This window comes from Dama dama, chromosome 20 (assembly GCF_033118175.1).
Source record: "Dama dama isolate Ldn47 chromosome 20, ASM3311817v1, whole genome shotgun sequence".
NCBI lineage: Eukaryota > Metazoa > Chordata > Mammalia > Artiodactyla > Cervidae > Dama > Dama dama.
The window spans coordinates 10637646-10752221 of NC_083700.1; the positions used below are offsets into that span (position 1 = coordinate 10637646).

At 39.9% G+C, this 114576-nt stretch overlaps 2 protein-coding genes and 1 non-coding gene across 4 annotated transcripts; 1 reads left to right on the forward strand and 2 right to left on the reverse strand.

Annotated features, from left to right (window-relative positions):
- Positions 1 to 16243: 16243 nt before the first annotated feature.
- Positions 16244 to 16345, reverse strand: LOC133041812 (U6 spliceosomal RNA). Its single transcript, XR_009689379.1, has one exon. It is a non-coding gene; the product is annotated as a U6 spliceosomal RNA (small nuclear RNA).
- Positions 16346 to 16875: 530 nt separating this feature from the next.
- On the forward strand, positions 16876 to 57400 carry SLAMF1 (signaling lymphocytic activation molecule family member 1). 2 transcript variants are annotated; one of them, XM_061120368.1, is made up of 7 exons: positions 16881 to 17222; positions 25653 to 25994; positions 27905 to 28189; positions 42304 to 42402; positions 47048 to 47121; positions 55074 to 55166; positions 56752 to 57400. In XM_061120368.1, exons 1-7 carry the CDS (start codon positions 17027 to 17029, stop codon positions 56800 to 56802), a joined length of 1140 nt encoding a protein of 379 aa, XP_060976351.1. In that variant the 5' UTR covers positions 16881 to 17026; the 3' UTR covers positions 56803 to 57400. The 2 variants fall into 2 exon arrangements, 1 of the variants encoding a protein (XP_060976351.1); XR_009688993.1 differs by lacking the exon at positions 47048 to 47121 and having other exon boundaries at positions 16876 to 17222.
- Positions 57401 to 100171: 42771 nt separating this feature from the next.
- On the reverse strand, positions 100172 to 100351 carry LOC133040058 (small ribosomal subunit protein uS14-like). The gene has a single exon (XM_061119803.1). The coding sequence runs from the start codon at positions 100340 to 100342 to the stop codon at positions 100172 to 100174; it is 171 nt and encodes a 56-aa protein (XP_060975786.1). The 5' UTR covers positions 100343 to 100351.
- Positions 100352 to 114576: the final 14225 nt, after the last annotated feature.

Here is a 114576-nt window from a genome sequence, read left to right on the forward strand (position 1 = left end):
TGTTATGCAAGCACATGCACCTCCACCTTCTTCCCATAATCTGATTACAAAGATGTCCTTACTTCCATGATCAAGCCATTCTGTGAGTGGCAGAGACTCGTAATCATTTATTAAATAATTTATCTTCCTTTTTTCTCTAACAAACTGATATTTAGTTGAACATGTTCCAGTCATCTAAAGGGCGCAATTCCCAACTTCTTTATATGTAACTATGTTTGAGTCATTGCTATGCAAGCAGAGATTGTGTGAGATTTCTGGGAATGACTGGAAAGGTATTTTCTATTTCTTCCTTCATCCTGCTGCCCAGGACAAAAATGAATGGAGGGAGCTTCAGTGCCATTTTGAACTAAGAGAATAAAGGTTACAATATAAGGATAGTATTAATAGAACTACCATATCTGATATTCTAGAGATATCCAAAGCATCACGATAGCAAAATTAACTGCCTACCTCGTTTCTCTTTTAGCTTAGCTGTATACATGCATGCTAAGTCACTTTAGTCATGTCCGACTCTGTGTGACCCCATGAACTATAGCCCACCAGGCTCCTCTGTCCATAGGATTCTCCAGGCAAGAACACCGGAGTGGGTTGCCTTACCCTCCTCCAGCAGGGGTCTTCCCTACCCAGGGACTCAACCCACCACTCTTTCATCTCCTGCATTGACAGGTGGGTTCTTTATTACTATTGCCACATGGGAAGCCCAGTCATCAACAATAACTCCCTGTATCAGTCTGCTTCGGCTATCAAAACTAAGTACCACAGTTTGGGTGACTTAAACAACAGAACTCTATTTTCTCACAATTCTGAAAGTTATAAGTCAGAGATCAAGGAGGCAGCAAGGTTGGTTTCTGCTGAAGCTTCTCTCTTTGGCTTGTGATGGCCATCTTCTCCCTGACTTCACATCTTCCTTCTGTAAGTATCTGTGTCCCAGTCTCTTCTTACAAGGACACCAGTCCTAGGGGATGAGGGCCCACCCTAATGGCCTCACTTTATCTTATCTGCTTCTTTAAAGACCCCCATCTCAAATACAGTCACATTTTATGAGGTACTGTGGGGGTGTGGGGTAAGCACTTGAACATATGAACTTGGGGAGGATACAATTCAGCCCATAACACTCCCCATTTCTCAGTGCTGCCTAGTTAAGGGAATAATAAACATGTATCTGGCTTAAGCCTCTCTTTTTCACACTTTTTCAACTCATCTAATCCTAACATTAACTGATTCAGCATGTGAAGCCTCAAATGGATTTACCTGATACCCAAGAGGAAATAACTAAAAGTTAGAGCTAACTTTTGCACATAGAGTCAAGTCACATCATGGTTACAGACTTCTCTGAGCTCAATTGTCCGAGTGATGGTTCAGTTCTCTGTATTATAGGCCAACCTCACTTGTGGATAGAAATTTTAAGTAAAATATTAACAAACTGAATTCATTAACTCAAAAAGATATACCTTCAGTTTATCCCAGGAATGAAAAGCTGGTTTAACTTTTAACAGTCTATTTATGTTATTAACACATTTGGCTCATTAAATGGGAAAAAGCATACAATCACTTCAATAAATGAAGAAAAGATGTAGTCATAAAAAGATCTTTATGACAGTTTTAAAAAATCAACCTAGTAGATGGGAATTTCCTTAGTAGAAAGACAATTGCACACACCCACAAATAGTAGATGTAAGCAAAAAGTTACAGTATATGAACCTCCTAAAATGTTCTCATCTATAAAAGCAATGAGAAAACTGGGTGAGTGGGGAATGATCAGAATCAACTTTTTCCAAATTCTAAAAATTGACCAAAAGCTTACAATAATTCAGGGATGTTTATTAAATAAACAACAACAACAACAAATGGCTGAATCCCAGTAAGAACAGTGAGCGTTAAGGTATTTTAATCTGCTCTCTTCCCATTCTACAGTCTCTAGCCTCTCTGTTGCTTTTAAAACCAGAAGTCCACAATCAAGGTGAAAACCAGCAGCCTGGCAGCCACTGAAGGAGCAGGAAGGGTTGGGACTCCTGTAAAACCTCATTCCCAGAGAGCTCTCCTTATTTGATCTGATGGTGGCTCCTTGAAAGACCTCACCTGCAAAGTCATCCTTATTAAACCTGGTTGGAAAATCACACAGTGTAAAAATCTTTCCTCTGGGAGTGTTTCCCAAAAACAATTAGAGGCAGTTAATTAACTTTGCAGCTCTATAAGGTATGGATAACAGTGCTCTTAACATTTTTCTGTCAAATCAATCAAGAAGAGAAGAGGGCTGCCATGGAATAAGAGATAGGTAGGGGCTACAGGTGGGCTGTGGCTCTGGAGGGCCTATTCCACAGATGTCTTTCCATTCCAGTTCCCAGGCAGCAGGAGCAGACCCTTTCTTGGCTGTGCTATTTTCTGGCAGAGGACAGAAATACAGAGCAGAAGGGTTTTTTTTTTTTTGAAAAAACGAAAACAAAAACACTAGTTTGTGACATCTCTATGCTTACAATCTTCAAGGATAAACCCTTTAGAGGGCCTCAGGATTACTATCAATGCCTGCGTGACTTGGCTTCTGTGGATTTCTCTTGTCTAATTTCTAGCCTGGCCCCTTCCTTTGCAGCAAGTGCTGCAACCTTCCTAAAATACTTGCAGTTCCCCAAACTCACTCAGTGCCTTTTCTCGGGCTATTACACTTCCTGGAATCTCCCCTCCCCCTCCTAACAAACTCCTACTCATTTGTCAAGATTCAAACTAATTGTTGCTTCTCTAAAGCCCCCAAACCCCTTCTTAGGCATGAGTCTCTCCCCACACATCACCTCTTTCCATCTGCTTGGGATGGAGATGATTATTACAGAGAAGACTTGAAAATTATCATCAGGGAAGCCCAGAAAATTTACATTTCCCCATATTTTCTTCAGTCTTGGAAGACCAAGAGAGGGAAGTGGTGAACCCAAGGTCATGTAACAAATTACCAGCAGAGTTGAGGCTGAAAGCCCAAAGTGGTTTCTCCTTACTTTGGGATTTGCTGATGCCCACTAGGCCCTCTCTTGGGCTTGACCTTATTTTATGTTCATAGAAGTCTCCTGGATTCTCCCAAACCTCAGATCACTGAATTTTGCACGGTCTGCTGAGATGGCAACATTGAAGATCTTACTGGCTCTTAGGGAAAGCCCTGGAATAAACATGTTTGGTGTCCTTGCTTAGACTTAAGACCTGGAACCACACACAATGGGAACCTCTAGAAGACTGCATGATATGAGGGAGAAAGGATACCCTTTGAAACCAGACAGTCCTAGATGTGAGTTCCAAATCCACCAGTTTTAGAACTTCAGGAAAGGTAAACTTTTTAGTCTCAGTTCCCTGGTGTTAAAAAAAAGTAGATAATCTTTTTACCGGGATTAAATAAGACAACCTCAATAAATTATCCAGAACAAGATCTTAGCCTAAGTTTCTCCAAATGTAAAGTAAGAAGGAATTGATTACATGATCTCTGTGCCCCCCAATAACACCTTCTTTCTATTCTTGCTTTTATGAATTTTTCATTCATGTCTGTGGACTCCACACAAAAACTGTCATGGGTGTGGCTTACACAACAGAGATTTGACTCTCAGAGGAAGTGAAGAGGGTCTGGGAGGCACCTGTGGAAATGCAAATTTGGTGACCTCCCTGGGTCTGATGATTTCCAACATGCCACTGAGGTATAATTTCAGAGATGATGTGGAGAGGAGAGGCCAGCCCTTCCTCAAAGAATGGTTGTAATTAGTGTGTTCATTCTATGTATGGCAGGTGTTGTTAGATTGGGGAAACATAAATATAGAGCAAACTCAGTTAAGGGATGGGTGCACTGACCCTGGAGACCTGATTTCTGGTCATGGCTTGACAGAAACTAGCCATGTGGCTTTTGGCAAGTCCCTCAAAGGTGTTAACCTCTAAACCTCAGCTTTCTGAGAGTGAGATAAGGGAATTGGAAAGGCTTCTAAGGTTTTTTTTCATTTTGTTTGTTGCTGTTTTTTTTTTTCCAGATTATACCTCTCCTCTGACATTCATGTATCCCCTGGAAGTCTCCATCTGGATGAACCATAACCACTTCAACTGAACATATCCTGAGCAAACAGAGTAATTCATGCTTTTGATCCAAATTTTGTCCAAAAGTTATTTCCACCTCCTATACTTCCTATCTCAGAGAATGACTTTGTTCTATATGCTTAGAAACTACACCATAAGTCTAAGGCCACTTTAGAGGCCCTTCTCCTTTACACCCCACATCCTATCAGTTGCCAAACCCCACCAAATCCAGCTTTAAAATAATTCTCCAATGGACCTCCTTCTCCCCTACCTCATTGCCACTTCTTAGTGGAGACCATTATTTCTCCTAATCATCTCCCAGCCTCTAGTTTTACCTAAATTTCTCCAACACTATGGCCAAAGTAATCTTTCTAAATAGTAATATGACCTGGTCACTCACCAACTTAAAATTTTTGGTGCCTCCCACCAAGAGGATGAAAGACTTTCCAAGCATGTATTTACCAGGCTCCTCAGTCCATGGAATTTTCCAGGCAAGAGTACTGGAGTGGGTTGCCATTTCCTTCTCCAATGTGAAAAGGAGTTTTGATCAGGTTGGAAAGCCTAGGTTCACTAGATCAAGTATCACTAGGAATAAATGAAAGAACAGAAAAATAAGAAGAGGAGGGAAGTAGCAAACACTGAGTATCCATGCTATATCAAATACTGTGCTTTATATACCCTATGTTGTTTCAACATTCAAAAAATATATGAGATATCTTAGGTCAGGTCTTCCCAGCATAGACTGAGATGGAGATGTGTGTGCAGGAAGTTTACTGGGGGTACTTGTGGAATCTACACCTGTGGAAAGCAAGGAATGCAGAACTGAGCAGACAGAGAAGTTGAACTCTGGATGCACTTATTGCATAAAGCCTCAGCTGACTCTGTGAGGAGCTCTGGAGCTGGGATGCTCCTCAAGGGCTGCTCTACATTGAGGCAAAGAGATGGGACTTCTATATTCATTGACCAACTGACCAGTTAGATGTGGGTGGCCCTCAGGGAAGGAACTTGCTAAAGGCAGTGCCTAGAGAGGGACTCATCTGAGCGCTGTCAACAACTAATGCTTCCAGCAACTGGGGAATGACTGCTTTGGTTCTGAGGAGATCTGAGCAGCATATCACGGTATCCACTGGGTAAGTTGTGGTGCATTATTTTATAGGTAGAAAATCTGCATTCCATCAATAATGTGACTTATCCTAGAGGTTATACAAGTTGTAAGTGAAACTTCTGTGGCTCAAGTTTGTATTTTTCTGATTCCTACCTATACTCTTCTAATTTGGAAAAAAATTTCGTTAGTGTAAAGTCAAACTTGAACCCTCAGATACCTGAATGGTAGTATAAGCTGTCACACACATTAATCCTTTGAGGAAAAATTAGAGAAATAGTGAGGTCAGGTATTGAAAGTCTTAGATACAAATATCATTTGACATCATTTATATGTGGAATCTAAAAAAAAAAAATGATACAAATGAACTTATTTACAAAACATAAACAGACTCACAGACTTTGAAAACAAGTGTATGGTTACCAAAGGGGAAACTTGGGGTGACAGGATAAATTAGGAGTTCAGGACTGCTATACACACACTAGTATACATAGGATAGAAAATCAACAAGGGACTATTGTATAGCACAGGGAACTCTACTCAATATTCTGCACTAACCTATATGGGAAAGAATCTGAAAAATAATAGATATATGTGTATGTGTAACTGAATTGCTTCGCTGTATACTTGAAACTAGCACATTGTAAATCAACTATAGTAAGTTCCCTACATACCAAAGAGTTCCATCCCAAGAGTGCATTCATAAGTTCAACTCATTATTAAGTCCAACAAAGTTAGCCTAGGTATCCAACTAACACAATCAGCTATATAGAACTGTACAGTAATAGGTTTATATCACTTTCCACACAAATATTACATTTTAAAAAAACACAAAAAATTAGCATTTTTAATCTTACAGTAAAATACCTTGAAAAGTACAGTACACAGTACAACAGCCGGCATACAGGGACATGTTCACATCTTTGAAAGTTTACAACTTGAAGGTTTGTATGTAGAGGGACTTATTGTATACCCCAATATAAAGTAAAAATTAAACTGAAAAAAAAACGGAAGTCCTAGAGATTACTGAGAAAAGACAGAGTAAGAATCAGGACCTATGGAGCCTCAATGTGAAATTGAGGACAAGGCAAGCAGGATCATGCTTATGGCAGGACCAGAATGGGTCTGTAGAAAACTGGCAGCTGAAAAATCCAGCAAAGCAGCAATCACAAACCTGGACCAGTGGCCAGAAACGTCCTGAGAGCTAGAGAGCTCAGAGAGCTAATAGGAGAAGGACAGAGGGAGGGGGAGAAAGAGGGAGCCTAAGGTCAAAAAGGAGGCAGTTCTGAAGAAGAGGACAGGAAATGCTAAGGAAGTCAAAAGTCATAGATACTTGCAGATATATACATAGAATACAGGGTGCAGAGCCCAGAAAGAATGCGATAGAATGAGGGCACCGGGGTCATAGCTGTTCTCCCCTGATCTCTCATTACATGACCTTCTTGTCCCTAGACATTAAAGGGATTTGATAATGGCTTTGATAGGAAGCATGTATTCCAGGCCAGTAGGAGCAGGAGGTAGGAGAACTTATCATTCAAGTGCTGTGCTTGCTACTTATTTACTGTGTGACCTCGGGCAAATTATTTAACTCTCTAAGCTTCATTTCTTCATGTGTAAACTGGGGATAATAACTGTCATGTCCAGGCCTGGTGCAGAGTTCATGAGAGAAATAAGCTGTTTCTATTTTAGAATTCTCATATTCTTCCATGCCCATGACCTAACACACCTGTGTGGACAAACCAAATTTAGAACCCAGGCTCTTAAGGTAGATTCTTATATTTTAGAGAGTTTAGTAAATAACACGGGAAGCAACATGATTGCCTGCCTTTCTCCCAGGTTTCTGCCCTCGTGTGGAAGTCTCCCAGGAGGAAGAGTGGACACTCTGAGATTTAGGGGGAAGATCTGCAGACACCCTTGCTGGAGGCTCTAGCTGGTGGGAGATTTGAGGACAGCTGGGGCTCAGGTTGCCTGAGCAAGTAGGACTTAATATTCTAGCCACTTGGGGCCCAATGAGACCAAGATTCAGCATTTAATGTCCTGCTTCTGTCATCAGAGCTATGAAGCATCCTTCTTAAAGATGAACAGTGAACAGTGAAGTCACTCAGTCATGTCCGACTCTTTGCGACCCCCTGGACTGTAACCCACCAGGCTCCTCCATCCATGGAATTCTCCAGGCAAGAATACTGGAGTGGGTAGCCATTCCATTCTCCAGGGGTTCTTCCTGACCCAGGGGTCGAACCCTGGTCTCCCGCATTGCAGGCAGACGCTTTAACCTCTGAGCCACCAGGGAAGCTCCTAGGACAACGTAAATAGAGGCTTCCTCTTTGCAAGAGATGTAAGAGAAGCAAGTTTGATCCCTGGATCAGAAAGATTTCCTGAAGGAGGAAATGGTAACTCACTCCAGTATTCTTGCCTAGAGATTCCCATGAACAGAGGAGCCTGGTGGGCTACAGTCCATAGGATCGCAAGGAGCTGGACATGACTGAAGTCACTTAGCACACTTTTTTTAGAGGCCTCCTCTCAGTTGATTTATTTATGCCCAGGAAAATGTCATACGATGGGAACTGCTCCTTATTGTTTTAATTCTGTTGTCTTGCTAAACAACACAAAGTTTAGAAACAGCAAAACTAAACAAGGAAATCTCTTTCTCTGGTTACAGTCTATAATTTTTTTACCTCATAGAATACCTTCTAAAACTAAGCAATTTAAACAGTCTCATGATCTTCCTTTGCTCTCTTTTCAAGGCAAGATGATTAACATAATATTCTTTTTTTTTCATCCTAATATTTCTTTTCCGTGCATGTGGAACCTCAGTTCCCTGACCAGGGATGGAACCCATGCTCCCTGTAGTGGAGCTCTGTGACAACCTAGACGGGTGGGATGGGGATGGGTGGGAGGGAGGCTTAAGAGGGACGGGATATATAGACACAGCTGATTCTCACTGTTGTATAGCAGAAACCAGCACAACTTTACTAAGCAATTATCCACCAATTATTTTTTAAAAAAGAATACATTATCTTCACACAGAGGAAATAAAGAAGCCTGTGTTCATAAACTAAGCAACAGATATAGCAATACATTTTTATGTATTATGTTAAATTTTAAAAAGCAAAAGTGTGTGCATACCTGTCATTTTAGTTACATGTGTGCTTATAGAATGAGCAGCCCACTGCAGCAAGAAAATACTTCACTTAAGCCACTGCACAGTAAGGAGTATTGCTTCCATTATCTGCATACTGTGCATCTGCATCTTGATTGTAATTATTTGGAAGTAGCCCAACTATCAGAGCTTCCCAAGAGGCGCTAGTGGTAACGAACCCACCTGCCAATGCAGGATACATAAGAGATGTGGGTTCGATCCCTGGGTCTGAAAGATCCCCTGGAAGAGGGCATGGCAACCCAGTCCAGTAGCCTTGCCTAGAGAATCCCATGGACAGAGGAGCCTGGAGGGCTACAGCCCATAGGGTCACAAAGTGTTGGGCATGACTGAAGTGACTTAGCACACATGCACACAGCTCAACTATCAGATGTTTACTTACGATGATACCCAAAGGCATTTTTAATTGAAATCTCATAATACAGCAAAAGAATGAGTTGAGGTGACCAAACCCACACTACAGGATGAGAATAAGACCCCTATAGGTATTTTATACAGTTACAGTAAATAATAAATGCAGTTATTATACTGTGTGATTTTGATATTGACTTCAAATCCTCTCACACTCGAGTTTTGCAAAACTGTATCAGGTGTAGCTAAGGGTTCAGTTCATATTTTCATCCTGTTTTAAATTTTCTGTTCTGATTCATATTTTATTTTATTGTTCCTATTCTGTTTTATACACTGATATTTTTCTTGATCAAATGTGATAGTCTGTTCTGAGAATTTTTGATTGCCTTATAACAGGGCTTTTAAATATTGATTGCAGAAGATTTATCTTTCTGTCTTCAATTGCTAAACGTTCTTAATGGTTCATCACATGCTTTGTCTCTAACTTATGCTGGAAATTTACCATCGGTCTTATGAAGAAGCCCAGGAATGATGTTCCTTTCCTGAGGGCGTGAAGCAGTCCGTCCCAGGTCTCTGAGGATGGTCCCTGGTCTTGACCACAGGTCATACTCACTGTGCCTCACCTGCTGCAGCTATTTGAGGTTCATCATTTAATCACTTATACCTACTTTCAAGAAATAATGAAAATGACAGACGCCAAATGCAAAACGCCCACCAAATACTGCACTGGACACCTTACTTGAATTAGGTCTTTTAGTTCTCCCAACAACCCCATGAGATGGTGGCTCATCTTAACACTGCTACTGATGAAGAAAGAAAGGCTTAGAGAGATTAAATAACTTGCCAAAGTCACATGATTTATAAATAACAGACTAGGGACTTAACCTCAGGTTTGTCTGACTACAGAACTGAGCTTTTTCTTTTAACTTTCTAAAACTTTTTATTTTGTATTGGGGTTTAGCCTACAAATGTGATAGTTTCCGGTGACTGGTAAAGGGACTCAGCTATACAAATACATGTATCCATTCTTCCCCAAACTCCCCTCCTATCCAGGTTGCCAAATAACATTGAGCAGAGTTCCATGTGCTATACAGTAGGTCCTCACTGCTTATCCATTTTAAATATAGTAGTGTGTACATGTTCATCCCAAAGTGAAAGTGTGCAAGTGAAAGTCTCTCAGTCGTGTCAGACTCTTCACAACCCCATGGACTATATAGTCCATGGAATTCTCTAGGTCAGAATATTGGAGTGGGTAGCCTTTCCCTTCTCTAGGGGATCTTCCCAACCCAGGGATCAAATCCAGGTCTCCTGCATTGCAGGCAGATTCTTTACCAGCAGAGTCACAATCGAACTCCCTAGTTATTCCTTCCCCCCAACCTTCCCCAACTCCCTGGCAACCATAAGTTCATTCTCGAAGTCTGTGAGTCTGTTTCTGTTTTGTGAGTAAACTCATTTGTTTCATTTCTTTTTAGATTCCACATATAAGGATATCATACAAAATTTCTCCTTCTCTGACTTATTTCACTCAGTATGACAACTATGTTACTGCAAATGCCAAGCCAAAATTCGGAACCAGTCACTCTAGCACCTTATAAACAAAGATTTAGAGGAGATTTGCAAACTTGAAAAGTTGTGACAAGGCTAGGAAACTATAGAAGATTTTGTTTTCTTTCTTTAAAAATTTTCTTCAATATTGTGCTATATTTGCAATTTTTAAAAGAGGAGACAGAATCCTAATATTTAAAAACTCCACTTCCTAAATATTCTGCTTTTAACTAGTAGTGATATCTGATAAAATAATTCAAGCAAGTAGTTGATAATTAAATGTGTTAGTCCTCATACAATCACGTGAAAAAAGAACGTTTGGCATCATTATATTTTAACCCAGTGGAATGGTTTTCTCAGGGTTAGTGTTGGAGCAAGCAAGTGGATGGAGAAGAGGAAGCTACTAAACTTCCTCTACCATCCTTCATCTGGGGCCGTCCACATAATTCATTGCGCTCTCCAGTGGCCCCAGCTAGAGTCTTCACTGAAGCTTTCTAGTCTATAGCTCATTGTTGGTTTTTTGTTTTGTTTGCTGCCTCTAAGAGCCCTTCTTTTATTGGGAAATAAATACAGTCAAACAGGTGGGTCAGCCAACATATGTAGTTCTAGGGGCTACATATGTAAGAGGAAAGAAACTGACTTTCTCAGAACTCAGCTAGTATCCTAACTTCTCCCTTCTCCCTGGACTCGATTCAAGTCAGTCCACTTCACTGGCATGATGACACAGGATTCCCTGTTCTGGGCTGCATACATGGCCCATTAGCATCTCAGACAATCATTAAATGACCTCACAGAAGGTGCAGTGCTCCTTCCCCAGCTCTGTCTCTCAGGGAAGCCACGGTGGTTGGAGACTGGATCTATTCAGAGAGAAAGGAGCATTTTGCTCCCTGCCAACTTTTGCAGGAGAAGTGCTCAGTAAATGTACCAAAGATCCTTCCAGAATGACTGAAATGAGGCCTTGGATTGAGCTTTGTATAGAGGGAAGAATAAGGCTGACAGTGATTATTCAGGGTTTCTAGAGTACTTCACAAATTATAGTCATATTTATCTCTCTTGTCTAAGAAGGTAGATCAGGGACTTCCCTGGTCGTCCAGTGGTTAAGAATTCACCTTCCAATGCAGGGGATGTGGGTTCAACCCCTGATCAGGGAGCCAAGATCCCACATGCTGCAGGGCAACTAAGCCTGCATGCCATAACTACTGAGCTATGTGCTTGCCCATGAGCTGCAACGAAGAGCAGAGTGTCACAAGGAAGGCCCAGTGCAGCAAAAGATAGAGAGAGAGAGAAGCTGGATCAGAGTTATGGGAGGCAGTTTTTGGTGCACAAGAAAAGGTTTGAGGCTGGTGCCTCAACAGCCACTGTTACTGGTTCCTGAGGCTTGTTCCTTCCTAGAAGGTGTGGGCTGATAAGGGCATTTCCCTCTTTTTGGTGGCTTATGCCTGTAGAAAGCAAGCTAGCAAACCACATGGCTGCCATGTAGGGCAATTTGGGGGACATTAAGGAGTACCCCCACCCTACCAAGAATGCTTCTCAAAGAGCTGCGGAGACTTCAGGGACATGAGAAGTTCAGGGTCAAGTTCCAAAAAGGTCTCAGAAAAGGAGAGATCTCCACGCATTGGCTCTGAGGTCTGGAAGGATGGCTAAAGCATCAGGGAAGTGAGAAGTGTTCGGAGAGAAAATCTTCAGATTACATATGCTCATAGATCTCTCTCCTCAACATCCAGGCTCCAGTGATCTGAACCAGATCTGAACTCTAGAGAAGGCACTGATGTGGGAAATCTGGTAAAAACCCTTGAAGTGGGCAATCTGAGTAGCACAGATCAGGTAAGGGTCAGAAGGCGCTGCCAGTGGGCATCATCACAGCTGTTCTGGGCTACATACCCAGCTTCCCCTCCTTGAGCCTGGGCACATCAATCTGCTCAGGAAGGTAACTTCCTGAGTTCTCAGGGGAAAGATGCTGGATAAAACCTGGGTCTAGATCTGAGTGACAGCCACCTCATAGTCTCGTTTTCGCCCCCGTCTCCCCTCAACCCTACACCCCCAGGCTGTGGCAGGGCTGTTTGGTACACTGGTCTGCTCAGCCTCCATATCAGACACCTGTCCCCATTGAGCTTCCTCATCTCACCCCACAGGGCGGACCCCAGGGTGTTTTTCCCAGTGCTTTCCCCAGGCCAGTTTTAGACTCTGCAATCAGGTCTCCTAGGAGATGTTTCAGAGTTTGGGGGAATTTCATACTTTCATTTTGCTTTTGTGGGGTTTTTGTTTATTTGTTTTTTTTTTTTTTTTACTTATCCAGATAAATGAACTCATCATGGGCTCCGAGTGGCCAGGTGGTCTGGACTGCTTCGCAGTGACCCTTCCTGCGGGGCTGGTTTATATTATAGGGACCTCTGATCAGAGACCAGAGAATGGTCATTGGCTGGGAAGTTGGAATGCTCAGGGGCAGTCCAGAGCCAGGAACCTTCAGGCAGGTCACTTTGCCATCTCTCACCTTAAAGTGTCAGAAGAGAGAGTAGCAAGTCTCGGGGGGATATTTACACCATCCTAATTAAGAGCAGGAGATGACCTCATGTGCAGCCCACCTGAGATTGTTTGCAGAGGGTTTTTTTTTTCCACAGACACATGGTCCCCCTTGCTCTCAGGGAGGGGCTCCACTTAGGCAAAGGGAAGGAAGTAGTGCTTTGTGACAAGAGATGAATGTGTGGGGCAGAAATTGTACTCATCCAGATGCTCCTGTTGCCTATGCTTGTCTCTGTGCCAAATGGAATGTTCCATGGATAATGGGCTATTGATCAACACAAGCATGAAGATTGATTAGGAATCTTGTCCAGTGTAATGTGAAGGCTTTTGAATATGACTCTGTAAATACAAGGCATTATCACCGGTCTATCTTTTGTTGTTGATCTGTCAGAGTCTGTTCTTTATAGCTGACGAAGCAGCTTGGTGTACCAAGTTAATAACTGCAAACCTCAGGTTAGTCACCTTGCCCCTTAGGTTTTAAAATAGTTTCCTGTGACAGCTGTAACAAAGCAGCTATAACAAATTACCACAAACTTGATGGCTTAACTATAGGATTTTGTGGATATTCTTTATCAAATTGAGAAATTCCCCTTCCCCCATTTCTAGCTGGTCGAGAGTTTTTATCATGAAAACCTGTTCAATTTTGTCAAATGTTTTTCTGCATCCATTAATGTGATCATGTGAGTCTTTTTCTTTAGCCTGTTGATATGATGGATTAATTGATTTTCGCATGTTAAACCAGTCTTGCATACCTGGGATAAATCCTATTTTGTTGGAAGTATATAGGTTTTTTTTTCCTCCTTGTAGTTCTAACAGTTTTTGCCTCATTATTTGAGCTCTGTTGTTAGGTGCATACATGTTAAGGATTGTTATGCCTTTGTGGAGACTTCTTTGTCATTATGTAATACTCCTCTATTCCTCATAGCTTTCCTTACTTTGATGGCTTGCCTGTCAGAAATTAATGTAGCCACATCTGCTTTCTTTTGATTAGTATTAATTTGTTTTCTTTTCCCATTCACTTTTAATTTTTTTATGTGTTTATATTTAAAGTGGGTTTCTTGAAGACATATAGTTAAGTCTTGCTTTGGGATGCACTCTGACAATCTCTGCCTCTTAATTGGTTCATTTAGACTATTAACATTCAAAGTGTTTACTGATATTGTTGGGGTAATATCTACCATGTTTGTTACTATTTTCTGTTTGTTAACCTCATTCTTTGTTGCGCTTTTTGTCTTCCACTCTTTTTCTGCCTTTTATGGCTTTGATTGAGCTTTTGTAAGATTTCATTTTTTCTCCTTTCTTAGTATGTCAGTTATACTTCTTTTTTTGACTTCTTTTAGTGATTGCCCTAGATTTTGCAATATACATTTGTAACTAATCCAAGCACAGTTTTAAATAATACTATACTGCTTCATGGGTAGTATGAGTACTTAATAGTAGCAAAATAATCCCAATTCCTCCCTCCTGTGACTTGTGCATCATTGCTGTCGTTCATTTCAGTTATATATAAGCATATATGCACAAGACATATGCAGAAGCATACACAATTTGGTATATTGTTTATATATTGTTGCTATTATTATTTTGAGCAATGTGTTATCTGTTAGATCAATTAAGAATAAAAGGAATAAAAGCTTCTATTTTTACCTTCACTTATCCCATCTCTGATGCTCTTCCTCAGGAGATTTGAGTTTCTGACCTTTATTATTTTCCTTCTCTCTAAAGAAATTCTTGTAACATTCCTTACAAGTCAGAACTATGGCAACAAATTCCCTCCATCTTTGTTTGTCTGAACATATCTTTATTTCTTCTTCACTTTTGAAGAATAATTTCACAGGATACAGAAAATTATAAGTTGGTGGTTATAATTATATAATTATATTTATATAATTATAAGTTTTTTCCTCAACACTTTTAAGTGTTTTATTCCATTCTCAATTGTTGCTTGCAGTTAATTCTTTTTAAGTTAAAGAAATGTGAAGATATATAGAAGACATATATTGTGACACTAGTGACTTTATGCCGAATAAAATAAAAGTTTTTAAATACTAGAAAATATTTCCTCAACTTTTTATGCATTTCACAATTAAAACTACAGTCATGACACACTTTTAAGTTTAATCTTTTTCTCACTGTCGTACATCTAGATAATTAACAAAACAATAAATCAAGGGACTTCCCTCATGGTCTGGTGGTTAAGAATGCACCTTGCAATTCAGGAGATGTGGGCTGGATCTCTGGTCAGAATGCTAAGACCCTGCATGCCACAGAGCGACTAACTCCAAGCAACGCAACTACTGCGAGTCCCTACACCACAAGAAAGACCCCGAATGGCGCAACTAAGACCTGATGCAGCCAAATAAATAAATATTCTAAAAACCCAGTGAATCAAAACTCTGATTTATATAGTTTTCCTCTTTTCATGGTATATATGATGTCATTGAATGCAAAGCTGGGAAAAGCCATGTAGCAGCACCCATGATCGGATATTTTGTTCCCATGACAGAGGTACAATAGATATAATGTTCTCAAGAGCATAGAGAATAGTAAAATGTAAAATAAAGAAGAAGTAATGAGTTTTGAGTTTTCAATTCCCTCAGTTTTGGATGTAATTTATATAAATTGTAATTTATATAAATGTAAATTTATATAATTCCATTTTTAATAATATAATGTTTATCAATAACCAGCTCACAAGATTTCTGAAACTTTAACAACCGGCTTTCCGAGAGTTGATATGTGCTGACTTCAGCACATTGCTGGGTAGTGTGGGCAGGATAGCTGGGTGTCAGGCGTTTATGTATGTGGAGAGGGGAATGATGAGAATAAAGAGCACTTTCACTATGTCACCAGCTCTTATTACCCTTATCCTCTTAGGGAGGCCCATTGGAAAGCGACTTTGACCTGTTATGTGGACTTTAAAAATACCTGTTACAGGGGCTTCCCTGGTGGTCCAGGAAGGACCCACCGTGTGGTGCGGGGAACGAGTATGGGGCGATTTCACACTCCAGGGGGCAACTCAGCCCGTGCCCCACAGTGACCGCACCCACATACCTAGAGCACGCGAGCCGCAGCTGCTGAAGCCGGTGCTGCGCGACCAGAGAGGCCGGCACAGCGAGAAGCCGGAGCACCAAGGTTCAGAAGCCCCTGCTCCCGCAGCCAGAGAAAGCCGGAGCCCAGCAATGAAGACCCAGCACAGCCCAAAAAATATCTGTTGCAATTGCATTTCAAAGTTTCCTTGTGAGCCAATAACAGTGTGTTTCATATTTATTGCTTAACTTATGGAAAAGCACAAGACTTTCTGTCAGTTTTAGTCCCTTCTCCTCAACAAAAAGATTAGTTGCAAAAAAAAAAAAAAGATTAGTTGCAAGATCTAAAATAAGGTAGCCCCTCCAAACACAGCATACGGCTCATTAAATTCTACCACAATGTACCCAGCAGGGAAATTGGGTTTCTGCCAGCTGACCCACCCTTGCCCACCTCCATCTCTCTGTGATTTTGGCACCAGGACCTGACTGCATGGAGAGATGTTCTCTGAAATTATGGAACAAATCAGAAGTAAAATGTCCATCATCCTTGCACAGGGCTCACGCTAATCTCCTCTGTATCATTCCAACTTTATTTACAGGGGAACAGTGGGGAAACAGATGCAGGGAATAGACATATGGACATGAGGAGAGGGGAGGAGAGGATGAGATATATGGAAAGAGAAACATGGAAACTTCTATTACCATATGTAAAATAGATAGCCAACGGGAATTTGCTGTGTGGCTCAGGAAAGTCAGATAGGGTCTCTGTATCAACCTAGAGGGGTGGGGTGGGGAGGGAGACGGGAGGGAGGTTCAAAAGGGAGCGGGTATATGTATACCTATGGCTGATTCATGTTGAGGTTTGACAGAAAACAACACAATTCTGTAAAGCAATTATCTTTCAACAAAAATAAATTAATTTTTTTAAAAAGTCAATCATCCAAGTACAACTTGAACGTACCCATCCAAATTTGGGGTAGCCTGACACAACTACATCTTTTCTTTGCACTCTAATAAGAGTTACCAGACAGAACCACTCAGAGAGGCTTGACATCCCTTTCCCGGAGACAGCTGAGAAAGGGAGGGGGTGGGGGGTGGGGGGGACATCTCTGCCAAGGCTGGGGGTTTGACCGAGGTGATTACACAGATCCCTTCCCGGCTCTTGCAGTGTAAGCACCTGACTCTGACTTCTTGGGAAGAGCAGAGTGACTTCAGGCTTGAGAGAGATGACCAATCCTCGAGGCACAGGCAGAAAAAGCCCCAGTGAGACAGGAAGCCTGCTGGTTTCTGATGCATAAACTAGACAGTAGAGGCAGCACTTGGCTGACGCGGAGCTCTCTCTGCTCCGGCTGGTGTCTGAGAGCAGTGGCCCGGCTCTCACCACACTCCCTTCCTTATCCTCACTGGCTGATGGATCCCAAAGGGCGCCTCTCCTTGAATGTCCTGCTGTTTTTCTCTCTGATTTTTGAGCTGAGCTGCAGAACAGGTAAGTGTTCATCTGTTTGAGGGCTTGGGTCCTAGGATTACCTACCAGGAATCAGCTATAGCCACCTAGACAAAGAGAGAACTCAGCGGCCAGGGGTTGTTATTTGGCTGTGGGTAGGAGGCAGGGGGGTAGGGGGAGGGCTGTGATCTGCTGCCTCTTCCTCAGAGACTGAGTTCCTCCTGCCTCTGTCGAAGAGGAAGGAAGATTTTGAGTTACTGGGCTCCTGGGTCCGAGCCTCAGCCCCGCCAATCCTAGTTTCCAAGGAAACCATGAGTTCCAGTCCAAGACACCGGTCACATTCTAGACCGGCCTCTCTGGCCGAGAGGCTGCAGTCAAAGTCCTGGCTGAGTGGTTGGTTTTGTGTGAGTATCCTTCTGGCAAAGACCCAGGCTAAGGGAATGAGCTGGAGGGAGGGAGCTCTGGGAGAAAATTACTCCTACAACCCTGTCCTGGATGGGGATTTTATCCTTCTGGCAAAGACCCAGGCTAAGGGAATGAGCTGGAGGGAGGGAGCTCTGGGGGAAAATTACTCCTACAACTCTGTCCTGGATGGGATCTTCACACACACAAGCAGACAAACCAAAAACATGGTCCACCTACAAGAAAGGGCTGTAGCGGGAAGACAGGGTCAAAGTGAAAACCCCAGGCAATGGTTGGGAACCGATAGTGGCCAGTGTGGTTGTGCTGCTGGCTACTTTCCTGGAAGTAGCGTTCCAAGGCAGCAAGAGGGGAAGAGGCCAGGATTTTTGGAGCCCGGGGCTGGTTACAGTTAGTGAGAAATGCAAAGCGGGAATGCTCAGAGTCAGGGTAGCTCCAGTGTAGAGCCGAAGTGTTTGGAAACGGACTCTGCTACTATCTGTCTGGTTTGCTGGCATTCTCTGTTTAGTAGTTTTGTGAACTACTCTGTTTAGAGATTTGAGAAAAGGTGTTTGGGAAAGAAAAAGCCAAGCAAGGAGCAAATTTTGGGCTCACTAAGGAGTGGATGAGCATCTCCTTTCTGCTTAAATGCCTTCAGACTTTGTTTAGACTGTGGGAGGCAGCCTAAAGTGGAAGCGGCATTAGGGAAAGAGGGAAAATCCTGAGGCTCTGGATGTTTTGTTCTTGGGGTTTTCAAGACCGCAAATCCATTGTGGACTTCTCCAGGAGAAGCCCAGAGATATGCTGAGGTTATCTGAGGGGCTGCACTTGAGATTGGTCTGGTGACAGATTCCCAGATGAATAGCTCTTCCTTGGCCCTGCATTTCCTCAGAATCAGACAGACTGATGGCTCTTGCTGCCAGGGTCTCAGAGAGCAGTGATTGAACTCAGAGCTCAGAAAGCCATATGGAACTACTTTAAGCCGTAATAAGGAGATGGCTCAGATGATAAAGAACCTGCCTGCAATGCAGGAGACCCAGCTTTGATCCCTGGGTCAGGAAGATCTCCTGGAGAAGAAAATGGTGATACACTCTAGTATTCTTGCCTGGAGAATTCTATGGACAGTGGAGCCTGGCAAGCTACAGTCCACAGGTTCGCAAAGAGTTAGACATGACTGAGTGACTAACACTTCATTTCAGGAAGAGTCAAACCTTCCTGGGGGCACTCCATTCACAACTCCACCATTTTTGGAATACTTTCTGGTGACTATCAGGAGTGATGGGTTTGAACAGTGAGCTGAACTTTTCTATCCCTGTGCTGACTTGCCTTCTGGTCAGCCTGGCATCTCAGGTTCTGCTGACAGCTGCTGCAGGCAAAGTTTTGGAGGTCACTGGTTAGTAAGAAACAGCCCAGCCCTTTAAAGGCGTGTCTATCCAATCAGCAGTGTTCATCTTTCTTACGACTGTCTTCTCTGAAATATGTACAAAAATTTTACTGTTTTTATTTTTAAACATGCACTCTCTTGTGAAACCCCAATAAAATCCAGACAGAAATGCTTTGCAAATGGGACAGGTCAACCATGACAGATTTACCCAACCAAGAAGCCCAATTCTTGTAAAATTAGTACCCAACTCCCTTCCCATCTCTACTCAGCTCACCTTCCAATTCCCAGTCAAAACTGTAAAAATCAAAAAGTTCACATGTCCCCTCCCCCAATGAACTGAATTCTCCATTTCCCCCAGTGATACATTTTTTAATAGGCTTCACTTTTTCAGAGCAGTTTTGGATTCACAGCAAAATGATTGAAAAGTACAGAAATTTCCCAGGGCCCCCACATACACATAGCCTCTTCCATTATCAATATCTCCCACCAGAGTGGTACATCTGTTACAACTGATGAATCTATCCCAGTAGGATTTTTTATTCCTTCATTCAGGTCCTCCCCACTTCCTTCACACACATAAGGGGAGAAGTGAGGGGCAAGTTGGGGGAGGGGTTCTAGACTTTGCCCAATCTTGTGTATTCGCTGTCCCATTCTACCCCAATATTTAGATCTAGGCATTTTTATTTCTCAAAAGTTTTAATACTGTGACATAACGCCACTGACTTCCCTATCTCTGGTGTTAGACTGGAAATCAGAACTTCAGGGCTATTTGGTTTTATCCATAGATTGGCTTTGGACAATCCCATTCAGCAACTATCTGTTAAAGACGCATGGTATGACTGGCACTAGGTGACATGTGGGATAAAATGAACAACCACAGCCTCTGCCCAGAACTTGGCACAGAATCTGGCACATGAGAGCCCTTCTACAAGTGTTTGTTGAATGATTAATAACAGTATGTACAGAATTTTCTTGCTATATATCAAACACTGTTGTAAGTGCTTTATGTGTATTATTCATTTAATTATACCAACTCTATTAGTTGGTATTGCTACATTATGATTTTATAAAAGAAGAAAAAGAGGCATAGAGTAGTTAGTAATCTCTCCTTAATCACACAGCTTGACTCCAGAGGCCTCAAGGAATGAAACTGGATAAGCTTATGTTTTAGGGAGGAGAATCCTAAAATTTGTATCTAGGTCCCATGGTAAAAATTAGATTGTGCTGTCTATAATTGAAGCATATGAGTTGATTTTAATTGAATTGAAATTAAATATAGGAATTCACAAAAGGTGAGAGAAGTTGGCTAAATCAGAGAAGGAAGTAGAAGGCATATGGAAGTATTTGATCTAGGATTTGGAAAGTAGATAGAAACATCTTTCATCATGTGGTTTTTTTTATTTAATTTTTTGTTAACTAGTTTGTTCATGGAGGAGTATCCTACGTAGGTCTATAAAATTTCAACAGTATGAAAGGGTATTGAAGAGAGATTTGTTTCCCTGTTACAGTGGTGAGCAAAACAGATGCAGACCCTACTCTTAGAAGCTTGTAATTGCATAAGGATAAAAGGCATTGAATGAGAGTTAAAAGTGTGATGGGTGATATGAAAGGAGTGACCCAAAGCGCACTGGTAGCACACGGCAGAGAAACCGTATCACAGCCAGGGGCCAGATGTAGAGGCCTGGAGGATGAGAGTTAGCCAGGCAAATATAGGGCAGTGACAGGCTTTCAGGCTGGGGAATGGTAAGCGCAAATATTCTAAGATGGAAAGACCCAGCAACATCAGAGAATGGGACTAGAAGGACACCTGGTAGGACTTCAATTTAAGAAGGAGACTAAGACACATTATCTTTTCTTCGTTAGCCCAGATTTCCCATAAGAATTATGAGGGCTCTGAATCCTCCTTGAAAGAAATGGTGTAGCAAGATGCCCAGTGTCAGGGCTGCCCCCCCCGCCCCCGCCAAAAAGGTTATCATTAGGTAGAGTCCCACCTTATGAAAGGGTTGGCTAAATGCTACTAATTTCAGGAAAATATCCATGGGCTCATGTGAATCACTCTACTTTCTAAGTAGAATTGCCCTGGAAGGAAAGTGAGTTGGTGTTAACAGCTGCAAATGTTTCCTCCAGACTCTTTTAGTAAACAGGGTCTGACTGAATCACAAACCCACTGGAAAACACTCATCAGGCAGTAGGATGTTTCAGGAGCTGGTACTCTACTTGAAGGGTTTTATGAACCACTTTAAAGTCCCCACTTGTTTTTCCACTCTTGCTCAGGTGTCAGTGAGGTCACACACACCCCGCTACAGACCCAGCCACTCACACACTCAGTTGTTACATCATCATTCTTTATGTGGGTTGTGGCATGTGAGGGTCTGTTCTTAATGAAGTTTTGATTCCATTCCCCGTGACCAAGTCTGCTTAAACCACTCATCCTGTCATTCTCATCTGCCCTCTCTTTCTTTCCCTCTTCTTTTCTTTAAAAAGAAATTTTTAAATTTTTTTCTTTTTTTGGCTACTTTGCCCCATCCTCTGTCTCCTCTTCCCCTGACTCCCTTCCATTTCTAAATTCCAGAAACAACCATGGTGAAAACAGTCTGTTGGATTAGGTGGGTGGAAAGGACACACAGGCCACAAGGGAGGGTGGAGGCTTATGGTCTATAAGTGGGTATCATTTGCATTTTTTTCTTCTCCATATCAAAACTGATCTAAAAAAATCAACAGTGTGATGGTAGTTCTCAACCTTGATTTGAAGCTCAGACTCCTTTGAGAAGTGACATTCATGGCTATGCTCCTAGAAAAAAATGTACATATGCTTACCTATATGACTTCTAAATTCAACTTAGGGGGCCTGTATACCATGTGATATTTCTACTTGCATGGATGGTTCTAGTTTTCTGCCATCCCTTTATGGGTAGAAGTTTAGGTTCAGGATTCAAGAAGTACTCTCTTGGGTATTATATGTACCACATTATCTGGACAGCCAGGCATCCATAAGTGCGACTAGAAGGAATTTCAACATGTTCTCTTATATATCTTTGTAAAAATAACAATACCAGCACCAAGAATAGCATTCTTTGTCTAATAAATTAAGCAACTGTTTAATTAGGCACTCTGTTTCAAGAGTTGATTTAATAGCAATATGCAAAAGAACAAATGCTAATTTTCTTTCCACCATTCCTTAATAGTTATGTGCCAGGAATTCCCTAGCAATCCAGCGGTTAAGACTCAGCGTTTTCACTGCTGGGGCTGGGGTTCAATCCCTGGTTGGGGAACTAACATCCCACAAATCACATAGCATAGGAAAAAAACTTACAAGAGCCAACCATTCAAATCCTAATTTTTCTTTTTCCCAACCTTTAAATCTCTAGTCTGATATCAGCAGGGCCCTTTGCAGGATATCAAAGCATTTTGCTATCAAGAACATCTGAATCTGTTTGCCCAAATTTCCAACAACACATCTTAACCACAAGTTAATTGTGCCTTTTCTAGGTATCTGCATTATTTAAGCAGACAGTTTTATTGTACTCTTTTGACTCTCTTATCAACTAGAACAATCTGTGCTCTCTTTGAGTCATGGGCTCCTTCTTTTATGAACATTAGCTTATGATTAAGTTCAGTTATTAAGTTCAGCCACATATGGGTCAAAGCTAAATAAGAGAGATTTTAGTCAGGTAACATGGCTTTCAGCATTCTTAAATTGAACAGATATTTATTTTAAATCTATTGTATGCCAACCACTGCTGTAGGTCCTAGGGAAAAAACAATGAACAACATGAACTTCTTCCTCTTGAGAAGCTGGCATTATAGTAGGGGGGGAGGCAAAAATAAAAATGACCAAATATACAGTATAACATCAGACAGTGGTAAGTGCAGCAAGAAAGGATAGGGTAGGATAGATAGGATCATCAGAGCAGGTTTTTCAGAAAAGATGACTTTTTTGAAATCTTGAATTGAAATTGAAATTGAAATCTTGAATTGAAATCTAAGAGAAAATGAGAGTATGAGCTCTTTAGATACGTAAGAGAAGAGATTTCCAGAAAGAGAGACAACAATAAATGCAAAAGCTATGAGATGAGAATGCTCCGGATGAGTTATGGACCAGCTGGAGCTGGTGTGGCCATAGTGTAGTGAGTGAAGAGTGGACAGGAGATGGAGTCAGAGAGGAACAAGAGACTGGATTATTCAGAATCTTTGAAGCCGTAACAAGGACTACGGGTTTTGTCTCTCTTTGAAGAGAGGCAAAATCTGACATAGTTTTAAAAGATTTCTCTGTCCATTGTATAGATGCAGGAAGATTTGTTGGAAGACAAAAGAAGAGCCAGGTCTGTGATGATGGTGGCAGAAATGAAGAGGGTTGGAAGTTCTCAGATGCCGGATATATTTTGAAGGCAGAGCCAACAGGATTTGCTGATAGATTGAATATGGAATATGAAAGGAAGAAAGGAGGCAAGGGTGATTCCAGTGTTTTGGCCTGGGAATTGTAATGTTGTTTGCAGAAGAGGCTATAGAATCAAGAGTTCATTTGCTAAGTCTAAGATGCCCTTTAGACCTCCAAACACACACTAATAGTAATTGGTGTAGGCAGTTTGGAGTACAGTGAAGGATTTGGATGGGCGATACCTCTCTGGAGGCATTCCAGAAACCTGTCAAACTATGCAACTATTAATAGATAAGTATGGCTGGGAAAGAAAAGAAGTCTGAGTACTGATCCCTGGAATGCTCCAATTTTAGAGGTATTTAAGAGCAGAAGTTTTCAGTCAAGGAGACTGAGAAAGGGCAGCCAATGAAATAGGAAGAAAACCAAGAGAGCATATTGTTCTCTGGGCCAAATGAAGACAGTGTTTCAATGGGGGGATGTGAACTTTCTCAGCACTCTTGGGAAAACAAGATGAAGATGGAGAATTGACTTAGTATCAGGGGATATACAGTGACCTTGACAAGAGTGGTTCCAGTGAGGGGTAAAGGAGAAAGCCTCTCTGAAGTGAGTACAAGGAAAAATAAGTCAGGAGATGAGAACAGAAGGGATAAATACACATTAAAGAACTTTAGGATAAAGGAAAACAGAGAAATGGGGAATTGGCTGGGGATGGACCTGGGATCAGGGTTTTTAAGATAAGGGAAATTACATGTTGGTATGTTGGGTGTTAATAGAAATAACCCACAGTGTACCATAACAATAACAAAATTGATGATGCAAGGTGTGCAGAAGTTGCAGGAGCAAAGCCTTAAAGTGAGTGAGTGCTCCACAACGAGGCTAGCCTTACCCAAGAGCATAAACCATCCATCCAAGTATGTAGGTTGACTTGGTAGTGGGAACAAATGGAAGTTCTCTTTTGTTTCTTTTCCTTTTTCAGTGAAATGAGAGGCAGGTTCATCAACTGAGGTTGTGGGTTTGAGGAGAGAGGAGGTGTTAAAAAGTCAGCAGTAGGATCCCTTACAGTGATTTGAAAGGTTTGGGTTTTTTTTTTTTTTTGGTTCGGCATTTTTGAAAAAGAGAAATAAAATAATTTCTCTCCCTCAACATTATTAAATATCTCAATGGCTTTTTGGAGAGATAAGATTCCGCAGGCTTACCTTCTCCTTGACTCCACATCCCTTAGACTCTTCTCTTTCCTTCTCACTTGAAATGATGCTTCTGTAACCTTGGTCTCTTGGGCTCACAAGCTCAGAATTAGTTTCAGTTACGCTCCTTCCTTCATACTATTTATGAGTAAGTCCCCTATGTATGAACGAGTTAAGTCCCCTATGTGTGATTGAGTTACATTCTGAGAGGGAGCTCGTAAGTCCAATTTGCTCATAAAACCTATTTCTTTGTAGGTCCAACAAAGTTAGCGTAGGTACTCAACTAACATGATCGGCTATATAGTACTGGACTGTACTGGGTTGATGATATTTTTCACACAAATAATGCTTTAAAAACAAACACATAAAAAGCATTTTGAGAAGATCATGTACACACTGCTATATTTAACATGGATAACCAACAAAGTACCTATTGTGTAGCACAGGGAACTCTGCTCAGTGTTATGTGCCAGCCTGGATGGGAGGGGGTTTGAGGGAGAATGGATACATGTATACAGGTGGCTGAGTCCCTTCACTGCTCACCTGAAACTATCACAGCATTGTTAACTGGCTATACCCCAATACAAAAGTTTTTGGTGTTAAAAATAAAAAGAAAATTAAAAGAAAACATGTTTAATCTTACAGTATAGTACCTTGGAAAGTACAATAGCACAACACAGTAAACAGTTGGCATATAAGGGCACGTTCACATCTTTGAAAGTTTGCAACTTGAGTGCTCATATGTAGGGGACTTACAGTATCCAGTGGTGGTGAGAAGTCTGGCTGAGGAATTAATCTAGTTACTAGTTATATGACTTTAGGCATGTCATTTAACTTCTCTATGCCTTAGGTGCCTTAACTGTAAATCTGAGTTGATAGAATTCCCTCCTAGATCATAGAGACCAAGTATTCTAGTTAGCCTATACAGTTCTATTACAAGACTTCCATTGGGATTTTTTTAATATTGAGAATGTAGTGAGATCCTCATGACAGTCCTTATAAACAACTAAGGATCTGGCAACCCCAGGGATTGGCCAAGAGGAAGAGAGAGATCCTTCAGTCTGTTTTTGAGACATAAGTCTCAAAGGCTTCTATGATAAGATACTTCCCTCTCCTTCTTTCCACAGGTGAGGGCTTGACCAGTTCCACAAAGACGATTCTCGGGCAGCTGGGAAGCAGCGTGCTGTTGCCCCTGGCATCTAAGGAGATAAGCAGGAGCATGAATAAGAGTATCCACATCCTTGTCACAATGGCAGAATCACCCAAAGACACGGTCAAGAAGAAAATAGTGTCCCTAGATCTGCGGAAAGGTGACTCTCCACGTCCTCTGGAGGATGGCTATGAGTTTCATCTGGAAAACCTGAGCCTGAGGATCCTGAAGAGCAAAAAGGAGGATGAAGGCTGGTACTTTATGAGCCTGGAGGAAAATGTTTCAGTCCAGCAGTTTAGCCTGCAGCTGAAGCTCTATGGTAATGATGGTGGCTTCCGCGGCCCACAAGGAACGACATAGTGCCTTGCCTAAGAATTCAAGCTTCTCTCAGAAGCAAAGGGTATACAGAATTGGAAGCAACTTGAAAGACACCTCAGTCTAGGGTTAAACGGTGTTTCAGGCAAAAGTTTTAGAGGTTCACAAATCTTTTGGGGGGGTCCAAATTGCACATTAGAAATAGCTGATTAGCACTAGTTACCTTTACCCCCATTTTCTAAAGGAAAGGAGCCCAGCTGCCTGTATGCTAGAGGGCCTGGAGCCCCAAGAGTCTCAATCTTACAAATAAGATTTTGTTTGAAAAAAGTGGGTTTTTCTTCTGATTTTTAAAAGTTTGAATACCACTGATCAAGCAAAATCTCTCTTTCATAGGCAAGGACACTGAAATCAAGAGATAAGTGGTTTGCATGTGCCTACTCACATCTGCGTAGGTGGTTCACTACACTAGGGGTCCTGGGAGAAGGAGAGCTGAAACTCAGCCCACACACCACTCACCAAGCCCTGCACCCTGGCAGAGGATTGCATCTACCTGGTGGAAGAGGCATAGTTTTCTCACTTAAACAAAGGCCCTGGTTACAAAAAAATCGCCTAGTTGCAGAACTTAAACTAAAACCTAGGTCCGTCTGAATCCAAGGCCAGTGTTTTTTGTTTGTTTTGTTTTTGGTTTTGAGCCTCTTTAGCTGCCAGCCCCTCTTGAATGCATCCAGGATTTATCTCTTCAGTCCCAAAGCTCCTTTGAATTCCCAGGGATCCTGGCAGCCATGTCTGGTGTCCTGCTTCTTCACAGTGATTTTTTTACCTCTGAAGATGGGTCAGGAAGCCCCATACACACATTTCTTTAAAATCCTCAGGTACCACAAGACAGCAATTCCCTCCCCGGCCTTCCCTTGGTATCTTCCCTTCCAATGTCTGCAGAATTCCCACAGCCCTTCACCAACTAACAGGGCTCTCTGATCATTCCAGTAGTGTCCCCAGGGCAAGGCTGCTGTAAGCACAAAGGTTACACATAGGTTTTCTAGAACAGTTCACCGTCTTTGTCACATCTTATCATATTTTATGATCAAATTCTCACCTTAGAAAATATGTTCTCTGCAACCATGGTTTTGTCTCAAGTCAAAGAAAGAGGCTGGATTTTGGAATACTTTCAGATCTCAGCTTGGCTGTTAAAAGTTGAGTGGCATTATGTAAGACACGCTACCTCTCTGGGACTCAGCTTCCTCATCTATAAAATGAGAATAATTAGAACTAGGATAATAATTATTGAGAAAGTTGTTGAAAAGATTAAAGAACATGATGAGTGTGAAATTCTAGTATTCTGCCTGTCCTATAGCAGTTACTAAATAAATAGGACTTTCCCTTTTACCTTGCCAATTTTACATCATTAGAGTGAAAAAGTTTGGTGAGGCCTGTGGCTATCCCAAGTTCAGGCATCCTAAAGCACTTGCCATACACACACACTCACACACACAGAGTACAGGTGAAATCCCACCACTGAAAAGTCATTCTTTTAGATATAGAAGGTAATACTTTAATCAAGGACATTAAAACCCACGGAGAAATTAGCTGAGAGCAAACTCCCCAGATGGAATACAGGAGAGCAACCTAAGTTAGAAACAAGAGGAATGCAAGGGGAGCCCTAACAGTCTTGGTGGGAGGGAACTAAAAGACAATATTTCTCTTCTCTGTTTTATCCCTGGTCCTGGAAAGGAGTATAGAGGGGTAATAGGGGGAGGGAAGTTGCGAAGTAGTAGGTTCCTACTAGAAATATATTACACCACAGATCCATAGGGAGGAAACAATGCTGTTAGTTTGCATTATTTCTAACAAAAAGGTTAAATCACCATTCCAGAGGATTCATTTCAGTGATGGCTCCCTTCCTCCCCCTCTTGACAGAGCAGGTCTCCATTCCTCAAATTAAGGTGTTAAACTCCACCCAGGAAGACGGGAACTGCAGTCTCAAGCTGGCCTGTATGGTGGAGAAAGGGGACCATGTGACTTACAACTGGAGTGAGGAAGCAGGCACCCCCCTGCTGAGTCCCACCAACAGCTCCCACCTCCTGTATCTCACTCTTGGCCCTCAGCATGCCAACAATGTCTACATCTGCACTGTGAGCAACCCCATCAGCAACAGCTCTCAGACCTTCATCCCTTGGTCCAGTTGCAGCTCCAGTTCCCCAGGTAAGTGTCTGAGAGGCAGCTTTTATGCCACATTAATGATATGGACGCAGTCCCCACCTGGACCAATACTCTGCTTCCATAGCCATGGCCTTCACCTTGGGAACAACACTTTGTATTTTCTCTATGGTTTGTAAAAAGCCACCCATGTGCATTCAGTGAGTGGCTACTCTTCATAATGAGCAAGGTGTTGTTATGCTCCATTCATAGTTGAGAAAACTGGTGAGAAATGATGGAACTAGACCCAGAGTGCTGGGTGAACCCTCCCCTCCCCTCCTGCCTTGGCGCCAACCTACAAGGCTGGCGGGGTAAGGGAGTTAGGCGGCAGGTCCTGACTTCCAAGTTCATGTTCCACTAACAGTGGGGCAGTTCTACACCATCAATAAGTATTTATCAGCCACGTGTGCTGTAGGAAATTGGGAACCGATATGACATACAACCTCTGCTGTCCAGATAATACATGAAACATGTGCTCAGTAATGAGAATCAAGATGTAACAAAGGGAAATATTTTATGAAATGGACTGTGACTCCCACAGCAGGTCAGAGGGCCAGGGGAGTCAGGTCTCTGACTAAGACCTAGACTGTGAAGCTTGGGAAGGTGGTAAGTCATATAGCATTTATTGTTGACAAAGCATTTCAACTGTATGATCTCTTTTGTTCCTCACAATGGCCTTATCGGATAAGTGTTGTCATCATCCTCATTTTATTACAAATTAGGAACTTGAAGCTCACAGCCTGTAAGAACCCTTCTCAACTTTTTTCAGGTTATAAATGGTTCAGTTCAGTTCAGTCGCTCAGTCGTGTCTGACTCTTTGCGACCCCATGAATGGCAGCATGCCAGGCCTCCCTGTCCATCACAAACCCCCGGAGTCTACTCAAACTCATGCCCATCGAGTTGGTGATGCCATCCAGCCATCTCATCCTCTGTCGTCCCCTTCTCCTCATGACCCCAATACCTCCCAGTATCAGGGTCTTTTCCAATGAGTCAACTCTTCACATGAGGTGGCCAAAGTATTGGAGTTTCAGCTTCAGCATCAGTCCTTCCAATGAACACCCAGGACTTATCTCCTTCAGGGTGGACTGTTGGATCTCCTTGCAGTCCAAGGGACTCTCAAGAGTCTTCTCCAACACCATAGTTCAAAAGCATCAATTTTTCGGCACTCAGCTTTCTTCACAGTCCAACTCTCACATCCATACATGACCACTGGAAAAACCATAGCCTTGACCAGACGGACCTTTGTTGGTAAAGTAATGTCTCTGCTTTTTAATATGCTGTCTAGGTTGGTCATAACTTTCCTTCCAAGGAGTAAGCATCTTTTAATTTCATGGCTGCAGTCACCATCTGCAGTGATTTTGGAGCCCCCCAAAATAAGTCTGACACTGTTTCCACTGTCTCCCCATCTATTTCCCATGAGGTGATGGAACCAGATGCCATGATCTTAGTTTTCTGAATGTTAAGCTTTAAGCCAACTTTTTCACTCTCCTCTTTCACTTTCATCAAGAGGCTTTTTAGTTTCAGAACCTAAACCTAGATCTTCTGACTAATCTTTCCCTGGAAAGATAAAGTGTCATTATTCTGTTATCAAAAGGAAGGGAGGGCTGATTAAGTAAGCCCATCTCTCCACTTGAGACTGGAAACAGAGCCTGGAATCAGACCACTGAGCCTTTTCACTAAGATCTTGTGTCCATGCCTCAGGTAGGTTCAGGGACAGAAGAACCAGTGTGTTGGACCTGCCATTCATTACCTGTGTCCTGACATTCTTCCTTCTGCACCCACTGAGGGTAAACAGGAATCATTCTAAGGAGACTCTTGCCCACAGTAGACTTGATGTATATTTGGAAGGCTTTTCTAGATAACCAAGGATCTAGGGACAGGGGAATCCAGCCAGGTCATGCCCTTCAGCATAGCATGTCCAGTCAGCAACTTCCCTGAGGTATTTCAGATGGACTGCTGGGGAAATCCACCTGCCTTCTGCATCTAAGAGCTCCTTGGTGAGACTCACTCACTGCAAGTTGCCTCCCCCAGCCACTCACGGCAGAGTCGGCCACCTGTCCACTCACATGAGGTGTCTGGCTGCTTGCCTACCTTGCACATGAACCACATTCAGAGTTTCTCCCCCAGCTATTCAGAACATGCTGTTGGGATCAAGAAAGCAGTCTTTCATGAGTGTAGAGTTTACAGAATGTAAATTCTAGGGGAATCACAGACCCTTCATCCCTGCCTGACCCTGATCTCGGGTACCTGCACCCTGCAACTCCACTCAGAGTCCCCACAGACATTGTGCCCATGCTGAGGGGAATACCAAAGTGCACCATCACAGAGCTACCACCCCGATTCCAACTACTGTCCTCTTTTGCCTGGTTTTCTACAATAGCCTTCTTCCTGGTCTCCCCACTGCCACTCTTGGCCCCCTGCAGTCGATTCTCTACAAGCAGTCAGAACTAACCTTTGAAAACAATACCATGGGGAACATCGTTTTCTGTTTGGATTACTATTGGATCTCAAGTGTCACAGACCAAGCCTGATATATAGCAGAGATCAAACCCTGAGCCTTTGGAGTGGGAGCAACTCCAAGACCCTAGACCAGAGAGCTAACCCTAGGGAGTATCAAATAGTGAGAACTCACAAAAGGAAACCACTTGAATACAAGATCCGGCATCACCCAACCAGCAGTAGCACCCTGTGCAGGTGCTACTAACAACATCTAAACAACAAACAAAACAAAAATACAAACCCAGTCATCAGCAAACAAGATTACTGCCTCACTCAGCCTTGCCCATCAGAGGAAAAACAAACAAACAAACAAAAACTCAGCACAAATCTCATCCTATATGAAGCTTACACAAACCACTGGGCCAAGCTTAGGGAAAGGGAAGTCACTCAGTCGTGTCCGACTCTTTGCGAACCCATGGACTGTAGCCTACCAAGCTCCTCCATCCATGGGATTTTCCAGGCAAGAGTACTGGAGTGGGTTGCCATTTCCTTCTCCAGAGGATCTTCCCAACCCAGGGATCGAACCCAGGTCTCCCCCATTGTAGGCAGACGCTTTTACCATCTGAACCACCAGGGAAGACCAAACTCAGGAGGGCAAAATCAAAAGGAAGAAAGAATTCAACCTTCTTCAAGGAAAGAATTCAACTGTCCTTGAAGCCTAGGAAAAGGAAACCTCAAACACAGTAAGTTAAAAGAAAATAATGAAAAGGCAGAGAAATACTACACAAATGAAGGGACACACTAGAAACACAGAAGTCCAAATAAATGAAGAGGAAATAGGCAAACTACCTGAAAAAGAATTCAGAATAATGATAGTAAAGATGATCAAAAACCTTGAAAACAAAATGGAGAAAATGCAAGAATCAATTAACAAAAACCTAGAAGAATTAAAGAATAAACCTACAGAGACAAACAACACAATTACTGAAATTAAAAATACTCTAGAAGGAATCAATAGCAGAATATCTGAAGCAGAAGAACGAATCAGTGAGCTGGAAGATAAAATGGTAGAAATAACTTCTGAAGAGCAGAATAAAGTAAAAAGAATGAAAAGAACTGAGGACAATCTCAGAGACCTCTGGGACAATATCAAATGCACCAACATTCTAATTATAGGGGTCCCAGAAGAAGAAGAGAAAAAGAAAGGGTATGAGAAAATTTTTGAAGAGATTAGAGTTGAAAATTTCCCCAACATGGAAAAGGAAATAGTCAATCAAGTCTAAGAGTCACAAAGAGTCCCATACAGGATAAACCCAAGGAGAAACAATGCCAAGACACATACTAATCAAACTAACAAAGACTAAACACAAAGAAAGAATATTAAAAGCAGCGAGGGAGAAGCAACAGGTATCATTACAAGGGAAACCCCATGCACTTAACAGCTGATCTTTCTGCAGAAACTCTGCAGGCCAGAAGGAAATGGCAGGATATATTTAAAGTGCTGAAAGGGAAAAATTTACAACCAAGATTACTGTACCTGACAAGGATCTTATTCAAAATTGACAGAGAAATAAAAAGCTTTTCAGACAAGCAAAAGTTAAGAGAATTTAGTACCACCAAACCAGCTTTACAACAAATGTTAAAGGGACTTATATAGTCAAGAAATACAAGGGAAGAAAAAAGATCTACAAAGTCAACCCCAAACAATTAAGAAAATAGCAATAGGAACATAAATGTCAATAATTACTTTAAATGTAAATGGATTAAATGCTCCAACAAAAACACACAGAAAGTAAACTCTAGATCCAGTGTTACCCTTCTTACTCACAGAGATAAGCCACTTAACCTAAGATTCAGATTCTTTATCTAAAATAATACCTGAAAGTTTTTCTTGACTATGTGTCAATTATGTGGACTCTCATTTAATCCTCACAGCAACCAAATAGTATTAATATCCCCACCTTACAGATGAGGAAACAAAGATATGCAAAAGTCACACACCGAGCAAGTGGCAGAGTTGAGTTGTCTGATCCTGAAATCCTCATGGGTACTATCGGAATAGATAATACACTTTTAAAATGCCTTATAAATCATAATAAATATGTGTGTTTTTCCTTTGTGGCTGAGAAAGTGGTAGCCCTCACCTCAGCACAACCTTCCCTGGTCATAGCAACCCCCTTAGAGCACCAAATGTTTTACCCTGACCCATCTCAGAAAAGAAGAATAATTCTCTTCAAGTTCCTCAGTATGGTTTAACAAGAATTTAATTAATGCATCTCAAAGTCTTGGCCATAAAGCTTCTGCTAGAGGCACTTAGCTCAGGACATTCTTAAAAAAACATATAAAGGGACTTCCCTGGTGGTCCAGTGGTTAAGACTGCACTTCCACTGAAGGGGGCATGTAGCTCAGAGGATAAAGCATCTGCCTACAGTGCGGGAGACCCAGGTTGGAGCCCCTGGAGAAGGAGATGGCAACCCACTCCAGTACCCTTGCCCGGAAAATCCCATGGACAGAGGAGCCTGGTAGGGGGCTTCTCCATGGGGTAGTCCACAGGGTCACAAAGAGTTGGACACGACCGACCGACTTCACTTTCTTTCTTTCTAGGGAACTAAGATCACACATGCCACATGACATGGCAAAAAAATAAAATAAAAATTGAATATAAAATTTTTGAAAAGGAAGAAAAAAGAAACATGTAGAGATGTTTGAGTGGTCCATCTAAACCACTTTGAGGACTGAGTATGCACTAGTGTGACCAGATTTACTGGATATGGAGCAGGCTTTCATGAGATGGGAGGGACAAGAAGTGGCAGAAACATGGAACCACGGGAAAACCCTGTCAGGACCTCAACTCAGGTGTTAAGGCAGCTACTCAGCAGCCATTGCACTTGCTTGGACCTCTGTTTCATTACATGTAAACTGAAAAGGGCGAACTCCTGAACTTCTTTCCAGAGTAAGTAGTCTATAAGTCCATTTGTATGTACATTAATAAGAAATGCTAATGAAGGATTACCAAGGTATATTCATTTGCTAGGGGTGTTGTAAAAAGGTGCTGTAAACTGAGTGACTTACATAACCAAAATTTATTGTCTCACAGTTCTGGAGGCTAGAAGTTCAAAATCAAAGTGTCAGTAGTGTTAAGTTTCTTCTGAGGGCCATGAGGGAAGGATCTGTTCCAGGCTTCTCTCCCTGGCTTGGAAATAGCTGTCTTCTCCTTTTGTCTCTTCACATTGTCTTCCCTCTCTGCGTATATCTGTCCAAACTTCCCCTTATTAAAATGACATCAGTCATGTTGGATTAGGACCCACCTGTAATTACTTTGCTAGGGTTGCCGTAACAAAAACACCACAGATGAGGTGGCTTAAATAATAGAAATTTACATTCTCACAGGAGAAAGGAGGCTAGAAGTCCAAGATCAAAGGTTGGAAGGGTTGATTTTTCCCTGAGGCCTCTCTCCTTGGCTTGTAGATGGCTGTCTTCTTGCTGTGTCTTCATGTGGTCTGTGTTCACAGTTCATCCCTAGCGACTCTTTGTATGCCCAGATTTCCTCTTACAAGGACACTAGTAAGATTAGATTTGGATCCACCCTAATGACCTCATGTTAACTTGATTACCTCTGTAAAGACCCAGTCTCCAAATAAGGTCACATTCTAAGGACTTAACATGTGAATTTTGGGGGAAACACAGTCAACCCATAACACAAACAGAGATCCCCTCCCCTGCCTCCAGGGATGGGGAACCACAGCAGTCGAGAACCAAATCATGCAGCTACTCTGTGGCATGCCATTTCCAGTACACCAGATTGCCTAAATATGGAAAACAGAATTTTATTATTTCATTGACTTGGGTTTGCAAAGGAATATCACTAATTTTTAAAACACCATGCTTAGTTCAACAAACAAAACATTACTGAGATTCTAATATGTTCCAACGTTGAGTTAGGTGTTGAGAGCACAAAGACAAAAAAAAAAAAAAAAAAAGACACAGTTTTTGCTCTTAAGAAAGGGAATAGTTCTATAAGTAACTATTATTCCAGGTTAAGTAGTACTGTAGGGGATGTGCAAGTTAACCCAGAGGACGGAATGCTTGACACTGTTTAAGGGAATCAGAAACAGCATCACAGAGAATGTGACACAAACTAGGTTTTAAAGAATAAATAGAAATTATCCAAGCAGATAAGAGAAAGACACTCCAGGCAGAGAGAAAAGCAGATATAACTGGGCCTTGTTCTGTATTGTCCTATGGTATTCTGAAGGGAAATAATAGATAGTTTTAGACAGAAGAGTAATGTGATCAGCTTTGCATTTCAGAGAGAATTTTCAGTGGTGTGGACAGTAGACTGTGGTGGGGAAGAAGCAGAAGAAAAAGAAACTAGTTGTGGGGAGGGCCCATTATTGCAGTCACCCATCAAGAGATGATGAGTCCTGAGCCAGAGCACTGGCTGTTCCTGTAACAAAGATCCCATCAAGGGAGGGAAATCCCAGCCTTGGGATGATGTGGTGGGGTATGAGGATTTATTAGAGGTCTCTTTGCCATCTATAATAAGAACAGTGATTTTAAGACATTTTTCACTTTCGTTTATGAAAAATTCAAACAGTAATGATGTGATGAAAGCAAATGTGACATGATGTCAGCATAGGTTCTCATCAGGACTCAGGCTAAACCATACAAGAACATATTTGTTTCTCAAGATCTTTTTTTCTTAACAACTGTCCAGGCTCTCCATCATATATTCATCTTTATTCCAATTGTTATCTGAGTGTTTTACAGCAAGAAATACCTTCATATCTATTGTTATGAAGCCTCTTTACTATAAAGTACTTTCTTAGTGGCTCAGTGGCCGGAAAAAAAAAAAAAAATCCACCTGCCAATACAGGAGACGTGGGTTCAATCTCTGGGTCAAGAAGATTCCCTGGAGGAGAAAATGACAACCCACTCCAGTATTCTCCCGGGATCCATGGAAAAATCTCCTGGGAAATCCATGGACAGAAGAGCCTGACAGGCTACAGTAGACAAGGTCCCAAAGAGCTGGACATGATTTAGTGAATAAACAACAACAAAAAACCAAATCCAGGGATGCTACCAAGCCTTCTCTGAGGTCATGTCAATGTGGGTCAGCACTGGACAGTGAGTGACTTGCTGCCATCCTTCATGACTGTGTTCTGAAATCGTTCTGTCTGTGCAGTAATGAGTAATACTAAACCTTAAACAGTTGAACTCAGAGGGAATGCCCCTGGGAGCTCATTTTGAAAAGAGGACCCCTTTCAGTAGATTAGCAAAAAGGTTGGCTCAGCAAGTCTAGGTTAGCTCAGTGGAAGGAAAATCTGACTCCTGCCAGTGAGCGTCGGGGGCTCCCCCTTTCTAACAAGGCCATTTCATCAAAAGGGAGCTCCCATTGTTACTGAGTCATCTAGCTGTCTGTGTACAGGCAAGTCCCTCTCCCTCGTACTCCCAACCCAGGAAGCATGGCAACAATCTTGGAAGGATGAAACCTGTCCCCTCTCACGGGCCAGAGCCCTGTCACGTGGCCACACCTGCTGCACAGGAAGCTGAGAAATGTAGTCCTTAGCTGGGCAGTCATGTGACTGGACAAGACTTGCTTTGTCCAGGAAGAATGAAAATGGCCCCAGGGGTTACACCCAGCAGTCCCTACAACACAATGCTGGGTGGGATTGGCAAGTGTAAGGGATTTTTCTGGAAGCTGAGAACTCTGTAATAATTTTTACTTGGGTGGTCCCAGGTCTTAAATTAGTGTATGGTTTGGGACCACCCTTCCCCCACTCCCAATTCTGAGAGGAAACTGCCACCAACAAAAATGTGTCTCTTGAAGATGATTGACTTCTTCAAGTTGATGTGCTCCAGGCAGACGGCCTTACTGACAGAACCACATGAAAGGCAGGAAAGAGATATGGTACTCTCAGACCGTTACATTAGCATCTCAGTATCTCCTGGGGTGAGCTACATTTGTTTCTCAGATTCTTTTTATTTTCTTCTTTATCTCCCTTAAACAATTAGAGTTTGGGGACTTGAAAGAGACTTTTGTGTTTCTGTGGCAGTAGACTTTCAGAGATAAATAAAAAAGGCCCTTCAGCCTTTTCCTTAGAGGCGTGGCTACCTGCCAAGTTGTCAGGTTTAAACCATAGCCAATCAAAAAGAAGACTAAAGGTTGGAAACTCACGCAAAGAACTCTTCATAAATGGCTCTGGAGTTCTCAACCAGCCTGCTCAGCTGTCTCTAAGAAGTTCCACGGAGGGGGAAAGTCCTAACTCTCCTCTTTAAGAATGTTCAGGGACTTCTGGCAGTGGTTGAGACTGTGCCTTCCAACACAGGGGCTGTGGGTTTGATCCCTGGCTGGGGAGCTAAGATCCCATGTGCCTTCGGCCAAAAAACCAAAACATAAAGCAGAAACAATGTTGTAACAAATTCAATAAAGATTTTTGTAATGAATTTTTTTTTAAAGAAGACTGTTCAGATAAGGATTCTTTTTAGATGAAGAATTGGACCTGTGGACCCCAGAACAATATTGGTCTGATTTCTGAGCATTGTCATCCTGAGGGGCCTCACTATATGACTGAGCAAAAAAGAGGGAGAGCAAAAAGAGCCAGAGTCTCTGCCACAGGAAGTGGTGGTTTGAAAATGGGAACACAGATGGTGCTGAGAGCACAGATGCGCACCTTCTTTCTGGTTCCATTTGGCTATAAAAAAGCACTGCCAAGTAGGTCATTGATTGTTCCCTTCTACTCCTGCCTTGGGCCATTCAGAAGGTGACCCTGAGTTCCTTCTGAGACCTTCTTATACTTTCGTGTATGTGCATGCATGCTCAGTCATGTCTGACTCTTTGCCACCCCACAGACTGTGGCCTTCCAGGCTCCTCTGTCCATGGGATTTCCCAGCAAGAATACTAGAGTGGGTTGTCATTTCCTCCCTCAGGGGATCTTCCTGACCCAGGGATCAAACCTGCATCTCCTGTGTCTCCTGCACTGGAAGGTGGATTCTTTACCACTGAATTATCAGAACCTAGAGTTCTGATAATTCTTAGCCAAAGGTATATGACAGTCTTCTCCCAGCTTCATGCTATGGCTCCTAATTTAATTTAACTTAAATCACTTGCCCATCATGTGTATATTGAGTGCCCCCTGCCCTCTACTGTGTCATGTGGAAAGGGGAATGCATGTGAAGCATAAGGTACAGGATCTACCTTCAAGGAGTTTACCATCTAGATAGGATTCCTACACCTGACTGGGTTAGAAAAACATGATCATATTAAAGAAACCACTACTAGAATTCCTTTCTGGGAGGGAACAGAGTTTCTTTAGGATAAAGAGCTTCATAAATGCTTTATGAAGAGTGTAAGGTGATCTTTATGGAAAGCAGAAGATAAGACCTCCCTCTTGCAAAGAATCCAGCTGTAGGTTAAATACTTCTGTGTTATAACGGGGGAAGGTGTTGCTTGTGCAGATATAGGAAGAGAAAGATAGGGTCTGAGCCTCTCATGTGTTAGAAAGCTTCCCTTTTCACGATGGAATCTGCTCCTTGTGAACTTTCAAATCTACATACAGTAGAGGATTTGAACCCACAACATTCTTTTTGTTTGTTTGTTTTTGCTACACCACACAGCATGCAGGATCTTAATTCCCAGACCAGCTACTGAGCTCATGCCCCTTGCAGTGGAAGCATAGAGTCTTAACCACTGAATTACCAGGGAAGTCCCCCAACAGAATTCTTAGTATAGGTTTTTTGGTTTTGTTTTATTTTTTGTGTGTGTGGAAACTGGTGACGGCACTGAAGCTTGCCCTCAGGACAGCTCAGACTAAAGGGCTGCAGGAGAGAAAACTCACGGGATAATAGGAAGTTACTGACAGAAGTTAAAGAGATCGTGGTCAGCCTGACCCCCACAAGCTGTAAAAGTAGCTTTTTGTCCATATTTATTTAAATTCCCAAAGGCATAGAGTCCATGACATTTAGTTTCCAAGTGCATATGATAATTGAAAAAGAGCACCAAAAAGATGAGCACCAAGTGTAGAAGCTACACCTGGGAAGAATGTGGTGAATAAACATCAATTCCACTTCCCTTGGGATTCCCAGGTGGTGGTAATGGTAAAGAACCCGTCTGCCAATGCAGGAGATGCAGGCTTGATCCCTGGGTTAGGAAGATCCCTTGGAGTGAGGGCATGGCAACCCACTCCAGTATTCTTACCTGGAGAATATCCATGGGATGGAGAATCTCATGGACAGAGGAGCCTGGTGGGCTATAGTTCTTAGGGTTGCAAAGAGTCGGACACAACTCTTTGTTATGATAAATCAGAAGTGATTTATCATACATGTACCACATGCTAGATTCTAGGCATTGCTCTAAGCACTTTCCATGTTATTTCATTGGTTCATCAGAATGACTCTGCAAACTGAATGTTTTTATGTTTGTTTTGCCATTGAGGAAACAAGGACCCCAGAGGGTATGAGGCCTCTGGAGGTCACAGAGCTATCAAGTGGTAGACCCAGAATTTGAATCCATCTGTCTGGCTCCAGGTGCCCTCCCTGAAGACAGTGTCCACAGCAAAGATAATTTTAAGATGTAGGACATAAATCAAGGGTCTTCAGAGTCCAAAGGAGAGGGGAGAATGGGAGCTGGAGTGGAAGGAAAAGTTACACAGAGGAATTAAGCTTGGCCTGGGGTCAGCACTGGGCAGGCAATGGGACTGGTGAAGGTGCAGTGGGAGGAAGTAGAGGATAGAGCATACCGGCAGATGTTGGATGAAGGTTGGTGAAGGAGTGAGCTGGGACCTCAGGGAGCTTTTGACTCATGATGTCTGCCAGGCATCCTACCCTTCTGCTGCTCTCATTGTAAGAGGCCTCACCTCCATAGAATAAAACAAACTGTAAAGCCTACAGGTCTCTTCTCACCTGTTTTGGCCATTGCCTTCTTCTGTGACTTTAGGTATGTTTGCCTGAGTCTCAGTTTTCTCAACATAAAACTAGTGGGCTGGGCCAGATAAGGTCTGTAATTCCTTTAAAGTTAAAAAAAAGTCTGTGGTCCTATAACTTACTTCCCTTTTCATGATGGAATCTGCTCCTTGTGAACTTTCAAATCTACATCTACTCCAATAGATTCATATCAATTTGTATCCAAAGATTAGGGGGGAAATTAGGGCTTAAGAAATATCTTTCAGGACTGTGACCAGGTTGCCTTGAAAGATGTGGCTGACCTGGCAGAAGTTGGTCATGGATAGGACCTTGGAGGAGGACAAGAGGAGCAGATAGCTTTCATCCTCCTGAGACCCTGAAAAGAAAGAGACAGCTGTTGCTGTTATGTCTTCTGGGCCAGTAATATGCCCCAGTTATGCCAGTTATGCCCCAGTCCCAGTAATATGCCCCAGTTTCGTTTATGTGAGTAGGTAGGTGGCTGAGCTGTCACAACAGAAGCAACTCACATTTGGCAGGTGTTACTTATGCACTTATGTCATCTTCTATTTTCTAGTTTTACTTTAATTAATTCCTTTAGCTATCTTGCTATTTTCTGGTTTTAGGTACACCACCTTATTGGTTTTACTTTTATATAAAAGAAATTTGAAAGAAATGCTATTTTTTAAATTCACTTATGTACTTGCAGTGCTTGTTCTTAAATTAACTGTTGTTTTAGAAGGTCTCATAATACATGAGGGAAGAAAAAAGAGGAAATAGTCTTGAAATACTAAGTGCTACTACAACTGTTTGCTGGGTCCATCGCATGGGTTGAAGAATCCTGGTGGTACTTAGGCTTCTGGCCCTGCTGCTTTATCTTAGGATTTGAAAGGTTTCTCCATGAGTTTTCTGGTGTTGGCAACATAAGCACGAAATAATCAATCTGTCACTGTTCCTCAGATACACATACACACACAGGCGTGAAGTGGGCTCTCAGCGACCCTCAGCCATTCAGGTGAGAGTTGTTCACAAGGCAAGTCCAGCTCCCACGCGACTTTGTCCTCACATCTCAGACTCTATGTAAATTTAGAAGCCTTATTACAACTCTGCTTGCACCCTTGCTTTTTGATTGGGGGTCATGTGACTGCTAAAATTGTTATCTGGCAGGGTTAAAATATGTTTAGTTCTGGGAAGAAACTCTATAATTAAGATGCTTACAAAACCCCAGTTCAGTGGGATTCCCTGGGATGTCTTGATGTGTTAAAGACCTAGAAAGAAAAAATCTTTTCAAATCCTGGAGGCAACTTCTGCTCATCTATCAGGCTGAAGGCCCAGTTGGATCTTGGCAAGATGCATTTTATCAGTTTGTTGCGACTTCAGGCTATATCTCTGGCCAACTTTGTAAATGTCTGAATTGTGTCTGTAAGTACCCTGCCCTTCTATCCCCTACTTATTCCTTTCTATCAGTTACTTCCCAACAAATCCATCACAGATTTAACAACAAACAGCGTGATTCCACAATCATCTTTACAAATTACTCGTCTTTCTATTTAGAATGTGAATGCTATTACTTCACTTGGAACCCTAGTGCTTTGGGTTGTCTGCCACTGTTCATTACCCTGATGTAACTTAACCCCAAGCCCATACATCTCCCTGACTCTCCAAGAAGTCTGTCTTCAATATTCAGCCATGTTTCTACTCTTACACCAACCTATAGTTCTCAAGGATCTCTGCGCCCTCTTCCTTATCCACAAAATGGGAGTAATGAGTATCTACCTCATAGGATTGCTTTGAGGATTAAATGCATTAATAGACAAGATGCACTAAAAATGCTTGGTCCATTGTAAATGCTCAGTAATTATCTATTATTATCTTATTGAGCTAAATGTCTTATTTACTAAGACGCTGCTCCTGGTTCAGAAGGATTTGGTAAAGGAGGGAGAGGAGAGAAAGCAATGAACACTGGCTCTCTGATTTTTAACTTAGTGACTGGTACTCCAGTGATTCAGAGGAAAACTACATGCTTTTCTTTCAGTTCAGGTCTAGTTGGTTCAATTCAATTATTTGCATGGAAGGACAATAATAGCACTACTGTGTTTATTTTAAAAACAAGGTAGATCCTCCTTCCTCCTGGTGTCTCATGAGAACTATGTGGGAGTATGGGGACAGCATGTGGAGCCATCATGTTCTTTTTACCAAAATGGATACAGGACACATTAGAAATTCAAAAACAGAGAGACCTAGCAGAGAAATTGACTTAGGAAAAAACAAAGATAAGTTTAGCTTTCAGTTCAGTTCAGTTCAGTCACTCAGTCGTGTCTGACTCTTTGTGACCCCATGAATCACAGCACGCCTGGCCTCCCTGTCCATCACCAACTCCCAGAGTTTACTCAAACTCAAGTCCATCGAGTCGGTGATGCCATCCAGCCATCTCATCCTCTGTCGTCCCCTTCTCCTCCTGCCCCCAATCCCTCCCAGCATCAGGTAGTCAAGTGGTAAAATAGGTAAAGTGAAATGAAAAATAAAACATCTGAATAGAAGAGTCTTTACAAAAACTAGGAGCCTGGAAGTCAAGCATAGTGACAGAAATCAGGATAAGGAAACAGATCTGGAACTCTTCAGTGGGCTAAATTTGATCTTTAAAGCCATGAGAGTTAATGTCTCCCTTGAGAAGGAACATAGGCAGAAAATATGAGGCTAGGTCTCCCCACTTCTGCGTGGGATGTTTTTAAACTCACGGCACTTTTGAGTTTGCCCTTTAACTTTTTTTTTTTTTTTTTCAGAATCAAGACAATGGGGACTATATGTCGGGCTCTTCTTAGGGGGCATCGTTGGCATTATCATGATTCTCCAAGTGGTGATACTACTGTTGAGAAGAAGAGGTAGGTGTCTGACAACAGAGATTCTTATCAGACTCCCTGTGGTAAGCAGGGGAGCTCTCCCCACAAGCAGTTGCTCTCACCAGCTTGGTTTTCTGCAGGAAACAAGCGCCTTTGCAAAAACACTAAATAAACATATCCTGAGACCTTGCTTAATTCAGCCTCATTCAACATGTCTTGCTTGATCCCCCCACGCTAGTCTATAGGGATGAAAGGAAAGATGAACCACAGGTATATAACATAGGAGACGTTACACAGATAATTTAAATTCAGTATGACAAGCACTATAGCTGAAGTGTGTATAGGATGCTGAAGGGCTCCAGATAAGAGGCTGAAACTAGGAGCAGAATTCAGAGGAGTCTTGGATCTTGTTCAAGTGAAGCTATATCTGATCAAAAGAACCTTATAGTAAGATGTTTTTACCCAAGGGTTGAAACCTTTCTATAATTTCTTTTTATGCTTAAGATATGTCTCTGAGAAAAGGAGGGGATAGTGGTTTCCAGGTGACTTAGCAATGGGGTAACCAAGGCACAGAGAGGCTAAGTGACTCCTGCAAGCTCACCCAGGTGGTTGGTGAGGGAATCAGAACTGCAACTGTGTGTTCCAACTCCCAGGGTATGTTCCTCTGGGAAGGCCCACAGGTCATCAGAAGACAGCAGAGGGAACACACTTTACTATGATTTAGCACATATTCTGACTCACCTTGGTCAAGTGTGCAATCCATGAGGTCACTTAAAGCCAAACTAAATAGTTAATGGAAAGTCACCCAGGGTAGACTGAAACAATTACGGTCCAATGACTCCCTTGAAGTTTCAATGTCTAGCATTAGTATCTCCTGGCTTCTCCTCCACGTTGTCCTGTGATTCAATATCTCAAGGCCATGTGCTCTCCTCTGCCACACTACCCTCCACCCGCCCACACCAGCCGCAGAAGCTCCTGCTCCACAATCAGGACAGGTCCCCGGGCTGGTCTGCCCATGAGGAAGATAGAACCTGATCTTCACACCACTGATCTGATGGCCAATGTCATCTCAAGCAGATTCATGTTCTCCACATATAACCTTCTTGGAAAAGCCCTACCTCAGCACTCTGATGTTGGTTTTGCTTATATAAAATAATCTAGGTCATAGCAGGCCACCTACCTTGTCTCATTTCCTCCATCTAAGAGGTAGCTGGGGAGGAACTGGGAGGGGGTGGGGCGATTCAGACAGACATCATGATGAAAGCTTATGGGGATGAGGCCGGGTAACCGCTTTTGGCTAAAATGATAAAGAAGCACTGAAATACTAGCAATGAGAAAACTGAGATTCGTGCCTGCATTAACCCTGCTGGCGAAGGTCCTGGGATCCTAACCCACACTCTTTCCTCAACTACATCCTGCTATCACGTGGTTACCTCTGAAGGGAATAGTGCTCCTCACCCCACAGTAATTCTCTATCACTTTCCCCAACACATGTATCCATCCTTGTTTCTAATCACTGTGTATTCTTTGTAAGCCAGGAACACACAAAAATCTTGCCTTAAATCTGTGGTTAAAACCTATACTTAATTACTGTAACCCCATAAGACTTTGTTCAAGAGATTTTATTGGCCACGTCTACCGGTGTCATTTCCAGAATGCAGTCCATGTGGAGGTTTTCAAATGGACTCTCTGGAAATTCCAGGCCTAGGAGGTACATTGGGTAAGAACAGAGATTTTAGCCTTCAAATGCAGACTTTGCCACTTATGAGTTCTGTGATCAAACAGATAATCTAACTTCTCCTCTGCAAAATGGGGATAATAATACATACTTCATGGCACTTTTGTGGGGATTCAAGAGTCAATACCAGAAAGCACTGATACATGATGAATTATAGATGGATAAACAGATGGATGGATACATACTTACATATAGAAATGAAGTTTTTAACGTAGGCATTACTATTTAAATCCTATTGCCAGCAGAGGGCAGCACTGGAAGGCTCTGGGAAGAACACATAGAACGGATTTAAAGTATCAATACTTGAGGTTAGGGTGACATAAGACAACTTATTGCCCCACGTAAGAGTTGAAAAAGAATAGTAGACAGTCCACTCCTTTATCTTACAGTGGTGGTAAGAGAAGAGATCCATTGAGATGACATGTGTTATCTAATGTCACACAACTAATGAGGACTAGAAGGTAGATGCCCCAATTCTAAGGCCAAGAACTTTTTCATTAGATCCTAAGGTCTCAGTGACTAGAGTTGAGCTGGCTCATGAAAACTTGTCCCTGCATTGAGGAAAAAAAGCACGAAACTGAATTATCTTGATCCAGCAGTCTTTTTGAGAAGCAACGTTCAGCCTTTTGCATCTCTCTGTTTAAGACTGTCCCCTCTACTGTAATTTTCAGCGTGAGCTGACCTGAAAGACAGAAAGTCCTTAAGGTTACTCTGTACCCTCTCTGTTCCCCTCCAACACCAAGGACAGTGCTGAGTGAGGGTTCTAACTGTACAGACACCCCGGATTTGAACTGAAAGGATGTATTTCACAGAACTAACTTGCAAGCCCTCTGTTATCTCCTCTGATCATCCCAATCTCTATTCTCCATTCCCATATCCAAACACGTGCACACTCCTCAGCCAATTATCCACTCAGACCAAAAAAGGGAAGTTGCAACCACCAGGTAAGTAAGCACTCCATGCCCACACCCACACAGGAAAACCATATTTTGGTTTCTTTGCATTCTCTGAGCTTCTCCTGGGGCTGCCCATCATTTCCTCCCCAAGGGTCACACCCTCAAGCAGCACGTTCCGCCACCTTTATCACTAACATACACACAAGGCCTTTTCCTTCCAAATAAAGATATACCTCTCCTAAGTGCTATTTCCTCAGAGACATGTCTAGATTTTTAAGAGAATAAATTAACTGGTGTTAAAATAAGTCTTCCCTAAAGACTGTGATTTCCTCTGCATTAAGCCCCAATGCTTTTGCTTGGACTTTGCCATAGTCCCCAAAACAGGCATCCTTGCTTCTGTTTTTTTCCTCCATCATTCTCACTACTACATGATGCATGCAAAGCATACCATGAAACATCAGAAAGAATGAGATCGATCTACTGCTTTATCTAGGAAAATGTCCTCAATATACGATAAGGGAGAAGGTCGTGTTACAGAGAAGTGTGTGTGGAATGACCATATTTGCATTGAAAAAAATCTATACAAGTGTCCAGAACCACATTGTCTAATTTGGTGGTCACCAGCCACATGTGGCTGTTTAAATTTAAATTAGTTAGAATTAAATGCAATTGTTGTAAAATTTTTATTGAAGCATAGTTGATTTACAATGTAGTGTTAATTTCTGCTGTACTGCACAGTGATTCAGTTATACATTTTATGTACATTCTTTTTCATAGCATTGAAAGCAATTTAAAATTGAAGAGTTGAACTGAAGGTTCAATTCCTCAGTTGCATTAGCCTCCATTCAAGTGCTCAGTAGCCACTTGAGAACTGTGGCTACCATATTAGATTGCTGGTAGGGAACATTTCCATCATCAAAGATGAAGTTCTATTGTACAGAGTTCATCTGGAAGAAGATACATCAAGCTGTTAAAAACCATTACTTCTGAGAACGAAATCATACTGATTACTGGGTGAAGGAGGAAGGAGGAAGTACTTTTTGCTCTCCACTATTTAAATTTTTTTAACAATGAATTATTTCTATAGATTTTAAAAAAAAGTTTAAAACTATTTAAAAATTTAAATGTTCTGCAACATATTAATTTTCAGAGGTCCTGGGCTTTAAGGGGGAAAAAAAAAAAGATTTTAGGCATTAGAATGACATGGCAGCTTTATTCCAAATAGTCCCTGGCAGATCATCCCTCTTATACCCCTCCCCACTACACATGTACCAGGTTCCCCAAAAACAAGGAGGTGAGAAAACTGTGAATGAACCTCTATGAACTGAAGAATACAAAAGAGGTGTAAATAACTTTCCATACCCTTAAAAAACAACTGAGTGACTGAGCACGCATGTCCATTCCTCCTAACATGAAAATCTAATGACTTAAAGTAATAGAAATTAATAAGTGTGTAAAATGACCTATATATGATTCCTCAAACATTTTTAAAAATAAAGATTAAATGTAATAGTTAAAAATATATAGCAATCACCATAGAGGAAAAATATTTCCTGATTGGCAATGATTTTCCTGTTATATGTGATTTAAAAAAAAAAAAAACTTCTGAAAAGCTGTAAGAAAATAAAAAAATTTTAATTAAAAAAAAAAAAACTTGGAATTCTAATGGGAGACTAGATATGCACAGCAAACAATAGAGATCAAAATAATCAAATGGCATATCAATTACACCTGACAATTACACGTAACACTATGTGCCAGGCACCATCCTATACACTTTACAGACAATATCTCATGTAATCATCACAACAGCCCTGAGAGGCAGGTATTTCAATCGCATTTCACAGATGGGGACATCAGGCCCAGAGAGATCAAGTGACTAGCCTAATGTCATAGGACAAATGTGCATGGGATCTGGGGCTCAGTGCTTTTTTCTGTGGTACTCCTGGGGTAGGTGGGTATGCACCAAGGTGCAAAGACCAGAGAAGTCTGAGCAGAGAGTTCATGCTGGAAACCAGAGCGAGAGATAACCACTATGGTTTCTTTTCCCCAGGTAAAACAGACAATTACCAGCCAACAATGGAAGCAAAAAGCCTTACTATCTATGCCCAAGTCCAGAAATCAGGTGTAAGTTCTATACTTTCTTTGTCTGGGGCGAACCTGTCATGTTTCCCATGGACTCCCTGGCCAATCAGTTCACATAGCATGTCTGACATTCATTGTTCTACATGAGTTATGAAGCAGAAGAAATTTGGAAAGCAGAAGGCAAGAACAAGAGCTCTCTAAAAGGGCACTAAACTTCAGTGTCAGATGGGATGATTTATTACTTGAAATGATGGGAAACACTGGTTTCTTTTCTAGCTATCTGTTTCTTCATAGGAAAAAAATGAGGACACTAGAAACATGTAATGTATGACTCCTTCCCCCTCTGGCATTTTAGGAGTTTACAGTTCCATGTTATCAAACTCTTTCCTTCTCTAAGGAAAATGATGCAGCTTGAAGAGAGAAGGAATGGTTGAGAAAGGCTATTGTGTGACATGTTGGTCTGACCCGAGTTTAAGAGTTTGCAAACATCAAAGAGATAAAGAAGAAGGATCTTGAGGATTCTGCCTAGAGAGTGGTTGGCAGATGGAAGAGGGTATGTAGAGAGGAGATGAAAGCACAACTGTGATGGAGTGATGGTTAGATTGAAATGGAAGAGATGGGTTTTATTTTATTTTATTTAATAAAAAGTTTTATTGGAGAAAAATAGAACCACCATGTACACAGGGAAAAGAGCACAAAAATTCAACTGATACAGAACTGAAAGTCACAACTACCCAATGTTGTTTGCGATTACTTTTCAATTTCTTAAATGGATGGCCTCAATTTTTAAAATAGCTTTGCCAATTTTTTTTCAGCTGAAATAGCATCAAGTTTTCAAAAAATTAAGAGCCTCAGTGAAGGGACCAGCTTTTAAGATAACAAAGGTGACACCAAGAGTCACCTAATAGGACCAATTCTACCGAAAAATTCCTGAAGCACATAACTGCTGAGTCTGGTAGAACAGTAGCTCAGAGACCATCAGGGATGAGTTAGAACACTGACTCAGACGGTCCAGTATGCAGAGAGGGCAAACAAAAAAGCTGCGTTTCCCTGTCAGATGAGGTCACGTAAGAAAACCAAGGAGATGCTAAGAAAATACAGGCAATGGCTGCTCAAAATAATTAAGAAGACATTCTAAATACCACATATTATTAGACAACAGTGTGTAAAGTGATGCAACTAGAAAACAGGCAACTTAACAAAAATATGGTCACAGGTCTTTAAGAACTCAAGAAAACAATCAATAGCAAACACAAGAGCTGAAAGTCTTCTCAGCTGAGGGTTGAAAGTGAAAGTGAAAGTGAAGTCGCTCAGTCGTATCCGACTCTTTGCGACCCTGTGGACTGTAGCCCACCAGGCTCCTCCATCCATGGGATTCTCCAGGCAAGAATACTGGAGTGGGTTGCCATTTCCTTCTCCAGGAAGAGATGGATTTTAAAAAAGAGTCAAGATAAAGTTGAGGAGCAGATATGTTAGAAGTAAGAGGGTGGCTGAAGGATAATGGTTAGATATGAAGATATTATGTCTCTGGGAGTTGGTGATGGACAGGGAAGCCTGGCGTGATGCAGTGCATGGGATCGCAAAAAGAAGGACACAACTGAGTGACTGAACTGAACTGATGAAGATATTATAGTTTTTCAGAACTGAAAGCAATTCTAAGTGATGTATAGGCCAGAATCTGGCCTTTAGGCTATAGGGGAAGGCAAATTCTTGAGTAAAAGATGTGAAGGTAAATGCAGTTTTGATTAACACCTTGGGAAATTGCATCAGATGACTGTAAATGCATTTCTGTAAACCAGAGGTTAACTCTTGGACAAAAATCTTCTTTCTGCTGTCCCCTAGAGGCCTGGAGGATTTATTACACAGGCCATGACCACCATTGAGAACCAAACTCCCTTTAAATATATGAGTCCCAAGAGCAACCTCTTTTGCATTTACACTTTCAGGTAATCAGGTTCAAGTTTACCATGGTGCCTTCCCTATCTATTCTATCCCATTTTGTTAGCATCTCTCTTTTTACTTCCTGGTGGCTCAAATGGTAAAAAATCTGCCTGCAATGCAGGACACCTGGGTTCAATCCCTGGGTTCAGAAGATCTCCTGGAGGAGGAAATGGCAACCCACTCCAGTATTCTTGCCTGGAGAATTTCATGGACAGAGAAGCTTGGTGGGCTACAGTCCATGGGGTTGCAAAGAGTCGAACATGACTGAGTGATTAACAGCATGACATACATACTAAACAATACACAATCTATAAAGTGTCACCTCAATGAATTATCCCATCTACATATCTAATAAAGTCTTCTCATCTTGTTTTCCTTCAAGAGTTTTGACTATCCTTGTCCCTTTGTACTTTCATATATATTTTAGAATCAGCTTCTCAAGCATCACAAAAAGAGGAAAAACCCTATTAGGATTGCACTGAATCTGCACATCTATTATATTTGAGGAGAAATTATCTCTCTCAGTATTGAGTCTTTTAGGACCATAAAACTAACCCCTAGATCAAGGAACAGAACATCATCCAGACCGCTAGAAGATCCCCTTGTATGTCTCCTAATCACTCTCTTCTCTCTCCTCCTCAAAGATTCCATATCCTGACTTCCTAAAAATAAAGTTTACTCTTTTTTTGGACTTTATAAAAATGGAATCCTACAGTATTTTCCCCCCATGTCTGGTTTCTTTTGCTTTGTATTACCTTTATAAGATACATCCATGTCTTTGAGCTTAGATACAATGCATTCATATTCATTGCTTTATGGAATATTGATGTATGCATATACTAGAGTTTATTATTCCAATTAACTATTGATGGACATTTACTTCATTTCTAGTCTGAGGGATTATGAAAACTATAGCTATTCATATTTATATGTGTGCTTCTTGTTAGATATGTGCACATATTTTTGTTGGGGCTATATCTAGGGGTAGAATTGCTAAGTCATACAGTATACATGTCTTCATATTGACTAGACAAGGCTAAGCTGTATTTCAAAACATGTATATCAATTTACTTTTTTACACCTATATACCAGAGTTTCCGCTGTTACATATTCTAATCAAAACTTAGTGGTGGTGTTTTTCAGTCACTAAATTGTGTCTGACACTTTGCAATACCATGGACTATAGCATGCCAGGCTTCCTTGTCCTTTGTTATATCCTGGTGTTTGTTGAAATTCATGTCCATTGAGTAAGTGATGCTATCTAACCATCTTATCCTCTGCTACCCACTTCTCCTTTTGCCTTCAATTTTTCCCAGCATCAGGGTCTTTTTCAATGAGTTGGCTCTTTGCATTAGTTGGCCAAAGTATTGGAGCTTCAGCTTCAGCATCAGTCCTTCCAATGAATATTCAGGATTGATTTCCTTTAGGATTGACTGGTTTGATTCTTTGCAGCCTAAGGAACTCTCAAGAGTCTTCTCTAGCACCACAGTTTAAAAGCATGAATTCTTTAGCACTCAGCCTTCTTTATGGTCCAACTCTCACACACATGCATGGAAAAACCATAGTTTTGACTATATAGACCTTTGTCGGCAAAGTGATATCTCTGCTTTTTAATACATTATCTAGGTTTGTCATAGCTTTCCTTCCAAGGAGCAAGTGTCTTTTAATTTCATGGCTGCAATCACCACCTGCAGCGATTTTGGAGCCTAAGAAAATAAAATCGGTCACTGCTTCCACTTTTCCCTACTATTTGCCATGAAGTGATGGGACTGGATGCCAGGATCTTAGCATTTTGAATGTTGAGTTTTAAGCCAGCTTTTTTCACTCTTCTCTTTCACCTTCATCAGGAGGCTCTTTAGTTCCTCTTCTCTTTCTGCCACTAGAGTGTTATCATCTGCATATCTGAGGTTGTTCATATTTCTCCTGGCAATCTTGATTCCAGCTTGTAATTCCATCTAGCTCAGCATTTCTCATGATGTACTCTGCATATAAGTTAAATAAATAGGGTGACAATATATAGCTTTGATGTACTCCTTTCCCAATTTGGAGCCAGTCCATTGTTCCATGTCCAGTTCTAACTGTTGCTTCTTGATCTGCATACAGGTTTCTCAGCAGACAGGTAAAGTAGTCTGGTATTCCCATCTCTTTAAGAATTTTCCATGGTTTGTCATGATCCGCATTGTCAAAGGCTTTAGCATCATCAGTGAAGCAGAAGTAGATGCTTTTTTGGAATCTCCTTGCTTTCTCTAATGTCTGATGAATGTGGCAATTTGATCTCTAGTTCCTCTGCCTTTCTAAACCCAGCTTGTACATCTGGACATTCTCTAGCAAGTTTCACCTTGCTAGCATGTGAAATGAGTGCAATTGTGTGGTAGTGTGAACATTCTTTGGCATTGCCTTTCTTTGGGATTGGAATGAAAACTGACCTTTTGCTGACGTATTGAGTGCAGCACTTTAACAGCATCATCTTTTAGGATTTGAAAGAGCTCACCTGGAATTCATCACCTACACTAACTCTGTTTATAGTAGTGTTTCCTAAGGCCCACTTGATTTCACACTCCAGGATGCCTGGCTCTGGGTGAGTGACCACACCATCATGGTTATCCAGGTCATTAAGACTTCTTTTGTGTAATTGGATTCTTGCCACCTCTTCTTAATCTCTTTTGTTTCTGTTAAGTCCTTGGCATTTCTGCCCTCTCTTGTGCCCATACTTGTATGAAATGTCCCCTTGATATCTCCAGTTTTCTTAAAGAGATTTCTAGTCTTTCCCAGTTTACTGCTTTCCTCTATTTCTTTGCATTGTTCACTTAAGAAGTCTTTCTTATTTATTAGTCTTTTGAATGTTAGTCATTCTGTTGGATACATTTTTATAGTTTTCTTTTGCATCCTTTAATTATTAAGCAAGTTGAACAATTTTTCATATTGTTTATTGCCATATTAACATCCTCCTTCTTAAAGCAGCTGTTAAATCTCTTACCCACTTTTCCTTTGAGTCTCAGTCTATTGGGGGTGGGATTATCATAAGATACTTAAATATTTTTAGCTTTTTGGCAGTTATATGTTAGCAGATACCTTCACCCATCTTATGGCTTGCCTCTGAAATTTCTCAGAGATACATTTCGATAAAAGAACATTCTCAATTTTAGCATAGAACAATTTAGTAATCTCTTCCTTTGTAGATAAAACTTTTTGTATTCTGGTTAAGAAATTTTGAAGATATTCCAGTTAGGAATATTAGAAGATATTCTTCTATAGTCTTCTAAAAACAGTGTGGTTTAACTTTTAAACTTATGTCTGTTATGTACCTGAAAATGATGTTTTGAGTATGGTATGAGATGGGTTGTTTTATATTTCTCCATATGGATATCCTATTGACTATATTTAAAAGACTGTTCTTGACCTACTTCAGTGCCACATCATTATAAATCAAGGGTCCATATACGTGTGGATCTATTTTGAAGTTCTCTATTCTGCTCCATTGTTCTATTTCTTTACACTTGCACCAGTACCATACTGTCTTTACAAACCTGTGCTTTCAGATTTATTATAAATCTGTGGCTTACATAGTAAAGAATCTACCTGCAATGCAGGAGACCCAGGTACGATCCCTGGGTCAGGAAGATCCCTTGGAGAAGGGAATGGCAACCCACTCCAGTATTCTTGCCTAGAGAATCCTATGGACAGAGGAGCCTGGCGAGCTACAGTTCATGGGGTTGCAGAGTCAGACATAACTGAGTGACTAACACTTTCTTTCTTTTCACTTGTTCTTGTTCTTCTCCAAGTTCTTGGCCATTTTTAGTCCTTTGCATTTTCATCTATATATTTTAGATTCAATTTTCAAGATCCTCCTAAAAATTTTGTTGGAATTTTAATTAGAACTACATTGATCAATTTGAGAAGACCATGTATGTTTTAACATTGAACTTTAAATTCACAAAATATTATGTCCTTTCCTTTATTTAGATCTTCTTTAATTTCACCCAGTTACTGCTTGAATTATCTTCTACAACATTACTTCCAAAGTGCTGGCTAGCTCCTTTTTACTAAAACGATCTTTTACTAAAAGCATTACCTGGGACCTAATTAGAAATGCAGAAAGTTCCCACCTCAGATCTTCTGAAATGGAGCCAAACTTCTAACAAGATCCCTAGGAAATTCTTATGCACATTAAAGTGTGAGAATTCCTGCTCTACCCCAACCACTTCCGTGGTGGGGAATCCACTGCCTCTCAAGACAATTCATCCCACATTTGAGCACCTCTTACTTCCCTGGTGGCTCAGATGGTAAAGAATCTGCCTGCAATGCAGGAGACCTGGGTTCAATCTCTGGGTCAGGAAGCTCCTCTGGAGAAGAGAATGGCAGCCCACTCCAGTACTCTTGCCTGGAGAATATCATGGACAGAGGAGCTTGGAGGGCTACAGCCCACGGGGTTGCAGAGAGTCAGATACAACTGAGCGACTAACATTTTCTTTCTTTTCTTTTACTATTAGAAAGATCTTCATTATACTGAATCAAAATCTTAACCCTAAAGCTTCCAACCTTGGTTTAAAGCTAAAGTACTCTATAGAACTATGTAATTCCTCTTCTACATGGCAATTCATCAGATATATGAAAAGAAAGATCATGTCACACCTTGAATCTTCTTTCCTCTAGTAAACTTTTCCGATTTCTTATCTCTTCCATCAGATGACAAGATTCCAAGTTCTCTCCCAATAAAACCCATGAGCTTCAGCGTTAAGTCTTTCTCTATGATCAGGAAAGGGAGAGTATAACATTATCCTACACCAGTGCCCCTATGTATGTTGAAAGGATGACTTTCCAGGCATCAGATATGTCATCTCCATCTAAGAGAAATGTGGTCTCAGTTAACACCTACACTGATTTTGTCCTGGTATTGTAGATTTTAATTCATTCTAAGTAACATTAACAAACATTGACTGAAGGTTTTTGTATGCCCAGCACTGCTTTGTAGGTAATGCAAAAAAATATATAGGCTATTTGTCAAGGAACTGATGGCTTGTTTAGAGAAGCAACATATAAATATAACAGAGTGTCTTGTATACAGTGTACAGTTAAGTACCATAATGTGAGAATTAGACTTTAAGTAAGTAAGGAATTTAAGTAAAGGAGAGGTCATTATAAGTTGGGGTAACCAAAGAAGAACAGCATGATGGAAAGTACATGTGCTTTAAGTTAAAATCCTGGCTTTAATACTTCTGGTATGTGTCATTAAGAAAGCACTAAAGCTTTCTAGACTTCAGCATTTTCATCTATGAAATGTGAGTAACAATAGTATTTAACATATAGAGTGGTTGTGAGACAAATGGAAGATACATGTGAAGAACTTTGTGAACTTAAAACACTTGCATATGTATGGTTATTATTAAGCTCGATATTTAGATAGGAAAGAGAATTGCTGAGAAGCCATGAGAGTGAGGAACAGCAGGACCTCTGCATGTTGTGAGTGATGTGTGTATGTGTGTATGTGTTAGTCACTCAGTCATGTCCGACTCTTTGCAACCAGATGGACTGTAGCCCGCCAGGTTGCTCTGTTCATGGGATTTCCCAAGCAAGAATACTGGAGTGTGTTGCCATTACCTTCTCCAGGGGATCTTCCCAGGGATCCAAACCTGGGTCTCCTACACTGCAGGCATATTTTTTATAGTCTGAGTATCAGAGAAGTCCTATGTAGGTGATACAAGTGAGACTAAAATACTGTATAAGTCTCATTCTCATCAGCTATCCATGTAAGAGCCACACCAATTTCAGTTCACTATGAGGAAGACTTTAACACAGTGGAGAAGTGGTAATGGGAAATCAGGCTGCCTCACAAGGCTGTAAGCTCCAAGATGTCTCTCAAGGAGTCTTAAGCAAAACCCAGGGAATTGGGTTCCAGGGAATCCGGGGGAGAATTTTCACCTGAAAAGGACCAAATGGCTCCAAAGAACTTTTCAGCTCATCACTTCTTGATTCTGTGCTTCTCCACGAGGAGAATTAGATGGGAAATAACTCGCTGCTCAACTAACGTCTTGTCTACTTTGTTTCCCTTGTAGTCTGTTCAGAAGAAACCTGATCCCCTGCCAGCACAGGACCCCTGTACCACCATTTACGTCGCTGCCACAGAGCCTGTCCCAGAGCCCATCCAGGTGAGGCGTTGCTCTGTAAAGAGGGGATAGGTGGAGGCAGGAAAAGGGTGGAACCTGTGTAGAGCTGAAATGGAGAATGCAGGTCCTAGCAAGCAGGTAGCAAAGATCATCTGCAGCCTCGACTGCAGGGCTTCTGGGAAAACCCTCATGGCTTCTCACGTGCAGTTCCTGCTCGCTTTCTCTTCACCAGTGTTTCTCTGAGAGCTGTCTAAGGACCATATCAGAATCAGCTGGCATATTTCTTAAAAATAAAGATTCTGAGAACTTCTCTCTAGGATCTGTTCAATCAGAATGTCTCTAGCAGGTCACCAGGCATCTGCACATTAAAAAAAACATCTTCCAAGTGATCCTGATGCATGCTTAAGTTCAGGAATTGCATCTTGAGTCCAGGAGTTCTCAAGTCCAGCTGCACATAGCCAGGGGAGCTTTGTAAAAATGCCCATGCCTAGTTTCCATTCAGCCCCATTTATCAGAATATTTAGGAGTAGAGCTCTGCAAACGTGTAAAGAATATGACGCCTAGCCCACCAGTTTTATTCAGTTGCAATATCAGAATGGAGTAAGTTTACTTGACAAAAATCTTCCTTTTACTATATGAACAGGAGTAAATTCTGGGCTGAAGTCTTGGCTCCAATTGGGCTTTATTAAATAAAGCATTTTAGGAGATAATGGAGGATCAAAAGACCACAGAAATATCTACTTTTACCTATTTTCCTCAAGCCTACTGTACACATACCCAGCAATGCTTGGAATGCCTTGTCTCCATTTTGAGGTTTAGTTACAGAACACTCCTATCCAAAGGGAAGGAAAAACATAAATCTGACTTTAAAAGCTTTAAAAAAATCACATAGATTTTTAATGATGTTTTCTTGGGGAAGAAACACCGCACTTGGTATATATTCACATTTTACAGCAAAACCACCTGAATTCCCCACTCCTGTCTCTTTGTGTCTCTGACTCTTGAATCTCCTCTCCTATGAGAATTCTTTGCTCACAGTCTTCATCTCCTCCCCATCTCTCTCCCACCAGAACCACTTCTTCCTTCTCCCTTTAGGTCTCACCGATCTTCCCTTTTTTAAAACTTGGTACTTTAGAACTCTCTTGGCTGCTCTAAAGTGAGTGCCAGTCCTCAGATGACTGGGTAACTTCTCCTAGTCTCCCTGCTGGCTTGCATATGCTTGAAGGAAACTGTAGCCGACCTGCGGGCAGGCAGACAACCTGGGGACCTGAGTGCTGCCTCTAACTCTATGGTTCCCCAGAGGTCTTGTGGTTAGTACTTTGCCTTCCAATGCAGGGGATGTGGACTCAATCGATCCCTGATTGGGGAGCTAAGATCCCACATGCCTCAGGGCCCAAAAACCAAAACATAGATCGGAAGCAATGTATTAACAAACTCAACAGAGACTTTAAAAATGATTCATGTCAAAACGATCTTGACAAACCCAGCTGTGACAGACGCTGAGCAAGTTGCAATGCTACCTGACTCTCGAGAACCTTTCCTTTTCCTGAGCATCACACTTTCCATTTACAGCCTGTAAACCTAGTGCTGGACCCTCCACTCACAGACCTCTTCTGTTTTCCCCCAGGAATCAGGCTCCTTCACAGTCTATGCCAGTGTGACGCTTCCAGAGAGCTGACATCACAGACTCAGTGAAAGGACTTTCTGAAGGAATATAGAAGAGGCAAAATAAACACTGAACTTGGTCCCAGATCCCAAGTATTCTGTGACATCTGCACATGTGCCTTCTTCTCGGCCCGGCTCCCCGGTGACGCTTCTTCCACATCTACCTGTGACATGGATACGGAAGTGAGGCTTCCCAAGTGCTTAGACTGCTCTGCGAGTGGCACAGGCTCAGAGCAGAGAGCTGGTTGATCTAACTTTACATCTCTGGGGTGTGGCAGATGAAATGGATAATGCTGGTCCAGTCAGCCTGGACCTTCAGGTGTCTTGCCTTTTGCCGCAGCTTGATGACAGCTAAAGGCAGAAAGCCAGCACAGGACATCTATCTCAGACAGCTGACCACCAGCCACAGAGTCTGGAACCGCTTACACCTTGGCTGACTGTACTCAGCCTGGGAGCTGCTTGTGATCACCAAGTAGACTTCATCAAGGCTGTGTGCCTCAGTTTCTCTCTCTGAATAGACAGTGAAGGGTGAATTCCTCATTGTATGTAAAACACTCTGACATTATTCTATCAAAGAAGCTATTAAAGTATTTTATTTGTAAAACCTGAAAGCTAAAGAGTCAGTAAACTAAAAACATGATTTTGAGGTCTCTGAACGTTGAATAACAGAATGAAAAAAATCTGAGATTCTTAAGAGTACTGTTCCGTGGAAATGGCAGTTGGATTTAAAGAAAATCGGCCAGTGTTTGGTGATGCTGTTACAAAGGAACTTGATTTTCACTTCCCAAAATGATTTTTAAGTCCTACTTCTCTATTTACTCCATTGAGCAACAAACCTGGAGCCTTAACTAAGACTGCAAACTGACTCTGAGACCATTTTACATCCATGGCCTCATGTCTTCAGGGTCTCTATCAAACAAGTCTTAATCTTTGCATACCTCTCCTCGCCACTAAACACATCCTGAAGTAGAAAATTAACATGTTTTGGCCTAAGAGTTTCAACTAATTGAATACTGAATAGTTTAAACTATAGGCTGCAGACAGCAAGAGCCTCTTCCAGTGAAGTCCTATTTCCCTTCTATTCTCTGGTTTCAGACAGGCCTTCTTGAATTTAAGCACTTCTTCTTTCTGATAGGGTCTTGTATGACTTCAGCGAACACTTTAAGAAACTGTCCACAGTCTTCGAACCACATGACAAGGGTCACCAACTTTCCGGCCCAAAACTCTGAGGTCCTCATAACCTTATACTTTACCCTCTCTAGTCAATCAATTCACGTTTCAGTGCATCTCATTTCTTAGAACCAATTCCAGTAGTATTCCAATTTGTGATGAACAGGAACTGACACTGAATTTTTTATATAGAAAAGGAATCTACTGAAAAGATGCTGGTTAGTTCATAACTACTGGGAGGTTCTGTAAAATGATGGTCTGAAAATGAGCAAGAAGAGGGGAGACTTTGGCTGTGGCTAGGAGTACAGCCCAAATAACAAAACCAGCCCAGAGATGACAATGCTGGCTGTACTCCTATTGTCCTCCCAGCACTAGACCCAGACTCCACCACTCCCTCCCGGCCTCAGCTAGACTTGGAAACTCCAAATTGCTGTTGTACTGTCTATACCAAAGTGACTTCTCCAGGGTCCATCCTTCATCTTTTCTTCTCTAGTTTCTAAATCAGAAGCTAAGATCAAGTGACCAATCCCAGGTCATATGTCCATGTTCTACTTCCAAGGGAGGTTGGGAATTGAACCTCTGGTATTTTCCACTTTCATCGTGGTGGTTGGGTCTTCCACAAACACAATGAATGGGATTCAATGCTGGGCAGGCGCACGCACACACACACACACACACACACACACACACACACACTTACCACTATACCACCTGTGTATAGTCTTAAGCTCATTAGCTGCCTATACTCAAAAACTGAGGAACTGCTAATCAGGATTTGCAAACCCCAGGACGATGAGCAATCACTCATTTACTATAACTCAGACTTTTTAGCAGTCAGTTCCCAGCAGTTGGGTTTTTCCTGTGGCTGAATTCCACCTGATGGACGGGCAGAAACAAATGGGGGAAAGAAGAGGCTATCCCTTCAAAATTCCCTTACCAAGGCTTGTGAACTCACTGGGAGAATGGCTACATCTTGGAATCTTTTTGGCTATCCTTAAAATAACATTCAGTGTATGTCCTACATCATCAGGTCCAGATTCAAGTTGAAAATCAGAGAACCCCTCAGATTATTCCTTTACTGCTCCCCAGATTTCCCCTAAGGCATTTTGGGTAAGCTGGAGCTTTCTTTTTCCTCAGTCTTTAAAAAAAATAAAAAATTAAACTGATACTTTAGAATCTGGTTTCCCCATGTTTCTCCAATGTTTTCTTTTGACTGAGCATATCTGAATTCTGGAGAACTCAGGAGGAACAGACCCATTCTCAGTTTTAAGGGGCTGGGATTCTGAAATAAACTGGGCGTAACCTTAAGCTTCCTTAGGACACTTACTGTAGTCACACAACCAGGATCTGATTGATAAAGAGTCCATATGCTGACTGCGAAACCACTGACTACAGTAAGTTACTTCTCTTCCTCAAGATTCTGTTTCTACCTCCTGGAAAGAGTAAAATACAGACAGTCCACCCAAGAAAAGGTACTTTCGTCTTTGTTACCCAGAGAATATGTAACATAGCAATGTGGCAAAACAGGTTCCATGACCTTGTGTCTCTATCGCTATACTTGTAAAGCCCTGAAGGTGGCTGATTTGATTTGATGAACTGCGAGGTTGTCCTTTTCCTAGGGGCAAAGTCAGCAGTCACACTCCACACAGAGAATAAACAATTTTTAAAGGATTAATTTGTCACTGCCAAAGTTATTGCCTTCCCTGAATTTCTTCAACTTCCCCTTGTGGAGCAAATCTAGATTGGGTTTCTCAACTGCAGCACTATTGACATTTTGGTTCAGATAACTGCTTGATATAGGGGTCTGTTCTGTACATCGTATGATAATTAGCAGCATCCCTGGCCTCTGCCCATTAGATGCCAGTAGGACATCCCCTGTCCCTGGTCATGACAATCAAAGATGCTTCCTGACATTACCAGATATTTTTGCAGGGAAAAATCTTCCTACTGACTGAGAACCCCCAAATTGAGAACAACTGATCTAGAAACATACTGGCCATCTAGTCATCTTTGCTTAGACTAAATACACATGAATATACCAAGAAGTGGATCTATCAAAAATCATATTTTCTATATACATTAAAGATTAACTACAAGGGGAAAAGAACAGTAGGAAAGGCAAATGAAGGATAGTCAACGGGAATTTGCTGTATGGCTCGGGAAACTCAAACAGGGGCACATCCTAGAGGGGTAGAATGGGGAGGGAGATGGGAGGGAGCTTCAAAAGGGAGGGGATATATGTGTACCTATGGCTGATTCATGTTGAGGTTTGACAGAAAACAGCAAAACTCTGTAAAGCAATTATCCTTCAATAAGAAAATAAATTTTAAAAAAAAATCATATTTTGAAAGTGGCCACCTGGTCACTTAAGAATGACCCATATCTGCCGATATTATGATGGTTATCTACATTGAGCTCCTTGCCCAAACCCTACCTCAAATCTGAATGATGTCTGGGTGAAGATCTGTAGAAGCACCAACTTACAGGCTATGATTATAACCAGAAAGGATTTTGTGAAGAGTTCCACAGAGCAGCCACTAGAGGGAGATATAGCCATTCAATCCACCTTACAGCTGCATCCCCAACACCACTTTACCAGTATTTGAAGGATGCGATCATGGACTGGCTCAAATTGTGGCTGAATTCTCACCAGTTCACAACATTTACATGCTGGAGGGAGAGTTGATCCGTTCCCTTAGAGATAATGAGATACAATGTGGGTTTGTGACAGACTTTAATCAAAGTTGACTGCCAAAAGTTTATCTCACAGAACTCCTAATTCTCCTCAGTGCCGGACTCATTCAGCAAATAGTTTCTGGGCTTCCCTGGTGGCTCAGTGGCAAAGAATCTACCTGCCTGCCAATTCTGGAGACACGGGTTCGATCCCTGGTCTGGGAAGATCCCACAACTTCTGAGCCTGTGTTCTAGAGCCTGGGAGCCACAGCTACTAAGTCAAGTGCTGCAACTGCTGAAGCCTGCATCCTCTGGAACCGGTGCTCCTGCAACAAGAGAAGCCTCCACAACGAGAAGCCCATGCGCTACAATAGAGAGTTGCCCCTGCTCACCACAGCTAGAGAAAAAGCCTGCACAGCAACAAAGACCCAGCACAGCCAAAAATAAAGTAATTTTTTAAAAACACACACAAAATTAAGCTTCTACTAAGTGTTAGGGATTGTCATCCACTGCATGTGTGCTCAGCCACTCCGACTCTTTGCAATGTTATGGACTGTAGCCCACCAAGTTCCTCTGACCACAAGATTTTCCAGGCAAGAATACTAGAGGGAATTGTCATTTCCTTCTCCAGAGGGTCTTCCTGACCCAGGGATCGAACCCGCATCTCCTGTATTGCATGTGTGTTCTTTACCTATGAGCCACTGGAGAAGCCTCTGTGGTACATATATACAGTGGAATATTACTCAGCCGTAAAAAAGAATGAAATAATGCCATTTGTTGCAATGTGGACCTAAAGGTTTTCATACTAAGTAAGTCAGACAGAGAAAGACAAATGTCATTTTAAAAAGATACAAATAATTTATTTACAAAATAGAAATAGACTTACAAATATTGAAAACAAACAATGGTTACCAAAAGGGAAACATTGTGAGGAGGAGGGATAAATTGGAAGCTTGGTATGACCACTACCTATAAGATCGATAATCAACAAGGACCTACTGTATAGCACAGGGAACTCTACTCAATATTCTGTGATAACCTATGTGAGAAAATAATCTAAAAGAGAATAAATATATGCATAGCTGAGTCACTTTGCCATACACCTGAAACCAACAATCCAAACCAACTATACTCCAATAAAATTAAAACAAATGAATAAAATACTGCCATAGGTAGGCAACCACCTGATCTCCTGGGACCACTTGAAAGTAAAAGGAAGTGCTATTAATAATTATACTGTGGCAATGGCTAGGCAAATTAGAGTCTGTAGTCACCCTGATGACAGAGAGGGTAAGGGATGTACAGTGAGCACAGAGGAGAGGCCCAAATCTCAGACTTCAGCAGCGAGGAGAGTAAGCTTATTTTACTTTAGAAGTTTTAACTAACAATGAAGATTAAAGGTCTCCTTCTCCTAAAATTCTATTGTCTTAAATCTCCATTTCTTCAGTTATCTGTTGCATGACACAAGCCCCTGGCATGCCCTTCTCACTGTTCTGACTGGTCTCCTGAACACAGTCAGGTTTCTCAATGCTCTTAAAATTTGCAGCTCAAAATTGAACTCTGCTTCAGACATAAATATACCAATGTAGACTAAGAACTGTTCTCCTCCATGATAGGAGCAATATACAATCTTTTGGTTTTTAAGTCAGATTCAAGTCTACAGAAATGGATGAATATAATTAAGCATATTCCTCAGTTTATGGTGGATAATCATCAATGGTCCATGTATCACATCTCTTGTATCTTGTTTTAATTTTTTTGTTATTTTCCCCCTTCTACCACAACCCTGTTCTCTTTCCCACCTTCATGTCCCTGAATGAGTTCAGTTCAGTCGCTCAGTCGTGTCCGACTCTTTGCGACCGCATGAATCGCAGCACGCCAGGCCTCCCTGTCCATCACCAACTCCCGGAGTTTACTCAGACTCATGCCCATCGAGTTGGTGATGCCATCCAGCCATCTCATCCTCTGTCGTCCTCTTCTCCTTCTACCCCCAATCCCTCCCAGCATCAGGGTCTTTTCCTATGAGTCAGCTCTTCGCATGAGATGGCCAAAGTACTGGAGTTTCAGGTTCAACATCAGTCCTTCCAATGAACACCCAGCCTGATCTCCATTAGGATGGACTGGCTGGATCTCCTTGCGGTCCAAGGGACTCTCAAGAGTCTTCTCCAACACCATAGTTCAAAAGCATCAATTCTTCGGCGCTCAGCTTTCTTCACAGTCCAACTCTCACATCCATACATGACCACTGGAAAAACCATAGCCTTGACTAGATGGACCTTTGTTGGCAAAGTAATGTCTCTGCTTTTTAATAGGCTGTCTAGGTTGGTCATAACTTTCCTTTCAAGGAGTAAGTGTCTTTTAATTTCATGGCTGCAATCACCATCCACAGTGATTATGGAGCCCCCAAAAATAAAGTCTGACACCGTTTCCACTGTCTCCCCATCTATTTCCCATGAAGTGATGGGACCAGATGCCATGATCTTAGTTTTCTGAATGTTGAGCTTTAAGCCAACTTTTTCACTCTCCTCTTTCACTTTCATCAAGAGGCTTTTTAGTTCCTCTTCACTTTCTGCCATAAGGGTGGTGTCATATGCATATCTGAGGTTATTGATATTTCTCCTGGCAATCTTGATTCCAGCTTGTGCGTTTCTTATGATGTACTCTGCATAGAAGTTAAACAAGCAGGGTGACAATATATAGCTTTGATGTACTCCTTTTCCTATTGGGAACCAGTCTGTTGGTCCATGTCCAGTTCTAACTGTTGCTTCCTGACCTGCATATAGGTTTCTCGAGAGGCAGGTCAGGTGGTCTGGTATTCCCATCTCTTTCAGAATTTTCCAGTTTATTGTGATCCATACAGTCAAAGGCTTTGACATAGTTAATAAAGCAGAAATAGATTTACTTCTGGAAATCTCTTGCTTTTTTGATGATCCAATGGATGTTGACAATTTGATCTCTGGTTCCTCTGCCTTTTCTAAAACCAGTTTGAACATCTGGAATTTCTTGGTTCACGTATTGCTGAAGACTTTGAGAATTTTGAGCATTACTTTACTAGCGTGTGAGATGAGTGCAACTGTGCAGTAGTTTAAACATTCTTCGGCATTGCCTTTCTTTGGAATTGTAATGAAAATTGACATTTTCCAGTCCTGTGGCCACTGCTGAGTTTTCCAAATTTGCTGGCATATAGAGTGCAGCACCTTCACAGCATCATCTTTCAGGATTTGAAAGAGCTCAACTGGAATTCCATCACCTCCACTAGCTTTGTTTGTAGCGATGCTTTCTAAGGCCCACTTGACTTCACATTCCAAGATGTCTGACTCCAGGTGAGCGATTATCTGGGTCACACCAGATAATCACACCATCGTGATTATCTGGGTCATGAAGATGTTTTTTGTAAAGTTCTTCTGTGTATTCTTGCCCCCTCTTCTTAATGTCTTCTGCTTCTGTTAGATCCCTACCATTTCTGTCCTTTATTGAGCCCATCTTTGCATGAAATGTTCCCTTGGTATCTCTAATATTCTGGAAGAGATCTCTAGTCTTTCCCATTCTGTTGTTTTCCTCTATTTCTTTGCATTGACTGCTGAGGAAGGCTTTCTTATCTCTCCTTGCTATTCTTTGGAACTCTGCATTCAAATGGGAATATCTTTCCTTTTCTTCTTTGCTTTTCGCTTCTCTTCTTTTCACAGCTATTTGTAAGGCCTCCTCAGACAACCATTTTGCCATTTTGCATTTCTTTTCCATGGGGATGGGCTTGATCCCTGTCTCCTGTACGGCGTCATGAACCTCCGTCCATAGTTCATCAGGCTCTCTGTCTATCAGATCTAGTCCCTTAAATCTATTTCTCACTTCCACTGTATAGTCATAAAGGATTTGATTTAGGTCATACCTGAATGGTCTGGTTGTTTTCCCTACTTTCTTCAATGTAAGTCTGAATTTGGCAATAAGGAGTTCATGATCTGAGCCACAGTCAGTCCCAGTCTTGTTTTTACTGACTGTATAGAGCTTCTCCATCTTTGGCTGGAAAGAACATAATAAATCTGATTTTGGTGTTGACCATCTGGTGATGTCCATGTGTAGAGTCTTCTCTTGTGTTGTTGGAAGAGGGTGTTTGCTATGACCAGTGCGTTCTCTTAGCAGAACTCTATTAGCCTTTGCCCTGCTTTATTCTGTACTCCAAGGCCAAATTTGCCTGTTACTCCAGGTGTTTCTTGACTTCCTACTTTTGCATTCCAGTCACCTATAATGAAAAGGACATCTTTTTTGGGTGTTAGTTCTAAAAGGCCTTGTAGGTCTTCATAGAACTGTTCTACTTCAGCTTCTTCAGCATTACTGGTTGGGGCATAGGCTTGGACTACTGTGATATTGAATGATTTACCTTGGAAACAAACAGAGATCATTCTATCATTTTTGAGATTGCATCCAAGTACTGCACTTCAGACTCTTTTGTTGACCATGATGGCTACTCCACTTTTTTTAAGGGATTCCTGCCCACAATAGTAAATATAATGGTCATCTGAATTAAATTCACCCATTCCTGAATAGAAATCTATGTAATGTCCCTGAATAGAATCTATCTAATGTGGGCCCTTTTAGACCATTATCTATATATTTATTTATGTGTGTTTGCAAGTGTATGTGGATATCTAGAATGGTTTTCGAGTTACATATATACAGACATCACATTCTGTTTTTCAGTTTCATTTTCATTTTGTCGCTTAATGTTATGATTTTTAGATCTTTCCAGGTTGAAATAGGATGATGTAGTTCAATCTTTTTGAATAATGTCTAGTATTACATCCTCCAGACATGCTACATTTCATCTATTTCCCTTTTGATAGACGTTGAAGTTTTTCTAACTCTCTGTTATTACAAATAATGCCATGATGAACAACCTTATTCCCATCCTTTTATATCTCTTTTGCCACCCATGTAAGTGATTCTCTGGGTAGTCCAGGGGGTGCAACTTCTGGGTAATAAATTATGTAAATACTCACCTCTCTAGATATGTACAATTATTCTACAAAAATTATAATCCCACTGAGTGTACACAAAGTTTCTCCTACCCCACTTCCTCAACAGCACTTGATAGTATCTGGATTTTGTTTTGCTTTTGGCCAGTCAAGTATGTAATATAACATAGTTGTTTTAACTTTGACTCCTCTGATCCCTATTAAAGGATTCTGCTTATCTCCATATGTTTGCTTGCTGTTTCTAGTTTCCACTTCAATGAATTTCATATGCATATTATTGACTCATTTTCCCATGAGATATTCTGTTCTTGATAATATTCAGGTTATTCCTATTTATTTGGGATTTTCAGTCTCAGCTGGTTACATTCATGCACCTCTCTTTATACACTGTGCATAGTGTTTTTCAAAAAGTGTAAAACAATTTTGATGTAGTTATACATTTTCACTTTTTGATTAGAATACAGTTGATTTACAATGTTGTGTTATTTCAGATGTATAACAAAGTGAAGCAGTTAAACATACACATATATCCACTCTTTTTTAGATTCCTTCCCCATATAGGCCATTGCAGAGTTGTTGTTTTTTTTTTCTTTTTTAATTTATTTATAGTAGTTGGAGGCTAATTACTTTACAATATTGTAGTGGTTTTTGACATACATTCACATGAATCTGCCAAGGGTATACCTGTGTTCCCCATCCTTAAGCCCCCTCCCACCTCCCTCCCCACCCCATCCCTCTGGGCCATCTCAGTGCACCAGCCCTGAGCAACCTGTCTCATGCATTGAACCTGAACTGGCGATCTGTTTCACATATGATAATATACATGTTTCAATGCTATTCTGTCAGATCATCCCACCCTTGCCTTCTCCTACAGAGTCCAAAAGACTGTTCTATATATCTGTGTCACTTTTGCTGTCTCGCATATAGAATTATTGTTACCATCTTTCTAAATTCCGTATATTTGTGTTAGTATACAGTATTGGTGTTTTTCTTTCTGGCTTGCTTCACTCTGTATAATAGGCTCCAGTTTCATCCACCTCATTAGAACTGATTCAAATGTATTCTTTTTAATGGCTGGGTGATATTCCATTGTGTATATGTACCACACCTCTCTTATCCATTCGTCTGCTGATGAACATCTAGGTTGCTTCCTTGTCCTGGCTATTATAAACACTGCTGCGATGAACATTGGGGTACACGTGCCTCTTTCAATTCTGGTTTCCTCGGTGTGTATGCCCAGGAGTGGGATTGCTGGGTCATATGGCAGTTCTATTTCCAGTTTTTAAAGGATCTCCACACTCTTCTCCATAGTGGTTGTACAAGTTTGCATTCCCACCAGAGTGTAAGAGGGTTCCCTTTTCTCCACGCCCTCTCCAGCATTTATTGTTTGTAGACTTTTGGATGGCAGCCATTCTGATCGGCGTGAGATAGTACCGTCATTGTGGTTTTGATTTGCATTTTCCTAATAAATGAGTGATGTTGAGCATCTTTCCATGTATTTGTTAGCCATCTATATGTCTTCTTTGGAGAAATGTCTGTTTAGTTCTTTGGCCCATTTTTTTTATTGGGTCGTTTATTTCTCTGGAATTGAGCTGCAGGTGTTGCTTGTATATTTTTGAGATTAATCCTTTGACTGTTGCTTCATTTGCTATTATTTTCTCCCAATCTGAGGGCTGTCTTTTCACCTTTCTTATAGTTTCCTTTGTTGTGCAAAAGCTTTTAAGTTTCGTTAGGTCCCATTTGTTTATTTTTGCTTTTATTTCCAATATTCTGGGAGGTGGGTCATAGAGGATCTTGCTGTGATTTATGTCGGAGAGTGTTTTGCCTATGTTCTCCTCTAGGAGTTTTATAGTTTCTGGTCTTCATTTAGATCTTTAATCCATTTTGAGTTTATTTTTGTGTACGGTGTTAGAAAGTGTTCTAGTTTCATTCTTTTACAAGTGGTTGACCAGTTTTCCCAGCACCACTTGTTAAAGAGGTTGTCTTTTTTCCACTGTATATTCTTGCCTCCTTTGTCAAAGATAAAGTGTCCATAGGTACATGGATTTATCTCTGGGCTTTCTATTTTGTTCCATTGATCTATATTTCTTTCTTTGTGCCAGTACCATACTGTCTTGATGACTGTGGCTTTGTAGTAGAGCCTGAAGTCAGGCAGGTCAATTCCTCCAGTTCCATTCTTCTTTCTCAAGATTGCTTTGTCTTCTCTATTCGAAGTTTTTTGTAATTCCATACAAATTGTGAAATTATTTGTTCTAATTCTCTGAAGAATACCATTGGTAGCTTGATGGGGGGGGGGGGGGTGCATTGAATCTATAGATTGCTTTGGGTAGTATACTCATTTTCACAATATTGATTCTTTCAACCCATGAACACAGTATATTTCTCCATCTATTTGTGTCCTCTTTGATTTCTCTCATCAGTGTTTTATAATTTTCTATATATAGGTCTTTTGTTTCTTTAGGTAGATATATTCCTAAGTATTTTATTCTTTACGTTGTGATGATGAATGGTATTGTTTCCTTAATTTCTCTTTCTGTTTTCTCATTGTTAGTGTATAGGAATGCAAGGGATTTCTGTGTGTTAATTTTATACCCTGCAACTTTACTACATTCCTTGATTAGCTCTAGTAATTTTCTGGTGGAGTCTTTAGGGTTTTCTATGTAGAGGATCATGTCATCTGCAAACAGTGAGAGTTTTACTTTTTCTTTTCCTATCTGGATTCCTTTTATTTCTTTTTCTGCTCTGATTGCTGTGGCCAAAACTTCCAAAACTATGTTGAATAGTAGTGGTGAGAGTGGGCACCCTTGTCTTGTTCCTGACTTTAGGGAGAATGCTTTTAATTTTTCACCATTGAGGATAATGTTTGCTGTGGGTTTGTCATATATAGCTTTTATTATGTTGAGGTATGTTCCTTCTATGCCTGCTTTCTGGAGAGTTTTTATCATAAATGGATGCTGAATTTTGTCAAAGGCTTTTTCTGCATCTATTGAAATAATCATATGGTTTTTATCTTTCACTTTGTTAATGTGGTGTATTACATTGATTGATTTGCAGATACTAAAGGATCCTTGCATTCCTGGGATAAAGCCCACTTGATCATGACGTATAATCTTTTTAATATGTTGTTGAATTCTGTTTGCTAGAATTTTGTTAAGGATTTTTGCATCTATGTTCACCAGTGATATTGGCCTGTAGTTTTCTTTTTTTGTGGCATCTTTGTCTGGTTTTGGAATTAGGGTGATGGTGGCCTCATAGAATGAGTTTGGAAGTTTACCTTCTTCTGAAATTTTCTGGAAGAGTTTGAGTAAGATAGGTATTAGCTCTTCTCTAAATTTTTGGTAGAATTCAGCTGTGAAGTCATCTGGTCCTGGGCTTTTGTTTGCTGGAAGATTTCTGATTACAGTTTCGATTTCCATGCTTGTGATGGGTCTGTTAAGATCTTCTATTTCTTCCTGGTTCCGTTTTGGAAAGTTATACTTTTCTCAGAATTTGTCCATTTCTTCCAAGTTGTCCATTTTATTTGCATATAGCTGCTGGTAGTAGTCTCATGATCCTTTGAATTTCTGTGTTTTCTATTGATATCTCTCCATTTTCATTTCCAATTTTGTTGATTTGATTCTTCTCTGTTTCTTGATGAGTCTGGCTAACAGTTTGGCAATTTTATTTATCTTTTCAAATAAGCACCTTTTAGCTGTGTTGATTTTTTGCTATGGTCTCTTTTGTTTCTTTTGTATTTATTTCTGCCCTAATTTTTAATATTTCTTTCCTTCTACTAACCCTGGGGTTCTTCATTTCTTCCTTCTCTAGCTGCTTTAGGTGTAGAGTTAGGTTATTTATTTGACTTTTTTCTTGTTTCTTGAGGTAAGCCTGTAATGCTATGAAGCTTCCCCTTAGTACTGCTTTTACGGTGTCCCATAGGTTTTGGGTTGTTGTGTTTTCATCTTCATTCGTTTCTATGCACATTTTGATTCTTTTTTGATTTCTTCTATGGTTTGTTGGTTATTCAGAAGCGTGTTGTTCAGTCTCCATATGTTTGAAATTTTAACAGTTTTTTTTTTCCCCTGTAATTGAGATCTAATCTTACTGCATTGTGGTCAGAAAAGATGACTGGAATGATTTCAATTTTTTTTGAATTTACCAAGGCTAGATTTATGGCCCAGGATGTGATTTATTCTGGAGAAAAAGGTGAAATTGATTGTTTTGGAGTGAAATGTCCTATAGATATCAATTAGGTCTAGCTGGTCCATTGTGTCATTTAAAATTTGTGTTTCCTTATTAATTTTCTGTTTAGTTGATCTATCCATAGGTGTGAGTGGGGTATTAAAGTCTCCCACTATTATTGTGTTATTGTTAATTTCCCCTTTCATACTTGTTAGCATTTGCCTTACATATTGCAGTGCTCCTATTTTGGGTGCATATATATCTATGATTATTATATCTTCTTCTTGGGTTGATCCTTTGATCATTATGTAATGTCCTTCTTTGTCTCTTTTCACAGTCTTTATTTGAAGTCTATTTTATCTGATATGAGTGTTGCGACTCCTGCTTTCTTTTGGTCTCCGTTTGCATGAAATATTTTTTTTCCAGCTCTTCACTTTCAGTCTGTATGTGTCCCTTGTTTTGAGATGGGTCTCTTGTAGACAGCATATATAGGTGTCTTGTTTTTGTATCCATTCAGCCAGTCTTTGTCTTTTGGTTGCGGCATTCAACCCATTTACATTTAAGGTAATTATTGATAAGTATGATCCCGTTGCCATTTACTTTATTGTTTTGGGTTCTAGTTTATGCACCCTTTCTGTGTTTCCTGTCTAGAGAAGATCCTTTAGCATTTGTTGAAGAGCTGGTTTGGTGGTGCTGAATTCTCTCAGCTTTTGCTTGTCTGTAAAGCTTTTGATTTCTCCTTCATATCTGAATGAGATCCTTGCTGGGTACAGTAATCTGGGTTGTAGGTTTTTTTTCTTTCATCACTTTAAGTATGTCCTGCCATTCCCTTCTGGCCTGAAGAGTTTCTATTGAAAAATCAGTTGTTATCCTTATGGGAATCCCCTTGTGTGTTATTTGTTGTTTTTCCCTTGCTGCTTTTTATATTTGTTCTTTGTGTTTGATCTTTGTTAATTTGATTAATATGTGTCTTGGGGTGTTTTTCCTTGGGTTTATCCTGTTTGGGACTCTCTGGGTTTCTTGGACTTGTGTGACTATTTTCTTCCCCATTTTAGGGAAGTTTTCAACTATTATCTTCTCGAGTATTTTCTCATGGCCTTTCTTTTTGTCTTCTTCTGGGACTCCTATGATTCGAATGTTGGGGCGTTTCACATTGTCCCAGAGGTCCCTGAGGTTGTCCTCATTTCTTTTGATTCTTTTTTCCTCCCTGCTTCATTTATTTCCACCATTCTATCTTCTACCTCACTTATCCTATCTTCTGCCTCAGTTATTCTACTGTTGGTTCCCTCCAGAGTGTTTTTTATCTCATTTATTGCATTATTCATTATTAATTGAGTCTTTTTTATTTCTTCTAGGTCTTTGTTAAACATTTCTTGCATCTTCTCAATCTTTGTCTCCAGGCTATTTATCTGTAACTCCCTTTTGTTTTCAAGATTTTGGATCATTTTTATTATCATTATTCTAAATTCTTTTTCAGGTAGATTCCCTATCTCCTCCTCTTTTGTTTGACTTGCATTTTTCATGTTCCTTTACCTGCTGAGTATTTCTCTGCCTTTTCATCTTGTTTAGATTGCTGTGTTTGGGGTGGTCTTTCTGTATTCTGGCAGTTGGCGGTTCCTCGTTATTATGGAGGTTCCTCGCTGTGGGTAGGGTTGGATGAGTGGCTTGTCAAGTTTCCTGGTTAGGGAAGCTTGTGTCGGTGTTCTGGTGGGTAGAGCTGGATTTCTTTTCTTGGAGTACAATAAAGTGTCCAGTAGTGAGTTTTGAGATATCTATGGGTTTGGTGTGGCTTTGGGCAGCCTATATATTGAGGCTCAGGGCTATGTTCCTGCATTGCTGGAGAATTTGTGTGGTATGTCTTGATCTGGAACTTATTGGCTCTTGGTGGTGGTTGGTTTCAGTGTAGGTATGAAGACTTTTGGGTGATCTCTTATCAATTAATGTTCCCTGGAGTCAGGAGTTCTCTGGTTTTCTCAGGTTTTGGGCTTAAGCCTCCTGCCTCTGGTTTTCAGTCTTATTCTTATAGCAGCCTCAAGACTTCTCCATCCATACAGCACTGATGATAAAAACATCTAGGTTAATGGTGAAAAGATTCTCCACAGTGAGGGACATCCAGAGAGGTTGATTGAGTTACATGAAGAAGAGAAGAGGGAGGTGGGAGATAGAAGTGACCAGGAGGAGAAGAGGGGGAATCAAAAGGGGAGAGAGCAATCTAGCCAGTAAACAGTTCCCTATGTGCTCTCCACAGTCTGGAACCCTCAGAGAGGTTCACGGAGTTACATAGAGAAGAGAAGAGGGAGGAAGGAGATAGAGTTGAGCAGGAGGAGAAAAGGGGGGTATCAAAAGTAGAGAGATTGATCTAGGCAGTGCTCTGTTCCCTAAGTGTTCTCCACAGCTCGGAACACACAAAGAGATTCACAGAGTTGGGTTTAGAAGAGAAGGGGGAGGGAGGAGATAGAGGTGACCTGGGGGAGAAAAAGGAGTGTCAAAAGAGGAAGAAAGTAATCAAGCCAGTAATCACACTTCTAAGTAAAAACTGGTACTGAAGATTGGATTCTTAAAAGTACAAAATTGATGACAAATACTATAAAGCAAAGATTAAAAATCTAGAGTAGAGGTTAGACTCTCAAAAATACAATATTTTTAAAAATCACAAAATTTATAAGCAATATGTATGAAGTTTGCTTTAAAAATAGGGTCTTTTTTTGGGGGGGGGCAAGGTAATGAAAGTGAAAGTGAAAATGAAGTCGTGTCTGACTCTTTGTGATCGCGTGGACTGTAGCCTACCAGGCTCCTCTGTCCATGGGATTCTCCAGGCAAGAATACTAGAGTGAGTTGCCATTTCCTTCTCCAGGGGATCTTCCTGACCCAGGGATTGAACCTGGGTCTCCCGCATTGCAGGCAGTCGCTTTAACCTCTGAGCCACCAGGGAAAATAGTAGGTTATAAAAATGAAAATTAAAGGGGTTATACAGGACTTAAAGAAAGAAAAAAAAAAAATGTTTTTAATAATAGTAAAAATATATCTAGGAATTTCTCTGGTGCTGTTGCGGGCAGTGTGGGGTGAGTTCAGTTTCAGATAGTTCCTTGTTTCTGCTTATACTTCTCAAGATCTATAGGCCCCTTCCAATGTAGTTGGGGTTAACGACAAGGATTTTAATCTGTTCACCTGTCACTTCCAAAGCGGTTCCCTCTGTTTTTGGCTTCTTCTATTTGCAGGTGTCTTCAGTGTCTAATTTCTGCCCTGACACGAGGGGGGGGCGAAGGCAGTCTCTCGTTTCGGCTCACTTGTTCAGTCGTGCTGTGGGGAGGGAGGGGCACTGCAAACACACACTGGCGTGTGTGGGGGAGTACTGGCAGTGTCTGCGCCACACTGGGCTTGCCCCCTCTCACGGCTTGTGTGCTTTCCTGGTCTACACTGCTCAGGCTCCAGGTTGCTCTGCAGGCAGCCGGCCCTGGGTTGCGTGCACTTCCCAGGTTTAAGCCATTCAAGTTCAGGTTCTCAGGTACTCCACAAAGGCGCAGACTTGGTTGGGCCTGCGTTTTGTGCCCTTCCCAGGTCCGAGCAGCTCAGGCGACCAGGTGTGTGGGGCGCTCACTCTCCTCCGGTGTGGTGCGTCTTATCACCTCCCCAGTCCCAGCTGCTCCGTTTCCAGGTGCGCCTGGCTCAGGTGTGCCATGTATCTCTTCTGGGGAGCTGACCTCTGGCTGCGACTCTCCTGGCGGATGTCAACCATCCAGAATCTCAGGAAGTCTTTGGATAGAAACCGGAAGCCTGTTCGCAGCCTGACACCTCTGGGGTCAAGTTTGCCCCTTCTGGCTCTGGCTGGCGCCCTTCTGGCCCCTGGCTCTGGCAGGGGATGGGCAGGTCCACAGCCTGTGAGCTCTTCTCTGGTATTGGCTCAGTCCTTTGTTCTGTGAGTGGCCCGGCAGCTCCTTAGGTTAGGGCTTTTCACGGGATAGTTCTCTGTCTCTGTCTCTCTCTCTCTCTCTCTCTGGCTCTCCCACAGTTTGGGTTGCTATCTCACATTAGCTCCCTCAGATTGCCCTCAGGGCATTCAGGCCCAGTCCTTACTCTAAGCAATGCCGCCTGCTCTTTGTTCAGCCCCCGCTTGCTGATGGAGGATGCTAGCATCTGGGGTACTTCTCTGCTGGGAGTTCCCTTTAGGCATGTAATCTGTGGGTTTTATTTATTTATTTTTCCTCCCGGTTATGTTGCCCTCCGAGATTGGAAACTTCCCCCAGACACCCTGGTGGGAGGGTTTCCTGGTGTTTGGAAACTTCTCCTCTACTAAGACTCCCTTCCCGGGACGGATTTCCATCCCTAACTTTTGTCTCTCTTTTTATCTTTTATATTTTGTCCTACCTCCTTTTGAAGACAATGGGCTGCTTTTCTGGTTGCCTGATGTCCTCTGCCAGCATTCAGAAGTTGTTTTGTGGAGTTTGCTCAGTGTTCAAATGCTCTTTTGATGAATTTGTGGGGGAGAAAGTGGTCTCCCCATCCTATTCCTCCGCCATCTTAGGACCGTCCCCATTACAGAGAATTGAGTAGTTTCTTGTGCTACGCAGTAGGTTCTTATTAGTTACGCATTTTATATAGAGTAGTGTGGCTATGTCAGTCACAATCTTCCAATTTATCACTCCCTTCTCCTAATCTCCTGGCAACTGTAAGTTTACTATCTACAACTATACCACTTCTGTTTTATAGATAAGTTCATTTTTCCTTTTTTTTTTTTTTTTACAATCCACATATAAGTGATACCATCTGATAGTTGTCTTTCTGTGTCTGACTTACTCCACTCAGTTTAACAATCTCTAGGCCCATCCACATTGCTGCGAATGGTATTATTTTGTTTTTTTTTATGGCTGAGTAATATTCCATTGTATATATGTACCATATATTCTTTATCTATTCTTCTGTTGATTGAGGTCAATGGAACAGGTTAGAAAGCATAGAGATAAACCCAAACATCTATAGTCACCTAACCTATGACAAAAGAGGTAAGAATATATAATGGAGAAAAGACAGTCTCTTTAATAAGTGGTGCTGGGAAAACAGGACAGCTCCAAGTAAAAGAATGAAATTAGAACACCTCCTAAATTCAAAATGGATTAAGGGCCTAAATGTAAGGCTAGATACTAAAAAACTCTTAAAGGAAAACATAGAACACTCTTCTTTAAAAAAATAATTTTCATTTATTTATTTTTATTTTTGGTTGCACTGAGGGTTGCTGTGCAGGCTTCTTTCTAGCTGCAGAGAGTGGGGGCCACACTCTAGTTGCAGTTTGCAGGCTTCTCACTGCAGTGGCTTCTCTTGTTTCAGAGCCTGGACTCTAGGGTGCACAAGCTTCAGTAGTTGTGGCACATAGGCTCAGGAGTTTCAGCTTCCAGGCTCTCAATCACAGGCCCAGCAGTTATGGTGCAAGGACTTAGTTGCTCCATGGCATGTGGGATCTTTCCAGATCAGGGAACGAACCCATGTCTCCTGCACTGGCAGGTGGATTCTTACCACTGAGCCACCAGGGAAGCCCTGGCAGAACACTCTCTGACATAAATCACAGGAAGACCTTCTTTGACCCACCTCCTATAGTAATTAAAAAAAAAAAAATGGACACAAACCGAAAAGCTTTTGTACAGCAAAAGGAACCACAGACAATATGGAAAGACAACCCTCAGAATGGGAGAAAATACTTGCAAAAGAAGTCATTGATGAGGGATTAATATCCAAAATACACAAATAGCTCATGCTGCTCAGTTTCTAAAAAACAAACAACCTGATCAAAAAAGAGTTGAAAGACCCAAAGAAACATTTCTCCAGAGAAGACATGCAAATGGCCAAATAGCACATGAAAAGATGCTCAACATTATTAATTACTAGAGAAATGAAAATTCCAAAGCTACAATGAAGTATCACCTCACACCAGTCAGAAAGTCAGAATGGCCATCACCAAAAAATCTACAAACAATAAATACGGGAGATGGTGTGGAAGAAGGGAACCCTCCTATGCTGTTGGTGGAAATGTAAATGTGCAGTCACTATGGAGAACGAGTATGCTGTTTAAAAGCTAAAAACAGAGCTACTATATGAACCTACAACATATATCCAGAGAAAACCATAATTCAAAAAGATAAATGCACCCTAGTGTTCACTGCAGCACTGTCTACAATAGTCAGGACTTGGAAGGAACCTCAATGTCCATCAACAGAAAAATGGATTAGGAAGGTGCGAAAAAATATTAGCTGGAATATTACTCAGCCATAAAAAAGAACAAAGTCTTCACTTTATTATTTTTTTTCTTTTTATATTTTGATTAAAAAATTTCCTCACTCTCAGGGCTATAAAGATATTCTTCTATTTCATCATATAATAGGTTTAGTACATCAAATTCACTTTTTAAAAGATTCAAATTCTCTATTGAAGTTCTTCATCTTTTCATCTATTATGTACATTTTTTCCTCTATTTTCTTCAAAATATTAAGCATAGTTAATTTTAAATCTTTAACCTATATATGTAGATCTGTTTCTAATGTCTACTTTCTCTCTTTATTATCAATTATAGCTTTGTCTGCCTAGAATTTTTTCAATGTAATGTTGTATTATTGTTGTTTAGTCACTAAATGGTGTCTGACTCTTTGTAGCCCACCAGGCTCTTCTGTCCATGGAATTTCCTAGGCAAGAATACTTGGCTGGGTTGCCATTTCCTTCTCCAGGTGAACTTCCTGACCCAGGGATGAAACATGCATCTCCTGCATTGGCAGGCTGAGCCACCAGTTTGTGTAAAAGAACCAAAGAGGCTTCAGATTATGTTATCTTTCAGCAGAAAGGGTTCCCTTTACTTTCTGTTAGCCAGGTAGAGTAAAAGTCTGACCACCTTAGTGCAATCAGGGAGTTAGTTTGTTTGGGCTGGATTTCAATTTAAACAAGACAATTTATCTATGCTTTACCATATTCTTGAGTGTGGCTCCTACAGGTCTCTGATTGAGAGACTGTCAGGCATCTCTCTGCACCCCATGGACTGCAACATACCAGAAAGAACAGGAGTCACAAAGAGTCAGAGGCGATTGCGCGACTGAACAACAGGCATTGATCTCCTCAGATCTGGAAGACAATCAGCAGATCTAGTTTTCAGCCTCCATCCCACACAGTTTCAAAATCTAGAAAATTAATTAGGGAAAGACCATCATAGTAGGTCTCTTTCATAGGACTGCTGGACTGAAAGAGTTCACTATTCCTTAAGAAGATGTCAGTCGAACTCATCATCATCCAAGGCACTCCTAGAAACAAGCAAATGTCTGTTGAGAAAATCAGCCATGTATTAGAGACTGCCTCAGTTTTCCAATTTTCCCTCTAGATTTGTACGGTAAAAAAAAAAAAAATACTTTCTGTCCCTAGTTTGCTCAACTTGGACCAAATTCAATATTTAGCTTGTGAATGGAGTAGGTCAATCTCCCCTACCTCCAGGTATAAAAATGGCTGGTGATGATCAGCTTACCTCAGAAAAGTTCTACCTCTCTGGAATTTTATGTCATGGAGTCCCATTGTTTTCACAGTTCTCTGATACCTCTAAGAATAAGATTTTTGTAATTCATCTGGCCTGTTAAAATTTGTTTTAAATTTTTGCAGCATTGACCTGGTGCAAACTGCTACATCCCACTTGGCAGTGGAAGACATGTTTTGTAAGGTCTTCACTTCTGCAAAGAATTTCTGAGTCAAATTCTTATTTTCAATTGGATATATTTTTACTCTATACCAGACTTGAATGTAATTAATAAGGCCTATAATTTTGTAGCATTTAACTTTAGCAAAATAACCAAAGAATTATAACCAGATACAATGTATCATGTATCATTCTGTACTCCAAGGCCAAATTTGCCTGTTACTCCAGGTGTTTCTTGACTTCTTACTTTTGCATTCCAGTCCCCTATAATGAAAGAACATCTTTTGGGGTTGTTAGTTCTAGAAGGTCTTGTAGGTCTTCATAGAACCATTCAACTTCAGCTTCTTCAGCATTACTGGTCAGGGCATAGACTTGGAAAACAAATAGGTCTTTCAGAAGGGGCAATATGGTAGCTGTGAGTGAAAAGTCAATCTTCATCCTTGTTCTCTGGATTCTACCCTTTTCCCCCATCTCCATCCTGCCTCATCAATTTCTGCCTCATCACTGAGGTAATGTAGACACACAAATATGCTTTATTAAAAAATCCCCACAGTATCATATCCTGACCTCACATCCTCTACCATATACCGTCTCATTTTCTTTCCTCCTATTAAAAACAAAACATATTGAGCTATGAAACTATGCCACTTAATTTCCATGATTATGTCTTTTTTTGTAAGTCACATACTATAATAACATATAGAATAATTATTCCTGGTACATAGTCACAGAATTTCATCAGTTTTTCATTTGTATGTTTCTAATTCCAGGTTGCTGGAATTTTTTAGAAGAATATACTTTCTAAACTAACATTGATCTTATGGTTTTAAATTAGTTATCTTCTTTTCAAATATTTTTTGAAAAAAATAGAAGAGAAAAAGAGTAAGAGAGATGAGGAAAGAAGAAGAAAAAAAGAGTTTTATTTAAAAATTGAATCTGTCCCTATGCACTGAAAGTATGGGTTTGATGCTAATAATGGACACTGAGCAAATACCTTAAGGAGGATGTGCGCACAAGTGTGTGTATGTGTTTGTGCAGGGGGCTTGCTGTTTTTCACATGACTTCTTCCCAAACAATTAGAGAAAGCACTTGTGAGCTTTAGGTATTTCACACACTCTCTCTCTGATTAACAGCTAAACATAAGCATCTTTGTTTTTTATGATCCCAAAATAGATTTCCATATGTTGATATAAAGAGCTATTGATTCTTTTCATTTCAGCCTGAAAGCTGAGAATATCAAAATTGTTGCAGAATTTATCCCCTCCTCCACTGATATTTATCATTTTAGGTTACCCACAGGCTGCTGATGGTTTTTAAAGCCAACTTGAAAAACAAAATCTATTAGATAAACAACCTCTAAGTTCATGTCACCACACACTAGGTAGCTGGGAAAACTTCATAACAATGAAACATAGAATTTAAAAACTTTGGGTACATTCAAGATTCAACTATAAAATGAGACATTTCCACAATTACATCTGCTTTCCAGAGGTCCAGGTGAAGTCCTTGTGGAATGAAACACTTGTAAGTAGAAGCAGGGGGAGCAGAGGCAATCTGAGTGTTGAACTGAAGTCAGCTTCCTGGAACAAGATCCGTGGTGACTAGTGTGGCTTTATAGACACACCTTGATGCCATCATCCAAACAGCAGTGTTTCAAATATCTGACCATAGCTATTACACTGTTCTACTTGCTGCCTTAATCCCAGCCCTCCTCACTAGATTTCCTCTTTTCCAAGCTAATCACCCCCAATTGCTTCAACTGTTTCTCATTAGGAAGTATTTAGCATTGTCTTAGAAACAAATTCTACAATCAATAAATGATAATTATATCTTTCTTAATGTTACCAGTGCCTGATATTTCACCATCAGTTGCCCTCTGGTGGACAGTTTCCTCATCATCAATGTTGTTCAAATGCTATTTATTATTCATTTCTTACTGATGATAATATTAAGAACTAACATGTATGGAAAGCTGACGGTGTATCAAGCACTTTGCTTGTAAACAATTTGTTTACAAATCATAAAAACAATGTGTTTACAAACATTCTAATTGAATGTGCAGAGCACACATGGGGTACTATTACAGTTTGTCCTCATTTTACAAATCAGGAAACCAAGGCCTAGAATCGTTAAAAAAAAAAAAAAAAGGCTGTTGAGGTAACATAGCCAAGGGGTTGCAACTGTAGTCTTCTGCATCCTCTCCCACGCTTTCAGCTATTTGTACAGCATTGTCATCTTATAACTTTCCCCTTGTTTCTCACTTAAATTGTGGTAGCCTCCATTCTCTTTCCACTTAACAGTGTTTCTGCTAAGGTCAAAACTGTGGCCATACAGGTAGATGGATTTGGAGCATTTTCATGCTTCTTGGTTATTTGGCTTATTTCTTTCTCAGAATCTAACTTTTGCTTGTGGTGCATACACGCTCAATCATGTCTGGCTATTTGTGACCCCATGGACTGTGGCCCACCAGCCTCCTCTGTCCATGAAATTTTCCAAGCAAGAATACTGGAGTGGGCTGCCATTTCCTTCTCCAGGTGATCTTCCTAATCCAGTAATTGAACCCAGATCTCTTATGTATCTTGCATTGGCAGGCTGGTTCTTTACCACCAACACTACCTGGGAAGCTTACATTAGTTTAAAAATTGCATATACTCTTTCATTTCTCTTTTAATTATCTGCAGAATTAAAAATGCTTCAATATTCCTTTCTTATGTAAATAATTCTTTGTTTGAATTTCATGACATTTCCTCTCCTGTTTTCCTCTGATTACTTTAACAACTTTTTCTCAGTTTCCTTCTCTTCCAATCATAGTTGTTTCCCTCAGGATTTTGTCACTATGTTTTATTTTTTAGTCTACACTTTCACTAGCATAGAGAATTTCCAAACATGGAATTAAAGATAATCATAAATCAAGAATTAAGTGTGACTGGAGGCTAAGAAAAGACTCTTGGAAATCAATGTATATTACCAAAATTGAAAACTCAAGCAAAAAGCTGAAGATCAGTATGAATATGATTGAAACCCATATTTAGAAGATGTCCCATAAGATATCTATAAATAAATATATCAGAAAGAGGCTGATGCATGTTGATGTATGGCAGAAACCAACACAATATTGTAAAGCAATTATCCTTCAATTAAAAATAAATAAATCTTAAAAAGAATCATGTTGGAATGTAAAATAGACAAAAAGAGAAAAACAGGATATAGTAATTAATTCATATGGAAGATACCTTCAGATATTTTAATAGGAATTTCAGGAAGAAAAATTAGAGAGGCCAGAAAAGAAGTAATAACCAAGGAAATAGAAGAGAATTTCTCTTTATTGAAAAAAATGCAATCAATGCCATACAAGAATATGTAACACACTTGAACACATCCTGGTGCAATCTTGGTTACCTTCAAGTGTAACCAAATAAGACCATATGGGGCCTTCTCCGAACAGTCCCCATCTCCACATCCTCCTCCTGCCTTTTCCTATAGAAAAACTATAATCAAAGATCAAATTTAATCAAAGAATTAATAAAACATAGAAGAAAAAAAAAAAAAAGGAAAATAGTCAAGCAAGACAAAATAATAATACTTTAGCCATTTAGTTCCAAAAAGTCAAGAACATTTAGTTCTTCCCCAAACACTACAGGTAATATTCTGAGCCTCAACCTTTGAGTTGTTTTGCAGATGCTGAAATCCCCACTAGGTGGAAGAAGTTAACCGTATGCTGCCCACAAGCATGTAGACCTCAGACCATTTGGAACCAGAAGGTTGATGATATTGACTCCCAATTACCTCACCACCAACCAATCAAAAGAATATCCATGAGCTGATGACATACCCTACAATCCTTTGCCTCACCCAGTCTTAAAAAACCTTTCCCTGAAAGCCTTCTGGGAGTTTAGGCCTTTCAAGCACTAGCTACCTAAACTCCTTGTTTGGTATCCTGCAATAAATGTTGTACTTCCCTTTACCACAACCTGGAGTCAGTAAATTGGCTTTACTACACACAGGCAAGTGGACCCAAGTTTGGTTTGGTAACAATGTTGGCAACCCAGATGGGGCAGAAGTCCCATGTGGGCATCTTGTCCATGACACATCAGTTCCTGGATGATGACAGCTCTTGCGTACCACCCAGAAGCTGCCTGAGCACCTTTGTTTTGGGGACAGCCCCGAGTGCTTGCCATTGACCAGGCTTTACTGGCTCACAGTGCTTTCAGTTCTGAGATAAAGAAAACAAGGCTCTGGTTTTGGTTTGTCTCTACAAATGAACATTAGTAGACATTTGGGAGTTGACAGAGTCAATGCAGGAGGGTAAATCGCTTTTGTGTGTACAACCAAAACCTTCCTTCCTCTCTACCCTGGGCTTTCCTCCTCAAAGAAGCCTGTTTGTTTTGTATTGATGTGGGGTACCCTGTTGGCAAGAAGAATAGCTATTGGACTTCTATCCTATTTGTGAAATGATTCTTTGCTTATTTAGGTGCTAATGTTTGGCTTTGGGGCCACCATTTATGCTTTGTTTTTCATTTCTGGGGAGCATGCCCTCTGGGTCACATTTTGGAAAAATAATCTTATTATAGCTATGAACCTATGACTAAAAAATATTATTTAAAACTGTGTGGTCACAATATTGTTTAGACTCTGGAAAAAAGTGGTTAAGATGAAACTCTTCTGAAATTCCAAAACTGGTTCTTTTTGCATATATAGTTAGAAAAAGCTAGTTTGATAAAATCCAAATTCTGACTCTGAGACAACGAAAACATTCCTAGGAAAAAGCTTAAAGTTTTAACTCTAATCATGCCTTTGAAGTACAAACACAGCCCACTTTGCCTGAGAACTTTGGCCTCAGAACTGCAAATCAAAGGATAAAAGTATAAACAGACTTTTTAAGCTCAAGTAAGTAAATTTAACTTGTTCTGAATGTTATTTTTTTATTTTGATTTTGGAATGTGAACTAGTACAGCCACTATGGAGAACAGTGTGGAGATTTCTTAAAAAACTGGAAATAGAACTGCCATATGACCCAGCAATACCACTTTTGTTTGTTCTTTAAAAGAGGGATTCTTGCTTGAAAAACTTGAGAAAATTGTAGGACTTCGCTCTTTTGTTTTTGTCCTGTAGGAATTAGATTTTGGTCTTTGTGTGTATGTCTGCATTTGTCTATGTGTAAGTGTGCCAGTCATGGGAAACTCAAATTTGTTTCCCAATGCAAAGCCTTGAGGTACATTTTTCAGAAATGAAGAATTTCAGCTGTAAGCCAATGAAATATGAAAAGATGATTTTCCTTTGTAATATATCCTGCCAGAATACTCCCAGGATTCATGGGGAAAACTGGCCTTAAATAGATCTCTGAACTAAGTTTATCTACTTTTTCTTTGATTAAAAGAAAAAATTTAAGATACCTGGATTTATCAGACACATGTCTTGTACCACATTAAAAATTATTCTATAAAAATGTATGTTTTTAGAGTTAATGATATGTGTTTGTTTGTTAATCCCAGAATACTGGTATGACATACAGTTCACAATTACTTGCTTCTTGATTTTAAATTGATATTAAGGCTTTTACAGACTACAATGATAACATATGTAATTAAAGCTACTAAAATGATCAAAAAAAGTATTTTGATGTCTAAAGAAATCAGTATATATGTTGTCAAAGATGGAAGATATGAAGACTGGAAATATATTTGTTGGAGACTGAGTGGGAAAAAATGGGAGCAATTGAAATGGACTTAGAAAGCTATGAAAATTTTGTAGAAAAAGAATCTTGAAAAAAGAGTTTTGTACATGGCCAGAATTTTTGAAGATTAGACCGAATTTAGTTAGTTAAATGAATATTGTTATTAACAGTAAGCTAATACAGGTTGGAATTTGGATCTGTCTATTATAAAAACAAAGTTCTGTTAGAATGCTGCTTTTGATAACAGACTGAATTTCTTTCTCTAGCTAACTTTAGATGCTTCAGGCAACTCAGAAAAGTATTAAACTAACTGGGATTATTTGGTAGGTTAAATTACAGGGGAAACATCATCAAATAAAAGGTAATATTAAGCCTTCTTTATCCTATGTCTATAAAAATGTATTTTATAGGTGTTCCAGAAATCATATGAAATTCCTGGAGATCATTTTTGTCCTGACATAAAATGTTATCTGCCATCAAAATTGAGGCCCACACTAAATGGACTGAACACAAGTCTCAAGAAAATGCCCTAATTGGCTTTCATGCAGAGGCAACAACAGAATCTGTTAAGATTGTGGCACAGGTAGGCAAAGTCCATTATACTTATACAAAACATGAACCCCTCATGTCAGACTTTTGCCATCCTGATATCCTTGAATCATAGCAACAGTTTCTCCTAAATCAGAGGAGTTAGGATGGGTAAACAATCACTGTGAATTAAACAGTCAGGGCTATGGGGCACCCAAGACGGTCAGTTGACTCTTTCCAGCTCCCTGAACAACTCCGGTTTTCTATCTGATGGGTTAAATCTTTCCCGTGATGCAAAGCCAATGCTCTCACAGTGAAAAAAAAAATGACTAAAAATGTATTTTCTACTTGGGGTATACTTTCTACTATCTCCAGTGACCAAGGCATTCACTTCACTGGACAAATTACACAAGCTTTAACAAAAACCTCACAAACATATTGAAATTATCTGTCATTATCATCCTCAGTCATGAGGCAAGGTCAATAAAACTAATGGAAAGAAACAGACTTGAGCAGAACAAAAATTAATTACACAGGATTGAATGAACTAAAAAATTAATTATAACTTTTATGACACTTTGTCTGACATATTACTGGCTTAATCTTTGTTTTTCAGACTTAAAGGAACATTTGAAAAAAAAAAAAAAAAGGAACATTTGCCCTTAAGCTGATTATGATTTATAGCAACTTGGTAAATTATACCTTGTAAACAGAATTGAAAGGTTTCTCTTTCCTCCATAGCTGATCCTTCCAGAAATTAGAAACTCTCAGGTGCCAGAAGGCTTATCAGGTGAGTAAGGAAGTTCACCTCTTAACAAGTTCAAGAATCTCAAAGGAGTTCCCTGATGGCCTGGTGGTTAGAATTCAGTGCCATCACTGCTCTGGCCCAGCTTTGATCCTTGGTTGGGAACTGAGATCCTGCAAACTGGGATTATACATAATACAATTATATATGTGTGTGTGTGTGTGTGTGTGTGTGTCTCAAGATAGTTTGAGGACCTTGAGAAAAGAAGAATTCACCCAAATCTATAGATACTGCAGGCAGAATCTGTTATCAGCCATTGGTGTGGCTTGACTGACCTTGATACTCCTTTTAAAAGTTCAGTCTGAGAGGCTTTTAAAAGCTCAGTGTGAGATTCCTTATGAGTTTCAGCATAGCCAATTTTTTCGAAGTCTATGTGATCAGTTAACCAAATTTATTTTGCAAACAAACTAATATTAACTTGGCTATGTTTGATAAAAATTAGGGTAATTTTAGAGGGAAAAAAAATGATTGTGCTTCAATATAAAATTCTGCTGCTGCTACTGGTGGTGTTTAATCACTGAGTCATTACCAACTCTTTGTGACCCCATGGACTGCAGCCCATCAGGCTCCTCTGTACGTGGGAATTTCCAGGAAAGAATACTGGAGTGGGATGCCATTTCCTTCTCCAAAGGATCTTCCTGACCCAGGGACTGAACCCATGTCTCCTGCTTGGCAGGGGGTTCTTTACCACTGAGCCACATGGGAAGCCCATGTTAAATTCTAGTTTTGCTAATTGAGGTCAGTATTTACTGTTGAAACCTCATTTCCCAAGTAGCTATTTTTACTATGTTACATTATTGTAAAGCTAAATTAATTGAGTTATTAAAAAGATATTCTAAGCTTGTTTCTGAAACTGATCACTGTAATCTATTTTGGGGCGAAGATCAAATGCTCCCTGATCTATAATCAGGGGATTATGCATACTGGAAGAATCATAATTTAAAGGATTATCTCCAACCTAGATGAAAGAGGACATCAGGTATCCTTAAGTACATCATGCACCAAGAAACCGAAGGAAATTAACTCTTAAATTTATATTTCCTACTTAAGAAAGGCCACCGCATTGGGCTGGTCTGTAGAAAGGACTGGGGCCCCCAAACAATATTAGTACCAGGATGAGAAGACAACAGCAGTGATACACAACCGACCCAGACCAGGCCTTAAGATCTGACATACAAATCTAAGGGAATTGTTTACCAAATGTTTTTCTCCCTATCAACACTGAAAGTTACTGTTTCAGTCGTTTCAGGAACAACAACTATATGTTGTCCTATAATGAAAGTCTAGAAAAAATTCCAAGTAAGAACTAATTAATGTCTACCATTTACTGAGTTGTACATAGAGTAATGACCCTCCAAAGATAATTATATTCTAATCCCAGAATTTATGAATGTGTTAGGTTACATGGTTAAGGGAAATTAAGATCACAGATGGAATTAAGGCTGTTCCTCATCTGACTTTATTTTTTTTTAATTAATGTTATACATATTTTATGACAATTTTAAACATTTAAAAATGCTTTCAAATGACATACAATAAATTTCACATATTAAAACTATATAATAGATTTTACTTTTGGCATATGCATACAATTGTGACATCATCATCACAACAAAAACAATGAATATATTTATCACATCATCATTACAGTAAAAATAATATTTATTACCTCAAATATATTCACTGTGTAATCCTGAGCTTCCCCTAGACCAAACCCCTACTCTCAGCCAACGACTGATCTTTGTAATTACTAGAGATTAATGTATGTTTTCTAGAATTTTATATATATAGAATCAGTATGTTAAAAAAAGAAAAGAAAGTTATTGTTTTACTTTTAAACCACACTGTTTCCCTCAGTAGTTATGATAGGAATAAAATTCTCTAATGAAGTTTTCCAGAGTATTACCACTCATGATGTGCAATACTGCTGGCTAAAATTTATTGCTGAAAGCACAAGTACAATGCTCATTTGACAATTGAGTATGATTAATAAAATGTATAGCCTATAAAATGTTTCCCCATTAACATACCTCTGAGCCTGTTGGCATGAGTTTGAGTAAACTCCGGGAGTCGGTGATGGACAGGGAGGCCTGGCGAGCTGCAATTCATGGGGTCGCAAGGAGTCGGACACGACTGAGCGACTGAACTGAACTGAACTGAACAGAGCCTGTTTGCAATATCTGATTAGTTTTCCCCCAGCATAGATAACTAGACAAATAGAAAGGAGGTCTAAAATAGAAGGACATGATCTATCCCTGTGGCGGGCAGCTGAACTACCCCCGCATCAAAGCACTGATCATCAGTGCTTTCTACTGAAAGATTCAGAATCAAAAGGTTAAAAGGATGAAAGAAATTTTTACATATTGAGGCATGTATGGTCATTCTGACTTTAGGCTAACCAAAATAACCTGTTTGTGGCCTGTTAAATATGCATTGTACATCTGCATTAACCATTAAGAAAAAAATGCATTTAAAAAATCAGAATAGAATAACTATGGCTCAAACATCCAAAATAGAACTCAGTAGCCATTGTGGATATGAGTTCAGACACATTCCTACATTACCAAGAACTTGAGTTTTCTAAACTGTATTAGACTTAAGTATATCACCAGCTCTTCTCAAAACAATGTCTGCTAACAACTGCCAACTGCAACCTTATGGTCTCAAGGTCTCCTGATAACTATAAAACCTTTTCCCACTTTAGAAATGGTAGTGGCAAATGGTTTCCCTGATGAATCAGAGGAATCTGTCTGCAATGCAGAAGACCCGGGTTTGATCTCTGGATCAAGAGGATCCTCTGGAGAAGAGAATAGCTACTCACTCCAGTCTTCTTGCCTGGAGAATCTCATGGACAGAGGAGCCTGGCAGGCTACAGTCCATGGGGTTGCAAAGAGTCAGACATGACTGGGTGACTAATACACTAGAAATAGTAGTGGCAAATGATCTCATGTTGGAGAGTGTTTTGCCTATGTTCTCCTCTAGGAGTTTTATGGTTTCTGGTCTTACATTTAGATCCTTAATCCATTTTGAGTTTATTTTTGTGTATGGTGTTAGAAAGTGTTCTAGTTTCATTCTTTTACAAGTGGTTGACCAGTTTTTCCAGCACCACTTGTTAAAGAGGTTGTTTTTTTTCCATTGTGTATCCTTGCCTCCTTTGTTGAAGACAGGGTGTCCATACGTTCGTGGATTTATCTCTGGGCTTTCTATTCTGTTCCATTGATCTATATTTCTGTCTTTGTGCCAGTACCACACTGTCTTGATGACTGTGGCTTTGTAGTAGAGCCTGAAGTCAGGCAGGTTGATTCCTCCAGTTCCATTCTTCTTTCTCAAGATTACTTTGGCTATTCGAAGTTTTTTATATTTCCATATAAATTGTGAAATTATTTGTTCACTGTTGACTTTATGATTAAACTCTCAATCTAAAATTGTATTCCCTCTCTTGTTCTACACATGTTCACCCTCAAGACTGAAGAGTGTTAAAGAAAAGGGGGGAATTGTAACCGCACAATGTGTGGAAGGCACATTCTGGGGCCTTCCCAGAATGGACCACTCCCATATTCTTTGCCTGCCTTTTGTCTGTAGAAAAACTTTAGTGAAAGAGTAAATTTAATAAGATAAATGAGAAAAGGAAGAAATAAAGGAACAGTTTATTTCAGTAACATAGCATAAAGAGAAAATCCTAAATGTTTCCAGACAGAGAAATTAAAGAACAAAATTAAAAATAGCGTACTTTTCTTATATGCAAGCCTGAATCCTAAAATAAAATAATAATGGAGTCTATGGCCAGCTAAGTTATTCACATAAGAGAGTAAGTAAAGACATTTGCAAATATTTATGAACTCAGACTATACACTTCCTGAGTACACTTAATTTACTCAATGGCATACTCTAACAAAATTTAAAATAGATTAAAATAACAAGTGAAAAAAAAAAAAAAACCAACAAGTGACCTGATTTATAAGTGGGCAGAAGTCATAAATAGACATTTTCCCAAAGATATACAGATGGCCAACCAACACATTAAAAAGATGCTTAATTCACTAATCATCAAAGAAATTCAAATCAAGACCACAATGAGTTATCATCTGACACCTGTCAGAACTGCTGTTATCAAAAAGTCTACAAATGACAAATATTAGTGAGGATGTGGAGAAAAGGGAACCCTGGTACTCTTTTGATGGGAATGTAAATTAATACAGTCACTATGGAAAACAGTATGGATTTTCCTCAAAAACCAAAACTACAGACAACATATGATCCCACAATTCCGCTCCTGGGTATATATCTGAAAAAAAAATCCTAGTTTGAAAAGATGTCTGCAACTCAATGTTATTAACAGCATTATCTAAAATAGCTAAGATATGGAAGCAAACTAAGTGTTCATCAGCAAATAAATGAATTTAAAAAGATGTAGTCTAACCGAGGAAACCAGAATTGAAAGAGACACATGTACTCTCAATGTTCATTGCAGCACTGCTTACAACAGCTAGGACATGGAGGCAACCTAGATGTCCATCAGCAGACGAATGGATAAGAAAGGTGTGGTACATATACACAATGGAATATTACTCAGCTATTAAAAAGAATGCATTCTAATGACAGTTCTAAGGAGGTGGATGAAACTGGAGCCTATTATACAGAGTGAAGTAAGTCAGAAAGAAAAATACCAATACAGTATATTAATGCATATATATGGAATTTAGAAAGATGGTAATGATGACCCTATATGTGAGACAACAAAAGAGACACAGATGTAAAGAACAGATTTTGGACTCTGTGGGAGAAGGTGAGTGTGGGATGATTTGAGACAATAGCATTGAAACATATATATTACAATATGTGAAATAGATCACCAGTTCAGGTTTGATGCATGAGACAGGGTGCTCAGGGTTGGTGCACTGGGATGACCCTGAGGGATGGGATGGGGAGGGAGGTGGGAGGGGGGGTTCAGGATGGGAACACATGTACACCCATGGCTGATTCATGTGAATGTATGGCAAAAACTGCTACAATATTGTATAGTAATTAGCCTCCAAATAAAATTAATAAATTAATTTTTAAAAAGATGTAATATATATGTATATACACACACACACATATATATGTGTGTGCATGTGTGTGTAATGAAATACTACTCAGACATAAAAAAGTATAAAGTTTTGCTATTTACAACAATGTGGATGGACTTGGAGGATATTATACTAAGTAAAATAAGACAGAGAAATGTAAAAACTGGAGGTTAAGTATTTGTGGAATCTAAAAATAAAACAAATGAATATAACAAAACAGATCTGCAGGCATAGAGAACAGACTGGTGGTTACCAGAGGGGGAGAGAAGTAGGGAGAAACAGGATGGAGCATGGATTGAGAAGTACAATGTATGAAAACAGACAGGCGACGGGGATGTATTGTACAGCACAGGGAAATATAATCATTATTTTTTGGTGACTTTCAATGGAATATAATCTATAAAAGTATTGAGTTGCTATGATGTACACCTGAAACTAGTATGATGTTGTAAATTAACTACACTTCAATTTTAAAAATAGTGCAAAATAAATATTTCCGAAAAGAGGGGAAAGCTATGGAACTCAAGATATACTAGTGCCCAAAGAAAATAATAGGAATAAATTCCCAAACTGTTGAGAATAAAAATTTTAACATAAGTATTACTAGGAGATAATTAATAAAGCAGGAAATAATTTTAAAAACTAATAAAGAAATAAAACTCTAGCTTATTTCAACAAAATGAAGAGATTGAGACAAATAAATGCTAATATTTCATCTTGCTCAGAGTTAGAATATCAACACTAATTAATTCTCATCAATTAATAGAAAAGTGGAGATTTTATAACTTATAGAAAATAACTGATAGAAAAATATAGATTTTATATTTATTAAATATTTTTAGGGAAACCATTTTAGAATAGATTATTTTTGAGATTTAGCCCAGTTTGTTAAGGTATTATAATATATTGATGAAAGAAAGAACTTAGCAATAAGAAAAATGACTTCTATGTAGCCAGTTTGTGAATATAAGGCTAGATAGCTCAACCAGTTAGAAATTAGAAGATCACTGCAGTGAGCAGGACAAGAGACACCATCAAGAGATTGTTTAACTGGCCAGGTTAACTTGAATAAAAAGAAATATAACCATCTTTCTGGCAATTTCCACTTGTATTTCAAGCAATGTTTGATGTAAGAATGTAAATGCTATGTCATTAAGTGATTATAATTTTATGATAACTATGTCTTTTAAGTAGATTGCATATATTTTTCTCATCATTTCTGGTTCAAACCACACACTACCATGTGCTTACTGCATAAAGCTCACATTAAAAAAGAAATTTAGGGGAGGAGCCAAGATGGTGGAGGAATAGGATGGGGAGACCACTTTCTCCCCTACAAATTCATCGAAAGAACAATTAAACGCAGAGCAAACTTCACAAAACAACTTCTGATCGCTAGCTGAGGACATCAGGCACCCAGAAAAGCAGCTCATTGTCTTCGAAAGGAGGTAGGACAAAATGTAAAAGATAAAAAGAGAGACAAAAGAGCTAGGACGTAGACCCATCCCGGGAAAGGAGTCTTAATAGAGGAAGTTTCCAAACACCAGGAAACCCTAACACTGGCAGGTCTGGGGGAAGTTTTCGAATCTCGAAGGGCAACCTAACTGGGAGGAAAAATAAATAAAACCCATAGATTACATGCCTAAAAGCAGTATAGCCATTTTGACAATATTGATTCTTCCAATCCATGAACACATTATATTTCTCCATCTGTTTGTGTCCTCTTTGATTTCTTTCATCAGTGTTTTATAGTTTTCTATGTATAGGTCTTTTGTTTCTTTAAGTAGATATATGCCTAAGTATTTTATTCTTTTTGTTGCAATGGTGAATGGTATTGTTTCCTTAATTTCTCTTTCTGTTTTCTCATTGTTAGCGTATAAGAATGCAAGGGATTTCTGTGTGTTAATTTTATATCCTGCAACTTTACCACATTCCTTGATTAGCTCTAGTAATTTTCTGGTGGATTCTTTAGGGTTTTCTATGTAGAGGATCATGTCGTCAGCAAACAGCGAGAGTTTCACTTCTTCTTTTCCTATCTGGATTCCTTTTACTTCTTTTTCTGCTCTGATTGCTGTGGCCAAAACTTCCATGAGAGTGGGCACCCTTGTCTTGTTCCTGACTTTAGGGGAAATGCTTTCAATTTTTCACCATTGAGGGTGATGCTTGCTGTGGGTTTGTCATATATAGCTTTTATTATGTTGAGATATGTTCCTTCTATTCCTGCTTTCTGGAGAGTTTTAACCATAAATGGGTGTTGAATTTTGTCAAAGGCTTTTTCTGCATCTATTGAAATAATCATATGGTTTTTATCTTTCAATTTGTTAATGTGGTGTATTACATCGATTGATTTGCAGATATTAAAGAATCCTTGCATTCCTGGGATAAAGCCCACTTGGTCATGGTGTATGATTTTTTTTAATATGTTGTTAAATTCTGTTTGCTAGAATTTTGTTAAGTATTTTTACACCTATGTTCATCAGTGATATTGGCCTGTAGTTTTCTTTTTTTGTGGCATCTTTGTCTGGTTTTGGAATTAGGGTGATGGTGGCCTCATAGAATGAGTTTGGAAGTTTACCTTCATCTGCAAATTTCTGGAAGAGTTTGAGTAAGATAGGTGTTAGCTCTTCTCTAAATTTTTGGTAGAATTCAGCTGTGAAGTCATCTGGTCCTGGGCTTTTGTTTGCTGGAAGATTTCTGATTACAGTTTCGATTTCCTTGCTTGTGATGGGTCTGTTAAGATCTTCTATTTCTTCCTGGTTCAGTTTTGGAAAGTTATACTTTTCTAAGAATTTGTCCATTTCTTCCAAGTTGTCCATTTTACTGGCATAGAGCTGCTGGTAGTAATCTCTTATGATCCTTTGTATTTCAGTGTTGTCAGTTGTGATCTCTCCATTTTCATTTCTAATTTTGTTGATTTGGTTCTTCTCCCTTTGTTTCTTAATGAGTCTTGCTAACGGTTTGTCAATTTTGTTTATTTTTGTGAAAAACCAGCTTTTAGCTTTGTTGATTTTTGCTATGGTCTCTTTAGTTTCTCTTGCATTTATTTCTGCCCTAATTTTTAAGATTTCTTTCCTTCTACTAACCCTGGGGTTCTTCATTTCTTCCTTCTCTAGCTGCTTTAGGTGTAGAGTTAGGTTATTTATTTGACTTTTTTCTTGTTTCTTGAGGTAAGCCTGTAATGCTATGAAGCTTCCCCTTAGTACTGCTTTTACACTGTCCCATAGGTTTTGGCTTGTTGTGTTTTCATTTTCATTCATTTCTATGCATATTTTGATTTCTTTTTTGATTTCTTTTTTTATTTCTTCTATGATTTGTTGGTTATTCAGAAGAGTGTTATTTAGCCTCCATATGTTTGAATTTTTAACAATATTTTTCCTGTAATTGAGATCTAATCTTACTGCACTGTAGTCAGAAAAGATGACTGGAATGATTTCAATTTTTTTGAATTTACCAAGACTAGATTTATGGCCCAGGATGTGATCTATTCTGGAGAAGGTTCCATGTGCACTTGAGAAAAAGGTGAAGTTGATTGTTTTGGAGTGAAATGTCTTATAGATATCAATTAGGTCTAGCTGGTCCATTGTGTCATTTAAAGTTTGTGTTTCCTTGTTAATTTTCTGTTTAGTTGATCTATCCATAGGTGTGAGTGGGGTATTAAAGTCTACCACTATTATTGTGTTACTATTAATTTCCTCTTTCATACTCATTAGTGTTTGCCTTACATATTGCAGTGCTCCTATTTTGGGTGCATATATATTTATAATTGTTATATCGTCTTCTTGGGTTGATCCTTTGATCATTATGTAGTGTCCTTCTTTGTCTCTTTTCACAGCCTTTATTTGAAAGTCTATTTTATCTGATATGAGTATTGCGACTCCTGTTTTCTTTTATTCTCCGTTTGCATGAAATATTTTTTTCCAGCCCTTCACTTTTAGACTGTATGTGTCTCTTGTTTTGAGGTTGGTCTCTTGTAGACAGCATATATAGGGATCTTGTTTTTGTATCCATTCAGCCAGTCTTTGTCTTTTGGTTGCGGCATTCAACCCATTTACATTTAAGGTGATTATTGATAGGTATAGTCCCGTTGCCATTCACTTTGTTGTTTTGGGTCCACGATTATACAACCTTTCTGTGTTTCCTGTCTAGAGAAGATCTTTTAGCATTTGTTGAAGAGCTGGTTTGGTGGTGCTGAATTCTCTCAGCTTTTGCTTGTCTGTAAAGCTTTTGAATTCTCCTTCATATCTAAATGAGATCCTTGCTGGGTACAGTAATCTAGGTTGTAGGTTATTCTCTTTCATTACTTTAAGTATGTCCTGCCATTCCCTTCTGGCCTGGAGGGTTTCTATTAATAGATCAGCTGTTATCCTTATGGGAATCCCTTTGTGTGTTGTTGTTTCTCCCTTGCTGCTTTTTATATTTGTTCTTTGTGCTTGATCTTTGTTAATTTGATTAATATGTGTCTTGGGGTGTTTTGCCTTGGATTTATCCTGTTTGGGATTCTCTGGGTTTCTTGGACTTGGGTGGTTATTTCCTTCCCCATTTTAGGGAAGTTTTCAGCTATTATCTCCTCGAGTATTTTCTAATGGCCTTTCTTTTTGTCTTCTTCTTCTGGGACTCCTATGATTTGAATGTTGGGGCGTTTCACATTGTCCCAGAGGTCCCTGAGGTTGTCCTCATTTCTTTTGATTCTTTTTTCTTTTTTTCTCTCTGCTTCATTTATTTCCACCATTTGATCTTCTACCTCACTTATCCTATCTTCTGCCTCTGTTATTCTACTCTTGGCTCCCTCCAAAGTGTTTTTTATCTCATTTATTGCATTATTCATTTTTAATTGACTCTTTTTTATTTCTTCTAGGTCTTTATTAAACATTTCTTGCATCTTCTCAATGCTTGTCTCCAGGCTATTTATCTGTAACTCCATTTTGTTTTCAAGATTTTGCATCATTTTTATTATCATTATTCTAAATTCTTTTTCAGGTAGATTCCCCATCTCCTCCTCTTTTGTTTGACTTGGTGGGCATTTTTCATATGCCTTTACCTGTTGGGGATTTCTCTGCCTTTTCATCTTGTTTAGATTTCTGTGTCTGAGTGGGCTTTCTGTATTCTGGTGGTCTGTGGTTCCTTTTTATTTTATTTTATTTTTTTGTGCGTGTGGTTCCTTTTTATTGTGGAGGTTTCACCCAGTTGGTGGGGTTGGACGATTGGCTTGTCAAGGTTTCCTGGTTAGGGAAGCTTGCATCGGTGTTCTGGGGTGTGGAACTGGATTTCTTCTCTCTGGAGTGCAATGGAGTGCCCAGTAATGAGTTTTGAGATGGGTCTATGTGTTAGATGTGACTTTGGGCAGCCTGTATGTTGACGCTCAGGGCTATGTTCCTGCGTTGCTAGAGAATTGGTGTGCTATGTCTTGCTCTGAAACTTACTGGCTCTTGGGTGGTGGTTGGTTTCAGTGTAGGTATGGAGGCTTTTGGATGGTCTCTTATTACTTAATGTTCCGTGTAGTCAGGAGTTTTCTGATGTTCTCAGGTTTTGGGCTTAAGTCTCCTGCCTCTGGATTTCAGTTTTATTCTTCCAATAGTCTCAAGACTTCTCCAACTATACAGCACTGATAATAAAACTTCTAGGTTAATGGTGAAAAGATTCTCCACCATGAGGGACACCCAGAGAGGTTCACAGAGTTACATGAAAAAGAGGAAAGGGAGGAGGGAGATAGAGATGAGCAGGAGGAGAAAAGGGGGGATTCAAGAGGAGAGAGACAGATCTACGCAGTTCTCTGTTCCCAAAGTGTTCTCCGTAGCCCAGACACCCACAGAGATTCACAGAATTGGATTGGGAAGAGAACGGGAAGGGAGGAAATAGAGGTGTTCTGAGGTAGAAAACGGAGAGTCAAAAGTGGGAGAGAGTAATCAACACACTCCTGAATAAAAATGGGAACTGAATATTGGATTCTTAAATGTCCAAAATTTATATCACATACTGAAAAACGAAGATTAAAAATCTAGAGTAGAGGTTAGACTCTTAAAAATACAATATTAAAAACAAAAACACAAAACATCTTAGAAATATATATGAAGTTTGGTTTAAAAATAGGGCTTCTCTTTTTTTTTTTTTTTTTTTTGCAAGGTTATAGTGAAATGAAAATGAAAATTAAGGAGTAATAGAGGACTTTAAAAGAAAATAAGAGAAAAAGAAAAAAAACAAGAAAAAAATTTTTTTTCCTAATTAAAAAATCGTAAAAATATATGAAAATGAAAGTTAAGGAGTAATGGGGGAGTAATAGGGAATTTTAAAAGAAAATAAAAGGGAAAAAATAAAAAGAAAAGAAAAAAATTTTTTTAATTAAAGAGAAAAAAGTAAAAATATATCTAGGAATTTCTCTGGAGCTGTTGCGGTCAGTGTGGGTTCAGTTCAGTTTCAGATAGCTCCTTGTTCCATCTTACACTTCTTGATATCTATAGGGCCCTTCCGGTGTAGTCCGTGTTTTCTACGGGGATTTTAATCTGTTGCACCTGTCCCTTCTGAAGCGGTTCCCTTTGTTTATTTGGCTTCTGTTTGCCAGTCTCTTCAGTGTCTAATTTCCGCCCTGACACAGGCAGGCGGAGGTGGTCTCTAGTTCAGGTTCGCTAGTTCTGTGGCGCTGCAGGGAGGGAGGGGCGCTGCTTTCCCCATCTACGCTGCTTAGGCTCCCGGCTGCTCTATATGGAGAGTGCCCTGTGTTGCGTGTGGTTCCAGTTTTTGGATATTCCACAAAAGCGCGGATTCGGTTGCGCCTGCGTTTTGTGCCTTCACCGGCCAGAGCGGCTCAGGCAGCCAGAAGCGTGACGGGTGCGCTCTCCCCGGGTACGGTGTGCCTTTTCCCCTCCGCAGCCCCAGCCTCAGTTTCGGCCCATGCTGGTCGGCTGCGTGCACCTTGTGTTTAGCCGTGACCCTCCTGGTGGATGTCGACCATCCAGAATCTCAGGAAGTCTTTGGTTAGAAACTGGAGGCCTGTTTGCAATGTGGTAGGGGATGCCACCTCTGGGGCCGAGTTTGCCCCTTTCCCCTCCCCCTTGCTTCCTGCCTCTGGCGGGCCTGGGCTGGTCCACAGCCGGCTAGCTCTTCTCTGGACTTGCTCAGACCCTTTGTTCTGCAAACGGCCGGCATTGTGTTCGGCCGGTTAATTTTCTCTCTCTCTTTTGCTATCCCGCAGTTTAAATTGGTATCTCACAAAAGCTCCCTCTGATTGCCCTCAGGGCACTCAGGCCCGGTCCTTACCCTAAGCAATGCCGCCTGCTCCTCTCCATTCCGCCCCCACTTGCCGGTGGTGGATGCAGGCGTCTGGGGTACTTTTCTGCTGGGAGTTAATCTATAGATTCAATGCAATCCCTATTAAACTACCAACGGTATTTTTCACAGAACTACAACAAATAATTTCACAATTTGTATGGAAGTACAAAAAACCTCCAAGAGCCAAAGTAATCTTGAGAAAGAAGAATGGAACTGGAGGAATCAACCTGCCTGACTTCAGACTATACTACAAAGCCACAGTCATCAAGACAGTATGGTACTGGCACAAAGACAGAAATATAGATCAATGGAACAAAATAGAAAGCCCAGAGATAAATCCATGTACTTACAGATACCTCATCTTTGACAAAGGAGGCAAGGATATACAATGGAAAAAAGACAACCTCTTTAACAAGTGGTGCTGGAAAAACTGGTCAACCACTTGTAAAAGAATGAAACTAGAACACTTTCTAACACCATACACAAAAATAAACTCAAAATGGATTAAAGATCTAAATGTAAGACCAGAAACAATAAAACTCATAGAGGAGAACATAGGCAAAACACTCTCCGACATAAATCACAGCAAGATCCTCTATGACCCACCTCCCAGAATATTGGAAATAAAAGCAAAAATAAACAAATGGGACCTAGTGAAACTTAAAAGCTTTTGCACAACAAAGAAAACTATAAGCAAGGTGAAAAGACAGCCCTCAGATTGGGAGAAAATAATAGCAAATGAAGCAACAGACAAAGGATTAATCTCAAAAATATACAAGCAACTCTTGAAGCTCAATTCCAGAAAAATAAATGACCCAATCAAAAAATGGGCCAAAGAACTAAACAGACATTTCTCCAAAGAAGACATACAGATGGCTAACAAACACTTGAAAAGATGCTCAACATCACTCATTATCAGAGAAATGCAAATCAAAACCACAATGAGGTACCATTACACGCCAGTCAGGATGGCTGCTATCCAAAAGTCTACAAGCAATAAATGCTGGAGAGGGTGTGGAGAAAAGGGAACCCTCTTACACTGTTGGTGGGAATGCAAACTAATACCGCTGCTATGGAGAACAGTGTGGAGATTCCTTAAAAAACTGGAAATAGAACTGCCATATGACCCAGCAATACCACTTCTGGGCATACACACCAAGGAAACCAGATCTGAAAGAAATACATGCACCCCAATGTTCATCGCAGCACTGTTTATAATAGCCAGGACATGGAAGCAACCTAGATGCCCATCAGCAGACGAATGGATAAGGAAGCTGTGGTACATATACACCATGAAATACTACTCAGCCATTAAAAAGAATTCATTTGAATCAGTTCTAATGAGATGGGTGAAACTGGAGCCCATTATACAGAGTGAAGTAAGCCAGAAAGATAAAGAACATTACAGCATACTAACACATATATATGGAATTTAGAAAGATGGTAATGATAACCATATATGCAAAACAGAAAAAGAGACACAGATGTACAGAACAGACTTTTGGACTCTGTGGGAGAAGGTGAGGGTGGGATGTTTCAAGAGAACAGCATTGAAACATGTATATTATATATGTGAAACAGATCACCAGCCCAGGCTGGATGCATGAGACAAGTGCTCGGGCCTGGTGCACTGTGAAGACCCAGAGGTATCGGGTAGAGAGGGAGGTGGGAGGGGGGATCGGGATGGGGAATACATGTGACTCCATGGCTGATTCATGTCAATGTATGACAAAAACCACTACAATATTGTAAAGTAATTAGCCTCCAACTAATAAAAATAAATGAAAAAAAAAGAAATTTAGAAATTATGTTGGAGGCTTGGTGACACCCAGTGTCTTGACAATATAATGTAAATTTGAGGACTTAGAACTAAATGATGTACCATTTTCAAAGGAGAGGTGAAATCAATTACTTAAAATGTCTACTAGTAATATTGAGAGTATGACAGGTGAGGATATTCAGTCAAATCTGCATAGTTAAAAATTGAAAACTGTACATTGAGTTTCAGGTACCATAGTTGCTTTCTACTCAAGAAGATAGATGTTGGAGACTCCAAAAGTTCTTTGCTTAAATGTGTGGAAACAAATTTTCACATATGTATACACAGCAAAGGGGCGTCCCGGGTGGCTCAGTGGTAAAGAATCTGCCTGTAATTCAGAAGATGTAGATCTGATCCCTGAGTTGGAAAGATCCCCTGGAGAAAGAAATGGAAATCCATTCCAGTATTCTTACATGGGAAATCCCATGGACAGAGAAGCCTGGTGGGCTACAGTCCATAGTGTCACAAAGTTGGACACAACTGAAATGACTTAGCACACACACACACACACACACACACACACACACACACATCTCTGATGAACACAGATGCAAAATTCCTCAACAAAATAGTAAACCAATTGAACAATACATTAAAAAGATCATATGCTGTGACCAGGTAGGATTTACCTCTGCAATGCAAGAACAACTTAACCTCTGCAATCAGTCAGTGTGATGCATCACATTAATAGAGTAAAAATAATATAATTGTTTCAGTAGATGCAACAATTTTTGAAAAAAATTATCATTAATTAATCATAAAAATTCTCTAAAAATGGGTATAAAGGAAATTACCTTAACATTATATAGACCGTATATGACAAGCCCACAGCTAGTGTCACACTCAACAGTGAAAACATGAGTTCCTCTAAAATCAGGAAAAAGCCACTGCCACCACTTGTATTCAGCATAGTAGTGGAAGTCATAGTACTAGCCAGAGTAATTAGACAAGAAAAAGAACTAAAACACATTCCAATTGAAAAGGAAGAAGTAAAATTCTCTCTGCAGATGATATAATATTACATATAGAAAACCACAAACCCTTCACCAAAAAAAAAAAAAACCCTGCTAGAAATAATAAATTCAGTAAAAATGCAAGGTATAAAACCAATATACAAAAATCACTTGTTTTTATATACATTAATAATGAGCCATAAGAAATTAAGAAAATAATCTTATTTACAATTGAATCAAAAAGAATAAAATATTAATATCTAGGGATAAATTTAAGGAGGGAGGTGAAAGTTCAGTACACAAAAACCGTAATACATTGATGATATAACTACATTCATATATATTTTAGAGAAAGCAGTGGTACCTTCTTTCTTGAGGTCAGTTATTAAGGATTCAGGAACTAATGTTGAATGTTTAAGTTCTGTTTAACATCAAAAAGTATGCTGTAAATGTCTTCAAATTTCCTGAAAGTAAAACAAACAGATGAGGAATGCTGCTATTTCTTTTTCTTTCTTTCTTTCTTTTTTTTTTTTTAAGTTTTTAAAGCTTTTCTATTATATACAAAGAGCTAGTACTGTTTCTGCATAACGCTGATGTGCTGCATAATGTTGATGTGTTCCTTCCATTTAAGGAAGTTCGGTTAGTCCAACTCAATGAAGCAGATGTCCTTCACGTACACCTGGAAACACTGGCGGCACATATTGAGGCTGTATTTCCGGATCAGACCTTGCTGGTTTGAGGAGACCCAGCAAGAGTGAGAACCCTGGCCGAATTTTCTCAGATGGCTCCAGTAGAGCTGTTGGTGACCCATGTTGCTTTCTTGGCTGCAACGAGGTAAAAGGTGTTATTTTTATCAATGCATATAACCTATACAACTGGTGGGACACATCTGAGCTAAATTTAAATATTCCATCACATGTCCGGTACTCATATTTAACCAAATCCTCCAAGCCAGATTCTGTGCCAAATACCAATATTCTACATCATGTTCTCCACTATCAAATAGAAAAACTTTCCACCATTTTCAAGAACATACTCATCAGGAATCGTGATGTGGCAGAGCTAAGGAAAGCTTGATTTTTCTTTTGTCTCCAACTTCTAATATTGCATGATACAGTTGATAAAGATGGCATTAGAGAACAAGCAGTTGTACTTAATTAGCTAAAGAATTGAGAAATAACTCTCTCAAAGAGTGTTGTAAATTACTAAACACCTCTTTTATATTTGCTATAATTTGGGAAACTTTTAATTTTAAGGGGGGTTGGGGATGACTGAGCTCCTGGAAGGATTTTTCAATTTTAGTTTTTGACGCGGCTTTTCTCAGGACTGTAGAGTAGCCATCACATTGATTATGAAGAACTAGACTATGGTAGGATCTATGTGTTTGCAATTTTTACTTGTTTGATATAATCAGAGCATTTTATCATATGTATTCAGAGAAACTTATATATTAAATTTTAAAATGTGATACAATGTTCAAAAAGAAAAAAAAAAAACACCCTGCCGGGCTTTTGAGTGGGATTATGTTGAATCTATGGATCAATCTGGGGAGAAGTAGCACTTTTTAAAATGTATTTATTTTTAATTAAAGCAAATTGCTTTACAGTATTATATTGGTTTCTGCCAAACATCATCATGAATCAGTGATAGGTATACATAAGTCCCCTCCCTTTTGAACCTACGTCCCACCTCCCTCCTCATCCCACTCCTCTAGGTTGGTACAGAGCACTGATTTGAGTTGCCTGAGTCATAGAGCAGATTTCCATTAGCTATCTGTTTTACATGTGGTGATGGAGATTCCATGTTACTCTTTCATACATCCCACCCTCTACTTGCTCTCCCTCCTCCTCCCATCACTGTGTCCACAAGTCTGTCCTCTATATCTGTGTGTCCATTGCTTCTGTGAAAATAATTTCCTTAGTACTATCTTTCTAGATTCCATATATATGTGTTAGTATACAATATTTGTTTTTCTCTTTCTGACTTACTTCACTCTGTAAAATAGGCTCTAGGTTCATCCACCTCATTAGAACTAACTGAAATGTGTTCCTTTTTATGGCTGAGTATTATTCTATTGTGTATATGTAACACAGCTTCTTTATCCGTTCATCTGTCAATGCACATCTAGATTGCTTCCATATTCTAACTATTTTAGAGTGCTAAATGAATCTTTTTCAATTTTGGTTTCCTAAGAGTATACTTTCCTAAGAGTATATATATAGTATATCTCACTACTATAGTAGTGAGATAGCTGGGTCATATGGTGGTTTTATTCCTAGTTTTTTAAGGAATTTTCTCCATACTGTCTTCCATAGTGGCTGTATCAATTTGCATTCCCACCAACAGTGAAAGATGGTTTCCTTTTCTCCACACCTTCTCCAAAACTAATTGTTTGTAGATTTTTTTATGATAGTCATTCTGACTGGTATGAAGTGGTATCTCATTGTAGTTTTTTTTTTTTAATTGGAGGATAATTGCTTTACAGAACTTCATTGTTTTCTGTCAAACCTCAACATGAATCAACCATCAGTTCAGTTCAGTTCAGTCACTCAATCATGTCCGACTCGTTGTGACCCTATGAACTGCAGCATGCCAGGCCTCCCTGTCCTTCACCAACTCCCAGAGTTTACTCAAACTCATGCCCATTGAGTTGGTGATGCTGTCTAACCATCTCATCCTCTGTCATTCCCTTCTCCTGCTGCCTTCAATCTTTCCCAGAATCAGCGTCTTTTCAAATGAGTCAGCTCTCCACATCAGGTGGCCAAAGTATTGGAGTTTCAGCTTCAACATCAGTCCTTCCAATGAATATTCAGGACTCATTTCCTTTAGGATGGACTAGTTGGATCTGCTTGCTGTCCAAGGGACTCTCAAGAGTCTTCTCAAACACCACAGTTCAAAGGCATTTTCACAATATTGATTCTTCCTACCCAGGAACATGGAATACCTCTCCATCTGTTTATGTCATCTTTGGTTTCTTTCATCAGTGTCTTATAATTTTCTGTGTACAGTTCTTTTGTCTCCTTAGGTAAGTTTATTCCTAGATATTTAATTTTTTTTGTTGTTGCAATGATGAATGGGATTGATTCCTTAATTTCTCTTTCTGATTTTTCATTGTTATTATATAGAAAAGGAAGTGATTTCTGTGTATTGATTTTGTATCCTGAAACTTTGCTAAATTCACTGATTAGCTTTAGTAATTTTCTGATACTATCTTTAGGGTTTTTAGGTACAGTATCATGTCATCTGCAGACAGTGAGAGCTTTACTTCTTTTCCGATCCTGATTCCTTTTATTTCTTTTTCTTCTCTGATTGCTGTCGCTGGGACTTCCAGAACTATGTTGAATAATAGCAGTGAAAGTGGACACCCTTGTCTTGTTCCTGATCTTAGGGGGAATGCTTTCAGTTTCTCACCATTGAAAATAATGTTTTTTGCAGGCTTATATATGGCCTTTACTGGTGGCTCAGATGGTAAAGTGTCTGTCTGCAATGCTGGAGACCCAGGTTCGATCCCTGGGTCGGGAAGATCCCCTGGAGAAGGAAATGGCAACCCACTCCAGTACTCTTGCCTGGAAAATCACATAGACAGAGGAGTCTGGTAGGGTACAGTTCATGGGGTTGCAAAGAGTCGGACACGACTGAGCGACTTTACTTACTTATGTTGAGGTAGGTTCCTTCTATGCCCATTTTGTGAAGAGTTTTAATCATAAATAGGTGCTGAATTTTGTTAAAGGCTTTTTCTGCATCTACTGAGATGATCATATGGTTTTTATCTTTCAATTTGTTAATATGGTGTGTCACACTGATTGATTCATATATGTTGAAGAATCCTTGCATTCCTGGAATAAACCCAACTTAATCATGGTGTATGAGCTTTTTGATGTGTTGCTGAATTCTGTTTGCTAAAATGTTGTTGAGGGTTTTTGCATCTATGTTCATAAGTAATATTAGCCTGTGGTTTTCTTTTTTGTGTGTTGTCTTTGTCTCATTTTGGTATCAGGGTGATGGTGGCCTCATAGAATGAGTTTGGAAGGGTTCCTTCCACTGCAATTTTTTTAAAGATATTTAGAAGGCTAGGCCTTAGCTCTTCTCTAAATGTTTGATAGAATTATCCTGTGAAGCCATCTGGTCCTGGGCTTTATCTTTTGGAGGGGAGATTTTTGATCACAACTTCAATTTCAGTGCTTGTAATTGGGTTGTTCACAATTTCTATTTCTTCCTGCCTCAGTCTTAGAAGATTGAACTTTTCTAAGAATCTGTCCATTTCTTCTAGATTATCCATTTTATTGCCATTGTTGTTCGTAATAGTCTCTTATAATCATTTGTATTTCTGCTTTGTCTGTTGTAACCTCTCCTTTTTCATTTCTAATTTTGTTGACTTGTTTCTTCTCTTTTTTTCTTAATGAGTCTGGCTAAAGCTTTGTCAATTTTGTTTATCTTCTTAAAGAACCAGCTTTTAGTTTTATTAAGCTTTACTATTGTGTCTTTCATTTCTTTTTCATTTATTTTTGCTCGAATCTTTATGATTTCTTTCCTTCTCCTAATTTTTTGTTCTTTTTCCAGATGTTTTAAGTGTAAAGTCAGGCTGTCTATTCCATGTTTTTCTTGTTTCTTGAGGTAGGATTGTATTACTATAAACTTCCCTCTTAGAACTGCTTTTGCTGCATCCCATAGATTTTGAGTTTTCATTGTTATTTGTTTCTAGAAATTTTTTTATTTCCCTTTTGATTTCTTAAGTAACCTGTTGGTTATTTAGAAACATGTTGTTTAATCTCCATGTGTTTGTGTTTCTTATAGTTTTTTTTTTCTTGTAATTAATATCTATTCTCCTAGCATTGTGGTTAGAGAAGATGCTTGATATGATTTCAGTTTTCTTACATTTACTGAGGTTTGATTTGTGACCCAAGATGTGGTCTATCCTGGAGAATGTTCCATGTGCACTTGAGAAGAAGGTGTATTCTTCTGCATTTGGATGGAATGTCCTGAAGATATCAATGAGATCCGTCTCAGCTAATGTATCATTTAAAATTTGTGTTTCCTTATTAATTTTCTGTTTTGATGATCTGTCCATTGGTGTGAGTGGGGTATTAAAGCCTCCTACTGTTATTGTGTAACTATGTCTTCTTTTATGTCTGTTAGTGTTTGTCTTATGTATTGAGGTGCCCCTATGTTGGGTGCATAGATATTTACAATTGTTATGTCCTACTAACAGGTCCAGTCCTACTAACACTCCCATTTCCCCCCCTACTTCCTTCATCCTACCGAGTTTTGCGTGGGTCTATATATTCTTTCCACTGGTCAGGTTCTCCTATCTGCTCTCAGCTGGTGTTCTGCGTGCGCTTCTGTGTCTGAAGGTGTATTCCTGATGGATTTGTGGAGAGAGATGTACTCCACGTCCACCTACTCCTCTGCCATCTTGTTTCCCCCTCATTGTAGTTTTGATTTTCATTTCCCTAATAATGAGTGATGTCAAGCATCTTTTCATGTTTATTAGTCAGCTGTATGTCTTCTTTGGAGAAATATCTGTTTAGGTCTTTTTCCCACTTTTTGATTGGGTTGTTTGTTTTTCTGGTATTTGAGTTACATGAACTGCTTGTATATTTTGGAAATCAATCCTTTATCAGTTGTTTCATTTGTTATTATTTTCTCCCATTCTGAGGGTTATCTTTTCACCTTGTTTATAGTTTCTTTTGCTGTGCAAAAGCTTTTAAGTTTTATTAGGTCCCACCTGTTTATGTTTGTTTTTATTTCCATTACACTAGAAGGTGGGTCATATAGGATCTTGCTGTGATTTGTGTCATAGAGTGTTCTCCCTAGGTATTCCTCTAAGAGTTTCATAGATTCTGGCCTTACATTTAGTCTTTAATCCATTTGGAGTTTATCATTGTGTGCTGTTAGGAAGTGTTCTAGTTTCATTTTTTTACATGTAACTTTCCAGTTTTCCCAGTACCACTTATTGAAGAGGCTATCTTTGTCCCATCATGTATTCCTCCCTCCTTTGTCAAAAATAAGGCACCCAGAGGTGTGTGGGTTTATCTCTGGAATTTCTATCTTGTTTCATTGGTCTATATTTCTGTTTTTGTGCCAGTACCATACTGTCTTGATGACTGTAGCTTTGTAGTATAGTCTGAAGTCAGGAAGATTGATTTCTCCAGTTCCATTCTTCTTTCTCAAGATTGTTTTGGCTTTTTGAGGTCTTTTGTATTTCCATATGAATTGTGAGGTTTTTTTGTGCCAGTTCTGTGAAAAATGTCATTGGTAATTTGATAGGGATTTTATTGAATCTGTAGATTGCGTTTGATGGTATAGTCATTTTCACAATATTGATTCTTTCAACTCAGGAACATGGAATGTCTCTCCATCTGTTTGTGTTGTCTTCAATTCCTTTCATAGGGGCCTTATAGTTTTTGGTATATAGCTCTTTTGTCTCCTTAGGTAGGTTTATTCCTCAATATTTTGTCCTTTTTGCTGCCATGGTAAATGGGATTGACTCCTTAGTTTCTCTTTCTGATTTTTAATTGTTAGTATATAGGAATGCAAGTGATTTCTGTGTACTGATTTTGTATCCTGTGACTTTACTAAATTCACTGAGTATCTCTAGTAATTTTCTACTAGTATCTTTAGGGTCTTCTATGTATAGTATCATGTCAGCTGCAAAGAGTATTTTGCTTCTTCTTTTCCAGTCTGGATTCCTTTTATTTCTTTTTCTTTTTTGATTGCCATACTAGACCTTCGAAAAGTATGTTGAATTACAGTGGTGAGAGTGGGCATCCTTGTCTTGTTCCTGTTTTTAGAGGGAATGCTTCCAATTTTTCAACACTGAGAATAATGTTTGCTGTGGGTTTATCATATATAGCCTTTACTATGTTGAGATAGGTCCCTTCTATGCAGGTTTTTGAAGAGTTTTTATCATAAATGGTTGCTGAATTTTGTCAAAAGTTTTTTCTGCATCTATTGAGATTACCACATGTTTTTATCTTTCAATTTGTTAATATACTGTATTACATTGATGATTTGCATTTATTGAAAACTCCTTCCATCCCTGGGATAATCCTGGGTTGGTCATGGTGTATGATCTTTTTAATATGTTGTTGAATTCTGTTTGCTAGAATTTTCCTGAGGATTTTTGCATCTATTTTCATAAGTGATATTGGCCTGTAATTTTCCTTTTTTGTGTTGCTTTTGCCTGGTTTTCGTATCAGGGTGATGGTGGCCTCATGAAAAGAGTTTGGAAGTGTTCCTTCCTCTGCAATTTTTGGAAAGAACTTTAAAAGGATAGGCATTATCTCTTCTTTAAATGTTTGATAGAATTCACCTGTGAAGCCAGCTGGCTCTGGGTTTTGTTTTTGGGGAGATTTTTAATCAAAGTTTCAATTTCAGTGCTTGTAATTGGCTTGTTTATAGTTTCTATCTTCTTGGTTCAGTCTTAGAAAATTGAACTTTTCTAAGAATCTGTCCATTTCTTCCAGGTTGTCCATTTTATTAGCATATAGTTGCTGATAATAGTTTCTTATGATCCTTTGTATTTCTGCATTGTCTGTTGTAACCTCTCCTCCTCTTTCATTCCTAACTTTGTTGATTTGATTCTTCTCTCTTTTTTCTTGATGAGTCTGGCTAAAGGTTTGTCAATTTTATCTTCTCAAAGAACAAGTTTTTAGTTTTATTAGTCTGTATTATTATTTCTATCAATCCCAAAGAAAGGCAATGCCGAAGAATGTTCAAACTACCACACAATTACACTCATCTCACACACAAGCAAAGCAATGCTCAAAAGTCTCCAAGCCAGGTTTCAACAGTCCGTGAACCATGAGCTTCCAGATGTTAAAACTGGATTTAGAGAAGGCAGAGGAACCAGAGATCAAATTGCCAATATCCGTTGGGTCACAGAAAAAGCAAGAGAGTTCCAGAAAAACATATACTTCTTCTTTATTGACTATGCCAAAGCCTTTGACTGTGTGGATCACAACAAACTGGAAAATCCTTCAAGAGATGGGAATACCAGACCACCTGACCTGCCTTCTGAGAAATCTGTATGCAGGTCAGGAAGCAACAGTTAGAACTGGACATGGAACAACAGACTGGTTCCAAATTGGGAAAGGAGTACATCGAGGCTTTATATTGTCACCCTGCTTATTTAACTTATATGCAGAGTACATCATGCGAAATGCTGTGATGAATGAGGCACAAGCTGCAATCAAGACTGCTGGGAGAAATATCAGTAACCTCAGATATGCAAATGACACCACCCTTATGGAAGAAACAGAGGAGGAACTAAAGAACCCCTTGATGAAAGTGAAGGAGGAGAGTGAGAAATTTGGGTTAAAACTCAACATTCAGAAAACTAAGATCATGGCATCCTGCCCCATCACTTCATGGTAAATAGATGGGAAACAGTGGAAACAGTGACAGTCTTTTTTTGTTGTTGTTGTTGTTTTGGCTCCAAAATTACTGCAGATAGTGACTGCAGCCTTGAAATTAAAAAACCCTTGCTCCTTGGAAGAAAAGCTTTGACCAATCTAGATAGCATATTAAAAAGCAGAGACATTACTTTGCCAACAGAGGTCCATCTAGTCAAAGCTATGGTTTTTCCAGTAGTCATGTATGAATAGAAGAGTTGGACTATAAAGAAAGCTGAGAGCCAAAGAATTGATGCTTTTGAACTCTGGTGCTGGAGAAGACTCTTGAGAGTCCCTTGGACTGCAAGCATTTCCTAAAGGAAATCAGTCCTGAATATTCATTAGAAGGACTGATGCTGAAGCTGAAACTCCAATACGTTGGCCACCTGATACAAAGAGCTGACTCATTGGAAAAGACCCTGATGCTGGGAAAGATTGAAGGTGGGAAGAGAAGGTGATGACAGAGGATGAGATGGTTGGATGACATCACCTACTCAATACACATGACTTTGAGCATGCTTCGAAAGTTGGTGATGGACAGGGAGGCCTGGCGTGTTGCAGTCCATGGGGTTGCAAAGAGTCAGACATGACTGTGTGATTGAACTGAACTGATTATTTCTTTCATTTCTTTTCATTTATTTCTGCTCTGATCTTAATTATTCCTTTCCTTCTTCTAACATTCAGGTTTTCTTCTTCTTCTTTACCAGTTGTTTTAGGTATAAAGTTACCCTGTCTATTCCATGTTTTTCTTGTTTCTTGAGGTAGTATTGTGTTGCTATAAACTTCCCTCTTAGAACTGCTTTTGTTGTATCCCTTAGATATTGAATTGTCATGTTTTAATTGTCATTTGTTTCTAGGAATTCTTTGATTTCCCTTTTGATTTTTCAGTAACCTGTTCATTATTTAGAAATGTATTATTTAATCTCCATGTGTTTATGTTTTTTTTTTTTTTTTTACAGTTGTTTTCCCTGTAACTGATATCTAGTCTCATAGTGTTGTGGTCAAAAAAGATGCTTGATACAATTTCAATTTTCCTAGATTTAGTGAGATTTGATGTGTGATCCAAGATGTCGTCTATCTTGGGGAATGTTCATGTGCACTTGAGAAAAACTGTATTCTTCTGCATTTGGATGCAATGTCCTGATGATATAAATGAGATTTATCTGGTCTAATATGTCATTTATGTCTTGTGTTTCCTTATTAATTTGCTGCTTTAATGATCTGGCCATTGGTGTAAGTGGGGTGTTAAAGTCCCCTACTATTTTTGTGTTACTGTCAGTTTCCCTCTTTATGTCTGTTAGTGTTTGCTTTATGTATTGAGGTGCTCCTATGTTGGATGCATAAATATTTATAATTGTTATGTCTTCCTCTTGGATTTGTCCCATGATCATTATGTAGTGTCCTTCCTGTCTCTTGTAATATTCTTTATTTTAAGATCCATTTTGTCTGATATGAGGATTGCTACTCCAGCTTTCTTTTGATTTCCATTAGCGTGGAGTGTCTTTTTCCACCCTCTCACTTTCAGTCTTTATGTGTCTCTAGTCATGAAGTGGGTTGTGTACACAGCGTATATATGGGTCTTGTTTTTGTTTCCATTCAGCCAGTCTGTGTCTTTTGGTTCGAGCATTTAATCCATTTACATTTAAAGTAATTATTGATAGATATGTTCCTATTGCCATTTTCTTAATTGCTTAGGATTTGTTTTTGTAGGTCTTTTTCTTCTCTTGTGTTTCCTGTCTATGTAAGTCCCATTAACATTTGTTGTAAAGCTGATTTTATGGTACTAAATTCTCTTAACTTTTGCTTGTTGTAAAGCTTTTGATTTCTCCATCAATTTTGAATGAGATCTTTGCCAGGTAATGTAATCTTGGATGTAGGTTTTTCCCTTTTAGTGCCTTAAATATATCCTGCCATTTCCTTCTGGCCTGCAGAGTTTCTGCTGAAAGATCAGCCATTAATCATATGGTTTCCCTTGTATATTACTTGTTGCTTTTTCCTTGCTGCTTTTAATATTCTTTCTTTGTGTTTAATCCTTGTTAGTTTGATTAGTATGTGTCTTGGCATGTTTCTCCTTGGTTCTATCTTGTATGAAGCTCTCTGAACTTTTTGGACTTGATTGGCTATTTCCTTTCCTGTGTTGGGGAAATTTTCAATAATATATATAATCTCTTCAAACATTTTCTCAGACCCTTTGTTTTCCTCTTCTTTTTCTGGGACCCCTATAATTAGAATGTTGGTGCACTTAATATTGTTCAAGAGGTCTCTGAGACTATCCTTAGCTCTTTTCATTCCTTTTCCTTTATATTGCTCTTCAGCAGTTATTTCCGTTATTCTGTCTTCCAGCTCACTTATCCATTCTTCTGTCTCAGATATTTTGCTATTGATTTTTTCTCAAGTATTTTTAATTTCAGTAATTGTGATATTTTTCACCATTTGTTTATTCTTTATTTCTTCTAAGTCTTTGTTAAATGTGTTAATTGATTCTTGCATTTTCTCCATTCTATTTTCAAGGTTTTGGATCATTTTTACAATCATTACTCTGAATTATTTTTTCTGGTATGTTGTCTATTTCTTCTTTGTTTATTTAGACTTATTTATGTGGAGAAAGCAATGGCAACCCACTCCAGTACTCTCGCCTGGAGAGTCCCATGGGCATAGGAGCCTGGTAGGCTGCAGTCCATGGGATCGCAAAGAGTTGGACACAACTGAGCGACTTCACTTTCACTTTTCACTTTCATGCATTGGAGAAGGAACTGGCAACCCACTCCAGTGTTCTTGCCTGGAGAATCCCAGGGACGGCAGAACCTGGTGGGCTGCCGTCTATGGAGTCGCACAGAGTTGGACACGACTGAAGCGACTTAGTAGCAGCAACATGTATTTCTAGGTTGTTCCTTCATTTGCACAATATTTCTCTGTTTTTTCAACTTTTTAAACTTATTGTGTTTGAGGTCTTCTTTTTCCAAGCTTCAAGGTCAAATTCCTTCTTCCTTTTGGCTTCTGCCCTCATGGTAAGATTTGTCCAGTAGTTTGTGTGGGCTTGGTGTAGGGTGTGACTTGCATATGGTGGAAGGAGGTGAGCTTTTCCCCCCTCTGATGGGCAGGGCTCTGTGGGGTGGCAATCCTGTCTACTAATGATTGGGTTTGTTTTGTCTTGTTTGTTGTTTGGATGAGGCATTCTGCACAGGGTGCTGCCGGCAGTTGTGTGATGCAGGGTCTTGTGTACAAGTGGATGCCTTTGTGGGAATTCTCGCTAATTAATACTCCCTGGGGTTAGGAGTTCGCTGGCAGTCTAGGGTCTTGGAGTCAATACTCCCATTCCAAAGGCTCACAGCCCGATCTCTAGATGGGGAATGGAGCTTGCACAGGTAATTTGTTATGGCCTTAAGAGGATTAAAACAAACACAAAAACAACAAAAGATGCACCTCATACAAATAGCAAATACAAAATCAGGCAAACGATAACAAAAATAGTGGAATACACACACATACACACACACACACACACACACACACACACACACACACACACCCCTATAAACAAAACCAAAACAGTCCCAAAAAAGAGTACAGTAGATTTCCCAGTGAGCAAAGAAAACAAAAAAAAATATCAACCAGTTAAAAACAAAACTAACTAAAGCACAAACTGGGAAACAAAACCAAAGCAAGGTGCCAATTGTGGAACAAAGCAATGAAAACAAAACAAACATGGTGAGAAAAAGAAATAAAAGAAAAGAAAGAATAGAAATGCAAAGTTAAATAAAGGTAGATAAAGAAGATTTATATATATTAAAAAGAATAATTACGATGGGAAAAGAACAATAGAAAAAGCAAACAAAAGAATAAATGTTGAAAAAAATAATAAATTTTAAAAATTAAAATAAGGAAAACCCCACAGAACCACAAAAGACCAATGTAGAGACAGAAGAATATAAAGAAATTAAAATTGTGATTTTAAAAAAATTATCAGCAGCCCCGAGCACCCTGTATCATGCATAGAAACTGGACTGGGGATTTGCTTCAAATATGATAATTTATATTCTCAGGGCTGGTGCACTGGGATGACCCAGAGGGATGGGATGGGGGGGAGGTGGGAGAGGGGTTCAGGATGGGGAAGACATGTACACCCATGGCGGATTCATGTCAATGTATGGCAAAACCAATACAATATTGTAAAGTAAAAAAAACCTAAATTTAAATAAATTTAAAAATTTTTTTTTAATTTTTAAAATTTTAAATAGTTTTAATAGTACTAGTTAAATCAAGAACTATGGCAACAGAAGGGGAAAAACTGTGAAAAAAAAAAAAAAGGAAGGAAAAGAAAAAATACAGAAGCAACTACAGAACAAGTCAAAACATAAGAATAATAAATGTTTTTCTTGAATTTCTGCTGTCAGCATCCTTTCCCTTGCTGTGAGTCACAGTCCACTTTACCTGCCTAGGGTACCCTTCAATACTGGGTTGGTCTCTGTAGACTCTAGTCTGGTCCTCCTCCTGTGTGTTCTTGCCTCCAATGTCCACAGTTGTCAGAACTAGTGCATTTTCTTTTGTGGGGACTCCCATTGTCCTTTTATATATTCTAGGCAGACAGAGAGTCTGCTTAGTTGATTGTGTGGATTTAATCTGAAGCTTGTACAGCTGGTGGGAAGGTTTTAGGTCCTCTTCCTTAGCCACACAGCCCCTGGGTTTCAACTGTGGTTTTATCTCCACCTCTCCATATAAGATATCCACAGGGGCTTTCTGCTGAGGCTGCTCTGGAAGACTTGGGTCTGCCCCAGTAAGGAACAAGTGTGGAGGTGGCACAGCTGTTTGGATTGCAGGGAACCTGGCAGCATCAGGTACTCAGGGGAGCTGGCAGCTAGGGCAGCAGGAAATATGGTGTTCTTAGGATTTTTTCTAGCCTCTGACAACTCCGTCCCAGTGGGGTTTGAGCATGGAGGTGGCACAATTGCTTGGATCACAGGGACCCTGACAATGTCAGCTACACAAGGGTGCTTGCAGCTATTGTCACAGAAGATATGGCACTCTTAGGGTTTGTTCTAGCCTCTGGCAACTCTGCCCCAGTGAAAACTGAGTGTGAATGTGGCACAGCTGTTTGGATCGTGGGGACCCAAGTGTGCTGGGACACCAACTGCCTCTGGCACAAGAGATATGGCCCTATCAGAGTCTTTCTAGCCTCTGGAAACTGGTGATCAGAAAGCTTCTTTGGCTGGTCCTTCTCTGTTGCTTTGCACGTCAGGGGCTTAAAAGGCCAGTCTCTCTGGGGTCTTTCTCTATTGTTGGTCTTTCTCTGTTGTTCAGCTGTCATTGCTGGTGTGTGGGGAGAGAGAGAGCAATGTGATGGCTGCACACCCTACATGTGACTCAGCAGTATCACCTTGCCTCCATGGTTGCCTGGTTTTCTTCCACAGCCTTTTCCCACAGTGATCTCCTCCCTCATGTCCCCTCGGGCTGTATCCCTGCCGTCAAGAGCATGGGACTGCACTCCAGTCCCTATGCTTCAGCTCCCAGCTGTTGTGCTTTCTAGGGGACTCGCATCACTGTCTGGGGTATGTAAGGCTGCAGTAAGGATTGTCTATGTGATTTTCATTCCATTTAGACTGTCACGGATCAGCTGCTTCACTCTCAGCCTCAAATGTTTCTCCTCTGTCCCAAACAATTGCCTTGATGTGGAGATTGGACCCCTGCTTCAGTTCCCCCACCCACCAAGGCAAGGTCCAATCCCGCTTACTCTCCTCTTTTCCCCCCTACTTCCTTCGTCCTACTGAATTTTGCATGGTTCTATGTATTCTTTTCCAGTGGTCAGGTACTCCTGCCTGCTCTCAGTTGGTGTTCTGCAAGATCTTCTGTGTCTGAAAGTGAATTCCTGATGTATCCATGGAGAGAGAGGTACTCCACATCCACCTACTCCTCTGCCATCTTGAGAACTAACATCTTAACAACGTTGAATATTCCAACACATCAATAGGCATTCCTTCCCATTTATTTCTAGTCTCCAGTGCCTTTGTCAGATTTATCCTCACACTTTCATTAGATTTATCTGTAAATATTTCATGCTTTTGATCCCCTCTTTACTTCAGTTTGAAGACTTTTTATTATTTTGACATTCACTGACCCTTTCTTTGACAGTGTCTATTCTGATATTTATTAAGTCCATCAAATTAACTTTTGTTTCACATATTGTATTTTTACATTTTAGAATTTCCAATTGGTTCTTCATTTGAGTTTTCATTTCTCTCTAGAACCAGCCCATCTTTTCAAATTTTCAACAACTTTTCCTATAAATTCTTAAAAATATTTACAATTGTTGTTTTAGTCTTTATCTATTTCCAAAAGCTGCTCATCTATAGTTTGTTTCTATTAACTGAGCTTTCTCTTGATTATGTATCATGTTTCCTTGTTTCTTAACAATTCTCATAATTTTGATTGTATTCTAATAGTTGTATAAAAATAGTATATTTTTAAATATAATACTTTTTGTTTTGGTTTACTTTGTTTTCATGGAAATGCAATCCCTTCCCTCTCCCTGGCATTTTGAGTGAGAATTTGATTATTAATATTTTCCTTAGAATTAAACTGAGCTGGGATAGAGTCATAGCTTTAGTTAGATTGAGTTTGCTTGTAATCAGCCTAATCCCCAACATTGTTCCCCACC

Excerpts from the sequence above, each read along its gene's own strand:
- SLAMF1 (XM_061120368.1), top strand. The coding sequence starts at position 17,027 with ATGCATAAACTAGACAGTAGAGGCAGCACTTGGCTGACGCGGAGCTCT. Across the intron at positions 17,223-25,652 it reads TGAGCTGAGCTGCAGAACAG|GTGAGGGCTTGACCAGTTCC; the intron begins GTAAGTGTTCAT and ends TTCTTTCCACAG. Across the intron at positions 42,403-47,047 it reads ACTACTGTTGAGAAGAAGAG|GTAAAACAGACAATTACCAG; the intron begins GTAGGTGTCTGA and ends TCTTTTCCCCAG.
- LOC133040058 (XM_061119803.1), bottom strand. The coding sequence starts at position 100,342 with ATGGGTCACCAACAGCTCTACTGGAGCCATCTGAGAAAATTCGGCCAG.